Source organism: Emydura macquarii, unplaced genomic scaffold (assembly GCF_026122565.2).
Source record: "Emydura macquarii macquarii isolate MOO-44397 ecotype Brisbane River unplaced genomic scaffold, CSIRO-AGI_Emac_v2 contig_1790, whole genome shotgun sequence".
Taxonomy (NCBI): Eukaryota; Metazoa; Chordata; order Testudines; family Chelidae; genus Emydura; species Emydura macquarii.
The window spans coordinates 9,180,163-9,324,341 of record NW_027131927.1 but is presented as its reverse complement, the minus strand read 5'-3'; the positions used below and the strand labels follow the sequence as shown (position 1 = coordinate 9,324,341).

The window sequence follows — 144,179 nt, the reverse complement described above, 5'->3', positions numbered from 1 at the left end:
AGAGGCCAGGGTCACAGCTAGGATTAGTAACTAACAGCTAGAAGCAAGGTAAGGGTAAGAACCAGAGGAGAGACAAGGCTCAGGCATGGCAGAAGCAAAGGTAGGAGGCAGAAGCAGGGTCCAACACAGCCCCAGCAAATAATCCTACTTGCTCAGATACCCTGCTGTGCTGCCATCTGGATTAAATAGTGTGGTTGGACCAATCAGTGGAGGCGGATGATCCTCCAATCAGGGCTCCCATGGGTGGTGCCTTGGCTGAGGCTGCATTCCTACAAGTTTTTCAGCCTATTGGGCTTTGGCAGATGGTGGGTAGCAACCAGACTATAACAGCTAGCTTGGTACTTACCTGTGTGGGTTCAAGACCCCAGACATTTTGCCTGTGTGATAAACTTGCAACACAAACAAAAGTGCTAACAACCATATTGGCCTTTTTATGCGCTCTCTTAAGTTACTACTAGACACAATATTGACCATTTGTGTCCAACAGAGATGTTCAAAAAGTCTCCAATCAATGAAGGCGGTTTCAAATGTCTGCAGTAACAGTTGAAGAACTTAAAACAGGAGCACTTTTCTTGCTGAATCAATATTTTGATGCTTTGAATACCAAGATGACAGTCCCTAAGGCCAAAATTGATTTACTTGCCTGCCCTACTTTGCTGTGTCACTGGGCAAAGAGTTGGGATATATTCTGTGTCCCCATGGCCTTTTCTAGCTGTAGTTCCCAGAGCTTTCCTAGCTCTACCGATTGCAATCGTGTGCAGTGTTTATCATTCCTGTGCCACTGGATTTAACTGATTCAACTAGCTAATTGAACAAGACTCCACGTTGCAAACTGAAAGAAATATATGTTCCCCCAGTCCTTGATTAAGTAGGTCATGTTTTTCTGAGGATTTTATCCCCTCTTCATCTCTTTTCTTCTTCCTCTCATCTCCTCATGCCCATCATCATCATTATCAGTCCATGGGAAATGATTCTGCTTGTTCTTCAGTCTTAAGCCTTGTCTATCATGGGGATTTGCCCCAATGACAGCCATTGGTAGCTGGTTACTGGTAGACCCACACAACAATGAACTTCTAATGTAGACAGGCATAGCTGCAAATTGAACTGGTGGATTGTACCACTGCTGGAAAGGCAGACAAGCTGCCTGGGTGCAAACCATGGCCACGTATAGTAATTATTACTCAGCAGATGGCTCAGCAGTTAGATCCTCACAGAGAATCGTATCCTCATCTTGATCCAATGGTTTCTAGCACTACAAGGGTTGCCTCAGGAGTTTGTCTGCTTTCCCTCTCCGCCAATGATGGTAGTCTGTGGCAGAAGCCCACTGCTAATGCTCCTCTGACTTTTCAGGCTTTGGCTCCCTGCCAAAAAAATTGCATCACATGGTATGCCTAAGCCTTGAGTAATGCGTGCTGTTCTGGTCACCACCTCTCAAAAAAGATATCTTAGAATTGGGGAAAGTACCAAGAAGGGCAATGAAAATGAGTGGGGTATGGAACAGCTTCCATGTGAGGAGACATTAAAAAGACTGGGACTGTTCCGTTTAGAAAAGAGATGTCTGAGGGGGGACATGATAGAGGTCTATAAAATCATAAATGGTGTGGAGAAAGTTAATAGGGAAGCACTATTTACCCCTTCACATAACACAAGAACCAGGGAAATTAATAGGCAGCAGGTTTTAAACAAATATGAGGAAGTACTTCTTGTTGCCAGGAGATGTTGCGAAGGTCAAAAGTTTAACTGGGATAAAAAAAGAACGAGCTAAGTTCATGGAGGGTAGGTCTATCAGTGGCTATTAGCAAAGATGGTCAGGGATGCAGCCCCCTACTCCAGTTGTCCCTAAACCTCCAACTACTAGAAGCTGGCACTGGATGGCAGGAGATGGATTACTTGAAATTGCCCTGTTCTCTTTATTCTCTCTTAAGTATGTGGCACTGGCCACTGTAAGAGATGGGAAAATTGGGCTGGATGGACCATTGGTCTGACCCAGTGTCATTGTTCTTGTGAGAAAAAAAATATTAAGTTTCCCCTTAGAGAATAGTTGGCTTCCCCCTCTAGCGCTAGTCTTAACAAACATGTTTGAAACACATCCTAGGCCTTTCAGTCTCTGTGGCTTGCTTAGGTCAATGCAAGGCAGATGATCCCATGGTTAGGACATTGATCTAGGCTTTAGGAGATGGAGGTTCAACTCTCCCCGCTTCCTTTGGGAAAGTCACTTTCACTTCGCTGTGCCTCAGTTCACATTGGTAAAACAGGGGTAACAGCACTTCACTGCTATTGTGATAATGTATTTACCTAGAGGTGATGTACATTGAAGACTGTGAGATGCTCAGATATCATGGCAATGGGGGCCATTTAAAGGTGCATCTACACTTACAGTACTGTGTAGAGTACAGACACCAGACCCCCAGCTAGCATGGGAATAAACAGCAGTGTAGATAGTGAGGCACCGCTTAAGTGAATACAATAGAGTGCCCTACTCCTCTGAACCGCAAGATATATATGCTGCATGCTCAAGCAGTGCCTCCCATGTCTACAATACTATTTTTAGCAGTGTAGAGTTCCACTGCTGGAGCTTTTCCCCACTACAGTGAAAGGTTCTCCAACAGATCTCCACTGACAGAGCTTTTCACTACAGTGTGCAGCTACACATACAATGTCTGTACTCTACATGCCACTGTAGGTGTAGACCTAATCCATCCCCATCTCTGCGGAGAATTCCAACAAGGCTGCCAGCTGGTAGTGGTCTGTGCGACATTAACACACACATCCACCAGACTGTCTAACAAACTCATTTCACATAGTATGTTTATTTTTATATATAGCTAGCTTTGTTATATAGATATAGATCATGTTAGGGGCAAAGCATGCTTTGTAAATATTTATAATTATGTGTTTATTCCCTTTATTAATTATTTTGCTTACTTCATGGTACTTCTCCTTTCTAGGGATCCTGTAAACACTTACACATGAGTAAGTATGCTCTCTGAGTAGTTCCCCAATGAGACTACTCATGGGCATAAAGTTACTTGGAGGTTTTAGGGGTTGGAGAGCCAAGGCCAATGTTTTTATTCCACTTTCTCCTGAAAGCAAGTGTTTTGGTTTTAGTTAGAGCAAAGTGAATTCCCGGCTGTTCTTCAGCAGGCTACGAAGCAGCTTGTATAATAAAATAATTACCCAATTAAAGTGCTCACTTAAATCAGTTACCACAAGGCCAATTAAATCAAACTGCCACCAGGGTTCTATTATACTTGATAAGAATTACAAGTGCTGAATAGAAAAAGAACACATTTCCCATTAAAACTGGGGACCGAGCTATTTATTCTTTCCTCTTCAAAAGTTACAGTATACTAAAGAAGGAAAATCATTTTATTTAACGTATCACAGCATCTGCCTTTCACATCAGTCAGTGACGGAAGCAGATGGTTAGTTATTTACTTGTTCAGAGAATATCCAGTTTTGTGAGGTGCAAATACAAAATGTGTTAATAATTGATCTACCGTACCACAGCAATGTTGTTTTTCCTTCCTGTCGATGCCCAAGTGGAGCAGTAATAGATTTAATGCCAGGCTTAGATCAGGCAACACAAGCTAGTTCAAACTACCTGGAATCCAACTGGATACTTCTGAATAGAGGGTTCCTTGGAGTAAGTGGCATAATAGCCTATTGGCCGCAGAGCAACTCATTTATCTGTACCAGCCACAAGAACATGTCAGAAAAGTGACTCCCTTTAAATAAATTGGGGAGAAATTTTGTGAACCACTTAGCATTGGCCTACTTCTGTTCCCACCGGATCAGGTCCAACCACTGGAAATAACAATACCAAAAGACTGGAGTTCACTACGTGCAGAATAATTGTTTTCTAACAATAATTAGCAAAATGTGAGGATAGCTGAACTATGGAGGAGTTAATTTTTCAGTTTGAGGTCAGCTTTATTTATATAGGGCCCACATAAATTCAAGGCTCTGTCCTGTTGACACTGAAGGCAATGGGAATTTTGCCATATATCTATACAAGATCATACCTGCTACAGAAAATTAATACCTACTAGGCAGCTGCTCACGGTCCTGCGCCAAACCAATGCCCAATTTTTCCAAGGCCTTGAACCCAATATAACTGCATATGCAGACAAAGACAAGCCGCATTCAGATGGCAATTTGCTGCCCTTGCAGAAAAAGTGCAGACAGCATCAGTTCACCAGCACCCATTTGTCAGCCACAGAGCCTTCTCCTACGGTGGAAAGGCTCAGAATGCTGGCAGGAGGGATTTCACCACTCAGTGATGACAGAGAGACAGAATGGCAGGTAGTTTTTGCACTCTGAGTTTTGTTTATTAAACACCTCTAGTCTCCATTGTGTTATGTAAGGTGACATTACCTAAATTGCATTTGGAGGGCAGCCCCCAGCCAGGGGGACATCGTGGCCTAGTGGATAGCTCCCTACACTAGCATTCAGGAGACTTAGCATCTCTTCCTGACTTTGCTGCTGGGTGACCTTAGGCAAGTTACCCCACCTCCCTTGTGCCTCAGTTTCCCCATCTGTAAATAGGGATGATGAAACTGACCTCCTTTGTAAAGCATTTGGAGATCTAGTGCGGAAGAGTGCTGTATAACAGCTAGGTGTTATTATTACAATGCAGGCAACAGACACCACTTCTCCACCCACTCACATGCACACACGTCTGTGTGGCTGAAGTCTGCGCCTTCTTCTTGTGAGAATATTTCTGTGATGAGCTCCCACCAGACCACAGAATCCCAACAACTTCAGACACATGGATACTTTCCACACTTCATAGCTCCCACCACTGCTCTAAAGTCAGATATGCTGGAAGGCAGGGATAGGATACAGAGTGACCTAGACAAATTAGAGGATTGGGCCAAAAGAAATCTGATGAGGTTCAACGAGGACAAGTGCAGAGTTCCACATTTAGGAGGGAAGAATCCCATGCACTGCTACAGACTGGGGACCAACTAGCTAGACAGCAGTTCTGCAGAAAAGGACCTGGGGGTTTCAGTGGACAAGAAGCTGGATATGAGTCAAGAGTGTACCCTTGTTGCGAAGAAGGTTAAGGGCATATTGGGCTGTGTTAGTAGAAGCATTGCCAGCAGAGCAAGGGAAGTGATTATTCCCCTCTATTCGGCATTGGTGAGGCCACATGTGGAGTACTGTGTCTGGTTTTGGGCCCCGCCCCCCCTCCCACTACAGGAAGGATGTGGACAAATTGGAGAGAGTCCAACGAAGGGCAACAAAAATTATTAGGGAGCTGGAGCACATGACTTATGGGGGGGGACTGAGGAACTAGGCTTATTTAGTCTACAGAAGAGAAGAATGAGGCGGGATTTGATAGCAGCCTTCAACTACCTGAAGAGGGGGTTCCAGGGAGGATGGAACGAGGCTGTTCTCAGTGGTAGTAAATGGCAGAACAAGGAGCAATGGTCTCAAGTTGCAGGGGGAGGTCTCGGTTGGATATTAGGAAAAAAATTTCACAGGCGGGTGGTGAAGCACTGGAATGGGTTACCTAGGAAGGTGGTGGAATCTCCATCCTTAGAGGTTTTTAAGGTGCGGCTTGACACAGCCCTGGCTTTGATGGTTTAGTTGGGGTTGGTCCTGCTTTGAGCAGGGGGTTGGACTAGATGACCTTCTGAGGTCCCTTCCAACTGTCATCTTCTATGATTTTATGAAAGTCATTTAGTTAAACAGGCCTTAAAAATGTGAACTAATCAATAACTCTAAATCATTTACCCACATCTGTTTAAACACAACACTACTCTAAGCCTAAGAATAAACATAAATATTCTGATCAAATGGAGGGTCACTAAACCAATTTTAAAAGTGATTTTAATTATTATTATTAGTTCATTACCTCAGTGTCTAGGACCACAGTCCCTCTGCGCTAGGCCAGTTGTATTTTCTGTGTTTGGTACCTTTACATTGTTAAGACCTGTGCCTGTTTACACAGACAGGTGCTGCCAGCTATGTAACAGGAAATACATGCCTTGCTCTCTTATGGAGGCTTTACTTTTGTACTTTCTTTGTCTAAAAATAAGTACCTTCAGGCTGAAAGCTGAAAGTATATAGCTGTTCTTGGTTCAGGGAGAAACAGAAGTGATGCAACAAGGTAAACCATGTCAGATTTTTTTGAACTTACAGAGCATTTGGCACCACTCGAGAACAGGTCTCAAGAACTTGGTTTTTTTATTTATTCCTAAAGATTTATTATACAAACTCTATTACAATTTAGTTTCATCACAGAAACAGTGAGATGACAAAGGAAGGACTAATGGAGGCTGTAAAGTGAAATCAAAGTGAGGACTTCCATTAAATGCTCATAGCCTATGGTGATCATGGAGATTAATTCTCCATTCCCCTAGCACCCCGGAGGGTTTGCTATGTAAAGTGAACTTTGCTTCAGGATAAGTATTTCTGTAATTCACAAAACCTCAAACCTAATTGGATAAATAATAGATCTCATTCTCTTCTTGCTCACACGGGTGTAAAAGAGGAGTAAATCCAGAAGTAAGGGTGATGTGCTGGTGTAAACCAAAGAAGAATGATTCCCGTTGCAATAATTGTACATCCGAATTGTCCTGTAAACTGAACAGCCTTACAAGACTGACTGAGACTCCCACTAACTGTGTATCTGTTCAGAGCCCCTTTCTAAGGGGGACATTCACACAGCATCCCAGGGAGGCCCATCCTGAGGAGAGGTGGGGTGAGGTCAGGGGCTGCTCCAGTCTGCATGGGGGGATGTTTTCCTGGAGTGATTGTGACATTCAATTCCAATTTGTAATTGTAGGGTTTGATTCTCTACTGCCTGGGGTGGCCAGTCACACCTGTGTAAAGTGAGGGCAAAGTGGGTGTTAAGAGCTGCTCATTGGTGTGAGAGGAGAATCCCAATATGGTAGAGCTTTACATCACTTTGTACTGGGGTAAACGGCTACAGAGAGGGCAGGACAATGGAGAGTCTGGTTCTGTCTCTCCTTCTTGTAGTCTTCTCTAAAGACAGCTAGCCCTAAGTCCCCACACAGAGCTAAGTACATTAGGAAGCCTTTCTTGGCAGTTGAATTGTAACATGCTGGGCACCTCCTTCTCTCCAGCTACCTATTCGCTTCAAACCAGACAATCTCAAGAGACAGCAGGAAGGAAGAGGGAGTAGCAAAGACCATATCAACCTTTGACGCATCTTCTCTCAACACACAGTTTGTCACCTGTGGCCACAATGACATGGGTGGGCAGGGCCCACGTTCTGTGGCCTTTTCCAACGTAATTCCTTTCCTCTCTGCATTTTTGCTACTGAGTTGTTTTTTTAAAGGGTTATGAAAATGGAAAACGAATAACCCCCTGACGCGCCAAGAACCTGGAGCTAAATTTCACCCTGCAACTTGTTTGGCGACATATCAGCTGTGTTGACTTTTCTTTGCTTTGCACCCAACTTCATGGACAAGGACCATAAAGAGTTTCCGTTTTTCATTTGCTTACATTCAGAAAGAGGGAGGAGATAGTTCCTGGTAACTGAACCCCTTGGTAATTGAGTTAAATTCTCCTTGTTTAATAGATAATATTTCAGAACTTAACATCGCTGTAAAAGTCCGCAGACGGCGCTCTTTGCAGGCAATCCGTCATAAGCAGCTGGTTGCAGCACGCTGCTACTGGACTTAAACCAGCTAAGCCTGACCTAAACGTGACCACTTGTCCTAAACTAGACAAAGCCTCAGGGAGGCACATTTCCTGCCAGGACTCGCCTGTAACCGTGGGAGAGAGTAATTTGTGCCACCCCTTTTTACAGGGCAGCAAATTTCCCCTGCCCCCCAACACAAGCCACCTCTGCTGATTAGCATATGGGAGGGCAGAGCCTTGGCTTCTCCCATTTCCTGATCCTTCCGGCCTCGTATACCTGAGGGGGAACACCTGGCACTGTTATGCAAGTAGCCCTCATAGGACCACGCCCGGGGTGGACAAGAGAAGAATCTTTGTTCTCACTCACTGCCCTGCACAAGGACCTAAGGATGACGTGCAATCTAGCCCTAGACATTCAGATCCCCTTTACTGGAGATGGCATCAAACCAAACTGTGAGAGTCAGAAAAACATTAGATTCACCCCCAACAGTTGCCCATGTTGATTCTCTTTGACCACCCTGCTGCAGTCGGCGAGGCAGATAGCACAGAGGGAGACAAAGACGTTCTGCTCCTCATGCAACTATTTGCAAGGAAACTCTGTTCTCTCCTTTTTGTCAAACAAACTTCAGGCGGGAAATGTCTTGTCAGGGCTCCTCTTCCTATGTGGAGTTTCAGAACCAACTCTTAGCAAATCTGCCCCCAGGGCTGGCTATGTTTTACTTTATTAAAGCAGGAGGATCAAGGGAAAAGCTTGAAGCCAGAGAAGAGCAATTGCAAATGGTTTGAAAGCAAGGAGGGACCCGGATTGAAGAAATCAAAGATGAGGAATTAAATCACAAAAAACAATCCCTTTTTTCCTCTGCCCCCGAATTTGCTGCAAATAAAGGTAAATTCAGGACATGGGATTTTTCACATGGGGGAGGGGAAACCTGTAAAAAATTAGTGGTAGCAACAGGAAGGAAAAGGCTGCTCGTCTTAGAGTTTACAAAGCACTGAAACCTCAGCCTAGCCAGCACAAAGGAATATGGCTCTCTACAGTCATCTGCCCAAGGCCCCAATCCTGCAAGGCTCTTTGGCCCAGATCCTCAGAGGTATTTAGGCTCCTGACTCCTATTGATTTTTGTGCCTTAATACTCCATCTCTCAAGGACTTCCCTCGGGGCCTTCAGCACCCAGCAGGGCTGGGCCTTTCAGGAACTTGTTCACACTGGGACTCCGATCTCCTGACCAAAAGCTGGACCTGAGCTACACCTCGGGATCTGAGCACCCCCAAATGGCAGGGGGGAAATCGACTCCAAGCTCCGGTACCAGCCCCTTTCACTGTAACAGGCCAAGCCATCGAGTCCCAGCAGCACTGGACTGTGTAGAGCTCTGGATCCCAAGCTTTGTGGCTCCAGCCCACCGCTGTTTCAACTGCTCTGCTCTGCCTGCAGCATGCCCAGTCCAGCATGCATGGAGCCAATAGGGTAGGCATGTGCTGAATGGAGGGCTTGGAAATGCACATACACTCTGTCGCCTTCATTCAAGCCCTCGCTAAAACTTTAACTGAGTTATTGTACACATTAAATTGCCATTTAATTGAGCCCAAGTACCATCATAAAAGTCAATGAAGCAAGTCGAGCAGCACAAAAATGAAAAATATCAGACTGGCTGAACGTTAAGCACAAGCTCTGAGTGTTTCCTGTCACGCCCCCGAAAGGCAGGGACCTGCTGCCAGCATACTTAGCACACGGTTTATGGGCGCCTCACTCCATCCTCTGCCTTTCTGCAGCACGCAGAGAGCTGGTGTTGGTGCAGGGTGGCAACTTTATTGCCACTTCCACTCACTAGGGTCAGGCCTGAGCCAAACGGTCACTTGGACAAGCATAATCGGCACGGCTCACACGCACCATTTTGCTCCCGACATTCCAGAGAGCCTCCGGGTGCATCTCCATTTCAAAGAGGATGTGCCAGTGACTACTGTTCCATTGCTAGCCATAAAATTCCAGTGCGTGCTTTCCCTGGGAGCTCACGTCAGGGGCTGTCCTTCAGTCTCACACTCCAACAGATGCACCGCAGCTTTCTTTTCCTTTCCTCTTCTTTATTTGAAAGGGGAGGCAGAGCTATGGCTGAGCTTTCCTAGGCCAAAATGACAGAGCGTCAGGCCGACGGATCCCGCCGCAATGGCCACAAACTCCCTTTGTGTCTATGTGGTACTCAGCATATGAATATGGCAACACAGCCCCACCTCAGGTGGTTCTGTGACCCAGCCCACGTGGGTGGGAGAGAGGGAGGGACCTGGGACATGTCCCTCACTACGGACCGCCAAGAAGGAGCGTTCTGATCTTCAGGACCCTAAAGGTTAGTGCTTCCTCCAGTAGCATTACTCTGCCCCCTCCCTGCTCTGTTCTCAGCCCTGTCTTCTCTGCTGCACCACATGGCCCCAGCCCTGGCCCCAGAGCCCTGATTGCCTAGGAAGCAGGCTGGAAATCTCACCCCAACTCCCTGCTGCCAGCTCTCCCCCCACTGGGGGATGGGGAGACCAGCCGGGAGGAGACCATGCTGAGTGGGCTGGAGCCACTACAAGCCCGCAGGAAGCATGGACAGGGATAGGCCCAGGGAGCAGCCGCCCCACGAGTTTGCATTGCATATGAGATTCATCTACGGCCCAAGATCAGGAGATGCCCTGAGCTGGGGCTAATGGCCTGAGACTGGAGGGGGCGCTTTGGGGATAGCATTAGAGCCCCTGTGTTAAGGGTTGATCATTCCATTAACTCTCTATTCTAATCTATGCCATGTAGGTCTTTCTGCCGCGCAAATCTCAGCCTTATTTCTGTCGTAATAAACACCTTCCAGAAGTGCATTAAGCACCGGGACTAAAATCTGTCATGTATTGTTTGTTTTCTCTTCCTTTCCCCAGAGGCAGAAGTGTGCATGTGGTGGAGTGTTCTTGTTCTGGTAGGGTGTGTCTTTTTTTGGTTAGTTAAATAAATATACCTGTCCCTCTGTGCTCATGCTGGAGAAGGCAAGGTAAAGCATTGTGCTTGCACTCAGAGCAGAAAGCAGTCACATCAGTGATGGTCATTAGTCCCTGTGGGAGTCTGGGGCCCGTCCTCTGAGAAAGTGTTCTCTCCCATGCAGACAAGCTTTCCTCTTACTGTTGAGGGTTAGACTAAAAGCCAGCAGAAGTGAATCTGCCTAGTATGATAAAATCATTCCCTGGAGATGAAGGTCCAGATTCTCCACAGAGCGTAACACCCAACTGCCGCTGAGAACAATAGAGAAGCCACACCCCTGCTGAGAACATCGGGAGCTGCTGGGGGGCATTCGGAAATCATTCACCCCAATCGTTGCAGACATATTAAGGCCAGAAGAGACCCTGTGATCGACTATTCTGGCCTCCTGCATGCCACAGGTTTTAGGATAGTTCATCTCAGCAATGTATTAGAATTCTCTGAGGCTGTTAACAAGCATGTGGACCAGGGTGATCCAGTAAATATAGTGTACTTGGATTTTCAGAAAGCCTTTGACAAGGTCCCTCACCAAAGGCTCTTAAGCAAAGCAAATAGTCATGGATCCTCTCCTGGATCAGTAACTGGTTGAAATATAGGAAGCAAAGGGTAGGAATAAAAGCTCAGTTTTCACCATGGAGAGAGTTGAACAGCAGGTCCCTCAAGGAACTACTGGGAAATTTGCTGTTCAGCATATTTATTAATGAGCTGGAAGAGGGGGTGAGCAGTGAAGTGGCAAAGTTTGCAGATGACAAAGTAATTAAGGACAGTTAAATCCAAAGCAGACGGCGAGAAGTTACAGAGAGATCTCACAAAACTGGGTGACTGGGCAGCAAAATGGCAGCTGAAATTCTGATAAGTGCAAAGTAATGCACATTGGAAAAAATAACTCCAACTATACATATACAATGATGGGGTCTAAATTAGCTGTTACCACCCAAGAAAGAGATCTTGGAGTCACCATGTTCCAAACATGTCCATTCGATGAGCAGCAGTGGTCAAAAAAATCAAACAATGCTAGGAAATATTAGGAAAGGGATAGAAAATAAGACAGAAAATATCATAATGCCACTATATAAATCCATGGTACGCCCACACCTTGAATACTGCATGCGGTTCTGGTCACCCCGTCTGAAAGAAGATATAGTGGAACTGGAAAGGTACAGAGAAGGGCAACAAAGATGATCAAGGATATGGAACATCTTCCATATGAGGAGAGACTAAAAGAGTATGGCTGTTCAGTTTAAGTAACGAGATGACGGGGGTGGGATATGATAGTGGTCTATAAAATCATGAGTGGCGTGGCAAGACAAGTGTTATTTACCCTTTCACATAACTCAAGCACGAGGGGTGACCTGATGAAATGAATAGGCATCCGATTTCAAACAAAAAAGAGGAAGTACATTGTTCCACAGTGCACAGCTAATCTGTGGAACTCTTTGCCATGTGATGTTGTGATCACCAAAAGATAAGTTTATAGAGGACAGGATCCATCAACAGCTATTAGCCAAGTTGACCAGGGATGCAACTCCATCCCTGTGGCAACCCTACCTTTGACTGCCAGAAGCCAGGAGTGGAAGACAAAGGGAAGGATCACTCCATAATTGCCCTGTTCTGTACACTCCCTCAGAAGCTCTGATATGGGCCACTGTCCATGACAATACTGAGCAAGGCGGACCGGGATCTGACCCAGCATGGCTGATTTTATGTTCTTATTTATTAGCACCCATGACATCAGAACACCTAACATCTCATATGAACAGATGTAGAGGCTGGGAAGAGGGCACAACACCAGCCTGCAGAGGATAATGAAATAAATTATTTAGACAGAATTAAACAAAGGAACAAATTAAATGCTGCAAATTACTCATGGACTTAAAGGGGCTGATTATTCATCTGTAATTAAAATATATGTCTGGAATAGCAACTGCTGGCAGAGTAATCAGTGAACACTAGGACTATAAAAATTTAATTCAGTTTGTGCAGCCAATTAAAGGAAAATAGCCAAATAATCAACCAAAGCTGCTGACTTGTAACATAAGGTCACAGGGGAAAAATTAACAAGCTCCATAAAATTACACTGATGACAAAGTGGAATCAGACTGGTACCAATCATACATTATCAACATTGGCCGTGTTAGCCACACTGACATTAATCATCAGGTCTAAGAAGAAGTGAATCAATCACACACCAGAAATATTTTCTTTCCACTGACTGTATGACAGAGTTGCCTGTGATAGTAGAAAACACTGGATCTGATGCCCCAGGAGGTCCTTTGCAGTCCTATGTTCATAGGAGACCTTAGAGCAATAATCTCCATGACTTAAAGATTGAACTATTGTTTGTCCAATTCCATTTTCACCAGAGTGATCAATTTATTGGACCAACTTCTGTTGGTGAGAGACACAAGCTTCTGAGCTACACAGAGCTCTTCTTCAGGCCTGGGAAAGGTAATCCAAGCATCACAGCTAAATACAAGGTCAAATAGATAGTTTAGCATAAGCAGTTATCCCATATCTCAAGGGACCATTCAAGGTGAAGTGGCCCTGTTAACACCCCTGCAATCATAGGACAAAACAGGGGATGTGTGGGTTGCAGATTGTCGTAATAAGCCATAAATCCAGTGTCTTTAATAAGACCATGATTTTTAGTGTCTAGCAGAGTTATGAATTTAAGCTTCCAGGCTTGTCTTCTGAAAGTGTTGTGCAGGTTTCCATTGCAAATGAAGACTGATCGGTCAGATATGGAGTGATCGCTTTGTGATGAGTGTTCCCCCACAGGTGACAGGGTGTTTTTGTGTTTTATCTTTTTCCTGTGTGAGCTCATTTGAGAGTGCAGTGATTGTCTAGTTTCCCCCACATTGTTGTTATTGGGGCAGTTAGTGCCCTGGATGAGATACACCACCTGTTGTGAATAGCCAGGTGTAGGACCCAGGGATCTTGAAAGGTGAGTTGTGGGGGGTGCTGATCATTGTAGCACTGGAAATATAGCTTCTGGTTTTGCATCTGTTGGTCTGGCGTTTCTTTGAGTAGCTGTGTCCTGCTCTGGAGGGAGCTTGCTTCTGATGATGAGCTGGACGAGATTGGGGATTGTTTGAAGGCCAGAAGAGGGGTTGCAGGAAAGATTTATTTCAGGCCAGGGTCCCCATTGAGTATGGGTTGTAGCTGTTTGATGATACCCCCTGTGGATTCGAGTGTGGTAGGTGACAATTAGGGGTGTGTGGCTAGAGAGTGTTTTTGTGGGGCCAGGGATCAATGCAGATCAATTCATATACCCACAGCTGGGTACCCAATAATTGTACCAGTGAAGACTAGGATTCAATCTCTTTGATTCAGAGCTATTTATTGAAAAGCAGGTATCACAGACACATAAAAAGGACTATATGCCTCTCTTTAATAAGCCTCAATTTCACAAGCATTTACCCTCAGTAACTATGCTGGCCCCAGATAGAATCCTGATTAGTGAACAAAGAGAGGAATAGCTACTGCTCCTAGGTGAAGACTGTCTCTTTCTTCTTCCGACTCCCTTAGGTACTTAGAGTATTTTCTGAGTCCCGCATACTGGGGTCTTGGCTACCCCAAGGCCCTCTGGTCTATTGTCCCTCATAGCAGGGTCTAGGTTACCCCATAGCTGTCCAGTTTCACGTCCCTCTTCTGTCCGACAATATCACCAGCCTTCTTGGATATATAAGTGTATATAGAGATATAGATAGAAAAAGCTAGATACCATGTGATCTTCCTAGTATTTATACCCTCTTCCCAAAGGAGTCACATGTCCCCAAAATATGCTTTGCTAGTTTATCATCTAGCATATCATCATTAATTCATAATTTGGGAGAAGGCTACAGGGGTCGGTAGATAGTCACCTTCCATTAATGACTCCCCCCAGGTACCTGACGGCACGTTGTTCTATAGGGTCACTTACCCAGGTCAGCTAGTCCCAGATTCACCATCACATACCTCCGCATGTACGCACCAGGCAAACTGGCCATTGGCTAACCGCCACCATTGGTCTTCCACATCAGCACAGCTGCTCACACAGGGTCTGGACAAATATACATGGCTCATGTCAATGCCAAGTGCAAGTTTGTCCTCTTCAGGGATTTCCATGGTCTAGTGCTAAGAGGCCCTGCTCCCGGAATCCTCTAACCCTCAGGCTCACCAAACTTGCCCATTGTAATACTATATAGTGATTCAGCACCGTCCCAACAGTTCTATTTCTGTATTGAAGCAGGTTCTCTCGGGGTATTTGGGTGCCCATTCCATGACACGATCTGTTGCTCTGGCGGAGTGCCCTTGTTTGGTGAAGGCCCTTTGAGTGTGCTAAGGTGAGAAGTCTGGAACAGACACAAAAGGAGAGACGGACCCAAGAAAATGAATACTGCAGGAAGCTTTATATGTAAGAGATTCATTTCTTTGACATAAATTTATGGCCTGACAATGCAACCTTGCACACTTGATTTTGTTGGGATTAATTGTGTATGTGCTCATCAGTGTGAGCACGGGATGCACAACTGGGGTCTTTACTTTTAGTCAGTGTTACACTGCAGCGTCTGAGATGCAGACAATTTACACGAGTGGTGAATCTAACTGCAGTGTTAGCCACCGGTTCTGGGAGAATCTGCTCTCTCCTTTTTGCAGCCTGCCATGACCTTGGCGTTTTCAGGGGGTACAGTAATCTGTCCTGTCCCTCTTCTGAGCTGTCTTTTCACTGAAACATAAATTCCCCCCCTCCCCCCATCCCATTTCAAGCATGTGGTGCTTAGGAGAGGAAGGTGATAGGCAACAGTCAACATGGATTCACCAAGGGCAAGTCATGTCTGACCAACCTTATCGCCTTCTATGAAGAGGTGACTGGCTCTGTGGATGTGGAGAAAGCGGTGGATGTGATATACCTTGACTTTAGCCCAGCTTTCAATATGGTCTCCCACAGTATTCTTATCAGGAAGTAAAGGAAGTATGGGTTGGATGAATGGATTATAAGGTGGATAGAAAGCTGGCTAGAACATCGGGCTCAATGGGTAGTGATCAACAGCTCAATGTCTAGTTGGTAGCTGGTATTAAGCAGAGTGCCCCAGGGGTTGGTGGTGGGGCTGGTTTTGTTCAACATCTTCATTAAATGAATAAAGAGAGATGAACCACCACTGGAAAAAAGAGAGAAAGATTGTTCTGAACTAGGAGTGATATCCGGGGGTTATAGAGACAGTAATCCTTGTGCTTTTAGTTAGAATTATTCAAAGTGCCTAAGGGAGTTAATAATGAATTCTGTCATTAGTGCCTAACTCTCTTCGCTCCTTTGAAGACCCAAGCCTCTGTGGCTACGCGCTCCAAAGATTTCTGTACTGGTTTAGAAAAGGATTTTTCTTTGTGCCGTGTGGGGCAACAGTACATGGTCCTGGAAGAATTTTCCCCCCCGGTACTGTTAATTTACATCATGGAGATATTAGAAAAACAGTGCAATGGCATCTGAGTTTGATGCTAAATGGCATGGAAGGAATAACAGAAAAAGCTAAGCTATTTTTTAAATGTTATATTATACCTTAGCTGTTTGGGTCAACAGTTTCATCCTGTCATTGATGGCATACTTCATGCCCACTCTTGTCCCTGTGTTTATAACCTTCACTTTCTTAATGTTTTTAAATTGCAGCCCCCCATTTGTTTTTAATGTGTTTATATTTTAAATGGATAGCATTTGATTAGGTTTTTATTATGCTGCTTTTGCTTTACTGTGCTGTGCTCTCCTTGCTGAAGTGGGGCATGGAATACATAAACAACAGCAAAGCCAATCACTATTTTATGTGTATTTATTTCAATTATTACACGACTCAGAAGCTGCGGACACAGAGGCAGGATGTAATGAGATTGTCAAGATCAGCAGGACTCGAAGCATAACAGAATGTGAGAAATCTGTCAATCTCAGCCTCACTAAAGGTTTGAATTACAAGTTGTTTGTACCAACTGGAGCAATGCTACTCTTTTGGGAGAGCCACGGTAAGTGAGTTCATTTATATCACACTGCTTTCAAACAAACACTGTTTATAAATATACTAAAATGGAACTGTCTTTACATTATGGCTGGGATTTTTCAAATTCTCAGCGTGGGTCAAATTCAATGGTAAAACACCCATGGACTTCAATTGGAGCAGAGTTAGACCCATGAGGTGAACTTCTGAAAATGCCCTCCTCTGTGTTGAATGGTGTAGAATGAATAGATTCTGCAAAACCTTAGACATTTCAATAACCTTGTCCTTTTCTGCTCTCACCAAAGTTCTATTCCACCACCTGTAGCAAGGATGCGATGGGACTTGGAATTTGTCTCCCTCCTGATTGTTCTGGTAATGGAATTAGGGGCAGGGCTATTGCAGAAGCTCCGCCCTGACCTTATTGCACAAGCTCAAGGGGACAGGTCTTGGGGCAGAACTAGCCAACATTTCTCCTAGTTTCATGAACAACTGTGAATTGTTCATGTTCTGAGCAGAAAACCGTGAATCTCATTTCAAACCGAGCCCGGTTTTCTCAAGGCTGGGTTCCTAGTTGCACAGAATAGTGCCCAGGTTGGCTAGAAAGGCTCATAGCCCATAGAAAGTCTTTTGATAACCCTGGTTTTCAGTACAAGTTTGTAACAAACCCCCAAAACAGGGTTTTTTTTGCAGTTTTGGGCTTAGCTGCAGACATTTTGCCCAACTAAAGGTGGATATGATCTAGAATCTAACAAATCCATATTTTTATGCATTTTCTTTCCTCTTTATTGTTTTCATTGACATGTTTTCTCCACAAAGTCATCAAAGGCATTAGGTCATTCATTTGCTCTTTGTTTTATTCTCTAATAGCAGGTGTCAGTTGTCCCACAGGTGAGATATACATTCGTCCCAGATTTTGTCCCACGACCTCCTGGTCTTCTATTCAGCTGCTAGGGTGGCAACACACCAATTAATGAACACTGCTGTTCCATTAATGTCCTCAACTTTTGATTGCGCTGACCCTGGCCAAAACTGTCTAGCCGTGAACTGACATGGAGCTTTGTTAGGAAGCCTTTACTCCCTGAGATTTTTGCCCAGGTACGGATGGACAAAGTGCTTCAGCACTGGGTCCGCTGTTTGCAAGCCTGCCTTGTTGTACTGGGCACTGTCTTATACAGCCAAGACTGTTTCTATAACTTCCTGAGAGCCTACACTCTGATGCCCTAAAATCAGCAGAAGGTCAGCATAACTATGCATAATAGCCTCCTGCTGATCACTCAACAGCAACTGTAGAAAGCGTTATTCTTCATCAGGGCTGACCATAGATTAGATTGCAAGTCCTCCATTAGTGGCAGTCTATGTTCTACCAATGCAGCCTCTGTGCTCTGTCAAGGAGTACTGCTAGCTTTCAATAGCAATCGCTAGCTCTTTCTACGGTGGATGTGAAATGATAATCCTTTGGTCACTTCGAAAGTGCACTATGTGCCCTCCCTCTTTGCTGGTCTAATAGAGGAAACCATTCATGAGCTTTAATTAGTACACACAGCACTGCTGTCAGGTACTTTTGGAATGCAACAAACTAGCCGCCCCCATGGTCTTTTAATCCTTCCTTTGGCTGGGAAATAAATGACGACTTGAACATTTTGCTTCGAACAATAAAGGATTGGGTGGCCTTCCTCTATCAAGAAGGATGTGTTCTAATAGTCTATATAGGTCAGATGTGACCCTCCTTCAAACACCTCAATAGATCATGCTTTTCATACTGACTGAACATTATACAATCTGCAGCACTCATGTGGAAAGGTGATGATACTGACTCAATGGTATGTGCCCCAAATGCATTGAGGAGCCACAAGGCCAAGAGCTGAATGATCCAGTAATCGCGAGGTTCTGTTGTACACACACACACACACACACACACACACACACACACACACACACACACACACACACACACACACACACACACACACACACACACACACACACACACACACACACACACACAGTATTATTTCTGTGCTTTTATTACATTGAGATTTTAAAGACCACAGTAAAATACTTATTTTTTTCTGTTAAAAAAGCATTTATTAAAATACCGCTTTGGACACAGAGGCCAATTTTCTGGAAAATAAAAGTGTGGTTTACGCAGGTAGTTACCAGGGCTGCGTGCACAATCACAGTAAATGAATGCGCAAATGACCAGATGTACACCTAAATGGTCATTTGCAGATGTACCTACCAGGACCATTGGCACAAATTAGTTACACATTTGGGAGTGCAATTTTCTGAATATTTAGGGCTGATTGTTCAAAGCCATGTTCTGATAACACATTGTTTAGGCCTTTTTGTACATCAGTTCCCAATAGTGCACAGCTGGGATCTTGTCACTGGGGTAAAAAAAAAAAAAAGAGGAAAATCCCTATGTTTCTAAGCTTAAATAAATTTTTTAAAAAGTCAAGGATCTTTTATCCCCCTCCCCATAACAGACCAAGATTTTTCTCTTAAGAGTTAACCACAAAGCCAAATTATAGCTTGAATCCCTTCTCCTCCAGGCCTCTTTAAAGAATCATAGAAGATTAGGGGTGGCAGGGACCTCAGGAGGTCATCTAGCCCAACCCCTGCTCAAAGCAGGGCCAACCCCAACTAAATCATCCCAGTCAGGGCTTTGTCCAGTTGGAGTGTCTCTTAGGGAAAGGCCTAAACTGCACTGCGGTTTGGTGGGGGGTTGTTTTCTGGCCCCTCCAATGCCTGGCTCTCCTAGTCCTTTGAGAGACCTTTCCCATTGCCTGGCTAGTCCTTCACTAAGCCCCGCCAGAGTGACTGCTACTCCTCATCCCAGATCAACATAGCTAATTCTTGTTATTTATATCACAGTAGTTCTAGATGCCTCAGCTGAGAACAGGACCACAACACACTAGGCACTGCACAAAGACAGAGCGTGTCTTCACTGCAGAGTTTACCTGGGTGATCAGCACCAAGGCCGGCTTAGCCTGTTGGGCGGGTGGGAGGTGAACAGTCACACAGCAAAGTCCTATTCCAGTGACTGATTCCTCATTGATGCTGCTCCCCATCCCTACCCCCATGTGTGGCTTTAGGGTTTCTGGGAGCACATCCCATGATTCCTAATGCTTCAGTGAGCTGCATCACTCTATGATTCCCTCCCAGTTCACTGTGGGAGAGCTTGTAATTTTTTCAGTGTAAATAATGCAGATGTGCCTCCCTGAGTTAGCAGAGAGCCTGAAACTGGTTGATTCATTTCAGAGGATGCTAAGTCTGATGCCCAGTTCTGACACTTTAAATGTCAACATGGTGAACTATTTCACTGTTCATCAAAGCAACTAAGAAAGAAGAGGAAAGATCATATTTTGAAGATCTACACAATATACATAGAGTGACCACTCATTTCAGGGCAGGCTTCCAGTGGAGACAGTGCAACTGATTTCATTTTTCCGTACAAGCGGCTCAGCTTTCAATAGTCTGGAAAATGCTACATTAATTAAAGTAACTTTTAGCCAGCTCATGATTGCAACTAAACTGATGACCAGCGCATATTAAACTGAAATATGACCAGAGGTAGGCTAACACTCTGAAAAGTTAGCTAATGAGGCTGGCCCTTTTCATTACAATTTATTAGGTAAATGTACCGAGAAGTCTTACATGTTGGAAAGATTATTTACTTTTGTCACCATTGGGGCTGGATGGGAAACACAGTCTTCCAATCCCATGAAAGTTTGATATTTTGAAACATTTTCCCATCCTGAAGCAGGATGGAAAGTTGAAATCTAGAAAGTTTTTATGAACTGAAAATCTGGGGGGGCAGAGAGGGGATTTCGTTCATGTCATTTGAAACATTTTGTCTTAATGATTTCAAATTATTTTCTTTACCTTTTTCAATGTAATATGACTAACCTTTCAAAACACAAAGTCATTGTGATCAAAACCCTAAGACTGCCGGTTCAATAAAAATTTGCCAAAAAATGTTTAAGTCAGATGTTTCACGGACAGTTTTGGTTTTGATGAATTAGCATATTCACCAAAAACATACTTTGCTGACAAACTCCTAACTAGCTCCGGTCCCCATATCAGCAAATGTCGGCATATTGTCTCAAATTCTGTGTGTCACTAGGCAAAATCCAGGAAAACTGAGACGCTGTTCATTCCCCTTTGTAACTGTACAATCTTCATGCACAGTCCCTCTGGAGCTGGCGTGTTCAGATATCAAAACAGTTAATGAGCCTGGTGGGCATTTGGGCTCAGATCATCAAAGTTATTTAGGCACCCAGCTCCCACAAAATAAGAAGGTACCTAAATACCTTGAAATCTGGGTTTACATCACCAGTTATTCTGTTTTTAATACACTATCACCACTCCATAGCTAGGAAGCTTTGATCCACAAGCTGTTTTTCTTCTGGCAGAGATCAAAAGCATATTGCCTCATTTCAAATCATTTGTGCGATACCTCGGGTGAGGGGTTTTATGAATGCACAAGCCTTTCCACAGCAAAACCAATTAAGCAATGCATGCTATTCTGTGATGGCTAATACCAGGGTAAATTCCAGTAGATATCCAGCCTGTTAGGTGACAACCATCCCCTTTTGGAAGAGGGTTTTAAAGTTAATTGATTTCTTCTCCCTAGGACAGCTCTCTGTTTTTCACTGAGACAGTATGAGACTCATTATCTGAAATAACAAATACGATTCAGATCAGCTTTTCAGCTAAATGGATGCTGAGAACATTCTTACTATAAATCAACTCACACAAGCACTCACCTGTCACTGTTATCAACAAAAAGACAAGGGGGGGAGGGAATATCTTTTAATGGACCCACTTCTGTTGGTGAAAGAGACCAGCTTCCAGGCTACACAGAGCCCTTCTTCAGGTTATCAACAGGTGTAATCATGATGACAGCATTCCAGCTGCTACCCACAAATGCTACAATCTAACGCATATTTAATAAGAAATATGTATCTCATTATCCTGGGTTTTTTAATTCTTCACTGCAGCTCTCTGGCACCGTCTACAATCCAGTTCTACATCTGAAAGTTCAGAAAAAAGCCACAAATCACACAGGCAAGGGTGGATAGTAATTAGGGGTGCAGGAGTAGCCTATATTTTGATGTTGCAAACACTCCGTGGCTTGCTGGCTTTAACCCTAGCAATGGTGGCCTGCACTGGATACATGGGGCCATTGTTGGAGGAAGAGCGCCATGAAATGTGTACTTTGCCCATCTGAGCTGATACAAGGTTTCACCCTCATATACACCCAGACACGGCAGAAAGTTAGCTGGGAGGGTAGGAAAAGAATTGAGCTGATGGAAAGTGGTTGCAACTTTCATTTCCCAGGGAATCGATAGCAGGCCAGCAATGTCCGCAAAGTGGGGGTGGCCTGCTGGGAAGAGGGAGCAACCCAACTGGCAAAGGGATGTAATGACTGACACATTGCAGAGCTGGTCTGCAAAGCTCCTATACGACCCTGGCTGAGAGCTAAAGCTCCCTGCCCTGAAAGCCACAAGGACAGGCGCCCTACCAGCACTTGCCCCAGATAGATCCCCCTCAGGTGCAGGCCCTTGTACAACAGCGTGACTTGCTGGGTGCAGATTTGACTCACTATGTGCAATGGAGGGAAGCCAACATTAGTTCAGTTTGCAAAAACCCAAACCAGAAGCGGTTTGGCTCTGGTCCCGTTTGAGGTTCAGATACTTGGTTATGGTTCTGGTCCCTCTCTACCTGCAACACAAGTGTTAACTTCCCAGTGCACCTCATTACACTAAGCCAATGCTGGGCATGCACGGGATGAAAAGAACAAGATATATCGGTGGCCTTATTGAGTGACATTATTTATTAAACAGGGAGAAGCCAATTTCATGAATATTCAGAGCTTTCTGCTCTGCTACACGGAAAATAATAAGAATGAATGATTCACTGTCAAGAGTTTTTTATATCTTTATGCTAAGGCAAGAGCACAAAATGCTACAAGTCAACCAGAAATCAAAAGGATGAGTAAATGCCAACCACCGTCTCCAGCTAGTCCTATATTTCTGCCAACCAGGTCTTTTGTAGCCTCTGCAGGAGACTAGCAAAAAGCAGGACCTGTTCCTGCACCGCCCCTTTGAATCCACACATAAATATAATGATCATCAGTGTCACAGATGCTGGCAGGTCCACAGAGCCAGGTCTCATCTTCCCCTACAGAGGTTACATACAATCCTGACCCACAATTATACATGAACTTTATGCAATAAAGGTCTTTCCAGGATATGACAGGAAATTTTCCTGGCACAATCAGAACATAGTTGTTGCTTTCTCCAGCGTCCTGAAGGAGAATGCTTACCTGGGGCACAAGCTATGTGGAGAGGGGAACATCTCTCACAATTCAGTCCTTTTCATCCCTTTCGGGGCAAATGGGAGTCCCTTTTGTAGACTCCTCCCTTCAGTATTCCACAGTTCTTCCTTACACCTACACACACACCTTCACCATGCTGCTAGCGGTGCAGTGCACCAAATGTTATCAGATAACTGGCTGTGTCTACCGTGTGCAATGAGCCAACAGACAAGTGTTGAAAGTACTGCAAATATTAGGAGTCATAGCACCTTGAGCTAAAGAGTTAAGCTCCGCCGGGGGGACTGTAACAGACTCTCATCTTCTACGGATGGAGCACAGAGCAGTGGGTTCTGTATTCCACACTGATCAGTGAGTTACATTCATGGTGTGGCAGCCAAGTTTAAGATTGTGTCTATATGTCAGTCGGGGCTGTGATCCCTGACCAACACAGCTGCACAGGCAGAACCCTCGAGTGTAGATGCAGTTGCACTAGTGGCAAAACTTCTATCAGGATCGCTTATTTTTTTTCCCAGGAGTAGTGGAATAAGCTGTACCAGCAACAATGAGCTTTGCTGGTATAAGCTGCATCCACACGAGAAGTGGTTTTCCGGTACAGTATACCTACGCAGGGATAGAGATCTTACTGGAGACGAGGCCAAAGAATGAATTTTTGATCCCATGTGGCCAAGTTAATAGAAAATAAAGGCGTACAATTGTTTATTTAGAATCAGAGAGAATACCAGATAAAAAGTGAATATTTCCTTAGTGCTTGGAGACAGGGCCAACGGGTTACTGTGCTAATGAAGCCAGCCTAGATTGTCTGTACTCTCCAGTACATCACTAACATGACATACAGTCCGCTAGTCTCCGGAATTCTGCACAACGCCAGTGTACATCTTCAGGTGTCAGAGGCTCTGCAGACTCCGGAAGGTACCTGTGACTTTATAGTTTCACCAGGGAGCCGTCAGCCCTTCAGAGCACTCCTGGCATCCCATCACTGAGCTGTGATAATGTACAGCACTGGGGTAGTCACACCTGAGAAGGGCACTGTAAGGCATCAGGCCGTCCCTCTTTGTCTGTCTCTGAGGGAGGCCACATCCCCTCACTACAGGCGCTCTGCTCTAACTCACTCTTTTCATCAGTTAATATCTTTCCCCCAAAAAATTCCTTTGGGGCAGAAGTTTCACATGTTGGCTGGGCTCCATTCCAAAGTAATCTGTTCTTCAAAAGGATTTTTTTTTTAAATCATTCAGCTCGTTTGAGTTATATAAAGATGAAAATACTTATTTTATGCTTTCAAAATATTGATCCAATGAGATATTATATTATACTTCACAGTCAACTCGCATAAAGCAGGGGGATTTAAAAAAAAAAAGGTCATCTTCAAAGGATTGGGTTTCTGCCCTTTATTTTTGCTTCTTTATGATGCACAAAGAAAATTTGAAACAGGTTTTGTTTGTTTCACTTAAAAATACCAGGACTGTCAAGACTGGTGATCCTTGTCAGATACCTGTACTGTGTTCTCTCACACCTTATCTGAAAGGGGGGAGAGGGTTGCATCTTTAACAGAAACAACCTTTCTTCTAAGTGGTCATTAGGCACTGAAGTTAAATATGTGTCACAAACAAAGAAAGCATTTTAAGCCAATCAATCTGATATCCCCAGAGTCAAGCCAAGAAGGGAGTATCATTATTTCATTAGCCCTCCAGTAGTCCAACTCGTCCACAGTTGACAAAACTGAATTCCTAATGTAAATGACAAACAGAAGAACCCATTGTCACCTCAACCCTCTCTGGCCTTCTTCATGCACCATAAAGAAACAAAACTTCTTATTTTAGCCCAAATTTATTCTCTTTCCAAGTTCTCTTTAAATGTCAAATATGGCATGTGACTGATCCCCCTTGAGCAACAGTCACCCAGATAAGGAATAACTCATTTCTCAGCAGTATGCACCCTCCTGTCTCCTACCCCACTAGGGATAAAGCCACAGAACCCATCCTACCTATCCACATAATCCTGCCTGGTTTCTACCTCTACCGCAGCCACGTTCTCAGCTGCAAACACCCGCGTTTCCATGTGCAGTTGGATCTCTCATTGAAACGCACAGAAGTGAGAGGATTTTAACACGGGATCTGGTCATTTACTGCATACACGATGGCATTTATTCATTGCGCTTGTCCCTGGGAGGACACGGAGGTTGGGAACGCCTCTGCAACTGGAAAAGAATGTTGGGTTTGCTCCAAGCTACTCGGAGGGGAGTGCCTGTCTGCCACAGCCAGCAGTGTCTCTCTCAGACCTGAGAGTGGGGCGAGTTTGGAGGCCCTTGTTCATTTCGATAGATGGACATTGAGAGCAAAATGCAACATTACAATTGGAAATTTAGACACAAAAGTCTAGGCATTCTGAAATTATGGGGCCGGACCCTAGGGCCTTGGTACAGCTTCTCTTGGTCACATGACCAGTGTGAGCAGGCCTCTGAGCCAGGATGCAGGGCAATCCTCCGGTGTGTACAGCCACCATCGTGGTTCCTAGGCCATTCCCATGCATCGCTACCCTTGCAAAGGATGTGGATGGTGCAAAGGGGATCTGGCCAGTGCTTCCCAGACCTGGCTAATCCTGAGCTGCCTCCTCAGCCACTAGCAGTTAGAAAAGCCTAAAGGCTGCTTAGCACAGAGTTGGCCCAGGACTCGGTGAAGACAAAGATGAGCTCCACAACACCACTGACCAGCACTGTGCATTCCTCAAGCATAGCTGAGGTGCCAACACAGCATACTCTCAGCAGTGGTAATGCAGCCACAGTGTGTCTACATAGTAAAGCAAGCAGCAGTAATGCAAAAACACTGCTGACAAAGTTGAACTTTGCCAAGCCTGTTCTTTTATTATCATTCCGATGAATATAGAAGTTTATTTTTCAGCTTTTTCTCCCCCCTGATTTTTATCTCTAAGTTTTCACAGCTGCAGGAAATTATGGGGGGCAGGCAATGCGAGGGCGGTCAGACGCGAACTATTTAATGGACAATAGATGTTGAGATTCAAAAAGTTAAATCTTTACAACCACCAAAAAGCACAAATGATCAGCCTCACACATCAAAACATCCAAGGTCAATATCCTTACAGCAAATTCTAGGTTCTCAGCCCGCCTTTTTCTTCCTTTGCCTCTTAATAAGTTTTTCAGTGATTATCAATGGACTTTTTTTGTTGTTGGTTTGTGTGTGTGTGTTAAAATCAACATTTACGAATAAAAATCTAACCCTTCCCAGCCCGTGATGGGGACATAGCGAAGGGACCTGAACTCAGTATTTTCTGCCTTTGTGTATTTTAGCCTGGGATTTGTAAAAAGAGTCAGGCAGCCAGCTCCCACTGACTTTGCAAATCTTAGCCTTCGCTCTAGTCCTCAGCATGGCATTCGCGCAAAGACATTGCTTTTTGTGTTATCGACTGATGTCTGCAATAGGTTCGTGAAAATGTTGGTGTTTACAGCCTTGTTATAGATCAGTACTACGGGTCAAAAGAAAATAATAGTGCCTGGCTGCTATATAGCTCTTTTCTTCCATAGAGCCAAAACACTTTCCAGAAGAGATCAATATTGTTATCCCCATTTGTAAAATGGGGATACTGAGACACAGGTAGATGATATCTCACAAGCCTCTTGGACTGTCTATGCTTAAGATTAATGTAAGGAGGAAATTTACCAGTGTACAAATAGCAGTGACACTGGAAACCAGACGGAGCTGGGTGCCTTCCTGCTGTCTTCCCCCTGAATTGTGAAATGGGCACAGGGAAGATAAGCACTGCCCCCCATGGGAACAGACTCCTCAGAAAAGGGCTGGCACATCTAATTTCTAATCCCATCTCTGCCAATGATTTGCTGTGTGGCCTCGCCCATGTTGCTGCATTTCTCAGCCTCATCTGTAAGGATTTTAAGTAAAGCTAATATTTACATACTGGACCAACCAAGTAAGGGCTGAGGGAACTAGGTAGTGTTGGCACAATGTTTTGATGAAGGGCTGTCAGAATAAATAATGATCATAACTATGTATCATGGGAACGAGGAAGGGGAGGATAAAAGACCCAGGTGAGCAAAGCTGGGATACAGGAGGTCATGAGTGTTAGATGGAGAAAATAGTGGATTTTATTATATATAATATTAAATTATTATTTATATTGCGGCAGAACCTAGGACTCCCAGGTGTGGGCCAGGACCTCCTTGGGCTAGGCACTATACAGACATTGCCCCAAAAGAATGGACCATTTCAGAAATAATGGATCTACAAAGCGTGCAGAAACCAAACATAAAATGCCACCTTGGAGTTCCTGTAGCAGAACACGTCTGAGATCCGCACAGTCTTGTGCCGCATTTACGGTTTATTAAGTATAAGTGGGTTGTGTTATTCCTTGTGCTAAGGAATTCAGAAAGCTACGTTCTTAATTTACTACCAAAAATGATCTCACTGAAAAATACAGATATTCCATATTTTCTGTCTATTTCTCTTAGCATTTCTATCTTCCTTCAATACAATACTCAAGGTGATAGCTACACCCAGAACGCAAAGAGACATGAAACCAGCCTTCATCAAACAAAACCAAGTGTACTGTGCATGTCCCCGCTGCTGAGTGCAGCAATTTGCTTTCTCAAACAAAAGCAGGTACGAATGACTCACCCTTTCCCATTACAATCAGCCACAACCCCACTGAAAGAATTGGGGTTTTTCTTCTTCTTCAAAAGAACCACAGAGGTTAGAAAACAACTTGAGGAGATAATAAACTAGCATCTCTCCCCAGTGAAATCAGAGCTCCCAAAAAGCTGAGTGCTGCAAATCACAGTGCTTGATTACATTACACGAAAACATTAAATGATAGCGCATACCCTTGGCATTGACCTTCAAGGATTCTGCCGTGCCTAGGAGCAGGGGTACACAACCAATCTAAAATATTCTTTCCCCGCTACACTCAAATTTCTCAAATATTTCTTTCTTGCCCCTTACCTTATTGCACAAAGTCATCAATGTAAAAGAAGTCAAGAATATCCCAGGGGGCAAGAATTCAGACAAAATAAAACATACCATTCAGTCATTTCAACGGTTTACTCCTTCTTGCCCCATCAGCTCTCTGTTATATGTAGGCATTTCAGTTCCCTTCAGCTGTAAAAGCAGAAGGTTGTTCTTATAAGCCCAGAGCTTGTGTGCGTTGTATCAATGTCTTATGAAGTGAGAGCTTTTAAAATGGATGTGAACTTGAAAGACCCAGGTCGGTAGCCTTATCGTGGGATTTGAAAGACAACCATCACCGGGCATATCACTCACCCCTGGCCTAGTGTCTCCTCCTGGTTGCTCTGGGGATTAGCTCGAGGCAACACCCCCCCTTCCCATCTGCGGTTTGCACACTGCCTCAGGAACTGCAGGATCCTCTGCGTGGCTCAGCCCTCCGGCCACATCACCGTCCATGTTTCCCCCTTCCGGGAATCCAATAATCATACCACTTCCCCAGTGGCGAGTGGGGACAAGGATCCAGGCCCACCCACTACTCCAGGTCCCGGCCCTGGAACCCTGCCAATGGCAGCCTCACGCTGCCCTCCTTGGAACAGTGCAATACTTTTCCCTGGGTCTCTTCCCCACTGCCGCTGCACCTACTTTGCCCTTACCTCAGGGTCTTCAAGCCACAGTGCTAGTGTTCCTTCCACCTGCCAGGAGCCCATCTTCACTCCATGAGCTCCAGGCAGCCACTAGCCCTTCTCTGCCCTGCAGCTCCTCTTATCTCTGCAACTCCTCCCTGATTGGCTGCACCTCACGGAGCCTTTCTGGGTCACTCGGAGGACTCACCTCCACTGCTCCCTGTTGAGGTTTAACCCTTTCTAACACCTGTGTGGAACAGACATCCCTTCACACCCAGCAAGACCATGACAAGGCCTTGATGCTCTAATGGGTGTCAAAGGTATGTCTATACTGCGGTGTAAGCCCAAGGTTTGAACTCAGGATCAAGCCTAACCCCCCCTTCCATCTACACACAAATCATTCTGACCCAGGGTCCCAGGACTCCATGGGGATGGAGAGTCTGAGTCCAAGACAAGCCAGGACCCAGAGTTCAAACCCTATTGCTTTGCAGTGTAGACATAGCCCCAGTAGACTTGTGCTATGGGAATCCACTAAAAGTATCCCACAGTCCCACAGGACAGTCAAGTTTGGTGGCCAGTCAAGTTTTCCCACACTGCACTATGGACAAAGGATAGAATGGCCACATTTTGGGAGGTTACTAGGAAGGCTGGGATGGGGTGGTTGGACTCAGACCCACATAATTCATTGTAGATGCTGGAGCCCCAGATTGGGACACAGGGTTCAACTACTCCTCACCTGGATTTAGGAATGAGTGTCCATGCTCAGGCCCTAGGTTAACAAATCCAGGGTCTGCTAACTCGAGTTCTACCAACCCTGGGCTTACATTGCAGTATAGACACACCCTAAAAAGCGTGATTCTCAGATCACTCATGACCGAGAGCTTTGTCAAGAGAGGACACTCTGCTGACTCCCCTCACCCCCAAAAAATAACCAGAAACAACCCTATGTTCTTTAAATATAAATCAAATTATTTTTCATTCAGCTTTCTATGGCATGACTGTTCCATCACTGATGGCAAGCAATAAACGCTGAAGCAAATGTAGGTGATAGAGTCCCAATACAGCTACACTTCAGCCTTCTGAATGCTTCTGATTCCCGATCCTGCCACCCGTCAGGAGCTTGGCTAGATCCTGTGTATCACTCTCCTTGCCCATGGCTGTGGGAGATGGAGCAGGGCATTCTGGAAGGCTCAGTGATGGGGTGCTGAGGGCCCCATTTTCAGAGATCGCACACGCACAAGAGAACCAGCCATGTGCCTCTGACATATGTGTCCAGCGTGAATAGGCTGGGTGACACTGGCGGAACGTACCCAGGAACAGGCCCTGTTTCCTGATTTGTCAATAGCAAAGGCTGTGAAAAGGGTTGATACCCCAACAACATACCTCCTCGTGGCAGGGCATGGTGTCAACCTGCTGACGGTTGGTCTGGTCCCCGATGGTCCAAAACTTCTCGTGATTCGGCCTGGCCACATTTTAGTTCCACACCTTCCTGTCTAGCTGAGTCCACCAGATAAAAGCCTAATGTCATTACAAAAAGCCTTTGGCCCTGACACTGGGCCCAGTAATCCCTGCACCTTCTTGTCTCAGGGCTTTCAAATATTCTTATCCCCTTATATCAGGGGGGTTTTGTGCTACCATCCCACTGGCTGGGAGAGAAACCCAGGCCCTACCCCTCGCCAGAGTTCCAGTCCAGGGACTCTAGGATGAGCAGCCAAGTTCTGTGCCCTCAGACAGCTCGCCACTGCCTCCCTGGACTTCTTCCTACCATTATCCTTTCCTCTGGCATTTCCTGGGCTCTTTGTAACAATCAGTACCTCCAAGGGCTTCTCCTGTTGACTGGTATATGCTGGCTAGCATACATATATATTATATTGACAACACTACCCACAATATATATTTCAAGCCTTTCAATATACATTTAAGTATAAGCATTAGTTTAGCAGTTATATAGCCCAGACTGGCCTGTGCCTTTGTTATTCTCCTGTTCACTTACGTTAAGTATCCCATAAAACCTCGCATTAGCTTAAGTGAGCCTTCAATTGAGTAGACAGGAAAACCGTCAGCATCAGGACATATGACAGTTTCATTATATTACCCTCACAAACCTAGGTGGTGTCTTCATGCCTTCTAGTACATAGCTGTGGAATGCATGTCCTCAGAACAAAAGTAACTGCTGCATAGGACCGCTCTTCAGAGACTGGTATTGTACAGAACCTTTGTCTTGTACCATATTAATAAACCTGACTGGCACACGATTATATTTCATAATGAAGTAACTAACCAAAGTGTGGTCAAGCAATGCACTCTACAATTTATCAGCACTCCCCAGAAGTCAGGTTCCTGCCCACAGAAGCTTGCTCCAGCCCAATCTCTTCCCTTCCTAGGGTGACCCGATAGCAAGTGTGAAAAATCAGGACAGAGGGTGGGTAATATTGTCTTATATAGGTAATAGGCACCTATATAAGACAAAGCCCCAAATATCGGGACCGTACCTATAAAATCGGGACATCTGGTCACCCTACCCCCTCCCCGGGTTTCCTTATCACCATGAAGGAACCTTCTTGTTCTGATCAGGTCTCTCTACTATCACAAAGAAGACTCCCTACCACCGCCTTCTTCTCCTGACTTTTCTCTTGGTAGTACCACCCAGCTTCTCCCCAGCTGCACAACACAGGCTCATTTGACAATGTTGCTTTGGCACACACACTGCAAGTGTTCATGCATTGGAAGAGGGTGCAGGGGGCTGCAACTCAGAGGCCATGAGACTCAGCCCTGATAACTTACTTAAGAAGTGGAAGAAATGCCCCACTTCCCTAGCAAAGAAGGGGTCTTTGAGATGTACAAGATGACATTGGAAATGTGTTTTCTTTCTTTATGTGCCCTTTTAACTATCTGATTGCAACCACCCTTATGCACATCCCAAACGTTTGCTTCCTTTTGGAGCTAAAAACAATCAATCAAGAGAATCAATAGGCCCATCCCAACAGGTGGGACACCTTGCCTGGGAAGCATTAATTCAGTACAGCTAAAATACACAATTCTGATGAAAGGAAAGCTCTGATGCTGGATAAGGAATTTTCCAACTACTGTTAGTTTTTCAGACCAAAGACTCCCATAATTGACTTATAGATGAGACTTCCATCTCTCTATATCTAGCTCAAGAAAACCCCTGCCATGCGCCAGATAAGAGTAACTGCCCACTCTCCTGTGCAAAGGGCCCTGTCATCTCTAGATGTTAATTAAGAACCAGAAGAGCTGAAAAACAAAATGTAGGTTTAAATCAGTGAGGAATAACTTGCTGCTGAGCACCTAGGCAGAGTATGTGGGTCTTTGCAGATACAGTCTGCTCCCATAGTCTTTTCCCCGCAGTTCATCACTAGATGTCAGGGAGAGCTCATTCAGACCCTGCTTATATATTCACTCCAACTTAGAAGTATACATTTGTTTGACATACAAATCAGATATACATGTCTCTGTGTGAATAAGCTGTCTTGTTCCTCAAATGTAGCATCCCATATCCTATGGTAAATCTGGAAGGATGTGAAATGAAGAGTACTAGATCTAATTAAAGAATGTAAGGATCATGTCTGTGACAGAGCACAATATCCTGGACAAACTTTAATGAATCAAATTAAACCTCATTGCATCCAATTTAACATCTTTGGAGTTCATTGTGTTAAAAATGCAATAGTTTAAGTGTCATTGTGACACTGAATGTAAGCACTCTAGGAGGAGAGGAATGTTAATGTAATTTCTCCAGTTCTCAGCCCTTTGAAGTCACTCCTGGAGAGGTTTGCATATACTAGCTCAAAATGGATTTTCCGGGGAACAACAGACAAATAAAGGACTTTTGTAAACAACCTGGTCTTAAACAGGCTCAGGGTCTTCTTCCTGATCCAGCAAACAGACAAGCCCTCTGGTCCATGGAAGGCCCCAATCCTTAGGGAAGGGTTGGAAGGACTGGGCCCACTGAGGTCCCATAAGATTGTGTGCTAGTTCTGAGCTGAGGCAGTTATGAACTTTTGACAATAGAAGAGACCCTTCTATGGGCTTTTGAAGATCTGCTGTTGTGAGAGCCCATGTAAGAGTTAGGGTGAGCTCTGGTGACCAGTTGTGTAGGTTCTTTTATTGTTTTTAATATGTTTTCTGTGTATTACTTTTACCTTCAGAATAAAATAAGCATGCACAAGAAGTGCTGTGTGGTACCTTAAAACTGTGGGGAATTATTCTATTAGTCTCTGAAGAGAAGTCGAGTGAAGCGTGTTTAGGTAGCTTGTCTTTTGCTGTGAATAACTCAGTAAAGACAGGGAATTCTTCAGTCTAGTCAGAAAGGAGAGAGATGAGTGTGTCTACCAAAGGGAGGTGATGACCAGGGAAGCCTGACACAGGTGCCCTCACTGAACCAGTGAGGGGAAATACAGGTGAAGTTGCCCAGAACTTTGACAATGTCCACTAGATTTAGAAGACTACAGGGGATTTTGTTTGTTTTCTTTGTAAGTGATGGCTGCACCCTTAGAAGTGATAAGAATTGTATCTTACAGAAAGGTATGTTGACAGACATAATCAACCTCAACCAGGATATAACTCTGGAATTGCTGAAAAGGGGGGGAATCCCAATGCATAGTCAGGGCTAACCATGAAATACAATCCAAGAAATGAAACAAACACTCCCACTAAAAGAAACTCTGAAGAAATTTGTTACACATTGATGCCATCTATTGGATATCAGCGGAAGCAGCAGAGAAACTTAAGAGAACTGAGAGCTATTTGGCAAATGACCAACAGAAACCAGAGGGATGCCCTGCCAGGAGCCCTGAAATCATGGTATGTAAAACTGAGGTCCTCATGTGGAACCCCAGAATTTGCTCCACCTCTGTGGACAGACTCTCCCCTTGGTCACAGGACAAAGAAGAGTTTCCACAGCCAGTTGAACCCCTATGCGATGAAGACTCTCCCCATCACCAGATCACAGGACCAAGAGTTGACTGAACACACAAAGATACTGTGACCAACGAATACCCAGGCCAGCATGTGGAAAGGACTCTCCCTTATTCCAGGGTGAACAGGATAAGAAGTGATGAAATTTCGTTTCAAAGATTGTATTTCCCCTTCTGTACTTTAAATTGATTAACTGTAGGTATTCTTGTTTAGTCTATACTCTCTAGTGAGACATCAAATAACCATATTTTAGAGTTTAACTAATGCCATATGCATGGTCTCCTTTAATGAGTCCAAGCAAATTGGCTTATGAGAGATTTGAACTATAACTAAGCAATTGGTTTTGATATTCTAAACTGGGCCTTCTTTGACCAATCCATTCAAATAGCCGAGACTACACTCTTGAAAGTGCCTTAAAGACAAGTGCATCCGTTCCCTTTGGAGATACTGTATTTTGGAAGAGTGCTAAAGATGGTAGGTCCTAAAGAACTGATGATCATAAATCAATATTATCAGAAATCTTGGTGATTTACATTATTTCTTGGTATAACTGCTGAGTCTCAGCCATAATTAAGGTTAAGATTTTGCCACAGGTATATTTAGTAAAAGTCACAGACAGACCACGGGCAATAAACAAAAATTCATGGACGCCTGCAACCCGTTCGTGAATTTTACTAAAAATACCTGAGACTAACAATCCGGGCCCTGCCAGGGGCTGGCTCCTGGCTGCTGCTCCAGCCCCACTGCTGCTCCTACGGTGCGGAAGGGGCAGACAGCTGCTCCAGATCCACCACAGTGATGGGGGATGAATCCAGAGAGGTCATGGAGAGCTGTTAAAGCCATGGAATTGGTGACCTCCATGACAAAAGCATATCCTTAGCCATAGTTGATGATGGTTGCTTGCAGGACTGTACGGCGGTCTGCAGTAGCTGCCTAGAACACTCGAGTGGTGAGCTGCTGATCATACACTGTTGTGGTTCTGGGTGTTGACTGGTTAAGAATAACCAACTGTCCTGACTTGAGGAACACTGTTCAAGTTCAAAGGTGACCTGACAAGGCGTTCATGTGAGTAAGCCAAGGTTTCCTGGGCTCAATTGCCCGGTGTTCTCCTAGGAGGCTCTGTGTGAATACTGGCCATATCATTCATCAAACCGGCAAGCCTACTTTGTTAGATTTCAACGTCAAAATCTAACAGGCACCCCAGCAGATTCATAAAACCGACACATGCACACTCCTCCTTCATGCTGACAGGAGCCAGTAATTGAAACACCTCTTCCCCCCACCCCCACACACACAAAAACACACCTACCCTCACAAACCATAACCCCCTAAACACCCCCACATCACACCCCAAACCCACCCCACACACTGGGTACATCTGGCACTGGCTTAGAGTCCCCATGCAAACACTACCCCGTCCTCCCCACCCAGCTCCCCTGCCCAGCCTCTAGCAGCCCCCAGTCACTCATTACTAGAGCTGGAGTCGCTGCCTCTGCACGGGAGCCTGTACTATCTCCATTCCCTGTCCCCCGTCGGGTTCTGGGCAAATGACATGTGCCACTGCTCAGTTTGCACAGCCCCAGCGCCAGCTCTGAGTGCCATTGGCTGCACACTGGCCCTGACTCAGTATAACCTGCTCCCAGTATTGCAAGTGTGGTCTGTGACTGTGTATTCCCACCTCACCACCCTGGGAGCTGGAAACTCAGCCGCCTCACTCATCCTCCTGTCAGGGAGTGACACAGAGCAAACAAGGCCGGCCGGCCTCCCAAGGCTGTAGCAGAAACTGCAAAGCACTCCTGGGGAGTTCCCAGTAACCCCACAGGGGTGGAGGAAAAAAAACAGAGCTACGCACACCCTCCACCAGCCTCCGGAGCCTGGGTGTCACAGCACCCTGGCAACAGACAACACCAGCCCACCACGCACGGCACAGGGACTAATGCCAGTGCCCTGGGGACATGTCAGGGTCTCAATGAGTGTGAAGGAGTCTAACTTACGCCTCCTTGCACCTCTGCCCTGAAATGAGCCCTAAATGGCCTACGATGGCTGGGCTGTGTGTGTGAAGTCTGTTGTAAGCCAATTGTTCCCAGACCAAAGTTTCACTGAGGTCATCCCACTGACCCTCCGGACAAAAAGGACAGGAAGTAAATACCCATTGTAGAATCAGTGTCTTTGCCCTCAAGGAAGCCACAGCAGCTGTTTTCTTGAGGGTTCAAGGAAGTAATAGGACATCTTATGCAGCCTGTGCTCTGTTGGCTCTTTTATTAAATGGAGAGACATTAACAAATTAACGCAGGAAAAAACCTTGATACAATCTCACTAAGAAAATACAAGAAAGGGCTCTTGATACCATATCTCATAAGTTTAAAACGTGGCCTACTATGCCCCACAGCTTAATTAAAAACCCTGTAATATATTCTACCAATCGCACAGTAAAAGCAACCAGTCAACATTCCGGCCGTGTAATCCTTTCTCAAGGTGAATGAACTAAAAAAAGACAAATCACTCTTCTTTTATTCAGAGCCCATTCTATCAGGAGTGTCAGGGCAGGAAGGAAATAGTACTTCAATAATAATACTGTGCCCTTCTAGAGCGCCTTTCAAATGGCTACACAAACATTAATTAATGGCATCTCCCTACACCCTTGTGAAATAATGCAAATTGGTGCATTATCCCCAGTTTAATATAGGGGGAATCCAAGCACAGAGAGGTTGAGAAGCTTGCCCAAGGTCATTCTGACAGTGTGTGTCAGGGCTGGGAGTAGAACACAGACCTTCTGTCTCCCAGTCCTGTGCTTTAAAGAGCTATTTCTACTCTGAAGATGACTGTGAAAATAGCATTGTGTGGTTCCCTGTTTGTTCAGTGAATCCAGGACAAATCTGTTTGATTTGCAAGTAAAACTCTTCCCTCCTCCCCGGCCCCATTCCCTGCCTGCCAGACCTGCACACTGAATCTGGCTCTGAATGTCAAGCTGTGTCTTTACTTTCTGCACCTCATCCGCAGAAACAAAGACTGGCTTCAATTGTCAAAAGCAACTAGTGATTTTAGATGCTTCATCTTTTGGGTGTCCAACATGAGACACTTTAAAGGGGCCTATTTTTTCAGAGGGGGCTGCTCAGTGCTTTCTGTAAATCAGGCCCTTCTAAATAATAATAATCCCTCGCTCTTATGCAGTGCTTTCATCAGTAGAGCTCAAAGCGCTTTACAAAAAATGGGCACTATCTCTCTGTTGTAAAGATGGGGTAACAGAGGCTCAAGGAGGGAAGCAACTTGCCCCAGGTCACCCAGCAGACCAGTGGCAGAGCTGGGAATAGATCCCAGGTGTCCAGCGTCCCCACCCGGTGCCTGGTTCACTAGACAATGCTGCTTCAAGATGCCTCGGAATAGGCACAAAATTAAAAACCGAGACACACAAAGGCACTATTTGCTTTTGAAAATGCGGACATCAACAGTCAGAATGGAGTTAACAATTCTCTGGCTGCTCTGTGCGAAAGACTAGACTCTGGCTAACGGGCTCTTTAAAAAACAGACCATCGTTACAATGTGCTTTCTTGCTTATGAGTGCAGCATGAGAGGGAGCAGAGCAAGGGCCCTCTTCCATCACCTATGCTCTGGGACTGAAATGCCCCTGAGAAGCCTGTCGCAGAGCTAAGATTCCAGATCTGAGCTTTGCTACAGCTGTGTTGTTCAACACCAACGAGACTGCTGCCACACAGCCTGTCATTGCTTATGGAGCTGGACCCATATACAAAGGAACCTTCCCCCTCTGCATCTACCCTGAGGTAACCCAGCTGGGGAAAGGTTATTCCCATCACTACGGCACACCAACCTGCAGAGCTGCCCACGCTGGGTCTTCTCAAATGGAGACCGTGTCTTCGCTCCTACATGGCTCCTGGGGGTTTTGCTCCTGCCTGAGGAATGAAGCTACCCTGAGTCCCTACTGAGGTCATAAGGCTGTGCACGACTCTCCAGGCTGGGCTTTAAGCCTCAGACAAGCCCTTGAATTGCACTGAAGCAGCATTGTGTGGTGACACAGAGGTCTGCACGTCCTGACGTCCATGCTCAACACCATGAAAACACCACCATTGCAATTTGACAGAGCTGCTGAGCTGGTCCCAAGGAAACAGCTGAAACACTTTCAGTCTGTTGTGAGCCCTGGCCTGAGAGAACATGCTTTCCTTTCAACTCTACGTGTGCGTAATATCCCGTTAATATCCCGTTAATTCCCTCAAAGCAATACTTTTTGTAAAGAAAACATCATCTGATGGACCAGAATTATTAAACTTTTAAAAAACACTCACACGGGGCATGTTCTACGATATTCTCAACCTGCAGACAATCCATCCGACCAGCAAAAGGAAGCTGCCACATGGATCTGATTTAAACTGCAGATGCTAAGATACTTTTAAGCTGCTGTTAGTTGATGAGCTTCGCGTTCCTGTACAGAGAACTTAGAATGATAGTGCTGTGGTGGATGCAAACATTTTTAGGTGCTTTTTCTCTATTCCTTCTGGCACATGCTGGAAAATTTAATAAATGTTTTAGGCAACCTGAATTTGTAAATATCAGTTAATATTCAGACACTTTTATACATGCACACAAATCAGTAGCACAATCATGTCACTTGGCTTGTAGCAATGCATGAAGAATGTCAACTTATCTCACAATTCAGCGTAATTTTCTTCACTCTGAAATGGGATCCTATTTAAAGCAAGAGAGTTATCTACCAGGAGGAATTAATGAAGGAATGTCTGCAGAATGTCTACTGTGGGAGTAGACTGAGTTTCAGAATAGTACTCTTGAGAAATGTGGGATAAACTGGGATAAGTATAACTGGGATTTCCCAGTTTCACAACAGCTGACTGGTTCAGGCAACTTGTTCTCCTACCAGCAATAATGTGTGCTGCTGTCAGTGCTTCTGCTTCTCATTCCTCGGCTAAGAGAGTCCTGGGAGTGGTACAAGAGATGTTTGCCGTTTGCACTGTAGTGAAGAAGAAACGTTTACGATTATATTTAGAGACAATGGGCCAAATATGCAGCAGTGTAACTCGTGGAATCACAGCAGGGATAACAGTGACCTGATGACTATAGGAAAAATGGTGCATGGGAGAGGTATTAAATACAATCTCATAACAATGGTAAATAACATGCTACTTCCTCAGTGGCTGGGAGGAGAACCCAGGCCCTCCCTCTACACAGGGTTGAACTCCATGGATCCTAGGACAAGCCCCCATGATCTTCTCCACCTAACACCTTGCCGCTGCCTCCCTTGGCTCTTTCCTACCATTAGCCTTTCCTCCGGCCTTTTCCCCAGCCCCTTCCAGCATTCTTTGCCATGATCAGCATCTTCCAGGGCTTCTCCTCAGAGGTCTGATTCCTGCCCTTATGCCAGGGTCAGCCAGAGGTGCTTGCTCCAGTCCTGTGACTTCCAGGTGTATTCCCCATCCCACAGCTTCTACCTCACTCTGCAGGAGCTTTCCTGTTCCCCAGACACCTCTCTCCTCTATACTACCAGAGGAGTGACTGCAGAGATTTCCTCTTTCTCCCTGCAATCATCTTCTTACCAGACTTCCCCTCTTCACAGCTCTGCCCAGCTGGGTGTCATCTAGAGTTATGCCTAACCCACCCTCCAGGTGCAGCCAGGTGTGTTAATTGGCCTTTCAGGCCAACATTAACCCTTTCACCATCAATGCAGGGTAGGCATACCATTACACCATCTTTTCCGCACCTTGGACAATACAGGATTATTCCTGAAAGTAAAGAGTTCTTTCCTTGATACATCTTTAGATAATTCAAGCAATGGGGCTTCCCAACTTCCTCTGGAAAACTATTCCATAGTCTAAAAACTCTTTCCATTAAGAATTTTTTCCATCTTAAATTTTCCTTTGTTCAGTTTCATCCAATCACATCTCTGAACAAGCCCTCCTTGACTTTCACAGCCTTCTACTTCTTAGAATAAGATATCAGAGGCAGAGCTGTTAGTTCCACGTATTATTAAGGTTGCCCGTCAGTTTCCATTATGAGTCCCTCTTTTCTGTTGCTTATATAACTTTGCAAAACTTTATCCGTTCAGCTGAAAATTTTCCATACTGGATATCCGCATCAGGCTGAATGTGTATTTATTTATTTATTTTCATTTCAGCCAGCACGGCTGAGTTGTTCCCAAGAAGGAGGCTGGGGCACACCTGTTGTTTTGACCATGTTAAAAAATTCTTAAAGTTTAGTTAGAAGCAATATCGTCCTTGTGCTTCGGAGCAGGGACTTGAAAATTTGGAAGGGGTTTGGCCTGTGTGTGAAGTATGTGCCATGTACTTTTCCCAGGAAAATCCTCCCAACTTTGGCCCAGTTATAAACCTGAGCAGAGTAATTGCTGCTCTGGGTGGCTGGATGCTGTGTCAGATCTAGGCACCTGAACAGGCAGCCTGTCTCTCCAGTTCTCTGAGTGACCACCCTGTCCCTCAAAGGCAGAGTGATAAAGAGAGACAAGATTGGAACAAGAAGCCTGTGGGGAGCCTGGGACTGGTGGGTGTGGGTGAAGAGGGCCAGGTTTGTGGCAGAGTGATTGGCCATGGAGGAACTGAGCCTTGTTGAGCAAGGAGCTGAGGAGGAATTGGAAATGACGGGACAAAGAGACTAGGACTGAGAGTGGGGAGGAGACTGGGATGGGGATCCCAGCGGGGTGAGACTCCCCTCCAAATCCTGGACTAGAACTCACGAGTCCTGAGCCTCACCATTCCACTGCTGTCCGCAAACATCGGTGACACCCACTGGCAAGTTGTCCCCTTGTTCTTCGCCACTGGTCCACAGAGAAGATGACCGACAGCTTTCAGTTACGCTGTTAGTTCAAGTGCTTCAGGTCTGTGTGGCAGCGCTAAAAGGTCCCAACCCTGCTGCTGTAATTAAAGAGTGTATCATAACATATATGCACAAAGGGACTGAACGAAGATTGCACAAGCAACCTTAATTCTGGCATTTCCTAACTTTTGTGTGATTGACTTTGCACCTTAATGTTCTTTTAACATAGTTTTTTTGTGTGCATATTGGTATCTGAGATATCCTACTGTAGATCATATGTCACTGGCATGAGTTTTCATAATGGCTCTTTCTAATTAAAGATAGACATTTGTGAGGCACACACCCTGTGTGGAAAAAGTGGGAAGAGGTGGTTTATTTCTTATCGCTGCAGGCCTGGAACAGAGAGGGTTCTGATTCAATTTTCCAGCTCCTCCTGTGCTTTTTAACTAACTTTTGCATCCCTCTCCCTGCAGCAGAGATGCCGTGCTGTTTCCAGGGACAGATTTGCACACAGGGTTGTTTTGTAACCTTTGCTAGAATTTCTGAAAATGAAAGTTGAAGAAAAAAAATGTAATTAAGATGATTTGTTACAGAGGAGCCAGATAGGAGTTCCTAGCCCAGAAGGTAGGACAGATTAGAAAATGGCATTGCAGGAAATGGGAACAGATATAAAAGGAAAGGAAAACCTCTTTAACATTTTAGTAGAAGCCATATCACTGCAGAGTGAAACATTTCCCCTATTTTTCCTCAGAGATTCACATATTTGGCAAAATCTTATATGTAGTCAGGGTCCACGAAAAGGAGCTCAGTCACTCGCAGTGCTAGCTACCTGAATTCAACAGGAATGGGGCCAAATTCCTACTGATTTCAGTGCATCAACAGTGGCCTCAGGCTGGCTGGCTTTTAATGCACAGATTACATTCCCTGCAGGTCCTCACAGGCTGTCTGCCACATGTTTCCTCTTTTCAGCCTCACTGCATTGCCATTCCTGCATCATCTCATTTAGTTGATGTCTCCAGGCACTGGTTTAATGCCTGAAAAGAACTTCAGCTTTTTGTAAGGGCCCGATTCATATGGTGTCTTTATGGACTCCCCTCTTGCTTGTCCAATAGCAAAAATTAGTTGGTCTGTAGAACTGGGGCAGATACAGGAGTACTTTCCATAAAAGTCCTTAATTCAGCCATGGTCTTTCCTTCCTGCCTAAGGAAGTCCTCCAATTTGAACTGAAAATCTGTAGTTTCAGATGGTGGGGAAGACGGGGAAGGAAAACATGTTTGTGCTTGTATGGTCACCTTCCATCCTACCTTCTGTCCATCTGGCACAATCACATGAGGATTCATGACAGTAGACAGTATAACCTGGCCCTCTAGAAGGAGGGATAAAGTAATTTCTCCTTTAGCCAGATACATCAAACAATGGTTGGGGGCCACATCCGAGTCATCCTTAGTTCTCTGTCACTGCCCTAATAACTTTAAGCTATTAATGCCTTATCTTGTATCATTATAAATACATTTCATTCACCATTCATCTTTATTTGTAAGTTTGTCCTACATGTCATGTATGTTGTCCTATGCTGTTGTTCGTTGAGTGCATCAGGTGACTAATTTTCTTTTTTATTTTGTCGTAATGAAAGCCAATTTTACACTGATAATTATAAAAAATACCTAATTTAATATAAGTGGTACCACACTATTTTAATATTATGGTTGTGCTATAACTATAAAATACCAATTTTTTTTGCAAACCTCAAAAAGGCCTGAGTTATAAATATATGTACATATATTTCTGCTTAATAAATAATGCACTTGCAAACAAAAAGTGTTCTATTTTATTAATCAAAGGCTTTTTGTTCAAAGAAAAAACTGTCGGGGGGAACGTTAACATTAATGCGAAAGGTAATATTAACAAAATGTCATAATTTCTTTTTGAGGTTTGGATATATTTGTTTGAACCTTTATTATGTCAACTTATGTTGCAAAATGTTAAAGCTAACCAAACAATTTCAGCAGGTTTCCATCTTTATCTCCCAAACATAAACAAGTGTCATCAATTTTAATGCCCTCGAAGTGTTTGCATACACCTGCATTTAAATTTCATTTTGGTTTAATTTTGATACTATTTTCTTTTATGTTATGCTAAAAAGAAGTAGTGCCGTTAAAGTGTGTGCTTTCAAACAGTTAACAAAAGTTCAATTGCTATCACAAGCAAATTAACTCTAAAAAGCTAGGGTAAAAATTCTGTTACTAACTCTTTTGCTAAAAAAAGTGGCAGGGAGCAACACACCTTCTCCCAGAAGAGTATGAGCATCTATTTTATCAGCTAAGCACTATATTTAGTATTAAAAAATATAATAATGCACATGTTAAGTGAAAACGAACATCTATGCAAAAACTTCAAAAGCAGCTAGAACACGTATATTTGTGCTAAAGATTTGGGAAAATCAGATCAAAAGAATAGCAGATGAGTTCCAGCAAACTTGACACAATCAAACTGGGTCTAAATAGGGACTTGGAATGGTTATCGCATTACAAGAAGTAATTGTCACCGTTCACACATTCTCACCTCCTAATCAATGGTTGTGAATAGGCCTCAACTACTCTAACTGAATGGACTTTGCTTATACCTACCTTCTCCATTATTGTTCCTTACCCTTGGATGTATATATATACCTCCTCTCTGATTTCTATTCCTTACATCTTACGAAGTGGGTTACAGACCAGGAAAGCTTATGACTGCAGAAATTAAATTTGTTAGTCTTTAAAGTGCTTCAGGACTCTCATTGTTTTTGCTGTATACAGACTAACACGGCTACCCCTCTGGAACTGTTATTTATACTATATATTATTAAGCAAAGTGAGTTCACGTGTCTGTCATTTTAAATCTTTATACACACACACACTCTCAACCTATATACACACACACACACTTTAAACCTATAAATCCTGGTATTGAGGGCCTGGCTACTAAAGAATCAGTACACCATTTACAGTGCGCATAATATTGCTAAACTGATTAATCAAACACAAGTAACATTAGCAAACTAACTGCCACAAACAATATGAAGGCAAGGAAAAAACAGACTGGTAAAGAAATTATTTGTACTGCTTTGGGGAGCTATATAGTAACTACCACAACCAACTCATTAGGGAACAGTATGAAAGGAAAACTGCTTGACCTTATTAGTAATAAAGAGCTAACTGGCATTGCACTGAGTGTGTAACGAAAGCAGTGGTAAATTGGCAATGTGTCAAACAGGGTAGGCAAATTCTGTTAGCACTAGTCATAATTTGCATTCACTGGCACTGCATCATAATCAAGGCATATGTTATTCAGAACTTTCCTGCTCAGTGTCTGGTGACCAATACTGAATCCTGACATGGCAATATTTGACAAAGCAGCAACTGAACATTCAGGGGGCTCTCTGGAAGACAGCGTCTACATGAAACAACTGGATCTGCAGCAACTACTGGTGTGTCACAAGCAATGCAGACCTGAAGAGCATCAGACATGGCTTGTTAGGCCAGGAATGTTGTTGATTTCACAACTCCAATGTATGGTCATCGTGGTTCAGCCAACCCAATGGAATAGAAAAGCTAGCCGCTCCTGATGCTGACGCTGTATGGAATATGGGTGACCAGTTATAATGTTATTGATACCAATATTACAGAATTGCAATAAATCTTACAAGATATGCCATGTAAGGTATCAGTGGAGAAGTTATGATTTGCTAAATATGATAACCTTGTTTATATGGAGATATCATCTTTGTATTGTGAGTTATAAATATGCGTTATATATTGGTATTTCAAACTTGCACTGTGTTGCTGGGTGACACTCTCAAGCAGATTGACAACAGCACTATCCAGCCTCCTTGATGGCTAATCAAGGGCAAATAGCTGTACAATTGAGAGAAGCCAGGGACTATGCCTATGAGTCAGCAGGACATGTTGTTACCTGGCAGCTCTGTGTTCTTGGGGAACCAGAGTGCAAAACCCCGACTCACCTGAATACCCCCTCCCCTCCGTCCCCGGCAGCCCATGCTTGAACCAGAAACCAAAGGCTGCTTGAACCAGAAACCAAAGGCATTTCAATATGAAAAGGCAGTGGAAAACCCTCCCATCAAGGGTGATACAACTCCACATGCCTCATCTACATCAAAAATGTAAAAAGGGGGCATACAGAAGCCTCATTTACATCGAAGATGGAACATACACTGAACTCTGGGATTGGTAAAGCAGGGAACGCACTGAACTCTGGGATTGCTGAAGCAGGGAAGCATTGCATGTTGGGAGATCTATGCTCTTGATGTAAATGAACTAACACCTGTGCACATCCAGCTCCGCAGTTATCAGACCATTCTAGTTATTGGTATGCAAAACACTGTATCCTGGTTGCATTGTGAGCTCTCTCTCAAGAAAAGATGCCCTTCCAGGAAGGATCAGCTCCTTTTGTCCAGACATTGTTTATCCATAAACAAACCTGGGATCTACAAAACCCCCTATCAGAAGTCAAACCTCTGTTCTGATGCTTGGATCCATAATGCTGCATCAGTTCCACTGTAACTTCCACCTCTTCCTGACTGATCCTGCTGGGGACTCTGCCAGACACAAAGCGCTCCAAGACCCTAAGCTGACCAGCCTGTTCCTGGGAACCTCTGAGCTGCATGGAGTGGTGAGACTGCCCCCTCTTCCGCCTTCTTCCCCCAACACACTTTTTATCTCTCTCCCTCTCTCTCTCTCTCTTAGTCCAGGTATAACTTTCTACTTTTGTAATCAAACCTGGGCTAGCTTTCTCCAATACCCCAACTGTAATTGTGTAGTATTGTAAGCATTTGATTGTTTTTCTCTCCTTGTATGGTATTACTATTAGTATCATAAGTTTTATATACCTAGCAATAAAATAACTGTTATAATCAAGCTGGTTGCCACTTTCTCTCTTTCTCTCCAAACTGCATTTACTCCTTTGTGTTCTTGATCCCTATCTTGCTCTGTAGCAACGCTTCTCTTACCTAAGCCAAAGATCTCTGGAGTGCCCAAAAATCTTATGGGTTTTGCTCATCAAGGGGGTTACTGCTAGAACAATTGTGGTGTAAAGGGGCATATGAAGGGTACAGCTGAGAAGTGCTGCTCTGCCTAGCCTACGGAGTTCAGGGGCAAATAAGGGTGCAGCTTAAGGTGCTGTTTGACCAGCCTGATTAAGTCCAGGGGCAAATAAGGGGAGTAGCCAAAAAGTGCTGTTTGGACCCAGCCTGCTCAAGACGGGTGCTCTATTCTGGTGCGTTGCAAAGGGGCATATAAGGGTGGCCACTGAAAGTGTGGTGTCACCCAGCCTGCTGAGTTCAGGGACACATAAGGGATCAACTGAGAGTGCTGATAGCCCGGTCTGCTCAGACGCACTCAGTTAATCTGGAATGTGTGCATGTATCTGTGGGGGGTTTATTTGAATCTGGTGCTGGAGGAACCCAGCCCTGAAAACCTTAGGTCCTGCAGGATAGCTCCATTGGGAGGGGGCTTGTAGCCATATGAACACACAAGTAACACAAGCAGTACATTAGTAGAATCACACCCCCTTCCAGGAAGGTAACCCTAATCACACCCCTAGAATCACACACCCCTTCCAGGAAGGTAACCCTAATAAATGAGCATACCCCAAGGTGAAAGGCAAATCTGGTAACAACGTAGGGACATGCCTGTGGACAGGGGACTGAAGTGCTTTTCCATGCCCATGTGCTGTGAGCTTGTCTTTAGGACAAAGGATGTATAAGCCAAATGACAAAGAATATAAAAAGGCAGCTGCATCTTCTCCATTTTCTCTTCAGTACCTCTTCTCACCTCTGGAGTAACAACTTCTTTGCAAACTGAAGCTTTGAACAAAGGACTGATAGAACCATCCAAGTTTCAGATGTGCTCCAGAGGGATTTCACAAGCCAGCATATTCACCCATGCAGCTAAAAACCTGACACAGTACATGGACTTTGAAGTTATATGTATGTATCTGATTGCTTTGACCATTTAACATCTCTCTTCTCATTCTTTTTTTTATAATAAACCTTTAGATTTAGAAACTAAAGGATTGGCTGGCAGCATGGCATTTTGGGTAAGATCCAAACCAGCATTGATCTGGTAATGTGACTGACCCTTTGGGGATCAGAAGAAAAATTTTTAAAGTAAATAGAGTTTTAAATAACTTACCACTTTATTGGACCAAGTTGCTGATTGGGAGCCAGAGACTGAAATACACTAAAGGGGGCTGTGTGATTTCTATTTTGGGCTTCTTGATAACCAGTGTGGGGGATCAGAAGCACAGTTTGTGACTGGTTGATGAATATAACTGCAGAGTTAGCCACCAGTTTTGGGAGAATCTGCTTTCTCCTTTTTTCAGCTTACCCTAAACTTGGCATTTTCAGTGGGCTGCCCTAGACACCTCGGGTCAGACCTCTGCCCAGCGAAGCTTACCGGATGATGACAACCAGCAGTAAGAGTAATCTATAACATGGATGGACAGTACTCTGCAGTAACTAATTACAAGAAATTTATATATGAGGGACTCACTTATGATGTCACTACTCCAGATTCCGGTTTTACTCTTCATGTACATAGTGGGAGACACTGTAATAATGCTTACCCCTGTCAATTAAAGTCCCTGACCTAACATTCCCAAGCCCACTATACGGACTAAGAACACCTGGAAAAAGGAAACTGTCCACAGGTTGTACAAGAGAATTTACAGACCATTAGCCACATGGGGCATGAATGTATGGACAGGTAAAGCAAAATGGCCAAGAAACAGTGGTTAGCCCACTGGGTCATTTTCAGTTCCTACATTATGCATTTCCAATATGATGGGTAAACATCCTCCCCATAAAAAGACAAAAAGAAGGAGAATGTAGGCTTTGATGGAGCCCTAGGCATAACTAGTAGTGTGAACCAAAGGCTGTGAACCAGAGTAGGTCTGGTGTAGTCGGAAGATGTGGCCTCCCTTGGAGATTGACAGCAAGGGAAAACCAACCCCCCCGGGGGTTGGAACCCAGGAGTGCAGCAGCTGACTGGAAGCAGGAAGGTGGGACTAGGCGTATAAAAGCCAGGCCTGCCCGTTCAGTCAGGGGAAAGTGGCTGAGGGAGAAGGATACCTCTCCCTTGGTGCCTGGACCCAGGACTGCACCCAACTGCTATCTGGAGGAGAGGCTGCCGGAGCTGCCCATGGGGTCCTGAGGACCTGGAGGAGCTGCCTGAACCAGACGAGCCAGAGGAGACCCCTGGATCCTACGACCCAGAGGAGAGGCTGCTGGAGATGCCACTGCCTGGGGCCCTGAGGACCTGGAGGAGCTACCCGAGCTGCCAACCCCCTGTGAGCCAGAGGGGACCCATGGACCCTGGGACCTAGAGGAGCTGCCCTCCGCAGATGACTCCGAACAGTTCCCAGACAAGCCGTCAAGCAACGAGGCTGAGGGCTTCTGGAACGTCCCTGGGGCGCCGTACCCCCTCCTCAGGAGACCAGGTACTCTAGGGAAAGGGTGGGAGAAAGTAGCCCAGGGGAGCTGACTACAGTCCGGCTGAGCCTGCGCTCGCTCTGAGGCAACTTGTTTCAGCTGGAGCCCTCCTGACCCAGTGATGGGACACCCCATCATTGACAGGGCCCTGGGTTGGGATGTAGTGGAGATGGATGGCCCTGCATCCCCCTCCCCACTTCCTATCCCAACCTAGGGGTGATCGCCCACTGAGGGCCAGAGCCTGTTCCCTGCAGCCTGCCCCGCCTTGCCGAAGGGCTGGGGCTTTAGACCACTTCCTCACCCCTCTGGGGGCTAGAGACTGTTTCCCCACTGCCAGCCTGCCCTGCCGGGGGCTAGGCCTGAGACTATTGCCTCACCCTTTTGAGGGCTGAAGGCTGTTTCCTGATGTCTGCCCATCCTGCTGACGGCTGGGCCATAAACTGTTTGTTCACCCGGTGAGGGCTGGAGACTGTTCCCATGGTGCCGCCTGCTCTGCCTAAAGCCCAGGGCCTCAGAACTGCCCACTCGCCCTACACAGGGCTCGAGACTGTTCCCCTTTGCCAGCCCAGCCTGCCTAAGGGGCAGGGCCCTAAACTGTGTGCTCGCCTGATTAAAGAGCTAGAGACTACTACCCCTACGGGGCAGGACTTGAAACCAAGGCCCGTCCTGCTAAGGGCCGGAGATGGCCCCTTTTTTTTTTTTTTGGACCCCTGCAGGGCGCAGGCGCCAGGAGGTGTGGCCTCCCTCAGAGACTGACCACAAGGGAGAGCCACCGGCGCTGCCCCCATCAAAAGATCCTTTACATCTGACCTTGGCAGAATGCTAACATGCTAGGTGTCAGCTAACCAAGTTATCACGCTCCTGATTGGATAGGATGGCACAAAAACACACAGATCTCTCAAGTAACTACAGAAATGCATTCCTAGGAGCCGGTACAAAACCACACCGAGCCCTCGTGAAGACAAGAAGGCTATGACAGGATAATGGATGAGGATGTTTTGTTCGAACTAGCAGATATAAGGAGAAGGGTGGTAACTAACCACATCAGGAGTGTGACATGTATCTTCTTTGGATCAGTGTAGAAAAGGAGAAATCATAAGAGGAGAATCTGTGTGCTGGTCTAGGGGACAGCATCCTGGTGTGCTGATTGAACCGGTACTGTGTCGCAGGCGTACATGTGTTAGCGTCCCTGTAGCTCCCATGCGGGGGCTTGGACCATGCTTTTGTTAACAATAGACCTGGCCATGCACCTTCACCTGGCCAAGCCTGTGGTCTTCCTTACAAATAACATCAAGGTCTGCTGAATCAACACACAGCATTCGCTGCTTCTGCAGCTGACATTGCAGTTCCAAGAACAGCTACCCTGACACCATTAACAACACTGCATCATCAACAACACGCCACAGCACATACAGCCGTGGTTTCTGAATTTCACATCAGTCAAACAATTGATTCACTGTTATTTTTTCCAAGGCTGCATATTAGTAAGGGGGGATCTGGTTTACATGCTTTGGATGCAAGAAGAGAGAGTGCATATTCTTTAAATATAATTAAAAGTTAAAATCATCTAGATTATTCCTGTTTTATGCTAACAATCACATGGGTTATACTGTGTTTCCTCAGATTATTTCTAGCTGGATTACACAAGGTATTGTTGAATGTTACACATTAGCAGAAATTCCTATACCTACACTGGTATAATCTCATTCCACCAGAGCTGTGGAAGTGTCTTTTGTTTAGCCAAGTCCCTGTTGCTGAGATTTGCATTGCTGCAACTTGTAGCTCTGTACACACTTTTACGGACCATTATGCTCTCGAGTGGGCTTGAATAGCTAATGCTAGATTTAGTAGAGCGGTGCTTCAGTCCCTGTTCAGTGAGGACTCTGTTCCCTCCTCTAGATTATTTTCGGCACTGCTTATTCACTAGCCATAAATGGGAATGTGCAGAGCCACTCTCAGAAGAAATGAAGGTCAGAGCCGTGTAAATGGAGTTCTTCCAGATGCCTCTGCATGTTCCCACTTCCCATCTGCCTTTCCCTCGTCCTCAGAGCATCTCTGGGTTGGCAGTGGAAGGAACAGAGGCGGTAGAGGGCACTGAGCCCCCTTATACAGAACGTTTGGAGACACTGAGGGGAGAGGGTTGAAGGGGCCCGTGAGTGCTCTGTGTGATGGTGCTTGGAGAAAGTTCCGCAGTTAGCACCACTAGGTGGTGCAACACCCATACATGTGACTAAGCAGAGCCACCCGAAGAACCCTGCTTACAAGTAAGCCATCTTCATTTAGCCAGTATGGATTATGGAGGGTAGGTGCCATGTGCTCCCTCTGTGAAGAAGTACTCCAGGACCCAGCTATGTGGCTTTAATGGCTTTGAGGGAAAGTGACCCTTGGACTCTCACCATTAGGTGTTACACCCCAGAATATCACCATTTGGCGGTACTGCCAGCCTGGAGCACACAGCCAATCCCCACACACTGCACACTGCAAGGGGACTGTCACGGGGCATGCACTCTTATTGCTCTGGTGTCTCCTAGTAGCCTCTCTGGGGATTAGCTCGCCACATGTCTGAGGCCCCTTCCTGCAGCTGGTCAGACCATCATCCCACTTGCTTGCTCTGTGGCCTCTCTCATGCTCCCAGAGCTGCAGCACTTTCCTCTTTATATCTTATAGCCCTCTGGCCAAGTCACATCGAAGTTCCCCCTCTTCCAGGGTATTAGCAAAGTCTCCTTCCAAACTGTCCCCAGCAGTCCCCAAATAGGCTGCCCCATCATGGACTCTCACAGTGGTTTGTAGGGGAACCTGGACTCACTCCTTACACTGGGTTCCAGTCCAGGGACCCACGACCCTACTGGCTTTTTAGCTGCAGGCCTCCTCCTCTGTTACCAGCTCCCAGTTTTACAGAAACCTCACCTGTTTCTGCCCAGGTGAGCTTCATCCCCAATTAAACTCCCCTCCAGGTGCAGCCTATGGCTAATTGGCCTCTCTGGGCTATATTAATCCCTCCTGGCATGAATGCCCCATCCCAGGGACCTATGGAGTTCTGCCACATTCACTATGCTGCTTTCAGGATGCACATTACAAGGCTGAAGACTAAAGCTCTCTCATAGGACACTGCCTTATCTGAGATGGTTTGTGATTGTGTAACTAGAGAATATGGGGGAAATTTTCCATCCACCTTGCAAAGGTGTAAATGAAGACACAAGATGCAGGCCCAATTCTGTTCTCCACCAGTTCCATCATGCTGCTGAAACTTACCAGGCACAGGCAGCGACATTTAAAAGTCTTTGAGCTCCTTTCAATTAATCCAGGCAACTCAAGACAAACCAACACATCATCTGATTCACCGGCCATCAGCTTTCATTGCCAAATGCTGCCATCTGTTGTGCAGCCATAAAAACACCCATTTGGGAAAGGCAAAAGGAGGCTGCTACCAGAAGCTGAAACCCTCCTGAGTAATCCGCAGCTAGGTGAGCAGAAAAAAAATAGAACAGTTACTAACCTTACAGTTACTGTGTTTCTGCAAGATGTTTGGTCCATGAGGTTTCCTCTTCTGGGGCACTTGTGCCCCATGCATGTATAAGTGTGCATGGGGCATGCATAAATGTGCATGGGGCACATATGCTCCAGTGATGCGATCCATATGGAGAGCTGATCAAAGAAGGATGAAGAGTTCCTTCAGCAGCAGAGCTGGTTACAGATTCTCATATTGTCTTAAGAACTGTTATAATCTGTAACATATCTGCATTTTATGAACATGCCTGACTGGAAACAGTTTTTATTCTTTAAAAACCACCATCTAGTTATTTAAATATGTCAGTGTCTCTTTACACAGCATAACCCTGGGTTTTCCAAAATACACCTGAGACTTCCAGCGATTGGAAATGCTGGTCAACAGGGGCTGAAACTTAGGAACCGTGCAGGGGTGGAAGTGTAAAGGTTCTCTCCAACGCAGGTCAGGGACGTAGCAAGCATGGAGATTCACTCAGTGCGGTACTAGAGAACGGGGACATGGGTAAGTGGTAGCTTCAGTGAACAGGACTTGAGAAAATCAGTGCTACACTGATATGGTGGCCAGGTGGCCACACCACACCCCGAACACCACCACTACTGCCACAAATTGATGAGAGGTGGCAGTTTGAACAAGATGCGAGCCAGTGAATGGGCTGCTTAGACTGAACTACCCTCTCAGACAAACAGGGGACTCCTTGAGGGCAGAGCTCAAAGTTGTGTGGGGAAGCTGGTGTTGACGCTGCTTGGGAATAATTTGTTCTGAGGGCAAATAAATGGAGGGTTTCAAACGCAAAGGCCGTCAGTCCAGCACTTTTCATCCATCCTAAATTCCACTACCGGGGGAGGGTGAGATGCATTCCTACAATAATACAATTTATATCCTCAGCACTAGGGATTTAACCTGCAAGACTCATTTTTACATCGTAAAAAAAAAAAAAAAAACCCTCTTCTATATTTACATATTTTCAAATTGTCCCTAAATAAAAAGAGTTACCTCAGGCTGTCCAAATCTAGGAATTTACTCTGACAACCTGAATTCACCTCAGATGCAGGTGGGCCTCTCCCACTGATCTCACAGCATGTATGCGGGCAGTGTTTGGCCCGTTGTCATCCCGCATTGATTTAAAATAGAAAGAGAGAAAGTTTCTTGATTTTAATTTTCTGATTTTGAGACACAGTACAGGTTTCCAGCCAGGGGGAATCTATTCCTCCCAGCTCAGTCGGAAATGGATTATAGGGACAGGGAAAGCAGAAAGGCGCTATTATTATTATTATTAATTTGTATTACAGTGACATGTAGAGGTCCGAGTCTGAGCTCCGTATCCATTGTACCACAGTAGCATCTGGGCTGGAGGCTCCATTGTGCCAGGAACTATACAAACACAAAGATGGAGAATGGTCCCTGAAGTCCTCCAACACCTCTTCAGTCAAAGAAATTACCCCCACCTAGTCATAAAACGTGATCCTTGCTCAATGCTCCACAAGATGAAAAAGTGTTTTCTCTTGCCAGCATCCCTAGAGGGAAAATTCTTCATTTTAACCCCATGTACGTTAGCGAGGATAGCCATAGGGATGTCTGATCCCACGGTGCTCCAGGGCGGACCAAATAATTGTCCGTGGTTTTCTTGAACCATTGTTTTCCTTAGTCTAACAAAGCTGTTGTTATTGCTGCTATAAAGCCCCTAACAATGTGCAGTCAACAACTTCGTTTTAATCAAGGAGACTGCTGCATGCTGCAGTTATTAATGATTCCTCCACTGCTGCTCAAGAGAGGGAGGAAGCATCTTTTTTAATTAAGTTGTTTTTTAAATGAAAAACATAAAGTATCAGTAAGTGCTTAATAATGCATTAATGTGTGCCCCAGAAGATGCCTCTCCTCATCTGGGGATGCTAACATCCTCCTCACAGACCAAGCTGCACGTTAAAGACACGTATATTTGTAATGCAGAAAAGCCTCTCTGGACTCCATGTTCTTCACCAAAAATATACTGTATATTGCAGAAGGACACTGCTTTTGTGGGAGTGCCCTTTCAAATATCGCTAGGTTCAATCTATATTTCATCCAGACATTCTCGAGAAACATTGTTCCTCTGCCATTCAGAAAAGAATGCCTGACTTTATACATTTTCACAATAGGATATTGCTCCAGGATCATTGTAAGCTTTGTCCCTAATTTATATCCAAGAAATCATTTCAGCAGCCTATAAATTGCTTCCTATTCATAATTATTGACACCAGTTTGGATTGGCTTGTTGAGGGGGGCACCATCGCCATTTAAATGTCCTTCTGGGTCAACAATCATGTCTCAGGTAGAACAGGGAAATTCAGTGATGTCATTTCACAAGGTTTATGTGAACAGTTTACATTTTTTTTGGGTCCTTTTGGGTCTGCTAATTTAACATCCAATCCTCTCCCCATGTCTCTTTATGTTCCTATTTTAAATCTTCAGAGGAGCCCAGATGCAATGGTGTTGAATGCCAAGTACAAGTCAAAGCAACGGTCTGACTCCAGGAGAGGAAGTGTTCTGATCAGGATGCTAAGGAATCCCTTTTAGAATCTAACGTAAAGCACTAGGATATACTTACAAAACATTAGATGCAAATAGGAAAACCTCAGACTAGTTCACAGCTAAACCTGTGGGCAGTGTGAATGCTGGCTTGTTAGTAAGGTGTGCCATTTCCAACAGTATGGGCAGAGTGAATGAGCATTTATACACCAAATAAAAATATTTGCACTATAATGACCAAGGAATGAATGGATTTCTCATTTCAGCTATTCACTGGAAGGAAAAAAAATAAAGGTGACATCATGGTAGGGATCTATTAGAGACCACCAAATCAGGAAGAGGAGGTGGATGAGGTATTTCTAGAACATATAACAGAAATATCCAAAACATGAGGCCTGGTAGTAATGGGGGACTTTAACTACCTGGACATCTGTTGGAAAAGTAACACGGCAAAACACAAAATTTCCAATAAGTTCTTGGAATGTATGGGGGGACACCTTTCTGTTTCAGAAAGTAAAGGAAGTAACCAGGGAGGCAGCCATTTTAGACTTGATTCTGACCAGCAAGGAGGAATTGGTTGTGAATGTGAAGGCGGAAGGCAATGTCAGTGATAGAGTTCATGATTCTAAAGAATGAAGAACTGAGAGCAGCAGAATAAGGACAATGGACTTAAAAATGCAGACTTTAACAAACTCCAAGAACTTGTAGGTAAAATCCTATGGGAAGAAAATCTCAGGAGAAAAGGAGAGCTGACAGTTTCTCAAGGAGACAGTATTAAAAGCAAAACTATAAGCTATCCTGATGGGAAGGAAAGATACATAGAACAGTAAGAGGCCAATATACTAATATAGAAAGACCACAGGCTCGGTTCAGTGGCAAAGGCGCTCGGCCAAGTTTATTGTTGACAAAGCATGGCCTTAGCACACATAGGAGCTAGGGGTACACTAACACAGGTATGCCCACAACAAGGTACCAGTTCAGTCAACATACCAGGATATTGCCCCTAGACCAGTACAAAGATGCGCCTCCTAGGACTTCTTTTGTACATTGATACAAACATGTTACATATTGCATTTCATTTGCTTTTTGTTATTATCCTGTACCTTGTACCTGCTAATTCGAACAAAACATCCTCATCCTTTATCCTGTCATTCCATCTTTACGTGACGAGGGGGCAGTGTGTCCCTCTACCGTCTCTTAGGAATTTGTTTACATAGTTACTGGAGCACTTGGTGTGGTTTCTATACCATCCTTTCAGGTCAGTAATGTGCTTTCTGGGCTAGCTGACATCTTGTGTATTACTATTCTGCCAAGGCCTATCGTGGCTCATACTCTTAGTACTCCCTGAGGCCCACTGAAGTCAATGAAAGACTTATGGTGACAGCTAAAGTTCATGGATCAGTCCCCAGCCATGCACTCCAAGCAGACTTGTCAGTGGAATTAGGAAGTGCAATGAAGACATTTCATTTGGCACTCCTTTCCATGATGACCAGCATTGTCTCACTGTTCCTTTGTGCTCCCCTGTCTGTCTGTTGTCTCTTGTTTTATATTTAGATTGTAAGCTGTTAGGGGTAGGGATAGTCTCTTTATTTGTGAATCCAGAGCCAGGCACAATGGGACCTGGGTCCATGACTGTGGCCCTAGGTGCTGCTACAATATAACAGTAAATACACACACTTTACACATACACAAACACGCACTGGTGTACTGGAGTGCTCTTTTGCTCTATCTTCTTTTTAGTAAAATCTTATCACACAAGAGCAAAAACACCCAAACCCTTGTACATTATCACCAATCTCATTTTTTCTGTCTTTCGCTGTGTATCAGTCTACCATAGTACTCAGATATTCCTGTTCTCCATAAGTAGAAAGTACTATCGAATACACTCCACAAACACACCTATTGCCTTTTAAATTAATACAGTCACTAAATGTAAAAATCAGTTCCTGGAAAAATGCTCCATATTCTTCTTTTGCTTGGCATATAAATGTGTGGGACTGTAACTGTTCTCTATACCTTCCCTACTCACACAAGCTTGAGAGTAACTATATGTCATGTGGGTCACATGGGAGATGAATCAAAGTAGGTCAGTTTCCAAGGGAGTCATGAAGTGGGGAATAAGATGAGTCATCTCTGCCAGTGTCCCTTGGGACCCATCCTTCCCTTGTCAGCTGAAGCACCAGCAGTAGAACGTCACCAGGAATTCATTCTCGCCAATTGAGTGACTCCAGGGATTTTCTTTTGTGATAATCTCAGTGCCACCCAGGCACACTGGTGCCATGATGCTTCCTTGGTACTCTGTGCTGCTCACCAACCTCAGCATAGGCTACTCGGAGGATCTGCAATTATAGCTGATTCAATCCTCTCCCTCTGTTTTTATTGCCTTCATGCCCTGTGCACTCCTTCTGGTGCCTGTTGCAGACTCCTCAGAGAATTCCGACACTCTGACCTCAGCTCTCCTCCATTTCAGCTAGACTCTTGTTTGCCATCCAACAGAGCTGTTTCCATTATGCTGGGGGGTCTCCATTAGCAGCTCTTCCTTTCTCTTCCCAGCACACTGGGACCAGGCGTGAGGAGTGAAATTCTAAAGAAGCAAAGAGATAGGGTCGTTCCTTTGATAACTGCTTTCCCTTAGGATGGCAGTCAGGGCATTTGCTAATAGTACAGTCAGGTATCTTAACTGCTCCAGAGCTTTGTGATATGTATGAACTATAGCAGCTGCGGCAACACCTGTGTATCCATTATGGAACGCTGCATGTCTTTCTCCCCATTCACTTATACACTGCACTGGTAAAAGGCAAGGTCTGAGACACGCATGGAAGGCCAGGGTGGCCAACAGGCAGGGATGCTATGAAGCAATGATCCAGTCGGATATGGTGACAGGAGCATGAACAGCAGCGTGTACTATATGTACCTCATCTTTAATAGCGGCAACACTGGTTCGTGCCAATCTATGGAATATGAGTAAAGTCCTGTCCACACTGAGGCTCGGATCCTGGACTCTCCTATGCACCAACACTCCCGCTGACTTCACTGGGCATGTTGAGTGTACCCAGAATACAGAAGGCAAGCCTTGGGAGCTGACGCACCTTAGCTACAACTGCATTTAAACATGGTGGTTGCTAGCAATGTTATGATCCAATGTCCCTGAGCAGTGCAGATCGGGATTGTTTTCTCTGAAACCTGTGCTCAAACAATGTTAAAAAGCCATGCTACACTCTACTTGGAAGGACAGTTTCTAGCAGTTTTCAGAAGAAGACCCATAACCCCATACCTCAGGGAAGCTACAATGGAACCCTGACAGAAATAGCTACTTTCAAACACAATTTTAGCTAGCACAGTTCTGCTCCCAAGGTGGAGAAGACCCCCATCCAGATGAGAGGCTGCAATTGCAGATGCAATGTGGTTTAGTGGATAAAGCAATGAGCTGGGAGACAGGAGACCTGGCTCTACCATTGACCTGCTGTGTGACGTTGGGCAAGCAGTTTCCCCTCCCCCCTTTGTCTGTCTTGTCTAATTGGAGTGTATAATTTGCTCTTCAGGGCAGGAACTGTTTCTCAGTGTATGTTCATGCAGCACCTAGTACAGTGAGGCCTCTGGATGCTACTGCAATATTAATAATAATAGCAGGAATAAATATATGAATCCAAAGTAAAACAGAAGTAAGCAATTTGTTTTAAATATAAGCCTCGCTCACTAGTTTAAAAGCCATAATGCAGGGACATACTCAAAGGAATCAGAACAGACAGTTTGGTTCCTTTCACAAGAACTATATCCTTTTATATAAATAAATAAGTGAAGGAGACCAGCATTGCCCGTTTCTCTATAGTTTTTAAATGGAGATGATGAAACCACCATACAGATTTCAAAACCAGGCTACTCCATTTAGTAGGCATATGGTAATTTCATATTTAGAAAACTAAATTGATCTCTGTCCCAATGACACTGTCATCTGCCATAGGTATTATCTGACACTGAGTCGTGAAACACAGATTTGAGTGCCTTGGAATAATTGCTTTTTGTATCGTAACATCTCTTTTCAAGTTTTCACAATATCTCTCTCTCCAACAGAAAACGCATGGTAATAGTTCACCTCCTGTGGGGAACAATTTGAATTTTGACAAGCCTATTAGTAAATCATCTCAGCCGATACTTCTTGCTGTACTGAAAAGCAGATCAGTCAGAGATGCTGTACATTTACTGACTCTCAAGTGAATGGTTGTTTTCAGTAGCACTCTGTTCTGATTTGTTGCCGTTCACAAACTCCCCATCCATATTCCCTATAACAAAAAGAACCACCTCAGCAATACATTTCATTTTTTAATATATCCTTTCCTGGGCCTTATTCTGTAACTCTGACTCCTGCAAGACTTCCCATGAAATCAATGACAGCTTGGCCGGGGTCACACCGTGAATCTATCATTTTAATTCACCCTAACATTTAGGACCAGATACTGACATCTGGGCAGAATCTTGCCCTTAACCATAATGGTGTCTCACGGTGCTTCCTGTTAATTTGCTAATACTTGGGCTAAATAAACCCCTTGGCCTTATCTAGATATCTAGATGGACACTGTTATTATTAGCTCATAAACGGGAAGCAGTTTGGGTCATCATCTAAATAACCACTAGATAAACAAAACTAGAGACAGTGTAATTACAGCATTAGAGGAAATACACTCTAAGAACTACAGACAGATTTGCAGTTCAACTGAGGGGAACACGAATAGCAGTTATGTGTCCATTACTACTTTGTGTAGCATATATTAAGCAAAGTAGATTAAAATTGGTCTGTACTCCCATATTTAAACTTATATAGATACACCCGCATATATATATCTGAAAGAATTATACTAGCAGTTAAGATTTCAATTAGGTGTTGGTTAGTAATTAATCAGCTGTTAGATAAATCACTCTCCCTCTCAAAACAGCTGTCTAAGAAATACAGTTCATAATATCTTTGCCTTCATTGTACAGCATATTAAAAGTAAAAAGAAATACGGGATCTTAAAAGCATGTTTAATTCAGCTCAGCACTTTCAAGCAGAGGTAAAATAGTACCATTATGTACGCTGCCATTGTTTTAAAACACAGCAAAACATAAAATATATTCAATTTAATTAAATAGAAAAAGAAAATGAGATATCAATAGTACAAAGAGAAAAGAACAGAAATGTTGCAGTATTAATCATATTTATATATCTAGATGGGCTACATCAAAAAGCTTTCAACAGTCATTAGTAGGAATATGGTAAAAACAGCAACAAAGGGGAAGAAAGGAATTTAAATCAGTGACATTTTTGTTTGCATTTAGCCATTTCTAAAGAAATAGCATTAAAAATTTTAAAGCAACTTTTGAAATCAGAGTTTAGTGGCAGGATATTTAATTGAAAACAATACCAGATGTTCATTATTAAAACTTCCTTCTTAACAGCTAAATCAAGGTCTTGGGAATGCTTTAATGAGATAATTGTCAGTCTCCTTCTGCAGAATAAATGCCTTGCAGCGTTGAAGAATGGAATTTTTTGTGCTGCCTCTCTATTAACTGACACATTTGTAATTCTTCCCCTTCTGTCTGACCCATGAAAATTAGCTACAGTTCATCTCTGGGTGTACGCTGGAGCTGCACGAGACTTTGTGCAATGAAATCTGAAGCCAGACAAAATTCTTGGTTTCAGGTTCAGCTACAAAGCACAAGTGGATATAGGTTGACTGAAAGGCTCACAGATCACACTTCATAATAAGGGTATTGTAATGACAGTGAGTTACACTGCACTTACAGCGTAGTTACACTGGGATTTGCTTTTGGATACCTGTCATTCAGTATTATTACAGAAGCACCTAAGGATCCCTGTTATGCTACACACTACGCAAAAATAGGATAGGAGACAGTCTCTGCCCTGAGGGGCTTACAATCTTAATAGTCCAGATAGAGCCAGGGCTGGAGGGAAGGGTATGATACTCAAGCAGTGTGATACGCTGCAAAGAGCGTCATGCTTTGGGGGGGGGAAGAGAAGACTGGGGGGATTGCTTCTTTTTTTAAATCATGGAGGGCAGGGGGAGTCAGGCTGAGGTGAAGGAAGTGTGAGGGATGGGAGGGAGGAAGCTGGAAGTCGCTGGAAGCTCCCACTTGGCCCTAAGGCCCTGCACTAGCTCTGCTTCTTCCTGGATGGGAGGGCTCAGGGAAGGAGCCTGGGCAGAACACGGTGGAGCGTGGTCAGGGCCTCGTCGGATGGGTCTGAGTAGGGGCAGGGCCTGGAGCAAAGCAGGGGTGGAGCATGAGTGGGGCCTTGGGATGTAGCCACCTTCCCCAAATTGAAGAGGCACATGCTGCCTATGGACATTGATATCATCAGCATCCACTGGTCCCTGCTTCATTCAGCCCTGGTGTCCCCAGAGGAGTGGCCTCCCCTGCCCCATTGTGTGTAATTACCATGAATTCATATTACATCCAAAATAACTCCATTACAAGAACATTATTGTGGTTGCAAAGTTAAGCATGCAAAAGTTAGGAAATGCCAGAATTAAGGTTGCCTCTGCCAACTTAATTTGCCCCCTTATGGGCATGCAATATGATAGAGTCTGTAATTACATGAGCACAAACTATTTTTCCCATATAGGATCCTGCCTCATTTAATGAATGGGCAGCTATTCAATACTTCTTTTTATCCTCATTCAGTGTGTGGCCTAGGCCTTATTTACCACACACCATCCGAACACTGAATTAATTTAATTTCCTCCTGGCTATTTCTATGGCACACATCACTATAGTCTCTGAGAGCTACACAGCCATTCATGAATCTACCTACACCATTCCCGTGAGGATATTTACCCCTTTCCTCCCCCAGTTCCTCCCCCTCTATACTCCACTCAGGCTACTTCCTCATTCTCTTCCATGCTGCTGGGACACCAGCAAGGGAAGTATTGAGAGCACAGGAGAGAAAATCTCCCTGCTGTCAGCTCCAGCACCCAAAGCCACAAAAGTCCTTGACTGCCAGGAGAAGCAGTTGCAGGGAAAGTCCTGCCCAGGCCCTTCAGCCCTGGGATAAAGCATGCGCTGTCACTCAGTGGGTATGGACATCTGCAATATAATCAGCACTAGGAGATGTGAAGGGATGGAGCATGCTCAGTGAAGATGGCATCTTCTGAGAATTGAGCCTCAAACTCTAACAAGACTCTACTGAGAAGGTGCAAACTGAGATTTTTTTTGGAGGCTTATAACTTAGCCAAATTTGTGTAGATTTTCACTGTGATGGCAAAAGGCACATTCCTGAGACCAGGGCAACCCCCTCGCAAATTTCATGTTCTTGCTCCAAAGTATGGAGGCTCTAGAGCTTCCTAACAAAACAGTTGTGAGAATTTAACATGGGCAAAACAATCATTTTTCTTTCATCTTATTCTCAGAAGTGACTGACCTGCTTTAGCTGAAACTGTCAGAAAAAAAATGCAGCCTGAGACAGATAACTTGGCATGGAAAATTTCAGCCTGAATGTTTAAAGTCTGGCAGTTATAAGGAACTGAAAATAGGGTCTTATGAGGGGAAGCAGTCAGGCAACCTTAACTACAGGTGTCCTGACCTAATCCACCTGTAATAAAAGGAAGTATTTTTGTAATGCAACATATAGCTGTCCTGTGGAACTTGCTGCCACAGAATCTTACTGATGTTAAGTAATTGGGTTTAGATTATTGATTAACAAAACATGACATAATCCAGCTCAACCAGTTTATTAAAAATAGATAAATCAACACAGAGAGGTTCCTGCATTACCAATTTGGAGAACAGGTTTGCAGCCCTTACGTCTTCACTCTGTTCCAAAATATGAGCTCACTTCTGCTCATTTATATTCCCCTTGTTTACAACAGATAGGAAATTCCACATACTCCACTGTATTATTACAGACCTTACTCCCCTTTTCTTATCTAGTTTCATACTTATTTTTCACGGTACATAGACAACTGTATCAAATATCCATAGCATATTATACAGCCATACTTGGCACACTGTTTAGGTTTGGCAAGCCTCGGCAGAACATACATCTTGTCTGACAGATTCTACACATACAAAAAACAGAAGTTATGCAAAGTTTAGCTACTAGTAAATTTCCACTATAAAGCTTAGCATGTGTACAAGGCATTCTGGGATTACCATTCATAATTATCTTAAGTACAAAACCTCCTAGAAATAAATATTAGCTAACAATGAGATCTAAGTGACCTAGCTGATAGAGGCTTCTCCAGGACTTCTTACGGCTGCAGAATCCCCTGTATTTCTCAGTGCTATGTTACTCCCCCTCCTTTTCCCTGTAAACCCCATCCTGCCTTTTACAGAGGGGGCCATGATTGGATCTGTACATCAATCCTATGCAGCTCCTGCACTGGAGTGATTTTCCCTCAGCCACTTGCGCTTTTTTACAGCAGGGGACAGAATCTGTGCCTTGGAATTTTGAGCCTGTGTTAACTGAGAATAAGAAACATTTAAAACTGGGGGAGGAGTTTTATATTTCAGACAAAACATCTAATGAAATAAATATCTTTTGTGATCGTCTGTGTAATACTGGTTTTCCCCATATGTTTCCATACTTCTCCCAAATAACTTAACAAAGCCACTATGTATTCGCTTCACTTTTAATTCTTCATGCTATGCTACCTAAATGGAGGAGAAAGGATTGTCCAGTGGTCAGGGCACTAGCCTAGCACTTAAGAGATCTGAGTTTAAGTCCCTGCTTTGACACAGACTCCCTGTTTGACCTTGGGCAATTCACTTAGTCTATATATCTGGGCCTGACCCAAAAGTGGGGATAAACATATTAAAGATGAAATGCTCAGATAATGCAATGATGGGTAGCAGATAAGTAGAATGCAGTGTCCTTCATAGTATTTGTAATGTCACGGTTCAACCCTACCATTTTCCTTTCCCATATTAGTAATCCAGAGTCATGCAAGTAGATGCATTACCTTCAGTGGAAACACACAAGTAAGCACTGTGCTTCTTATAGGACTGGACTCACATGTTTATACAAACATTTGAGATGAGATCTGGTCTGCCCATAACATGCAAAGTATAATGTACATTTCAATAGTGTTCTCATTAAAAGTGAACTATAAATAGCATTTGTATACTGACAAATTTTTACAAATTGAATTGGTTTGGAAGTACGTTCAAGATACATTTTACTAAGAAAAACAGGAAACTAACATCACCAGGTCAAAAAAGGAAGTCCTTCCATCCAAAGCAATATTCTGGTGTATTGCCCATGTGGGATTACAGTGCTGTCAGGACTGAAGTGCCCTTGCATCCTATTTTATAGGAAAATAAAGATACTTTTAGAAAGAAGGGAAAACAGGAAACTTATTGATGTCATTCCCCGTGTTTGAGCTAGAAGCTGTATCATGTTCCACCCCTTTCCCAAATACAAACAGAAACAAGTTAATTGAATTACTGTGTTGCACCAACATTAAATTTGTCAATGGGATTCATTTTAGTAAGCCACTGCTGTTTGATTAAATATGCTGTGATTTGCTACACAAGAAAGGTAAGGAGAAATGATATCCCAGCTGAGGAAATGTAGGGCTATCATAAACTGTGAAAGAGAAGCTTGAATATTGGTATGGAACTGGGGGAAGAGAGCGGTGCACTGTGCAAAGTGATTTTAATATGTATCTTATAAAATCAAATGGTTGCTTATCGGTCAGAGTCTGACCCATGCAGAAAAGTCTCAAAAGCAGGCCTATATACAGCTCCAACAATGGCATTCATGTGCCCTTACCATAGAAAAGGGATAGATAATAGGACAGAAAATATATTGCCTTTTTATAAATCCACTGTACACCCACATCTTGAATACTGAGTGCAGACCTGGTCATCCCATCTCAAAAATGATATATTGGAATTGGAAAACGTAAAGAAAAGGGCAACTAAAATGATTAGCAATATGGAACAGCTTCTGTATTAGAATAGATTAATAAGACTGGGACTTTTCAGCTTGGAAAAGAGGCAACTAAGGGTGGATATGAGAGAGATTTATAAAATCATGACTGATACGGAGAAAATAAGTATGGAAGTGTTATTTACTCCTTCTCATAACACAAGAACTACAAGTCACCAATTGAAATTAGTAGGCAGCAGGTTTAAAACGAACAAAAGCAACTATTCATACACACAATGTAGAGTCAACCTGTGGAACTCTTTGCCTGAGGATGTTGTGAACGCCATGACTATAACAGGGCTCAAAAAAAAACTAGATAAGTTCATGGTGGATAGGTCCATCTATGACTATTAGCCAGGATGGGCAGGGATGCAAAACCATGCTCTGAAGTGTCCTGTGCAGTCTATGGATTTCCCAAAGGAGGTCAAGTACATGTATGCCCATTACTTCTTGTTCTTTCCAAAGTGGATATGGAGAACAATTTATCACCCTTCTTTTTCTAACAACTTTTTACGTACTTAGAGATTATCATCATGTCCCCTCTCAGTCTTCTCTTCTCCAGACTAAACAAACTCAGTTTTTTCAATCTTTCCTCAAAGGTCATGTTTTCTAGACCTTTAATCATTTTTGTTGCTCTCCTCTGGGCTTTCTCCAAATTGTCCACATCTTTCCCAAAGAATTACTTCTCGTGTCTTGCTTACAACACTCCTCCTAATGCATCCCAGAATGATGTTCACTTTTTTTGCGTTACATTGTTGACTCATAATTAGTTTGTGATCTGCTATAACCCACAGAGCTTTTTCAGCAGTACTTAATCCTAGGCAGTCATTTTCCATTTTCTATGTATGCAATTGATTATTTTTTCTAAGTGTAGTACTTTGCACTTATCCTTGTTGCATTTCATCCTATTTATTTCAGATCATTTCTCCGGTTTGTCAATATAATTTTGAATTGTAATCCTATCCTCCCAAGCACTTGCAACCCCTCCTAGCTTGGTATCATCTGCAAACTTTATAACTGTTCTCTCTATGCCATTATCCAAATAATTTATGAAGATAATTAATAGAACCAGACCCGGGACAGATCTCTGTAGGACTCCACTCAATACGTGCTTCTAGCTTGACTGCAAATTATCACTAACTATTCTGAGTATGGCTTTCCAACCCACTTTATAGTAGTCTCATCCAGGCTATATTTCCCTGGCTTGCTTATGAGAAGGTCATATGAGACAGTATCAAAAGCCTTACTAAAGTTGAGATATATCACATCTATTGCTTTCTCTCCATTCACAAGGCTTGTTACTGCGTCAAAGAAGAGTACTAGGTTGGTTTGACATGATTTGTTCTTGACAAATCCATGTTGACTGTTATTTATCACTTTATAATCTTCTAGGTGCTTACAAATTGATTGATTATTTTTTCCATTATCTTTCCAGGTATCAAAGTTAAGCTGACTGATCTATAATTGCCTAGGTGGTCTTTATTTCTGTTTTTATAAATAGGTACTACATTTGTCCTCTTTCAGTCCTCTAGGATCTCTCCCATCCTCCACGAATTGTCAAAGATAATTGCTAATGGCCCAGAGATCTCTTCAGCCAGTTCCTTGAGTATTTTAGGGTGTATTTCATCAGGCCCTGCCAATTTGAAGACATCTCATTTGTCAAAGTAATTCTTAATTTATTCTTTCCCTATGTTAGCCATAGATCTTACCCCATTTATACTGATGTTCACTATGTTAGCTGTCTGATCGCTGCTAACATTTTTGGTGAAAACTTAAACAAAAAAGGCATTTGCCAATTCAGCCATTTCTGCTACTGGTCTTTTTCCTCCTCATTGAATAGGCTTATCCTGTCCTTGGTCTTCCTTTTGTTTCTAATGTATTTGTAAATTGTTTTCTTGTTACCTTTTATGCGCCTAGCTAGTTTATTCTCATTTTGTTCCTTGGCCTTTCTAATTTTGCACCTACATGCTTGTGTTGTCTTTTTATATTAATCTTTTATAATTTGACCTTGTTTCCACTTTTTGTATAACTTTTATGAGTTTCATGTCATTAAAGATCTCCTGGGTAAACCAGGGTGATCTCTTATCATATTTCCTATGTTTCCCAATGCATTAGGAATTGGGAATCGTGTGCCCGTAATAAACACTCTAAAAAAACAGCCAACTCCCCTGAATTTTTTTCTTAGATTTGCTCCCCACAGAATCTTACCTACCAATTCTCTGCGTTTGCTAAAGTCTGCCTTTTTAAAGTCAATTGTCTTTATTCTGCTGTTTTCTCTCCTACCACTGCTTAGAATCATGAACTCCATTTCATGATCACTTTCACCTAAGCTGAATTGATTTTCAATGCAAGTTGAAATCAGTGAGAGTTAGGCACCACCTTTGAGGATCTTAGCCTTAGTGTCTGTCTTTCTTGTTCTGTTTTTTCATTGTTTTTTTTTAATTTCTTTTTGTCATACTCCCTCTTCACCCATTTCTCTCACTTCCATGCTATCTTCTCCTTCCTTCCTATACCCATCTCTGTCCTTTGTCCATTTAACTTTCCCCCTTCCTTTTTCCACCCTAATGCTCTCCCTGTACTACAAGCAGCATAAGAGCAGTAGAACTCTCATACCAAAGGTCCCACTCCTTACGTGCTTTTCCATAGACAACCTCTGCTCCCTGCTGTGCATCTGCATCGCTCCAAGTGGGACCAGGGGTCAGAGGCAGAGGAGAAAAAACACTGCAGAAGTAGATTCTTGCAGTGAAACTCCCACCCAGTCAACAGCAGTATGCTTGGGAAAATCCATCCCTCCAAATCAGACTGTCGAATCGGAGAAACTTCCCACATCTCCAAGTCCTTCTGAGCACAGACCAGCGATCAGCACTGAAAATAGAAGCATAGAAAATGACATGGGCTCAGATCCCCAAAGGTATGCAAGTGCCTAACTCCCATTGAAATCAATCAGAGTTTGAGGTTCTGGGCTGTGGTCCCTGCTCCAAGGAGTCAATCTAGCTAGACACAATCCAATCCAGAGATATTACCATACATACATACATAAGATACATACATATGGGAAGACCCAAGTTATATAGATTGATGAACAAACCTGGTGAATTACTTTTAAAGGTATATTCAGTGTTGGTGGGTTACGCTGACAGTACAGAGAATAAAATGTATTTTAAGTAAGGTTAGGAAAGTACAGAGGGAAGTTGGTTTGTGAACAAAGCATACCCCCTATATTTTATGTTGGACCAACACATGAACTTTAACATAGACTTTCAGGCGCCAAAATTTTCCTTATTCAGCTGGGAGAGTATAATTTTTTGTAACAGGACTTATGATTTGCATTGATACAATGCACAGATGTTTATTGCAGAGCGGATTATATGAGTAAAATCATACAAAAGCCAGGTGCAACGGATGCCCTCACAGTATGTAGTGATGACAGTTGAGTAAATGATGGCGTTCATATTCCATTTTAGATCACCTATGAAAATGTGTTGTAACTTTTGTGACCATCATAAATCCGTCAGGTACAATTCAGCACAACTGACGTATACAGCACAACTGCTTAGCCATGTTAGGTATTGCAGAGGTGGGAAATATATAAACAGCAGTGACTATCATCTAGTGCTAAATGATGCTCTTCATGTCTATGCATGTGCTGTTTGGTACCACATCCACTGAAATCAATGGCACAGCTCCCACGGCCTGCAGAATAGGGCCCATGGGCCAGGAAAAACAAAACAGCAATGTGGTAACAATTAAAAAGAAATGATAAGAGTAAGTGAGGAAAGCTTAGGACCTGGTTATCAGGAAAATTTCCTGAAATGGTTAATGCTACCAGAATGGAATAGTTTCTTAAGAGAAGTAGTAGAAGCCACATTACTTGAGACATTTAAAACTAGAGAATGCACTGAAAAATATACTGTAGGTAACAATCTTGTGTTGGCCCCAGGAACAGGACCTATCTTTCCATTGATGTGCTTCCCTGAGATGTTGAATACTAATTTAGACTCTGTGCTTCTTTATCAGTGTATGAATGTAGTAATTTTCTAAAAGTTCAATAAAATTATTTATTACAAGCCCTTGTTTCCTCCCTACCCACCCCCAAACACATGGGATGCAGATGGTAGCAAAGAAACAGTTTTGCGGTGAATCTTTTCTGTTTTACACTGTGACCATATTCTAACACTTGCCCGATTTTAAAAAACGAACGAGATGAAATAGGGGAGAGATCCAGCGGTAGGTCTAGATCCAGTTTTTAGATGATTTCTTTCAATGTTTTGTCAGCGATTAGCAGCACTTGGGAAAGGGCACACTGGTTTCCGTTGTGAAGCGTGGGAAGTTTACAGAAAACCAGGTGACCACCCTGGAGCTCTGTGCGGCTGCTTTGCCGTTCCCACGCTTGGGCCGTCAAGGATGCTCTCCTCACAAGAACCCTTCTGGGCAAGGGACGCGCTCCTCATTTGGCTGAACAGCCACGGCGAGCCCCGGGGATTGGGATGAGTGTAGATGCCTTCCTTATCTGCTGTAGGCAGTGTTGTAGCCCTGTGGTCCCAGGATACTAGAGAGACAAGATGAGAGGGGGAATTATCTTTTACTAAACCAACTTCTAACGGCTGGTGCCCTGTAGGAGCAGACCTCCCCTGGGGAAGAGCTCTGTGTGGGGAGCCCCCAAAGCATGTCTCTCACCCAGAAGCTGGGTCCAATAAAAGATATCCCCTCCCCCGCCCTGTCTGCCCCTTACCCGCCCACACCCAAAGCTGTCTGGGGGAGACACAGACACCCGCCTTTTCCCCTGCAGGCAGCTAGCCTGGGAGACCCGACAGCAGGGAAAACACCCGTGCCAGCGTGGGTGGGGGGCTGTGCCCGCCGGTCCGTGCGGGGGTGGGAGTGGGGCTGGGGAGACGGGTGGGGTCAGCAGGCTGTGGGGGAGGGGCGCGGCCCGCCCAGCGGCTGTGGGGGACCGGCAGACTGTGGGGGCGCGGCCCGCCCAGCGGCTGTGGAGGGAGGGGTTTGGGAAGAGGGCCCAGGCCGGCCCCGCCGGACGCGGCTCCAGTCCGTCCCGCTCCCGTGACGGTCATGCTGCTGCCGCTACTGCTGCTGCTCGGGGCGCGCCCGGCCGCGGGCGAGGAGGAGCCGTCGGGGGGCGCCGCGTGCGGGCCCTGCCAACCGGCGCTGTGCCCGGCGCTGCCCGCGCGGGGCTGCGCGCTGGGTCGCACGCGGGACGCCTGCGGCTGCTGCTGGCGCTGCGCGGCGCGCGGGGCGCTGGGCGAGGGCGAGGCGTGCGGGCCGGGCGCCCGCTGCGCCTCGGGGCTGGAGTGCGCCCCCCGCCCGGGCCGCGCCGGCAGCGGGACCCCCGCCCTCGCCCTCTGCGTCTGCAAGAGCCACTACCCCGTGTGCGGCAGCGACGGCGTCACCTACCCCAGCGCCTGCCGCCTGCGCGCCGCCGCCCTCCGCGCCCAGCGCCGCGGACAGCGCGGGCCCAGCCAGCGCCGCAAGGGCGCCTGCGAGCAAGGTGCGGGCTGAAGGGGCGGGGCACCGGGGCCTAGGGGCAGCGGGGGGCGCTGTGTAGGGGTAGGAGGGTTGTGTGGGGTCACGGCGGGGGCAGGGTGTGTTGGGTGCGGTCATGGCGAGGGACAGGTGGTGCTGTGCGGGGGCAGGTGGTGCTGTGTGGGGTCACGGCGGGGGCAGGGGTCGCAGTGCGAGGTCCCTAATGGCTGAGTTGCCCAGAGCCACGAATGGGCCTGGGAGTGATGTGTGGGGCTATGAAGGGTGGAGAGTCTCAGTGAGTTCAGGAGGGTGCTGGCCAGGGCATAGAGGCTGCCAGGGATTGTGGATCAGCCTGGGGCAAAGGGGTGCAGACCAGGGGCCTGAGGAGGCACAAATTCTGAACATCTTTAGCAAGCTTGCTGAGCTGAGAAGCTCGGGTGAGGTCCCATCTTTGAGCACCTGGTGCAGTGGTGAGGCTGGCTTGCCCTGGGAGGGCGAGTGCTGTTGGTGCATCGATGCCAGGCCTTCCCAGGGCATTTCCCAGAACCGGTGTTCTCAGGGTGATTTTCAATGCACGTTCCTCAGGCAGTCATTTAGCGCTGGATCTCTGGCTGTGTATACAGTAGTGGTAGATATCCCAAAATCTTAGACAAGATCTAACTCTAACATAGATGTATGAAATGGCAAAAATAGAATGGTTAATTCACCCCCAGGGTAGCTCTACCAGTAGTAGCATAGACAGGGCTCAGGTGTTGTCTAAACCTGCCTGAGCCCACCAGATACCTGCCTACACTATTGCTTTTGCTGTTATTACTCATGGCAGCACTGCCCGAGGAGCCCTGATTTTGCCAGTGTACAGACAAGCACTACTTGGATTCATGCCCTGTGGCCTTCCCTGGACGTCAGCCAATCTGTGCAGACTGAGTCAGTGCAGAATCCTGTGATGGTGTACAATGTAATCTCTGTATTGAAGATCTTGGGTGCACGTAGGTGATGGGATAGGGGAGCAGCAATGAAGGGGAGAATTATTCATGAAAGTCATAGCCAGAGAAAAATAGGGATTAAAATGTCCTGTATGACACCAGGGTCCAAGACATTTCATTTCACCTGCACTCATTCCTAAGCATAAATTTTCATCATTTTTCCCCCCACCCAAAAGTTACCAATCTGTGTAGTAATTATTTTTAAAAATGAAGGAAATGTCAGTGCAAACAATGGGATGCTACTTCCCAAAGCAAGCTCACTTTGGTAGGGTATAGCTGCTTCTCTACAATTTCTTAACAGAGTGGGTTTTGTTTTGTTTTTGTTGATTTTTTTCTTTGTTTTTGTTTTATTTTTTCAGTAGCCCACATGATTCCATCTGTGTGGACTGTTCTCAGCCCACAAATTCAGATAAGACCAAGACCAAGAGGGAAATAAACATTTTCCTTCATGTTCATTCTTTTTGTTAATGTATATTATGGAATCTAATAACTTGATTGTCTGCTTCCTAATCTCCTTTTGTACTAAAACTATCCCATAGCACCTGATGTGGGATGCAAATAGCAAGGACAAAGTTGCAGTTATTAGCTCCTCTCTGTTCCTTCTCCCCGACTAGCTGTCAAGATAAACGAAATAAATTATTATCCAATTTAACAGCAGGATCTCCGAAAATCCCAAGAAGAATGCAAATAATCAAAGTAGGTCAACTAAACCAGTGGTTCTCAACCAGAAGTACATGTACCCTTGGGGGTACACAGAGGTCTTCTAGGGGGTACATCAACTCATCTTGATATTTGCCTAGTTTTACAACAGGCTACATAAAAAGCACTAATGAAGTCAGTACAAACTAAAAGTTCATATGGTTGATGACTTGTTTGTTCTGCTGTATATCCTATACACTGAAATGTAAGTGCAATATTTATATTCCAGTTGATTTATTTTATAATTATATGGTAAAAATGAGTAAATAAGCAATTTTTCAGTAATAGTATGCTGTGACACTTTCTTGTTTTTATGTCTGATTTTGTAAGCAAGTAGTTTTTAAGTGAGGGGAAGTTTGGGGGTACACAAGACAAATCAGATTCCTGAAAGGGGTACAGTCGTTTGGAAAGGTTGAGAGCCACTGAACTAAACGAACACCACAAGCAGCATTTTTTCTGAAATATTACTATGACTTTAAGTGGAAAGCTATCAGATCATTTGTAGTTTAGTTACAAACTGAGGGGGGGAAAGCTAAAGCAATAAACCCCTTTTCAAGGGAATTTATTACTTTAAAATGTGATATGTATTCAACTGAGTAATGTAGAATCAACTGTAGAACATATGCCAGTGTTGCTGATAAATGTTTCAGAAGGGATTTTTTTAGTGGGTTTGCTCAAGAAACCTGATATTGAACATATATCAAGGATTTAATGACCCCAATCAAAATCCAAAGATCAGCAGAAAAAATTGAAAAAATCATGTTGTGCTATGAATTATGCACTCCATGAATCTTGTCTAATTTCTCTTGGTAATTATATGGAAACAAATTGTGTGATGAGCACTTCAGTATACACAATTTAAAAAGGGAAAGTCATTCTGGAATCATAGAATCATAGAATATTAGAGTTGGAAGGGACCTCAGGAGGTCATCTAGTCCAACCCCCTGCTCAAAGCAGGACTAACCTCTGCTATATCATCCCAACCAGGGCTTTGTCAAGCCGCAGCTTAAAAACCTCTAAGGATGGAGATTCCACCACCTCCCTAGGTAACCCATTCCAGTGCTTCACCACCCTCCTAGTAAAAAACTTTTTCCTAATGTCCAACCTAGACCTCCCTCCCTGCAACTTGAGACCGTTGCTCCTTGTTCTGTCATCTGCCACCACCGAGAACAGCCTAGCCCCATCCTCCCTAGAACCCCCTTTCAGGTAGTTAAAGGCCGCTATCAAATCCCCCTCACTCTTCTCTTTTGCAGACTAAACAAGCCCAGTTCCCTCAGCCTCTCCTCATAAGTCCTGTGCTCCAGCCCCCTAATCATTTTTGTTGCCCTCCGCTGGACTCTCTCCAACTTGTCCACATCCTTTTTGTATTGGGGGGCCCAAAACTGGACACAATATTCTAAATGCGGCCTCACCAATGCCGAATAGAGGGGAATAATCACTTCCCGTGACCTGCTAGCAATGCCCCTCCTAATGCAGCCCAATATGCCATTGGCCTTCTTGCCAACCAGGGCACACTGCTGACTCATATCCAGCTTTTTATCCAGTGTTACCCCCAGGTCCTTTTCTGCAGAGCTGCTGCCCAGCTCGTCGGTCCCCAGTCTATAGCTGTGCATGGGATTCTTTCTTCCTAAGTGGAGGACTCTGCACTTTTCTTTGTTGAACCTCATTAGATTTCTTTTGGCCCAATCCTCCAGTTTGTTTAGGTCACTCTGTATCCTATCCCTACCTTGCAGGGTATCTACCACTCCCCCCAGCTTAGTGTCGTCCGCAAACTTGCTGAGGGTGCAATCTACCCCATCCTCCAGATCATTAATAAAGATGTTGAACAAAACCGGCCCCAGGACCGACCCCTGGGGAACTCCGCTTGTGACCGGTTGCCAGCTAGACATGGAGCCATTGATCACTACTCGTTGAGCCCTATGCTCTAGCCAGTTCACTATCCATTTTATAGTCCTTTCATCCAACCCATACTTCTTTAACTTGCTGATAAGAATACTGTGAGAAACCGTATCAAAAGCTTTGCTAAAGTCAAGGTATATCACATCCACCGCCTTCCCTACATCCACAGAGCCAGTCACCTCATCATAGAAAGCAATCAGGTTGGTCAGGCATGACTTTCCCTTGGTGAATCCGTGTTGACTGTTCCTGATCACCTTCCTCTCCTCCAAGTGCCTTAAAATGGATTCCTTAAGGACCTGCTCCATGATCTTTCCAGGGATTGAGGTGAGGCTGACCGGTCTGTAGTTCCCCGGATCCTCTTTCCTCCCTTTTTTGAAGATGGGCACTATATTTGCTTTTTTCCAGTCCTCAGGGACCTCCCCCTGTTGCCACGAGCTTTCAAAGATAATAGCCAATGGCTCTGAAATCACCTCAGCCAACTCCCTCAGCACCCTCGGGTGCATTGCATCCGGCCCCATGGACTTGTGAATGTCCAATCCTTCTAAATAGTCTTGAACCTGTTCCTTCAGCACTGCGGGATGTTCGCCTCCTTCCCATTCTGTGCCACCCAGTACAGCAGTCTGGGAGCTGATCTTGTCTGTGAAGACAGAGGCAAAAAAGGCATTGAGTACCTCAGCTTTCTCCACATCCTCCGTCACTAGGTCGCCTCCTTCTTTCTTTAAGGGGCCTACACTTTCCCGAATCTTCCTCTTGTTGGCAACATGCCTGTAGAAACCCTTTTTGTTCCCCTTCACGTCCCTTGCTAGCTGCAACTCCAATTGTGCTTTGGCCTTCCTCATTTCATTCCTGCACGTTCGAGCAGTGTTTATATAATCCTCCCTAGTCATCTGACCAAGCTTCCACTTCTTGTAAGCTTCTTTTTTGCATTTAAGTTCGCCAAAGACTTCTTTGTTAAGCCAAGCTGGACGCCTACCATATTTGCTATTCTTTCTGCACATCGGGATGGTTTGCTCTTGTGCCCTCAATAAGGCCTCCTTAAAATACAGCCAGCTCTCTTGGGTTCCTTTCCCCCTCATATTAGCCTCCCAGGGAATCCTGCCCATCAGTTCCCTGAGGGAATCAAAGTCCGCTTTTCTGAAGTCCATGGTCCGTATCCTGCTGTTCCCCTTTCTTCCTTTCATCAGGATCCTGAACTCGACCATCTCATGGTCACTGCTGCCTAGGTTGCCACCCACTTCTACTTCCCCTACCAAATCTTCCCTGTTTGTGAGCAGCAGGTCAAGAGAAGCACGGCCCCTAGTTGGTTGCTCCAGCACTTGCACCAGGAAATTGTCAGCGACACTCTCCAAAAACTTCCTGGATTGTTTGTGCTCTGCTGTATTGCTCTTCCAGCAGATATCAGGGTGATTGAAGTCTCCCATGAGAATCAGGCCCTGTGAACTGGAAACTTTCCCCAGTTGAGTAAAGAAAGCCTCATCCACCTCATCCTCCTGGTCTGGTGGTCTGTAACAGACACCCACCACGACATCACGCTTATTGTTCTTGCTTCTAAGCTTAACCCAGAGACACTCAACTGACTTATCTCCAGTTTCATACTGGAGCTCAGAGCAGTCATAGTGCTCTCTTACATACAGTGCAACTCCTCCCCCTTTCGCCCCTGCCTGTCCTTCCTGAACAGTTTATACCCATCCATGACAGCGCTCCAATCGTGAGAGTTATTCCACCAAGTCTCAGTTATTCCAATCATGTCGTAGTTTCTTGACTGTGCCAGGACTTCCAGTTCCTCTTGCTTGTTTCCCAGGCTTCTTGCATTTGTGTACAGGCACTTGAGATAAGTAGCCGACTGGCCTACTTTCACAGTATGAATCGGGAGGCCTCCCCTGCTGCCCCCTCCTCCTTCTGCTTCCTTGCGGTGTCCCTCTTCCCCACCAACCTTCGGGCTTAGGTCCCCGTCCCCCGTCGAAACTAGTTTAAAGCCCTCCTCACTAGGTTAGCCAGCCTGTCTGCGAAGATACTCTTCCCTGTCTTCGTTAGATGAATCCCGTCTCTTCCTAGTAGTCCTTCTTCCTGAAACAACATCCCATGATCGAAGAATCCAAAGCCCTCTCTTCAACACCACCTGCATAACCACGCATTTACTTCCACAATGCGACGGTCCCTACCTGGGCCTTTTCCCTGAACAGGGAGGATGGATGAGAACACCACTTGCGCTTCAAACTCCTTTATCTCTTTTCCCAGAGCCACATAGTCTGCAGTGATCCGCTCAAGATCATTCTTGGCAGTGTCATTGGTGCCCACGTGGAGAAGGAGGAAGGGGTAGCGGTCTGAGGACTTGATAAGTTTTGGCAGTCTCTCCGTCACATCCCGAATCCTAGCTCCAGGCAAGCAGCACACTTCTCTAGTTTCCCGGTCCGGACGGCAGATGGATGACTCCGTCCCCCTTAGGAGGGAGTCCCCGACCACCATCACCCTTCTCTTCCTCTTGGGAATGGTGGTCGTGGAACCCCCATCCCTAGGAGAATTCATCCCTTGCCTTCTGATCAAATGGGTCTCCTTCTGATCCATTCCCTCTGAAGGGTCCTCCAAATCATTCTCCGCCGTAGTACTTGTGCAGAGAGGATGAAAACGATTCCTTACTTCTATCTGCATGGTGGGCACATGGGTTCTCTTTCTTCGGGAGGTCACATGCTGCCAATTTCCTTCCCCGTTCTTCATTTTCGCCTGCCCGGCCTTCTCTGAATCTTGCTTACGCTCTGCCTGTGCCTGATGGAGAAAGACATTGTTTTCTGTAATGCACCGCAGGGTTGACATTTGGGCCTCTAGTCCTTTAACCTTCTCTTCCAATAAGGCAACCAGCCTGCACTTGGTACAGATGAAGTCATCTCTATCCTGGGGGAGGAAGATAAACATAGCACACCCAGTGCAGGTGACAACAACAGATCGCTCCATCTCCATATCTCTGCTCTGAGAGCCTCCTCAGCAATGCCTGAAAGGCAAACACCTGCAGTGGGCTCTCTCCGCAGGCGAACTCCCAGGCAAACTCCCTCCTTCTCCTTCTGTTAGCCGCCCCTCTGTTCGCTGCTCAGCTGGTTCGCAGCTGGCTGCCTTTTATAAGGCTGGGGCAGTTGCCCCCCCCCTGCTCTTACCCCTCAAAGCCCCGCCCCCGCAATTAGCCCCACCATCATAGTTATATATAGCAAGAGCCAAAATGATAGTTGTGAATACAGTTTGAAACAGTCTTATTCCACGTAACTAAAGAGCCAATTGTAGCATTGTAAACATCAGTTGATATTTCATATATTAAACATGCTTTATGGGTCTTATCGAAAGCCCATTGAAGTTGGTAGGTGTCAGCTGACTTTGAATCAGGTCCTGTGTCATCTGAGGTATATTCTCAAATGAATGCATGAAGCTTTAGCCATGTAACTTGTTAATAAGAGGGTAAGCATTGTGTATGCTAGGGCCAACATTTTAAAAATATGACCTGTAATTTAGGATGCTTAAATTTTGGGATGTCCAATTTGACTTTTAGAAGTGCTGAGCACTCACTGATGCACATTTTTTAAAATCAGGCCCAAGATGTGTAAAGCGAGTCTCTTAAACACTGAAAATCTGGTTCCAAATTCTTAGTATCTCTGTTTCATTGGGACACTAAAAAGCAAAATGGACCTCAGACCACCTTAAATGGGTTTTTAGGACACTATGAGACACATGGAATCTCCTGAATAGGGAGCAAGAAACACTGGGGAAAGGCTTGCCATGTCCCACAAACATACACAGCCTCAGAAATGAAGCCATCAGAGCCTGACATGAGCTGTCCTCTATTGGGCTGTGGCTGAAATGGACCCACCCAACCTAGCTTTTCATGACTTGAGTGAATTCTCCCTACCATGTGCTTCCATGACCCCAACCTTCCTACACCAGGTTTCACAAAAGCTGGGGCTTTCCAAATCCACATGCTATTTAGATGCGGATGCTGTAGAAGGCAGTGAAAAGCACAAACATTCTGTCCCAACTTGTTTGAATCAAAGCTTAAGCAAGTGGGTTCATTTCACTGAAATTATTTTGTTTGCTTTGAGAGGTCTCAGGAACAGCTGCAGAAACTAAAGCCCTGCATAATTAATAAGATGGCTTCCCCACTAGCCACTGGAAGCATGTGCCAGTATTCTTAATATCCTCTTCCCTTTTACGGTGTTCCAAATCAGCAGTGCTGCCCTTATGTGCTGAGCTGAAGCGTTTGTTATGAGAAAATGCTACGAAAGAGACATCTCTGCAGCCGTGCCACTGATAGGAAGCCTAGCTTCTGAGCTGTCCTCAGGTTCTACAGCCAGTGGGATGTTTTTGATAGGGAGGAACTGAGTGGCAACACCGTTCAAGACACATCTCAAGGACAGAATTGAAACTCTCATCCCATTTTGCCCGAAGGATGTTTTCATAACCAAAGTGTGTTAGGGTCATTGTCCTCCACCTCCTCCTCCTGCTGCTTCCCACATTTCAAGCCAAGTACGTCTTGTGAAACAGAATGTGTTTCTGAAGCTTCTGAAACCAAAAGAGAATAATAAAGCATAAGCACCATACATTTATGCTACGCACGCTATTACCTATATAGCACTGTAAATGGTGCTTTACAAACTATCCAAAAAACAAGATCCCTTCCCTGAAGAGTTTACAGTCTAGCCATATGCATGTTGGTACAGAACAGTAAGCCATCTCTGAGAGGGCCTGGCACACTTTCACTGTCCATCAGGCCTTTCATAAACACACTGCTAGACATTCAGATCTGACTGCGGTAGGGATTGCATTGTATGGCATGGCATTTCTTCTTTGGGAGGGGGTGGGTAGCTGCCCTGCAGAGCAGGAGTTGGGGTGGGGCAGGCAAGCAATCCCCTATTACGGGGAAAATTCATGCCTGCCCCAGACCTAGTACCAGCACCAGGGCAGCAGTTTGTGCCACCTCCATTGGGGCTGTGGGGATACCTCAGAACTACCGTATCTGGCATCCCTGCTGCATGAATAGAATTATTGGGCATAGTACCACCTTGGCCATGTCCTTTCCTGCTCTTGCCTGTGTCAGAGGCTTCTGTGTGGGGAAGGGTGGAGCTATATTTTCTGGGATGCAAAGGGGCTTCTAAACTGGGGACTTGGCCTATGTGGCTGCTTTGTGAGTACATAGGAGCCAGAGGACATCGTTGAAACTGGCTCTGGCAGTTCTGTTGATAACTTGCTGTTGATAACTAGGCTTACGTGAATGGACTTGTTTGGAAGATGATGATGGAAGATACAGTTTTATCAGGCAGTTGCAGTAGGTGATTGTGCTCAATTGTAAACTGTTGATATTCTCCTGCACTTACTTGGGGTCTTAAACAACAATTCTAAGGCACTCAGAGCTTTAAATGTGATGGGTCTGCTGAGGTTCTGATAGTCAGCCAGGGAATTTGAGAAAACATTCCAGTTAAGGAACTTGTATGGCACCCATTGCCATAATATCTGAGCGCCTTATGAACTTTAAAATGTACTGATCCTCACAACACCCCTGTTGTATTATTATCCCCATTTTACAGATGAGGAAACTGAAGCATGGAGAGACTAAGGCCCAGATCCACAATGATATGTAGGTGCCTAAATATCATTGGGAATCTGGGCCTTAAAGTGACTTGCCCAAGGTCACACAGGAAGCATGTGATAGAGCAGGAATTGAACCTGGGTCTCTCAAGTCAGTGCCCTAACCGCTTAGCCATCCTTTGTTTTCATCACACTGAGAATATGCAGGCTGTCCGCAATCGGGGTTTGTTATCAGCTATGATCTCCGTGTTCTGTGGGGTCACATGAGAGCTTCATGGACCATCAGTGCTCTGCAGCCACATGAGCTGCTTACTGTTCTTGGGGAGGGAAGAAAGGGGTGATTCGCTTCCGGCCAGCAGCAGCCACTGAACATACCCCATAAGGCTTCCCACAGCATCGCTCCTCCCCCATATGGTGCCCGGCCACTAGACTGTCAGTATGGCAATTGGGCACTTGAGAAGCATGCCATGGGATTCATCTGAACATGCTTGGGAAAGGAGGAAATTCACCCTGGTGCCAGGGGCCAGCACAGACTTGTGCACCAATCGTCTCCCACTAAATACTCAAAGGGGGGCTTAACTGATGCCAAGGCCTTTTGTTGGGCCTCTGCCCTGGGGTGAATGTCACCTAATGTCCCTGCAGCCTCCTGACATGGCTGACCACACATCAGTCACCCAGGGAGGAACTGAAGAAGGATCGTCACCTAAAGGCAGGATTGGAACTGTTCATGCCAACTATTGGTCTCTGATATTGCTGAGGAGGTAAAGGCCAATAGCTGGCATAGACAGTGGAGTTGACCTGTCAGCTGCAGAAGAGCGATAAAAGGCCAAAGATGGCCCTTAAGGATGGGGCCCAAATTTGTATAAGGGCACATGTACACATCCACTGCTGCCGTTAGTAAAAGGGTAGCTATGCATGATCTTTTGGCTTAAAAACTATACGTGAGGATGGTTCACCGAGCCTATACAAGTACCTTCCCTACGGCTTTGCTGAAGCATTTACAATGTTTCCCTTTACACTGCAGTCATAGGGACAGAAGGAATGGCTATTATTTGTCATCACGGGGATGGAGGAGAGTTTATTGTCCTTTCAGCTGTGGTGCTGCGATAGACTTTTCTCAGTGCTTCCTCAGTAGGCTGACCTTTCTGCTGGATGGTCAGTCTCCCTGCAGAGGCAGGATATGCATCTCTCCCAGGTTCATGCAGCTCAGAAGGCCTGGAGTGTTTGTGATGGGCGTAAGCTCATGCCTGCCTGATATGGAGGCGTCTGGGGGTGTTTCTCTAGTCCTCAGGAGCGTTGGTGGTGCGGAGGCTGCATGTGGGGTAGGTAAAATGTTCACAGTGTTGCAACTGGGACAGTGATGCTGAGATAACAAGAGGAACAACAGAGAGGTGTGTCCTGTCCTGAGAAGCCTGTAGAAGAGAGTTCACATCATTGTTTACATTTCTCTAAAGGAGATATGTATTCTTCCATCTAAAATACATATATTTGATGTTGATTCTTTTTCAAACGGCCAAGAGAACCCAAGATGTAATGGTGATGGGGGGTCACCAAATGGCAAAATCTTTGGCTTTCCCATTTCCTTGTATGGGTAGCCATCTCCACCTTTCTTGTAAAGCTGAGTGGGAGACCATGTGTGGCTAAGGAACTAGGCCAGACAAACTCCCTTTATGGTGCATTATTTGTGTGACGTCTTATAAAACTTTTAAGTACTTGTTGCCATATATATTTTCCACAGAAAGAAGTGGTGGAAAAGTTCAGGTATCTTTATTATGGCAGACTAAGCACTATTGTGTCTCACTGCTTCTGCTTGTTTGTTCATTCACTGAAACGTAGTTGTGCTACATATTTCATAAAGCTGTCAGCAAGTGAATACTTCTTGGAAATCTCAGAGAGTAGCACTCTAGAAAAACATGTTTACAACAGTGGATGTTGATTGATTTTATTTTTAAATGGAATTTGGGATTTATTTTTTTCCTATTTTGTTTAAATTTACTTAGCATTTAAAAGCTCAAATAGGGACATTAAAGGAGGAAGTGTAGGGGCACAACTTTATAAATTGGCTAATATTGTGAATTATTATTATGTATTAGTGGAATTACTCAAGGAGCCCTAGCTATGAACCAGGACTCCATTGTGCTAGGCATGCAAAAATGCAGAACAAAAAGACAGTACCTGCCCCAAAGAGCTTACGAGCTAAGTATATGATAAGTAAAAGGTACATCTGGCCTATATAAATATATTGTCTGAACAGCACTGTAGGTGCACCCAGAGTTTTACACACTAATGAATTAAGACGCGTCCCTATCCCAGAAAATTTGCATTCTAAAGGCTTGGTCCTGTGAGGTGCTGAGCATCCTTGACTTCCTCTAACTTCAATGGGAGTTAGGGGTGAGTTCAGCACCTTTGCAGGATTGTGCTCTAAATTAGACCTGGTGCATGGAGAAGTGTTGTCAGAGAGATGGGGTGGGGTTTGCACAGGGTCACAAGGGGATTCGTTTGTGTGGTGGGTGGATCATGATACTTCCTGTGGCTGGGGCGTGAGAGGTGGCTTATTTTTTGTCATGGACCAGGGTGTGGGTGCTTAGGCCTACTGGTCAGAGCAGTGGCAGTCAGAGGCCAGGAGCAGCACCAAAGATCAGAGCCAGAGTCAGGACCGAGGAGTCAAAGCCAAGGATCAGAGCCAGACTCAGGAACCAAGCAGAGGAGGCGGCCAGGAGCCAGGCTGGGAACAAGGCAGGTTCAGGAGTGATCACAGCTGCAGGCATAAGTGTTGAGTAGCCGCTGGTCTAGTGCTGCTGCTTGGCTCAAAAGCAGGTCTAATGATGGCTCTCAGTCAATCAGGGTGTCCAGCTGCAGGGCAGCTAGCTGGTCTCAGGCTCAGCTAGAGGCCCTGGTTCCTGATAGTTTTCATAAAATCATAGAAATACAGGGCTGGAAAGGACCTTGAGAGGCATCTAGTCCCTCCCCCCACACTGAGGTAGGACCAAGTAAACCTAGACCATCCCTGACAGGTCTTTGTCCAATCTGTTCTTAAAACCCCCAGGGACGGGGATTCCACAAACTTCCTTGGAAGCCTGTTCCAGAGTTTAACTATCCTTTGAGTTAGAAAGTTTTTCCTAATATCCAACCTAAATCTCCCAGGGTGTAACCTAAGCCAATTATTTTTGTCCTACCCTTGGTGTACATGGAGAACAATGGATCACCGTCCTCTTTATAACAGCCCATTGTGTAACTGAAGACTGTTATTGGGTCCCCTTTGATCTTCTTGAGACTAAACATGCCCAGTTTTTTTAAACCTTTCCTCATAGGTCATGTTTTCTAAACATTTTATTACTTTGTGTAGCTCTCCTCTGGGTTCTCTCAAATTTGTCCCTATCTCTCCTGGACACAATACTGCAGCTGAGGCCTCACCTGTGCTGAGCAGAGAAGGACAATTACCTCCCATGTCTGACAGACGACACTCCTGTTAATACACCCCAGAATGCTAGGAGCCTTTTTTGCAACTGCATCACATTGTTGACTCATATGCAGTTTGTGATCCCCTATATCCCCTAGATCTTTTTCATCAGTACGACTACCTAACCAGTTATTCCCCATTTTGTAGCTGTGCCTTTGATTTTTTTCATTCCTACGTGCAGTACTTTGTACTTGCCTTGACTGAATTTCATCGTGTTGATTTCAGACCAGTTTCCAGTTTGTCGTTCCAGTTCAAGGTTGTTTTAACTCTTACTATGTTTTTTAGTTTGATACAGGGATGGGGATTAGAGTTGTTGGAGGGTTAGCTGGAGCATGTGTGGTCACTTAGCACAGGTAATTAGTAAATGTGAGGTGGATTTTGAAGGAGGAGAGAGGAGACATGTGACTCAGAGACATGGGGAGCTCATTCCAGGGGCCTGGGTTGTCGGGGAAGTATAATGTCACTAGTGGGAGAAGGACACAAGGACAGGGGAAGGCAAGGGTCGAGATGTAGGCTGGGAAAAGCTCTGTAGAGCCATAAGGTGAGAAGAAGGAGTTTTAATCTTAGGAGATGTGAAGGGACTGGAGGAGCAGGAGGGAGGGCTCAGAGCAAACACTGCTCTAGAACAAATTATACATTCTAAGCCAGCGTCCACCTGCGTTAGGTAAAAACTGGGTCTTGGGCAGAGATGTGAGAGAGAGAAAAAGATGCCACCAAAGCAAGTGCCAGCAGTACTCAGGTGCCCATCCCCCTTACCTCTGCCATAGGGCAAGGCCAATAGAGTTTAATAAAATACCCCCCTGAGCACCCAAACTTAACCTCCAGGATGAGGTGGGAGGAGGCTCACCTTTGTCTGCCCTGCTCCCACGCCATGCCCCATCTTGCCTCTTGCACCGCACTGTGGGTGCAGGAACTAGCTATGTGTGCTAATGGCGGCAGATTTGAGATCCTGCTCCTACTTAACATGGTTTGCGTTTTGTGCTCCCCGGTGGGCATTTAAAGGGTCTGTGTTCCCTTCTGCCTGGCGTACTGGTTGATGCAGACTCAGCCTTTACTTACTCAACACAGCACAAGCATAAGAAGATTAAATTACTTTCCCCAAAACATGCCCAAGCAAATGCTGTTTGAATTTCCTGCATCTTTGCCTTTGAATACTCCTGCTTTGTAGAGATGCTAAGTACTCTTATTACCACAACAGAAGAAAGTTTTACAAATGTACTTCCATTTTTGCTACATGGCTGGATTTTTTTTTTTGTGATAAAGATCAATTTACACAATAGCAGCTATCAGAATATTCAGTGCTTGAAGTGCATGGGTAATGCCATTTGAATACTTGTGCTGGATTTCACAAGAGATTATTTGCCAACCTGATAAAGTAGCCTGGAAACAAAGAGTTTATTATAGAGAGGGTTACATAAGATTTAACATGCAAAATACTTTTTTTGACGCACATATTTTCACTGTGGATTTATTTCTAAGGGAATAAAAGTTCATTAAAATGCTATTTGACAAAGCTGACAAAATCTATGCCCAGTTGAACTTTCCATATTCATCAGTGTTGTGTGTATTGCAGCTATAGCCGAAGCTTTTGCTTACAGTGAGATACCCTCCAACAGCTGGGGATGACTTTGACATTTCTCACTTCTTGGACAACAAAAGGAAAAAGCCAACACTTGAGTCTGTATAATTTTCCCTGACCTTGTCCTTCGGACTATGTCTCTGTGCTGCTTGTTTTCTAAAATCCTGTAATCTGGAGTTTGTCGAGCAACAATGTCCAGTAATTGTCTGATGAATTGCATTCTCTGTGCTAAAGTAGCTAAACTGTGCAGAAAATTTATTTTCAGTGAGGGTGAAGTTTCCTGCTTTTAAGTAAAAGGAAACTGGAAATGTTTGTGAGAAACCAGAGTGGAAATACCCCTCGCTGGGACCATGCCAAGTGGCTGCAGGGATAGAGATCGGACTCTGGATCAGCCTGGGCAGTGTTATAGCCTGCTGGGACAAAACAGCATGTGGGACCATGCACAGTAAAATTAGGTTCACCTTCCTAGGTTTCCTCTTTTGGGAGGAGTTTGGAGGCAAGTAACAGAGCTTTGGAGAAAGAGAGAGCTTTGCTCCCAATCCCATGGAGCCTGGCCCTTCATATTGCACTGGAATTCTCCTCTCCTCTCCTCCTGGCAGTGCAGCTCCCTCAAAGACATGGCAGCATCGAAGTCCACATACAGCTGTGCAACAGAATCCCAGGAGGTGCTCTCAGCCCTGTCAGTCGTCATTCACAAAGATAGTCTAAAATCACCCACCAGCCTAGCTGTCCAGGATTCAACACTGCCGTTGCTCCATCAGAGTAACACTTTGTGTGCCACCCCTCAAAGCCACTCGCTGCATGGCTGAATAGAACAGTGTAGCTGGAGCTGTGTTTGCTGTCACTGCATTTTGAGACATCTTGCAGTGGATACTGTGAGGGCACGTCCCCGTGTTGTGTCTCTCCTCTGCTCCGTGCTTCTGCAGTCCCCCTACTATTCGATGTGAGTGTGGTAGCAGCTGTAGAATGAAACTGTGATGCGGTGGAAGTGCAAACATGGGCCAGTAAAGGACCCAGTTCCACGGGAGTTTTGTTGTTTGTTTAATAGGAACACAAAAAGGCTTGTAAAAAGTCCTACTCCCATGAATCCTGATGCTAAATACACTGTAAGGATATATTCTAACACCACTGGCTGGTATTAGTCCTGCCCAGTCATGAGCACATTTTGAGGCAAAATAAATGCTTCCCTCTGCCCCACCTGAGCTGGGCAGGCAGCAGTAATTCCTTCTCATCAATGCACTTGGGGTCAGGTAACACTGAGTTAGGCTGGTGTAACATGTAGTGAGACTGAGAACAGAGTCCAGCTCCCAGCTAATCGGCAGTTAGAAAACAAGAGTAGCTTTTACTCCTTTTTATAGTTTCTCTTATGGAGCTGACTGTCACTCAGAGCTGGATGGCACCAGGCATATACTTGTTATCAAAAAGGTGGGACCTGCTTCCATTCCCATCAGATTCCATGACAGCTCTTCCATTGGTTATTTCACTGAAAGGGTGGCTGGCCATCATAGCGACCAGTAAACCATTGCTCAGGGAAGGCCAAAGCCTGATTGCCTAAATCACACCAGTAGCCCCCTGAAAGTCATTGGGCCCACACAAACCCATGATGCAATGTGGAGAGTTGCAAGGCATTAGCTCTCTGTACATAGGAATTGGGAGAGGGGGTTGCTTCAATCTGTGCCATATACATTGACCCTCACATTGTGGACCAATTTTTCCCCAGTGGCTCATCACTCAGCAGCTTTCATTGTGGACAAATGGCAACTGAGCTCTTATGACAGTCTGACCCTGGTCATGGGGCTGAGCACTTCTGACATTCTGGCCCCACCGTGATCAGTGCCATGCAAATAGCTCATTAATGAGATTGTTGCAGGGACTAAGGTGGGAGGTTTTGGACCTGAGCAGGGAAGGAAAGGTATTTTTTTTCATTATATGTCTTTAATTATATTTTAAACTCTTTCTCCCAGAGACAGAAGAGCTAATAAAACTAAGCACTAGCTTTTTTTTTTTTTTTTTTTTTTTTTTTTTAAATAAATCTCGAGTAACGCACACCAACTCTTTTCAGTCATCAGAAGAAATATGCTGTTTTGCCATTAACGAACATATGCAGGTTTCTAATAAATCATGAATGCTGTGGGGAAAGTTAAAACAGGATCAAATCTCAGGGGACCATTTGGTCACCAGGAGACTTTTTGCCAATTTATGTTCCCCAAACACCCAGCAAGAAACATGTAATCCTTTGGGACCTCTACCCTTGTCATCTTTTAAAATATTTTTATCCAGTAATGTGCCCTTTTTGGCTCAAAGGACAGTAGTAGTTTGTATTCAGAATGGGAGTGCTACAATTTCAGAGGACTTTCTCATGATGAGAAGCAAAACTAGAGCATCATAACATTATGCTGATGAATTCAGTTCTCCCGTTCCTATGATGTTGGACTAATGAAAATCCCAAATAATCACCCCAGTGTAGAGTGCTAACACAATGTCCTTGAGCCTCATCTGAGTCCTTTAATAAGTCCTGAATTCCAGACTAGCAGATAGAAGGTGTACCTGCGCTTCCAAAAAGCATTAAATAACAAGGAGCTTTTAAAAATCTCTCCACATATTTCTTCTGAAATGGATAACAGTGCCTGAGCCCCTGTGCTGCTGAGTTCTCGCTGCTGCCATTGAGATTATTGCCTGTCTCTTGGAGCTCCCAGGTCTCAGCCCCTCACAGCAGATGCACAGCACCTTGCTGGATTCAGCCCAGAAGCTGCATAACTAAGAAGGATGTGACTAATAAAGAAAATTACTTCAAAGAGCCATTGCATTTTAAGTCACTTCTTGTAAATATTTAAACAGAGAGGTCACATTTGTTTTCCTTTATGAAGGGGAAATACGCAGGGCCTGTGAAGGGGACACAGTTCAATAATACAGCTAACAGCTGTTTCCATCTCACTTGGGGCCTGATTCTGATCTGGCTGACACTGGTTTTACAATTGTGAAGGCTGCCCCTGATTTATGTCAGTGAGATCAGAATTGGGGCTTTTATGTGTAGATAGCTTTTCTACATATGGATAAACTTCTTTCCTCTCTAGAAGAGATGGCTTTCCTAGGGCAAGAGAACAGAGATCTTGTCATGTGAGGACTGAAATCAAGTAGGACATGGGTAAATAAAACCAGCCTACAATCTGAGCTAAAGGAAGCCATGTTGCTGGGTGACCAGCTGGTGTATCGCTCAGCTGTGCTTTCTCAAGGCCTGAGAGTTGTGCTCTGTTATTCCAGGTAGATACAGGCTGAGGGAGCTGCAGAGGAAGTACGCCTTGCCCCTGCAGGAAAGGTTGTATGCTTTTGGCTCTTGGCATCCTCCAGCCGTGCCTACGCAGGAAATCTTGGTGTTGCAGTGCCCTAGCATGCTTGTGACACACCGTGTGTGCACACAACTGCTACCCCGAGGGCACTGGTAATCTTCTCAACAATGGGATTCTGCTTGCCCCGGGCAAGGCTAGCCTCCTCATGGGAGGAAGGGACTAGTGGAGACCTGTGGGAGCCCTCACAGGAATAGAGGACCATCTCTGATGGGCAGGAGGTCAGTCATTCAAGCAGCATAGCCGTCCTCCCCTCCAAGGCCCTGCACCACTCTGCCCCTAGGCATCTAGGCTTTCATTACTTCCTGATCCTCATCTCACGCCTTCAAAGCTTCCTGCCTCACTTCTCCATATTTTTCCTTCATATTCTCCCAGTAGCCCAGGGAAATGGGGAGAGAGGCTTGGAATTTACCAGCCATCTCAAGTACTAGCTAGAGGCTGATGCTAAAGACAGATTCCCCAAACAGACTCCAGGGACAGCACCCTACCAGGAATCCCAGCACCAGGGTGCTGGAACAACTTTTATAGGGGGGCGCTAGAAGTCATTGAACCAAACTGTAAATCTTATATATAATGGAAACCATTTCAAGTGTGTGTGTTGGGGGGAGGGAGGGGGGGAAGGGGGTGCTACTGCACCCCCTCCCCCCCCACACACACCCTTAGATCTAGCACCTATGTCCAGTGCCATCCCTCTCTCTCAGCAGTTCAAGGAGGGTGTGGCTGGGTTCTCCCTGGCTGTTGCCCCCCTACTTTTCATAGTGGTCTTTGACTGCTAGGTTTGGTTTTAGGGGTGGATGGGGATGAACAAAAGGGAGAGCATGATGGGGAAAGTTAGGTAAGAGAGAACAGTGTGTGAGAGAGAGTCTGCAGGGAGAATGGGGAGATGAAAAGAGACCATATAGGAGAAGAGGTAGAGAACGTGGAGTGGGAAAAGAATGGGAGATACAAGGAAGTGAAGGATGAAAAGGAGCACAGAGAAAACAGACACTGATGGTAACTCTTGGAAAGGTGCACGGTGATCTATTAAAGGGGAAAAAAATGTTGTGTGAAACCAGGATGGAGAAAGAAGCTCTAACAAAAGTTCAGTAAATTTCTCCTACACAGTATATTGACTAGACAGCTGACTGTGTGACAGCTGAATGCAGTGCCCACCTTAGATTGTGAGCTCTTTGGGTCAGTGACTGTCTTTTCATTCTATGTGTGTACAGTGCCTACCACAATGGAGTCCTGGTCAGTGACTGGGCTCTGTGCTATGGTAATATAGACAATGAATATTACCGCTGTGTGTTTGTAAGGGGCAGAGGGTGGTTCATGGCTTTGTCAACTTTATAGCAGAGGGATTTTTTTTTCACTCCGGCTAGTGGGTTTAATCTTTAGGCAAGTAGGTGGTGGGTACATTTTTTGGGACTGCCTGCTGCACTGGGTGGGATAGCAGCCATCTCCAATCAAAGCTCTCCTGAAAACTCCTTTCTCACAGGATGCCTCCCAAGGGGAGCCCTCTGAAAATAACAAATGCTATCCCTTGAAAAACCTTCTCCGTTCTCTAACACAACCAACCTCTGCCCATTCAGGGCATTCGAGCCCCAGTTCAGCAAAGCACTCAAAAACCTACTTACCTGTAAGCATATGCTCAAAGCCACCCCAGCAAACCATTTAAGCAGGTGCTTAAGGTGACTTCAGTGGGACTTAAGCATGTGCGAAGTGCATTGCTGAATTGGTGCCTTGATGTCTGAACTCTTTGACCCAGTTCATAGCTCTTGGGGGCAGGCAGGCAGACTGGTCGTCTTCATGTTTGTTTGTTCAGTGCTGCCCTTTGTTCACAGCCAGCCCTTAATAAATAATAAATGGATGCACTGGTTAGGGGAGGATCTTGGTTCACTGGGCTAATGTACAGATGAACTATATACCATGGGATTGATACTCCCTTAGATTCCTAGCCTCTTCACTTCTGTCAGCCTTTTTTTTTCCTGGTACAAAGTGCTTCACTTACACATTTCTTAACACTAGCTCTGGAATGAAAACAAAGACAAACTTTTCAAGTTGCCATGGGTCAGTTTAAAGATAAATAAGAGCTACATAAATACATACTTGCTGGAGCATTCCATTTGAATTTAGCCATAGACCATGCCATGCCAAGGATTTTTTACCCACTTCTGTGCAGTGCACAAGTTGCGATTCCTAGGGATGGACCCTGGGAAATGTATCCGTCTGTTTATCACTACAGCACTGGCTAGTGCTTTCTTGGCATGCCTATGCAACATTCCAGCATTGATTAATCTTAAAAATTCCAGAGGGCTTCTTTCTTATTGGACTGAATCTTGCAAGAGACTCTCATTCTTGATGCATGTTCTTTTAATTAAAAAAATATTTCAATGACTTCAGCCATTTTTCCAAATTCTAGAAGATTAAAAATACAGTAGTTTTTCCCATTTTAGGACTGTTCTTTTCCACCTCCTGGCTAAAAATAACTATTTAGGGCCTAATCCTGGGTATGTTGGGGCAAGAGGGCCTAAATGCCCCAAATCCTACTGCCTCCCAGTCTCAGATCTTTACTTTTCAAAAAATATTAGGAAGGGGCATGGGACAATATTCTACCTCTCTGTGTACAGGCCTCCTATAGTTATTAAGGAGAGCTCTGCTGTTGGAGCAAAGGTAGAGAGATTGTCAGCTCTTTGGGGCTGGGACAGCCATTTTGTTCTGTGTACATACAGCATCTGGCACAATGATCCTGGTCCATGGCTGGGACTCTCGAGCACTATCACCATACACGTATTAATAAATACAGTCCTTCAGTGGACTGATTTTGTCTTTATGAGGAAGACCAGCTTCAGCCTTCCTTGCTCTGCAAAATCTCATTAATAGCAGGGACACATGCTCCTTTTTGACGTGTGGCATGTATCAAAGCATGACAAAAAATCTCTGTGCATTACCTCCCGTGGGGAATTGAGCCTAAGTACTACGTCATGCCGAGAAACATATCATAAATGCCAATATGCAGATGATGGAGAGGTTAGCATAATGCTTTATAAAAAGGAAGTGGTCTGTCGAAAGGAGAGAAATCATGGGGAATGGGAGTCCCCCATGAAGTCATGAGGTGTGGGAGTCCCCCAGGAAGCTGCTGGGTACTCAGTGCTTCAGAAAATGAGTCCATTTCTTTAGCTACCTAAATATGGACTTAGGATCCCAACTTTACGCTCCAATATTTGAAAATCTTGACCTTCATGGGCACACAAATTAGCACAGCCAGTAGGTGTATAAATATATTTGACTTGTGTGTGCACTTCCAGTATTCACTTGCAGAAATTAGGCACATACACTTGCTCACGTATACCTAAATTTAAAAATCTGACCCACATGGCACATCATACTGCTCCCCACCTGTTCTAAGAAGATTCCCCCAACTGTATGTCTCTCTGGTAGTTTTGCTTATTTATTCTTCCATGCCGATTTAGGAGTTTTTAAGGTGCAGCTTGACAAAGCCCTGGCTGGGATGATTTAGTTGGGGTTGGTCCTGCTTTGAGCTGGGGGTTGGACTAGATGACCTCCTGAGGTCCCTTCTAACCCTAATCTTCTTCTATGCTATGAGTTGCGATTATGACGCATTTATTTTTTTTGTATATGTACCCGCATGCAGAATCTGAACTCCAGTGCTGGCTGGAAACATAAGAGGCTTAAATCCATTTTTCCACAAAAGGGGCATTATTCTGATTTCATTTATTTACATTTACATTAATTGTCTCCTGCATGTATGAAGCAATTTTTTTTCATAACATTTTCAAGCATACATTGCTGTATCACTTTGGTAACAGCTCGTAGCTCTGGGTTAATATGATGCAACATTGACTATCGTGTACTATCAAATATCCTTGAAATGTCTCCTATGTGTAAATTATTCCCTACTTTTTAGACCTATAATGGATTATGATTTTGGTCCAAACATTGTTTCAGATGCTGAAGTCATGCAGATACATTTTTGCTGGTCTACTGCTTTGTGTTTTTTCCAGACTGTTTATAAATGAATCTCTTATTTCACCTTAAAGGCATTCAGTTATTTTTGCAATGTTTTGGTTCACTGAAGCTTGGTACACTTATAGTTTTTATGGTCACCTTGCTAAAATCTCATTAGAGGAATTGTTTAATATATTACTTGGCTGTTCAGAGTTTGGTGTGTTTCTAGTTCACTAGTCAGCATGACTCCTAGAGACCAGATAAATGGCCATTCTTTAGTATACGCAGAGTACTTATGAACCATTTAGTTACCTCGACTAACAAGATGCCATATGTTATACGTAACATTGTTTTTTCTCAAAATTTGGAATAATAAAATTGTTATTACGGAATGAAAAACAACTCTAGTTTACTTCAGCTAATTCCCTGAGGTCTTGTTATTACCACCCCTGGGAAGACTATAGCTGTGTTCAAGAATTTCTCTAATCCTTTGCTGGGCATAAGGTTGTCTGAAGCGCCTACCTAATCATAGATTACTGAGTAATGATTCTAATCAGGATGGACTTCTGAAACCGTGCTCATTTTACCATGAATAAATGAGCTCAGATCTCATGCCTCACATGCACGTTTTCAGCCCTGAAATTGCAGGCTTTCCAGATTCTTTACAGGTGTAGGCCTCTCTCACAAGACAGAAGAGGGCTGCCTAGTAAAATATATCTGCCTCCTAATGAAGTGTTGTTCTGTCTGCTGTGGTGCACAGAATGTACAACAGGTGTATGGCCTGTATGGCAGCAAAATTAAGTACAATCCTTGACCATCTGCAAGCCTTCAGCTTCCTGAGAAATGTATTTGCAAGTCTTTACATTCACAAGCATCTTGGGGCTGTATCATCCCTCATGCCCTGCAGAAGCCCATCCACAGCATGCAGGCCAGGGTTGGGGTCAGGCAGGGGCCACGGTCCACAACATCTTACCCCTCCACTCCAAGCCCCACAGGAGTTAGAGGTACAGCATTGCTGACTTTTTCATAATCCTCCCCCTCGGCTACAGAAACCTTCACCCCATGAAGGAAGGGTATCATGGTTATGGGCTGCCAATGGAGTTTGAATCAGTGCTGCAGCACGGGCATGCCCTGAGAGACCTGAGTTACCCACTGTCATTCCTGTGGGAGGGTGGCACATCCCACCTCCCTGAGGTTAGAATGAGGCAGAACCTCTACCTGAGGTGCAGGCTTGCAGCGCTGGTATGGGAGCAGCTATAGGGCTGGATTTCCAATTAGGCACAGTAGGCACGTGCCTCGAGGCACCAGCGTTCTAAGAGCGGGCCCCTAAACAGTGGAGGATTGCCGCGCAGGCCAACGGGGGCCAATTTGGGTGTCCTGCATTAGCACCAGAACTCTGGCCATGCCCCCTGCTCCTCCTCCTCCCCCTCTCTCCTTGCTTCCTGGCCCACCCCCTGGCCAGGCCGGAAGCGGGAGCCCAGTGGTGAGTATATTCCCCCTGCCCGGAGCTAGCCAACCTGGTCACCCCAGCCCCTCTCCTCCCACTGTCCCCCCTATGGAAAACATGAAGGTCAGCTGTAGACGGGGCGGGGCGGCTGTAAATCCAGCACTGAATAGCTAGCTGTCACGCTGGCTGGATTGGGGGATGGCATTTATTATATTATTTAACATCAATATGTCAAAATCATAGTAATTCATGTGAGATATGCCATGTCAGGTACTGTTAGAAAGGCTATAATGTGCTAAGTAAGATGATGATGTTTATGTTCATGTGCGTAATGGAAGTTATGGATATGGTTGATAGATCTGTATTTCAAATTGTGCTGTGTCTGGGCAACTCCCCAGGCAGGATAGCTGCAGCAATAGCCTGCTTAATGGCCCATTAAGAAATTCACAGGTACAAGGGGCCCAGGGGGAGGAGCCAGGGATATACCTGATGAGTCACCAGGACTTACTCATGTGACTCTGGACTCCATTTTGGTTCCTGTAATATTCCACAAGCAGCATGGCACAGACCAAAGGACATAAAAGGCAGCTGCCCGGGATCCATTTTGTCTTTAGTCTATCTTTCAGTCATCAGCTACCTCTGGATCAACTCATCTGCTGAAGCTGTGAAACAAAAGACTGAGACCCATCCAGGTACTGGATGTATACCAGAGGGACTATACAAGCCTGCAAACTCCACAATTCTTCTAGAAACCTGATATATATGGACTTTCAAATCATTTGTATGTATCTGATTGCTTTAGTCCTTTAACATTTCTCTTATAGTTTGTTTCTTTCTTTTTATAATAAACCTTTAGTTTTATTTACTAAAGGATTGGCTGGCAGCATGGTATTTTGGGTAAGATCTAAACTTATATGGATCTGGTACTGTGGTACTGACCCTTTGGGGTCAGGAGAAACCTTTTTGGTAAAGAGCATAGAGTTTTAAATAACTGGTCTCTTTATTGGACCTAGTGGCTGATTGGGAGCCAGAGACTGAAATGCAGTAAAGGGGGCTGTGTGTATTTGTATATTGGCTTCTTGATAACCGGTGTGGGGAATCAGAAGCAGTTTGTGGCTGTTTGGGAAGTCTGACTTCAGTGTCACCCACCAGTGTTGGGAGAATCTGCTCTTCTTTTGCAGCCTGCCCTGACCTTGGCATTTTCAGGTGGCTACCCTGGGCACGGAAGGGTCACACTAGCCTAATGGAGCTGTATAGCCTTTAGTGAGGAGGATACTAGCTAAATGTGACAGGATGGAAACATTCTTCCTATGTCGCATAGGTTCATGGAATTAGGCCATAGCCTATACATAGCAGGCATTTCTTGTTCCATTAAAGGCCACGATATTACAGTGATCTATAGAGCAAAAATAGCACTGACTGCTAATATAGCAGATTGCTGTGCTGAGGTATCCAGCCTGCGCTGCAGACTTCACATTCTGAGAGCTCCATAGGGTGCAACAGACTCTGGGGGAGAGCACACAAAACATGAGGCCTATTACTGCAAGCCCTTTGCCAGGAGACCTCCCACTGACTTCACTGTGAGTCCTGCACATCCAGGGTTTGTGGTGTCAGCCAGTGCAGTATAAACTATTCGTGTGGATTATCCATGCCTAAAGGCCAGACAAATGTGGGGCCCCATAATGCGAGGCTGTGTACAAACACTTATTGACCTAGAGAGTAAGCGTCAAAGAACTCACAGTACAAGCAGATAAGACCAGACGAGGGTAGGAAGGGAACAGGCCCAGCTCCTAACTTTCATTGAAATCAGTGGACGTTAGGAGCTTAAGTACCTTTGAAGAGCTGGGCGAGAGAGAGTAAGTGACTTACCCCAAGTCATGTAGTAGATCAATGGCAGAACCAGCAACAGAACCCAGGTCTTTTGGTTTAATGCTTTACCCACCAGACTAGGCAGCCTCATCAGGCCATGTTTGTGTTAGCACTTTTGAACGTTTAGCCCTTGAAGTCTTTTCTAAGGGCATGTCTACACTACAAAGTTAAGCTGACGTCCAGCCACGGTAATTAAATTGCTTGGGCGTGTCCAAACCACACTCATCGTGTCAGTGAAGTGCATCCTGACTAGCAGCGCTTGCGTTGCTACACAGAGCAGTGCACCGTGAGTAGCTCCCCCACAGTGCACCGGGCTGCTGGGGGGGAGGGGGGTTGGGAAGGGCTTGCAAAGTCTCATGGGACCAAAACATTGTCACAGGGGGGAATAGTAACGTGACTTCGGCCTCCCATGATGCAGTTTCCTCCCTCCCTCACTACCCCGATACAAACAAACCATACTTTTTCGAAAGCCTGGCTTAGCCATGCATACGATATAGTCCAAGCAGCATAGACCCTGCTCAGCCGTGCACTCCTGCTGTGAGCATTATGAACATCCTGCTGTGCTTCCAGACAGGGGCCATCTGCGGAATATTGCAATGTCATTCAAACAGCCCTGCTGCAAGCCCTAGAACAAAACAATTCTCAGTTGCTGCTGGCAGTCGTGCAGCACCTGAACGCAGCAGGGCACCATTTCTAGTCCGGGGAAACAAGCGCTGACGGGTGGGATTGCAACATTCTGTAGCTATGGGACGACGAGCAGTGCTGCAGAACTTTCGAATGCAGACGGCCACTTTCCAGGAGCTTCGTGTAGAGCTTTCCCCAGCCCTGAAGCACAGCAACACTAAAACGAGACCTGATCTGACAGTGGAGAAGCGAGTGGTGATCGCTTTGTGGAAGCTTGTAAAGCCAGACAGCTACCGGTCAGTGGGGAATCAATTCAGAGTTGGTAAATCCACCGTGGGAGCTGTTGTGATCCAAGTGTACAGGGCCATTAATTGACTTCTGCTAAGAAGGGTAGTGACGTTTCCGTTGTTATAGGAGACAATATAATAACGATGACATTTTTATGCCTCTCCACTCAGATGTTTGTGGCACCTCACGAGTAATACTAGCTGAAAAAAAGCAGCACAATTACTGTCTGGTGATAAACTCAAATTTACAGAGACATTAGGCATATCCATTCCAGATAGGATAATAGTTTAAGGATCAAGACTACATATGGCCAGTAATCTGCGTAGATGTCTTTGATATTCTAGAGTAAATGAATCTATATAATACATTGTGATGGCTTGGTTGGGCCTGTCAGCTATGGCAGTTTTTCCCTAGACATCATAATAAATACATGATGTGTATGGAAAGGATAAATATATCTGGATCTCTGCAATGTGTGTGAAATATGGACTCGAGGCTGCATTTCTTGTGCACCCAAATCAATGGAAGTTTTGGATTGGACAAGAACGTAGTGTGGGAATAGAAGGTTCCCATAGATTGATTTGTTAAGATCTTCAGAAAGGGCAAACATTACCCCTGTATAGAGTGCTAGCACCATGGCTAAGAGCCACCTGAGTCCTACTTTCTCCTGTTGTGAACCCTGAAATGGTGCTGATGTCTTTGTGATTTTCACCACAAGATTGTAATGTACATGCATAGATTGCCCTGCTGGGTTTCAAAATGGGGATTAAATTTATGGGCCTGCAGCGCCTCACTTGGGAATCTGGCATGTGTAAAGGCTGCAGCGTCACTTTGACTGTTCATAAACGCAGAAGTTGGAGCCATTCATGTTTCTTCTTGTTTACCTGGTGCAAACATATTTTATTAGTTGGTGGGTTGTTTTGTTTGTTTGTTTGTTTGTTTTAATTTTTGAAAGTCTATCTGCTCCTGAACATAAGTTAATTGCCCTCTGACACAGATCCCTGGGGCACAGATTTAAAGAGTTATATCAAGATCTGTATGCAAGTCAAAATTGCTCTAATCCGTTCCAGCGCAGGATGCCAAACTTTTTATCCTCCTCTAGAAATCTAAACACTGGATCCACACACAAAAGAATAAGGAAATATTTTGCTTTGCAGTTTTGATTTGTGGTATAGAGCAATAGAAGTGCTTTGAGTCTGAAAACATCACTAGGTGTTTTCATCATGTGAAGCCGCATTTTGATTTCAGATTTGTATTAACTGCGTTGCAGGGCAGGATGCATTTGTGGGTAGCTCTGGGCCCTGTCTCCTTATACCTCTTCTCCACTTTGTCTTCTCAGCTCTGCCCAAGTCAGAGAACTAGCTGTCTTCTATATGTCCTTCTGCCATGGTGTCGTGTCATTCTCATCAAGCTGTTTTCCATCTGCCTCCTATGCCTCCCTGATCTAGTCCATCTTCTTTCTCTTTCAAGTCCATCAAAAAACATCCCTTTCTCAACAGCCTATGTAACATAGTTCTCTGTGCAGAGAAGTGTTAACAGAATGGAGTGCCCACAATACCCCTCTTCCCCACTGCTCCCCAAAATCTCATGCAAAATCTAGTGGAAAAAAAACCTCATGCAGCTAAGAAGGCACTCAGATACCATTGTGATGGCCATGGAACAAGAACCTGAATAAAATAAGAAAATATGTTCTGCTCCGGTTAAGTACTTCCTTTTTATGTCTAAATATCCCATCCTTAGTCTGTACCAGGATTACTCATGGAGGTGGGGTAATTATGCCAACAGGAGAAGGCTCTCCCGTCAGCATAGAGCATCTTCACCAGACGCACTATCGCAGCACAGCTGCAGTGATCTAGTGCTTCTAATGTAGACCTGCCCTAAGTGAAATTGGCTACTTGGCAGCTTGAGAAATAAAATGGAAAGGCTTTTTTTGGAAACAGATTATTGTGAGTGTGTGGGTGCAAACAACCACATGAAAATAAAATCAAAACCCATCATGCAAAGAGAGAATTCCCAGCTTGCTGCTTTTGTTCCTAGATTTAATTTTAGCTGATGCTACTTCTGTGAAGGTCAGTGTGGTGATCTGTGGCTTTCTTGTACATAGTTGTCTGTAGGTTACATTGTTGAAGCTGATCGTGGTGTCCAGGAAATTAGTAGTGGTGTGGGAGTGTTGAAGAGAGAGTTTGATGGACGGGTGGTGGTGGTTGAAGTTGTGGTAGAAATCTATGAGGGAGTTTAGGTAAGGTATCTCAGGTATGTCATTGGTTTTGTGGTGCATTTATCCAGAATTTCTTCCTCACGGTGGCCCGTGAAGAGGTTGGCATATTGGGGAGCCATCCTAGTACCTGTGGCTGTTCCCATGGTTTGTTCTTAAATGTAACATTGTTATGAGTGAGGATGAAATGGATGAATTTGCCGATGTGTTTGGAGTGGATATCTGAGGGTTGGCCCATTGTCTTTTGGATATTTGAGGCAGGCAGCGATGCCATCTTTGTGAGGGATGTTGATCTGTAGGGAGGTGACATCCGTGGTGGCATGGATGGTGTTCTGAGGGAGGTTATTAATGTTGTGGAGTTTCTGGAGGAAGTTGGTTGTGTCCTGGAGGAAACTGGTCCTTTGTGTGGTGAGTGGTTTGAGATTGGTTTCTATGAGTCCTGATATTCCTTCAGTCAGAGTGCCATGGCCAGATATGCTGGATCTGCCTGGGTTCCCTTGTTCATGTGTCTTTGGAAGCACGTAGAAGGTCCCTGGGGTGGATTCATTGGGGATAAGATTGTAGAGTTTCTCTTGGAGTTGATTGGGGAAGAATTTGATGATATCATTATATTCCTGGGCAAATTGTGATACAGGGTCTTCTTTGACTTTTCTATAGTAGGTGGTGTTGGAGATTTGTCAGCTGACTTCATTGATGAAGTCATAAAAGTAAAGTGGGCGCCATCATAGTCCTCTGTCTTCTGGTTTCATCACTATGAAGTGGTTAGATTTCAGGGACTGTATAGCTGTCTTCTCAGCGGCGGAGAGATTGTGGTGGATGTGATGTTTGTTCAAGATTTCACAGTCTATTTTTTTTTCCTGAAGCAATCAATGTAATGATCAAGTGTGTGATTTCGTCCTACTGCAGGGCGTCCAGTCAGATGATTCTTTTTTCTTATGACTATCGGTGGAGACCTGGTAGTTGTGGGTGGTTGTGAAATAATTCTTTGATGTGGGGTCGGTAAAAGAATTCTAGTTCTCCAGATGTTAGTATGGTATCAGGGACTGTGGCTGGGCAGAAGTTCAGTCTCTTGGAGAGTATACTTTTCACAAAGCCCTCACTCCATCTCTGACTGCTTAGTCCTCATCCTCAAAGGAAACAAGCACAACACCTTAAAAAGATGAGCCTGGGAGTGTAAATTCATAACTTTGCTAAACACTAAAAATCATGGTCTCAGTAAAGGCACTGATTTATGGCTCATTACAACAATCTGTAATCCACTAAACCTCCTTTATTCTCTGGCTTCAGAGGTGTTAACTGTCAACTTCACCTTGAATGGTCTCTTTGAACTTTCAGGGGCTGGTTCTCCACTTGCTTGCCCCTGAGTGAGTCATTTACACAACACACACAGAGGAATGAAAATGGTCATGTTTTATCCCCACTTGCAGCTCACCTTGGAGAGTGTCATGGACCAGGGTATAGGTGGTCAGATCCAGTAGTCAGAGCAATGCTGGTTAGAGCAGAAGCTGGGGGCCTGGAATTGGAGCTGAAGGTCACAGTCAGAGCCAGGAGTCGAGCCAAGGGTCACAGCTGGAGTCAGTAACTGAGGTGGGGTATAGACGTAGGGATCTGGAACAAAGATAGAGCTCAGGAGGGCGGTGAGAAAGCAGGGCCAATGGAGCAGCCAGCCAGAAATTCACCTAATTGCTCAGACAACTTCTTGTGCCTCCTTCTGGCTTAAATTCCGAGTCTGAGCCAACTGGAGAGGCCAGAAATCTCTTCCAATCAGGAGCTTCATGGTGGAGCCTCTGCTGAGCTCACACTTCCTGCTGTGCTGGTACATCGAGCTGCCAGGTGATGACGGGAGTCTGAGGGCTGCCCAGGGACCCACAGACCTGGGTTTGAGACCCATAGTTCCTCACAGACAGGTGTGAAATGACTCCTCCAGGGGTACAAAGGCAGTAGAGAACCAGGCCTGTTAAGCCAAATTCACCTCTGATATAACTCCACTGGCATCATTCGAGTTATATCTAGGATGTATTTAGTCCATCCAGAGGATGAAGTCTGCACTCAGCTACATGCTGCAACTCCATTGACTTCAGCAGCAGGTGAATGAGGGCAGGGTTTAACCCTCTATATCTTTGTATACCTACAGTATACAGGAGAGGTGCACGTGGATTTTACCTCTGCCAGCTGCACTTTCTGTAGGATGCTGCTCTCCTGACATTTTTGTCTTTGCTATCCTCTGATTTTTAATGATGTTAATACTGACAGTAGTTTCAAACTCTGGATTTAGTTAGAGCCTGAGACAATGTTATAGATAATATTCTTACAGTCTCTGTATCAATGTCACAATGGGGGTGGGGAGGGACAAGGGTTCAAATAATAAACTCTGCTAATAAATAACTGCATGTCATCCAAGTGCCAGGCTTAAAGAAATGAAACGCCAAAGATATTGCTGTCCTAAATACAGTCTATTCTTTGCTATCATATGGCTCTGGAGAAGTCTGGTATGGGCATATGGGCACCTCTTTACCAGAAAAATAAGGATGAATGGAAAGGGGTTGGAAGACAAGAACAAAAGCCCTAGGAGTGAGCTGGAGAGGGGGAGAGGTTAGCAAGCAGTGGGGATGGTTGCTGACGAGAAATTAAGATGTATATTGGCCAAGCCACAGTTAAAATGGGGACATAGTAATTTACAGAATTTGAAGCATTTAAACACCAATAAATTAAGCTGGCTGAAGGGGCTAGAACTAGGAGACATGGGATAATTTAGGCAGAATATTAGAGGAAACCTTACCAGTATATTAAATCCTAACAGTACAGAGCAGAAGCATGGCTGAATGGACAAGGGATTTAGGAGACCATGGCTCTATTTCTAGTTCTGCAACTGGGAAAGTCCTATTCCCATTCCCTCTCTGCTTTTGCTCCCACCCTTTGTCTGGATAGACTGTACATTCTTTGTGGCAGGGACTGTCTCACACTCTGGGTGTGTACAGTACTTACCACAATGGAGCCCTACTGTTGGCTGGGGTCTTTAGACACTGCTGTGATCTAAATGAACATTAGCCTGTGAAACACTCTCCTGAAGGGTGTGGTGGAAGGACTTTTATCGGAGCTATTTAAAGCTAGACTCTACAGCACACTAGAAAATGGTTTGCTTTGGCAGGGAGATGAGATAGATAGCCTATTACGTTTGGGGCTTTTTAATCCGCTACTTCTATTTTAACACAATGTAGACAAATAGCTGCATAAGAGTCTGGGAAAGCTGAGCTACAGGGTTCCTGGTTTTTCTGCCAGAATGAAGGACATCACTAGAGCTATAACTATCCACTTTCCTTCACCACCCACAAGGCCAATAATACCTGCTTGTTTTTTAAAAATAATTAGTGGTGTGAAAAATCCAGTGCTGGTTTCAGAGAGAACCCTTTTTCAACTATCACACTGCACTTTCTGTTGGCACAAAAGATTTGCACATTTCATTCTCATTAAGGCAAACTGGGTTGCATGATGAGCATATCCCCTTTGCTGTGCCCTACATTTGAAGGATCAAAGACCATAGTAAACACACAATTTAACATGGTTGACTCATTACACCAATGTAATTCACATGAGGACAGACCTTTTAAAAAGAGTCAAAGATCACAAAGTGCAGCCTGCAGTTGTCCAGTCCAAAAGGAAGTTGTTGTGAATTGTGTTTGTAATCAAAGATAGAAATGTCACTGCTCTGCAGTGAACATGAGGGTTAATCAAGTCTAAAGCATTTACTAAGGTTTAATGAAAAATGCAAGGCACCTAATGAAAGTGCTCTTCAAAGTGCTTCTCTGTGTACAGAACTGGCACTCCTTATTCAGACACGTGACCACGTTTGAGTAGCCATCACACGCTCCACTGTTTTGTAGATACACAAGGCAGATTTCCTGGATTCTTTTGGCTAGGTCAGAATCAGTGACTCCGGTTCTTTGCTTGAGTAGTCAGTCTTTTTGAAATGCTGCTGTGTGCTTCTGGAAGGGAAATCAGAGGATACATGCAAGATTCTTGATGGCAGTGTTGTAAAGGGGCCCTATGTCAATCCATGCACCCTATACTAGGGCAGGATTGCTCTCTATCCCTGCCAAGACTCCAGCCCTGCAAAGACTTAAGAAAGCAAGTCACTTTTTTCATATGAGTAGTCCTGTTAAAGTCATAGGGCTACTCACAAGAGCAAAGATATACTTAGGCTCTGATCCTGCAAAACTTAACTTACTATTGCACTATCTCGGGAGCAAAAGCAAGTGGAAGTCAGAGGGAGGAGGCGAGGGAGAAGCATACTCTGTGCTGCGTCCCCCAACTCCACCCTCCCTGAGGCAGAGACGGGATTGGGGGGCATGAGGAAACGAGGAGGGGTGCAGAGGAGGAGCTTGAGGAGACGGAGGAGGTGCAAGGGAGAGGGTGGTGTGAGGAGATGAAGGAGGTGCAGGGGAGGAGTGGTGTGGTGTGAGGCGATGGAGGGGTGCAGGGAAGGCGGTCGGTGGGAGGAGACTGAGGGGATCAGAGAGGGCGAATGATGAAGAGTAGGATGCTGTGGAGGGGAAAGAAGTGTGGGGCAAGTGAATCCGGACAGGGACAGCAGACTGGGGGGGAGCATGGTGAGGGAATGTGAGCAAGGTAGCTGCTAACCCAGGTGATAGGAGAATGTAAGCAGATAGCCCTCCAATCGATGCACAAGGGGGCCTTTTGTTTTCCTGGGGTTGTTTAAGGCTGAATCGTGATGATCTCACATAGATTGGGGCCAAGCAGCAAGGATAAAAAGTTAGAAATCATGCCTGACTTCTTCTTCTTCATTATTATTCATTATTATTATTTTAAATCTGATGATTTTTAAGCCAGTCATGATTTGGGGGAGGAGGTCTGACTGATGACTTTTGGACATGAGGAGGCAGGAGCTTACAAGCAAGAGACCCAAAAGATCCTTCTGATTTGAAGAGCTGCTTCTTCTCATGACTTTTGTGCATCTCTTGGGGACACTCATTCCCTTCCCAGCTTTGGGCCCAGACCGAGTAAATCAGGACAAAGGGTCATAACCTCTCCAAATTCAATTTAAAAACTAGACTTCCCAGCCAAAGGCAGAGGATTCCTGAGCACATTCCTCATTGTATGTTTAAAATCTGAATTGCAATCACAACTCCATTTTGTAAAACAAAATAAGCAGACAATGTGCTGGCTAGGACTGGCATTGCAATATGGGAGTCTTTCCTCCAGCATTCCCAGTGCATTGGGGCCTGAATGCTATGAGCACAGCCCAGGTAGTGATATCAGGGTTTTCATTGCGGAGGTTTAGGGGAGGCTGGGGAGAACAATTCCTTTCTCCAAGAATATAATCAAGGGGATCCTGTCTTGTGGGCAGGATCTGGTTTGGAATTCTCTCTCTCCCTCCTTCTGCCAGCTGATGCTTTTGAAAGCCTGTTCTGGCCCTCTCCATGCAGTGAACGCAGGAGGAAAGATGGTATCTCAGACTACCAGCAGCTATTGCAGTCAGGAAGCAGGTGTTCCCCTTTGCTCTCTCCAAAGCTAGGGCTTGGAAGAAGCTGATGCTCTATGATAGGCTGGGCCAGCTCTTCTCTGCTGGCCCCATTGCTTTCTGCCCTCACTTGGGAAGGGACAGGAGCTCCCTGTCCTTCTGGTTGTAAAGAGATTGGGCCTGATTCTCCAGTCGTGAACACCTGTGTAAGTGAGGATCAGCTCCATTGATTGCAGTGAAGTTTTACTGATGTTACAACTAGGATGACCAATCCCAGGTATTCACAGATCATGTGTCAGAACCCTGGAAAATAAGGAGTTAGGCATAAAAATTTAAAATAACAAATGTCAGGGCCTTTTTATTTGCCTTCCGGTGTTTGAGTCCTTAGGGGTCACATTGTCAAGCTTTTCTCCACTGCCATGAAGACTAGAAACTATCTACTTTATTTATTTATGTATTTATTTATTTTATTTTATTTTAAATGGGAGCTGTGATTTTCATGTATTCACCGGACTCCAGGTGCTGGGGCTCTAAGGAAAATCCCAGATATCACAAGTCCTGAGATAAAATCATGAGTGTGGGTAGCATTTAGAAACAGTGTCAGGGCAGCGAGACTCAGACCCATTCTGAAAGTGAAGCAGTGCAATGCTGAGTCTGCAGATAGGCTGGAGATGCTGGGCCTTGTTCCCCAGGGCAGTACTTCAGTTTTATGCTGGTGTAACTCTACTGAACGACCCGGTGTGAAGCTGGAGTAACCGTGATGAGTTGGATCAAATGTCGACATGCCACTTCCCCGCGTTGCCCTCCCGCCCCCCACTCTGCCATCACAAAAGCATCCCACTGAGCAGAAATGCAGTGGTTCTGTGATGAGAGTGTGGGAACTCCCATTAGTGGCCAGTTGAGTCAACTGCTCTACACCAATCCACCCTTTAGGGGAGGAGAAACAGCCTCTGCTCTGCTGAGGGAGGGGTCAGGAGACTTGCCCATCCTCCCAGGAAGAGTTCTGGCTCCTCAGTGGGCCCTCTCTCTATAGCTGCCAGGGGCTGTCCATAAATTACCTGACGTGTGGTAGGTAGATCCTTCATTTTGCGTGACAGAGACAGAGTGTTTGTTTCATTGTTGCAAAGTCGTAGGAGGAGGGTGGGTGAGTTTTGAAAATCACCACAAAATGTATTCCGTAATGTATGGACACCCCTAACTGCCTGGGTGGGTGGGAGATGCCCAGCTGCCTCTCCTGGGTCAGAGAAGGGGAGGTTTTGCTAGCCAGACCTGCTCTGGTTATAGTGAAGCCTTTAGTGAAAACCTGCCAGGCTTCACTCTGAGAAGGAGCCCTTGTATGTGAATGGTGACTGTAAATGCCAAGAAGGGTACAGAATTGGGAGTGACCAAGGAGATTGGGAGAGGGAGATTCCCTCAGGAGAAGATCGCTCCGATGACATGTTCCAGAACCACAGTGCTGAGGAAGCTGTGCCTTATATTAAAAAAACCAAATCCTCCCTTAAAAGAGCGTTGTTTAGATTGCAAAGTCAAGTCTTTGTGCAGCCTTAGCTCAACCCCGGGTGGGTGCACTATGATAGGGTCACATGCCGACTCGGCATTCTGTGGGGGACCAAATTCAGCTACAGGTGTAAACAGGCACAGCTACTGTTGAGGTCAGCTGGACGTGCAGCTCCTATGGGAGGTCTGAATTTGGTCCTGACGTAATGCCAAACTGGTAAAATTACCCTGATTTCCTACACCCCTTGAATGACCAGTTGACATGTGCTGTGTGACTTCCCCCATCTTATATCCCCACTGAGTTTGCCTCAGAAACATCTCAGGGAGCTTCTCTCTCTCCCTGGGCCAAATTCTGCTGTGAGTTACAACGTATAAATTCAATACCACATTCCTGAAGCCACTGCAGCTACTCCAGATTTATATCAGTGCTGCTGGCAGCAGAAATTTGGCCTTGATCTTTTACATACAGTAGTTCCAACAGTGGAGCCCAGTGACTTGTCGTGCATGGAGCACACACCAACAGTGCAAACTCCTTCACACTGCCTTGCTATAGCTTCTCTTGTAAATCCTACCTACTCTGCACCTTGAATCAGCAACTATCCCCATGTGGAGCCCTTCCAGCTCAGATGGGTGGCATTTCACACCCACTTTGCATGTGTGACAGCCACTCTTGGCTGACACACAAGGGATTGTCAGAGCTAAAAGCAGGAGTTGCTGCAGTTTGAGCTAAGGAGCCAATGCTCTTTAGCTGGGGCTGTAACAGACTCTCATTCTCTGTGGATTGGAAAAGACAGGGACCTATATCCCACACTCTTATACACTCACTGGCACCAATTCAACGGAGCACTTAAGCATGTGCTTAACTTTAAGTAATGGGGCTTAAGCACGTGCTTAAATGTTTTGCCAAATTGGGGCCGCTCTACTCGTGTAAGTGGCTCCAGCTGGTGCAGGCGGGGAATGATTAAGCCCCATGTTCCAAGATCTATAATCCAGATTTGATCTTTTCCTACATACCAGGCCCTTGTTCGGGTATCTTTTGTGGTCTCACAATATGTACCTTGGATGTCTGATACTGTATTGCATGGCCCTGAAGAGAACTAAAGCCTCTAACTGACTTGCAAAATTAAATTGTCAGGAGGAAGAAAGATTTAAAGTTAATTAAACACTGCAAGTGATCAGTTAATTATTAGTTTGTTAATTATCAGTTAATAGAATTAGTTATATTCTGATTATAAAAATAAGGCCTGGGTTTGAACAATGGGTTTTAATACATGCAAGAGAACACAGTGCTCAGCTCTGACTGATCACCAGTGCATTGTTTTAGCAATTAATTAATTTCCCCCGAGGCTGAACGATATATTATTTGCCAAGGCCCATTGTAAGAAGGTGGGAGGACAGCATAGGAGCTGGGGAAAGGAAGGAGAAGGATAGAGAGAGAAAAATACACTGGAGGAGAGAAAATAAAAATAAGGGAGTCTGTATCCCAGTGTACAGTGCTGAAACCATTCAAACAGGAATTAATTCAGGGAAGTCCCATGGCCTGTGTGATACAGGAGGACAGACTAAATGATCACAGTAGTCCCTTCTGGCCATATAATCCATTAATCGTAATGACCACTCCTTGTCACAGCAGTGCAGTGACATCTGCCACCCATGTTTCGCCGGTTGGAGGTGCTGCAGTCCCTGTAAAATGATTTGTGAGAACCATGCAAGAAGGTGAATGAAAACCTAACCAGGAGCAATGAAGTGAAACTAAAGAAGGAAATATAGGCGGAATATCAGTGAGCTCTGTTGGATGGAGAAACAGTCTCCTATGGGACATGATGAAGCCTCATCCCTGGTATCATTTAATACTAACTTGGATAGTGCACTTAGGAACACTCTGTAGTAGGGAGTGGCCCTGCACCCGGCTGGATGGGACGAGCTAGTGAACTAACAGGGCTTCGCCATCTCTTGGGGCCACTTCCTTAGTTGATGTAAATGGTCACCAGTCCACTGATCTCACTGGGGCTCTGACAGTTGACCCCAACTGAGGATCTTCCTCTGTATGTTTAAGAACAGAAAATTTCTCACCCAATAATTTTCTTTCTGCTAGCAACGTCTGCCACAATTTTGCTATGCATGGGCTGCTCTCCTCTCTCTGCAGCTTAAAACTGTCCTGCAATTTGTGCTGGCCACGCCCCTTTCTGCTTGCCTCCTGATGAGTTATTCTAAAGCTGTGTGAAAAGCTCATTGAGAAAGTTGTTTATAATCATAACATCAATGTGGAACTCATTACCACGATGAGAGTTGGCATGTCATACATAGATACGGCAAATAAAATGCTGAGTTTGGGTAGAAAGCCATCCAGGATGGGTAGAATTGTAGGAGATACCGCTAGCAGAAAGGAAAATATCAGGTAAAAAATTTTCCATTCTGCGCCCAACATCTCCCACAATTCTGCTACACATGGGAAATAGAAAGCAGTAATCAGGAGCAGGGAGGGACAAGAAAAGGTGAATAAAGAAGAGATAGTTAGGTAGGCTGCCTCCTTGAGGATTCTCCAAGAGGCAAGGGCATTACTGGAGCACCTTCCTGATGAGAGAGGCATCTGCGGAGGACAGAAAGTCCATTTTGTAATGTTAGAGAAAGGTGATAACCAACAATCATGTGGCTGCTCTGCATATCTCTGTGGGGAAGGCATATGCTTGCTCGGCCCATGAAGTGGCCATGGATCTCACAGAGTGTGCTCTGATTCTTTCTGGAACATGAGCACCTGGCACTTTGTAAGCCTCAGCAATGATACCTCTAGTGACAGATGCCCTTGGCATATTGGATTAAAGGAGACAAACTGAATGCCTGACCTTGTGGATTCTGTGCACTTGAGGTAGATTTTCAAGTGCTCTTCTAACATCTAAAGGGTGCCAAAGCTCCTGGGAAGACTTTGGACAGAAGGAAGGACAGTTTCCTCTGTGGTATGGAAGGAGAGATCACCTGGGAGAGAAATAACTGCAGAGTTCTCAGTGCTACCTTGTCATTGTGGAACACGCAATCGGGTTGCTGCAGAGATGGGGCTGCCAATTCTGGAATTCATCTAGCAGGCATGACGACAACCAGAAAACAGGTTTTGATGGAGAGATGAAATGCTGATATCAAGAGAAGTCAGAGTCTCAAAAGGGAGAGTGGTTAGGGCTTTCAGCCCTAATGGGTAGGTCCCATTTAGGGAAGATTGGTCTGACTGCTGGTCTGGCCAGGCTGACTGCTCTGAGAAATCTGCTGCCTGAGAATCCTGCAAATTGAACACTGCTTGTGGCCAATACCTGGCATGCTGAGGTGCTGGGTTGAAGACCTTTATCCACACCTTCTTGAAGAAAGTCCAGAACAGCTGGAATTCCGGGATCTCTTGAGTTAGCATTGCACTTCTGGCACCATAGGCTGACCTTGGTCCAGTTGAAGGAATGGGCTTTTATTGTGGAGACTTACCTGGACGCAAGATAGGCCTTTTGCTGGTAATGCTTCCGTTTCAGTAACCAGGCTGTCAACTGAAGACGGTCTGGGTGGAGAAAAGGATGTTGGGAAAGAATGTCCGGTCTGAGTGGCAGCTGTGATTCTAGTTTCAGCTCCATCAGATCAAAGGAGCTGGGCCTCCTGGGTCTCTAGAGTTATTATAATGACCTTTGCTTGTTCATGCTTTATCTTTTGGAGTACTTTCCTTGAGAGGGAAGGGCAGGAAGGCTTATAGGCTGCCTTGCGGCCACCTGTGCCACAGGACATCTGCTCCCATGGACGTAGGACCTGCTTCTCTGGTGACGTATTTCAGCTGTTTGGTGGTTTTGTAACTTGCAAACAGATCAGCTGAGGGGAAATGAAATGTCTTTGAGATCAGATTGAAGACTTCCTGGCTCAGGCACCATTCTGAGTTATTGACGGTGTCTCTGCTGAGCCAATCTGCTTTCTGATTCAGCTCCCCTTTTATGTATGTTGCCAATAGGAAATGTCGGATCTTTTCTGCCCATTCCATTATCTCCATCATTTCTTCAGGTGGAGCTATGCTCCTTGTTCCTCCTTGGCTGTTTGTGTATGCAACCATGGTTGATTGCCCTGTAGGTAGCTCTGGAGTCTCCTGACAACCTGGTTGGCAGCTCTGAGATCCAAGAGATGGATGTTGTGTTTCCTCTCTTCAGGGCTCCAGGTACCCTGCACTGTTCTGGATCCAAGGTGTGCTCCCCATCCTGCAAGCTGGCATAGGTTGTGAGAACCAAAGAGGTCTGGAAGGACATTGCAAATGTCCCCAGGAACTGTCCACCATGCTAGCTGCAGTGGGGGAGGTCTAGGTTGGATATTAGGAAAAACTTTTTCACTAGGAGGGTGGTGAAGCACTGGAATGGGTTACCTAGGGAGATGGTGGAATCTCCACCCTTAGAGGTTTTTAAGGCCCGGCTTGACAAAGCCCTGGCTGTGATGATTTACTTGGGGTTGGCCCTGCTTTGAGCAGGGGGTTGGACTAGATGACCTCCTGAGGTCCCTTCCAACCCTAATCTTCTAGGATTCTATGTAAAAATACAAACAAAAGCTCTAAACCCTCCTTCTTCAGGCCAAAAGCCAGCCTCCAGCTAATGAAGCTCAGGAGGAAATGTTCCCTGGAGAGAGGCTAGCCCATAACCGTCTACTGCAGGGCTTCTTCCTCGGAAGCCTCTGGCAACAGTTGGAGACGGAATATAAGACTAGATGGATCCAGACCTGACAATTCCTATGTCTCTACAAGAAACAACTTGATTTGATTTGGGTGGATTCCACTTACCGTGCCTCTGTCTTCTGAGGAAGAGATATAGATAGTCCTTTGAGATGCGGTCTTTAAAGCTCTAAGTGAGTAGAAATAAACATGACACACATTTGGATTTCATTTTCTATTTCAAAAAATTAATAGCAGGTTTGCAGTGCAGTCCTACAAAAGAGAGATTAAACAGAATTGCCCATTCTTCTCCTTCCTGGAATACCGATTGTGCCTAATACACTGCCAAGCCTGAGGGTCAGCATTTAGGGCCAGATTTTCTAAACAACTCGGTACTTAACAGTTCCCATCTAGGCATGTAAATAGCATGGGCACATCTTCAAAAGGGCTCAACCACCCACCAGCTCCTTGGAGAACAGCCGAGCCATTTTGTTTATTGCCTACAAGCTCATTTGGGAAGCTAGCCCTCCCTCCCCGCATGCCCTGCTCTAACACACGCTGGTCTGTTCCTTCTTTCCAGTCCACACCCTTCTCTTTTGCACACACACGCACACACATTTGATAGCCTTGCCAAAACAAAGGGCCAGCATTGTGGGGAAAGGCAGCTGTTACAAGTTTGCTGGCAGAATGATTTACCAGACCACTTCTTTGTTATACTTTGGTTGCGATACTCTCTGTGTAATATCTTGACGGCCTACGATGGGTTAATGACGGCATCTGCACTGCACAGCTGTGATGTAGGGAAATATCATCCCCGTTTTAGAAATGGTGAAAGTGAGGCCCAGAGCAAGATAATGACTTTCCTGGGATCACATAGGAAGCGTGCAGCAGAGCTGAGAACAAATACAGACTGCTAAGAGCATGGAAAGGGAAACAGAGATACTGATAATGTTTTGCATCCATTGAACCCTGAACTCACACTGGCTTCCAGCTCCCGTATCCTTGCCCAGCCAGTCCCAGTCTCCCTCCACACTAACTCCAAGGCCCAGTTTTCCTCTTTCATCTTCCCTCCAGCTCCTGTCTTCCGACCTCCACCACCAAAGGCTCTTTATCACAATTTCCTTACCTCACTGCCCAATCACCTGCCTTGTATCCTGGATGCCTTAACATGCTCTGCAGCTTGTAGCTTCCTTGTCTGCATGCTCCCAGCCAGCATCTGAGCATGCACTGAGTGTCTGTGTGATAAGCAATCCTGGACCAGCAGCTCTGATTCCAGCAGCCTACTTGTTATACCCCTGCCACACTCTGATCTCCACCAGTCTCAGCCTGGCAAGATGACCCCAACACCCCCGACACTCAGATTTTCCCAAAACTGTGTACCCTGCAATGTCCAGCCCTCTCCTGGATCATTCAGAGAAATAAAAAGGTTTCTTTGCTCCTCTAAAGAGACAAACTCCACAGCTTGCCACATTAACTGGAGTTAACTATCACTTTGGTTCAAACACAGCACTGGCTTGGTTTAGATTAAAAGTAAAGCAACTTTATTAACAAAAGGAGCTAGGATTTTAAGTGAGTTTACATATGATGGATAGCACTAGAAATAGTTACAAGCAAATTAAAGTGAAAACCCCTTTCTAGAGGCTAAGATTTGACAAAACTACAGTCTTGGTTTAAGGTATGATTCGTATCATACCTCCTTCCAGAAAGATGGCTGACCGCCGCCTGGGTCAGGATCTCCCACAAAATCCAAAGTGGTCAGTTCCTTTGTTGTCTTAGATGAAAAATCCCTTGGGGTTCTTTGCCCCTTTCTTTATAATCCAGTAAACTTTTTTAAATGGATTTTTTTGAAGGCTGACCCCTACAGTAAAATACTTGCAAACTGAGGCAGGCAACCCCCTGGTGTTTGCCAAAATACAGATTGATCTATTCCTGGTCTCCACTCCTTGCTGTGATGCTGAGTGGTTATCTCCTCCCCTTGTTGGCTTGATGTTTTTGTTTACCTTTTATATACATGCTTTCCCGTAGTCTCTTAATGTACCTTGGAAGTACCTTCAAGGTGGCTGAACATGAGAACGGCCATACTGGATCAGAACAATGGCCCATCTAGCCCAGTGTCCTGTCATCCGACAGTGGCCAATGCCAGATGCTTCAGAGGGAATGAATAGAACAGGTAAACATTAAGTGATCTATTCCATTGGCCTCTGGCAAACAGCAATCTCTGCCTATCCTGGCTAATAGTCATTGATGAACCTATCCTCCATGAACTTATCTAATTCATTTTTTAACCATGTTACAGTCTTGGCCGTCACAACATCTTCTGGCAAGGAGTTCCACAGGTTAACTGTACGTTATGTGAAGAAATGCTTCCTTTTGTTGGTTTTAAACCTGCTGCCTATTAATTTTATTTGTTGACCCTAGTTTTTGTGTTATGGGAAGCAGTAAATAACACTTCCTTATATACTTTCTCCATACCAGTCATGATTTTATAGACCTCTATCATATCCCCTCTTAGTCGTCTCTTTTGCAAACTGAAAAGTCCAAGTCTTATTAATCTCTCATAATGTTGAAGCTTTTCCATACTCCCTAATCATTTTAGTTGCCCTTTTCTGTACCTTTTCCAATTCTAATATATCTTCATTGAGATGGAGCAACCAGATCGCTTGCAGTATTCAACATGTGAGTGTACCATGGATTTATAAAGAGGCGATACCATATTTTCTGTTTTATAATCTATTCCTTTCCTAATTATTCTTAACTTTCTGTTAGCTTTTTTGACTGCTGCTGAACATTAAGTGGATGTCCGCAAGAACTCCAAGATCTCTTTCTTGAGTGATAACAGCTAACTTAGACCCCCATCATTTTACATGTATAGCTGGGATTATGTTTTTCAATGTGCATTATTTTGCATTTATCAACATTGAATTTCAGCTGCCATTTTGTTGCCCAGTTACCCGGTTTTGTAAGGTCCCTTTGTAACACTTTGCAGTCTGGACTTAACTATCGTGAGTAGTTTTGTATCGTCTGCAAATTTTGCCACCTCACTGTTTCCCCCTTTTTCCACATTATTTATGAATATGTTGAACAGTACTGCTCCCAGTACAGACCCTAGGGGGTCACCACTTTTTACCCCTTTCCATTTTGAAAACTGACCATTTATTCCTACCCTTTGTTTTCTGTCTTTTAACCAGTTACTCATACAGGAGAGGACCATCCCTCTTATCTCATGACCACTTACTTTGCTTAAAAGCCTTTGGTGAGGGACTTGTCAAAGGCTTTCTGAAAATTTAAGTACAGTATATCCTCAGGATCACCCTTGTCCACATTCTTGTTGACTCCCTCAAAGAATTCTAGTAGATTGGTGAGGCATGATTTCCCTTTACAAAAGCATATCTTAAGAAAATTGATGTGGGCATCATAAACTGGGAGGAGCAAGCCACCAACTGACCTCAGTGGCTCTATATCCTCCATCAGGGAGTGGCCCACTTCGAGGAGAAGCATCATGCCCTCAGAGCTGAAAAGAGAGGGAGAAGGAAGGGAAAGAAAGAACTTTCTTCCAGCAGGCAGCTCACCCGCTAGGAGATGTCTGTACCTATTGCGGACAGATCTGTAGGTTCCAGGACTGGACTCCTGAGTCATCTCAGGACCCATAAGTAAATCCGTGGTAGAGATCATCCTCGAATCACAGGAATGCCAATGATATGCAGCCAGGCTCAGTATTACATCATAGGCAACTGAAGAGCAAGTGTGGGCTGGGGAATCAAACTCACACTTTCGATTGGCTACTGACCATCTCCAGAAAGGTCAGTAATAAACAGTTCATGGAGCACATGTTGATAGGAAAATGTTTTAGTCCAAAAACATAGACCAGTTCTAATCACTAAAATGCCATTAGCATTTATAAGGCCATTTCCTATAAGTCTCCTTTACACCACTCTGGCAACATAAAGGAGCCTTCAAACTTTTACACCTGTTTTATGCTGCTGGGGGAATTCACTAGGAATGGGAACAACTAAGCAGGCAGGCTACTACTTTATGCTGTGCCTGAGGGGACAGAGCCTGCCTCACGCCTACCTCCAAACACCTGGAAACCCTACCCCTTCACACCATGCACACCACAATAGCGAGCTAGAGGAACAGAGTCTCTCTTGTTCACTCACTCACACACACACCCAGCTCCACCCCTGGCAGTGATTTCATCTCCCCATGCATGCCTCCCCCACCCTATGCTGATTTACATCTTTGCCAGCTGCTTCAGGCTGCCAGGAAGGGGCGAGTTACCACTGCTTCCCTTTGCTTCCCCTCAGAAGTCATTTTTCTGTGAGGAAGCAAAGAAATCTGTGGACGACATGAATCCTGCGCACACGCAGTGGCGCAGAATTCCCCCAGGAGTTCTGTGTGGACAGAATCTAAGGAGGTTTTAGATGGTAGACTCTAGTAAGTCTCTACTGAGCATGTGCAAACTGCAATTTTTCAAAGGTTTATAAATTGGCCAAATTATGCAGATTTTCGTGGGGGTGGCAAAAGGCACATCCCTGACCTAAAGGCCACTCTCCTGCCACATTTTCAAGCCCCTGTTCCAAAGCATAGAGGTGTTAGAGCCTCTCAATGAAAAGATCACCAGAATTTTTTAATTTGGGTAAAACAACATATTTTCCCCTTTCCTGGTTCTTAGAAACAGCTGAACCATTTTGGCTGAAATTTTCCAGACTAATTCAGCCTGCGGCACACACACTGTCTGCAGGGGGAAAAAAATGGTTAAAGTCATAAGCAACAGAAAACAGAGTCTTATAATGGGAAGTGTTGGGCAACCTTAATTAGGTGGAGCTACCCGCCCTGCCTATAATAGTATTCGGGACTCCGTGGCACTGAAAACCTATTGAATGTAACTGGGAGTCAAGAAGCAGGGAACTTCAAGTTGGAGTCACCTGTTTTAAAGGATTTCTCTCTTTTCAGGACCTTCCATTGTGACTCCCCCTAAGGAAATCTGGAACATCACCGGAGCACAGATTTATCTGAGTTGTGAAGTCATGGGCATTCCAACTCCAGTGCTCACTTGGAATAAGGTCAGTGGCATGGAATGTGTTGTTCATGGGTAGCCTGGATTATGCCGTGCTTATTTGCTACAGTATGATATTCTTGAGGGGGATGGCAGAGGAGCAGACAGAGCTAGTCTGTAATAAAGAAGGGCATTTTACCGCAAACTCTGCATTGCTTTTAAAGTGGCAAGAAAGAAGGGCAGGCTCATTTGTGCAAGGATGAGAAAAATATCGAATGCATTACCAAAACCAACACCACGTGTGAACTGTAACACTGCAGACGTGTAGCAAAGACTGTCAAACAGCAGTTGCAAGATAGAGGCTTCAGTAAACCCACCAGCAGAAGAGCATATTTACAGTGAGTTTCTCCTATCAATGCAAAAAAAAAAAGAGAGAGAGAGAACATCTTTATTTCCTGTCCCCCACCACCCTCTTTCAAATCTGGATTTGTTTAATTTTTTCCCCCAAAAAGCCATATTTTTTTCCTTTGCACTTTTGTTTATGCTGATAAGAGAAATACAATTATGCTTTGCCATATTAGATTGGTGTTATGAGTAGCCAAAGAATGTCTTTCAATAATTTGTTTTACGCTCATACATGCCTGTGGCTTTGAAAACACTAGCCTTGAATGCACAGGTCCGAGCTGGCGTAATCCTGCAATGTTTTTCTTTTCTATTGTTAGCCTTGAGGTGAATGTTGATGCTGTTCCTGGACTGTGCGGTTAGATAGCACTGGTGGCCAGGATTGGTTTTTTACCCTTAGTTTATAGCAAGGAGGGTGCACATTCACCTTCTGCTCCAGAAACTGTATCGGCACCTGGCCTCAGGGCCTTATAGGAACCTGAAGTCCAAATCAGGGAAGGTTCCATACATTTGCTTTTGCTCCTACTGCTTTGCTGCTTCTTTGGAAGTGATAGAATAGCAGAAGCCTTTGATTTGGTGTTAATTTTAAACAGAGAGTGCAGGTTAAAATCAAAAGTATCATTGTGCAAACTCCATCACTTTTCAAGTTTTCTCAAACCTACAGGCTCTTGGGACCTCTGATGGTTTTTGGACCTTTACAATCAATTTGAAAGAATGTATACTAAAAATATTCTAAAGAAAATTGTTAAATAGTGACCCACTTAAATAATAGCCGGCTACAGACATTTCCTGGTGACATAGGAGACCCTGTTGTTCATAAGTGAAATCAGCGGTGGGGTATGTTGTCAGATGGACCTGCAGTGGACTTTTAAAACTCCACAGATAGTTGTGTGTTCCAGTGTCACCAAATAGTGTCTGGCACCGAGAAACGACACCCTCCTCTCACAGAGCAACTGAACACGCCTCTCACCACATTTCTCAGGAACTTACCAGAGCACTGCATGGGAGAAGTTGGCAGGAAGGGCAGAATTAAGCTGCTGTTTTCAGTAAACAAAATAATCATGGAACAGAATAATATTTACCCGATGAACTGTAGAATGTTGCATGGGTCCATTGGACTCTGACGCTTGTTCACACCATTAGCTTCAGTGCTGATTAACGAGGCAGATCTTTTGCTATTTCTTCCCTCAGGATCAAAAAGGCTGAAAAAGGGATGTGGTTTTCTACTTCCAGGCAGCCTTTTTTTGCCAGTCTTGCCCAGGGCCATTTGGAAAACATTGGTTTTAGAGCGGCAGAAGCTCAGGTGGCTGCCTTTTGTTTACTTTGTGCACCTTTCTCCTTGGGAATGTCACCAGTCAGGGGCCCTGCCCTGGGATCAGCATGTGCACCGCTGGTTTCCCACTGCACCAGAGCCCAAAGGCCAAGAAGGCTCAACACCCAGCAGCTCTCCTTGAGAACAGAGAATCCACCCCACACTCCAAACCATCACCTAGGACAATAGGAGCTGCTTGTAGCTGAACCCTTGGAAACTCTGGCCATTTGGACTGTAGGTGCTACTAAAATACAGACAGCAGCCACCTTGGACAGCCAAGTGCAAGACCTTTTCCCACCTTTGTACAGTCCTTGCACCATTTCAGGCATTTAAGGTGTGATCTTCCAAAGTGCTAGGCACTGGCCTAACTCTGCTCCCATTGCAGTCTGTGCGAGTTTTACCATGGTCTTCAGTGACAGCAGAGTTAAGGGCAGTGCCGAGTGCTTTTAAAAAGCCCTACCCTTAAAAAGCCTCACCCAAGTTAGAGAGTTGTAAAGTGTTAGCTACTGTACGTAGAGCAGCACTCCCCCACTAGTAGGAATGCAGTTATTGGTATAAGGGTGCTTTAACACGTATAGCCATTCCCCGTGGGGAAGGAGAATAAGCTCCATTGGTATAAGGTGCTTTTATACTAGCACAACTGCATCCACACACTGGCTTTTACTGGTACAATTAGAATGGTAAAAAATCTCACCGTTACCCAAACTAGTTATACCAGTAAAACTTTCACATGGAGGCTGCAGGCCACAGTCTGTTTTAGGCCTGGTCTGCACACAGTATTTGTACCAGTATAGCTGTCAGTCAGAGATGTGATTTCTTGTTTTACCAATCACATTATACTGATACAACCCTCCCGGCAGCATGGATGCAGATGCTGGGGTAGCTCATTCCCCTTCCCTCCAGGAATAACCGTACTGGTAGGAACACCTTTATATCAGTATAACCCTGTCAACTATATGGCCTAGTTAAACCCATACAGCTTTTGTGTGTAGACAAGGTTTATGGAGGGGTTGAGATTTAGGTATTGTAAGTATTTAGGATGGCAATCTCATCAAACTATTGATAGCTTGTCTCTTAATATTCCTGCCCAGATAATAAGGGGACAACATGGTGTTCAAAGGCTGGAGCTGCTGCCTGGAGATCGCGACAACTTAGCTATCCAGACGCGTGGTGGCCCAGAGAAGCATGAAGTGACTGGCTGGGTACTGGTAAGCACTTGTGCGCATTCACATACCAGTCTGATAACATATCTGCAAGAGCCAAGTTTTTGTGGATAATACTGGGAAATTACAAAGGAGTAGGTGCAGTATTTTTCTTGGTGTTGAAAATAGTCAGTGAAGTTGAGGTGAAGTAGTTAAAAAGCAGTCACGTGTATTACAAGGAGCAAGATTAAATGCTTTCAGTTGGACCAATTCTTTGCTTCCTTCATCTTGTGGAATTATTTACATCAGTGCAAAACGTGTGTGAAAACAATGAGGAGGAAGAGCGGGACGTTAAAAAGGCCTCAGGAACAGGACGAGACTGAAAGACAGAGCCCATATCTTTCTGCACTGTTCATAAAATACTGCGATCAGCAGGTGGAGCACAGCGGGTAGCTAGGACAGGGCTTGCCAGCACTGGAGACCAGGTGTCTTTGGTGAAGGTCACATGGCAGTGGGATTCTCCACAGGAGATAAGAGCACTGCTGTCCTACCTTTTGTAGAACACACTGCAAGACTGAGGGACAGAATCACTCTCATAACTTTGTATGAGCCTCACAAACCCAAGCTAGAATCACCCTGGCCTCTCTAAAGCACTAGTTATATTTTGTACCTGTGTTGCTGGTGCACTCTGTCCAACTAAGCCAGCACAGCTCAGGAGAACCTATTCCCTTTAGCTACAACCTTGACCAGGTGAGATGCCCTCCACAAAGAACTCTGAACTGCTAGACACGAGTTTGCTTGAAAGGAAAGGAACAAAGACCTTTACCTCCACATGCACTGAGGATTGCTGCGTGAACATGGCAGGACTGGTCTGTCCTGGAGTTCATAGAAAACCCTCGCTCTTAACCTCTCCAAGTCCCGTGCCCTCAAGGAATGTGAACTCTCGGGAATTTGTGTCCCCAAACATTTAATTAACAGGTTGTTTTTTTAAAAAAAAAACCCTGTTCTTAGACAGATAGTTCCATGAGGGGGAGCGTGACACTTGGAGCTGCACACTAGAACCTGAGCTGTAACGTGTGGAAAGACTGGGGAGAGGAGAGAGCAGCAGCAGGGGAGCCAGCAGAGCGGACGCCACCATAGGTCAGGCTTTTCTTTACCAGTAGGGAAGCTTTGGCAATAACAGACCACATGGTGCAATCTCTTCAGCCTCCCAATGAGCTGGTGGCTGGGGAATGCATTAGCTTACCCTAGATGCCAAACCAGAGGTGGAAGCTGGAGCAGAGAGCACTTTGGAGCAGGGCAAATACAGTACTGAGCCAACAGAAATAGGATGAAGCACCTTCCTGGAGAGGCTACGGCTTTTCCCTGCTTCCCTTTCCATGACAACAGGAAGCTCTAAAGCATCCCAAGCCTTAGCAAACACGAAAAAGTTAAATCAAATCCTGATGTGTAGGACAGAATGAAGCTAGGAGAGGACTGATTGGCTGAGTGGCCAAAGTGTTTCCTGTCTTGTGATTGGGTCCTGTCACTTATCTGATCTGTGAACCGGGCAATCAGCTACTGACCAAGTCAGGCTGACTGAAGCCACAGACAGCTGAAAGAAGTCAGGGGTGAGGGAATCCATTCTCACTATTTTTAAAAGTTCAGTTTATGATGCAATTTTTTTAAACAAACAGTTGCACATTCAGAAGAATGAGCATTTTCCGTACTGCTAGCCCCAGGAATATTCTGGACATGTGCAGTCTCCAAGGGTTAATTCCCACTTGATCAATTACCGGTATAGTAGAAAGTGAGAACCACAGACATGAGGCCTGAGCTACTGTAGTAGCTGGGCCCTGCTGTTATAAAGCAAAGTTAGCAGAAGTCACGCTATGATCCTGCTGGCAAGTTTACAGAATCTGGCAAGAACAGAGCTGGTATTGCAAAGACACATACTCCTAAAGAAGCAGGAGGCACAGAACACTCACACAAGCGCATTCCAGAAAGGTGGTACCAGAACACCCCAAATACCTGGTATGGTACAAACACACTCCCCAAAGATAACAAACACGTTGACCCCTCTTTTAGTTGAGGTCAGGGTGACAGTATGAGGGATAAAGATGTTTTGATCAAACCAGTACAAGGTAAAGGGTGGTATTAACCACATCAGAGGGGCAACATGTAACTTGTTTGTATAAAAAAGGAATCTCAGATGGAGTGTCTTTCACTGGCCTGGGAGGGACCGAAAATCCTGCCATCCATTGAGCTGGTCCATTGTAACAAGCATATGTGTTAGCAGTCCTGCACTAGAGTCTGCAGGAGACTAGGCCTGTGCTTTATCTACAATAAGTCTGGCTGGGCACCTTTGCTACCAAATCCGAGTCTGTGGATTGATTGGGCAGTTTGATCAGAATCTGCTGTACTGGCTACCTGGCCAGAGCCAATGCTGCACGCAGAGAGCACACACACACACACACACACACACACACACACGCAGCCAACACCGGATAACAACCAGTATTGAGTCTGTTGCTAGTGCTATTGTTTACTGCTGTTATACAACCCAACAGTGCCACTAAGTAATGTGAGAATAAATCCCCCATAATAAAAAAGGACACATGCTGCTTGTTTTGATAGATATCTCCTTTGAGTAAAGAGGATGCTGGAGAGTACGAGTGTCATGCACTGAACTCCAAAGGAGAGGCTACAGCCTCTGCCCGACTTACTGTGGTCAATGCTTTACATGAAATACCCCTAACTCAAGGTAGGTAATGTGTGCAAAGTTTTAACAAACACCCTTATACACTTGCAAAGATTCTTTTTTATATGGGGTTTATGTCCTGTGGTTGTTTAGGATATAAGACCAGCTGAAAAGTTGCATTTAAAACTTTGTTAGCTGTACATTGCTGGTATTTCTAATGTCAAACCCAGTCTCTTTCTGGTTTTGATGAAGCACGTTGTGGAGATCTCAGCTATTTGTGAGCTCTTACATTAGAGAATGAGGGAGTTGCAGCTTTATTAAAGACATGCTTTTTCCCAAATATGTTAGGTATTGGCAGCTATTAACTAGCTAAGAGTTAAAACATCTAACAAAAAATTCCTTCTCTTTTCAATAACTCAGCTTTCAGGCTGTTATGATGGTGACTTTATTGGTTCTCCAGTCACCATGTTATCTGAAAAGACTTGAATTTCTAGTTGTATAAAAGAGGCTTTAAAAACACTTCCAAAAACGGCAGGGCTATTTTGCTAATATATGTAGTCCTAATAGCCTTGCTCTTCCTCCATCCTAGCAGCCTTTATTAATGTCATACACATTTAGAGGTTAGTGCATATAATCCATTCATTTGGTTTCTGGACTTCAGCTCTTTTAAATGATGTGTCTGAGTAACAGGAAGATGTGTAAAAAGAAAAAAAAAAATATTGCCTCCATTAATTTACTGAACTGGTTCAAGTCAGACACTAACATAACTAACTTATGCCCTTTGCTAAAGGTGCTTGGTTTTGCCCCTATTTTACCCCATTTTAGAAATCCATTATCACAAATGCAAGGGATGCATGTATCCAATGATTTAGCCTTTTAAAGGATAACTGAAAACTGTCCGGCAACAAGTCAGGGAAGTGACAGACATTGCTGTTTGTTAATGACAGTGCTGGTCCTAGAATGCAGCATGGTACATCATAGCCAGAAAGATATTCTCATTTCTCCTCATATGTATGCCACATACTGCAGCTCCTTCTCACCTTTAGGAAATGGGAAGGAGTTCAGAAAAGAGCAGCAAAAATTAATTTTGGAGGAAATTAAATGAAGGACGGATGCTTTAGCCAAGCAATAAATTAAGGTGTAGACACCGTCTACAAATATTTAAAAGGCGTGTACATCACGGCTGTTAAGGGGGCATGGTGATATGGTGACACTGCCTCGAGTGCCATCCAACACATGAAAGGTGCGCCTAGCCTGGTTCCCATGTTGCTCACCCATCAAAGATACAATCCGAGCTCAGTGTATTCATCTATACCAGTGCTGTAGTTCCCCAAAAGCCTTGTAGTAAAACAATTCTCTAGTTCCCACAGTAAATATATATAGAGAGAGAGTTTTTTTTTTCCCCATTCTCCTCTCCAGGGATATCTCAAGTCACTCACCCAATTGTCTCTCGCAGCACTTTGTTTTCAGTTCCTTATGCCTCCATTCAGGGACCTGCTCTAAGGCCTCTCTGCCTCCCACAGTGCTCTCCCTCAGACAGCGTTCTACTTCCAGGCCTCCCTGGCTGCACAGCCTACCTCTGGCTGAAGGGATCCACCCTCCTGCTTCTGGGCTTTGCTTCCTCTGACAGAGTTCAATCTCCCTCTTTTTCCTAGAGGCCTCTGCTCATTAGGAGTCCTCACTTTGGTCAGTTCCCACCAGCAGTTCCAGCTCTCATCCACACTGAGCTTTCTTTTCTGGGGCTCCTGAAGCTCTTGTCCAAGCAACTTGCCAGCTCTGCCTTGCTGCTGCCTGTCTGACAGTCTCAGGTAGCTCACACCAACCTTTCCTCTGAGAGACACCCCTCAGGCTCTGACTTCCCCTCCCCCAACTCCCCTTCGGCCTGCTGCCCTCTCAGGCCTTGCTGGGGGTCAGCTGACCAATCCAAAGTACACCAGCCTCTTCCCTCTTAAAAGGGGAGTGTCACCCAGGCATGAAGTCATCAGATGGCATCTCAGGTGTGACCGTAATAAGTACAGTCTAATTCAGCAATTCCTAACCTTCGAGTGTGCGGACCCCTTTTCAACCTCCAAACATTTTGCAGACCCCACCACATGCTACTAGTTTTATGTGAAATTGTGTATTTTTCTTTTCTGCAGACACCTGTAGTAGCCTCATGGACCACCAATGGTCCATGGGCCACAGGCTGGGAACTGCTGGTCTAATTGTCTCTGTAGTTAGCCAACCACTGATAAGGGCACGTTCCAGTGACCTCAGTGAAAGGTTATTTAATTCCATTACCCTAAGCTATCCCATTCCCTCAGAAAGAAAGAAAGAGAGGGAAAGGTTTGACTGACTTAAATGTGGACAATGAAGAACAAACAGAAAATTCACTCCATTGCTAGACCTCTCTGCAGTGTTACCCTCTTGTAATTCTGAAGCCGCATCTTTTTGTTTTTCCCCAGGTAATGGTGCAGAGCTGTGACGTGAGCACTATATCATTTATGCACAGTTTAAATTAGTCTTTTGGAAAGCTGCAGCCACTGACTTCTAGTCCAATAATCAGTTCCTTATCTCACTCATTCTTCCTTTTATAATAATACTTTGCTTACACGCTTTTGGAAGACATACAAATAAATATAATTCACGTTTGACTACAAATCTTTATTTCTATTTACAAAAAGTAAAGCTCAAGATTATTAAACAAAAGTGTGGAGATGCAAAACAGCCTGACATAAATGACATGTACCATTTAAAAACATTTTGAATGCAGAATGTAACACTAGAACCAGAGCAAGCATATATGTAAAGTCAGAACTAAAGCAAAGCCTTTTAAAGGCTAAACACTCATCATACGAGGTGCAATACTCATGGACATCAGCTCTTGAAAGAGAAGTTTACAGGCATATGGCATTCGCACCAAGGAAATCTGAAAAGGAGGTAAGAAAATTTAGTACGTGTATTTTCTTAAAGATTAACTTCACTCTACCCACTAAGTAAATAGTAATATCTTGGTACTAAAATTACAAGGCTAATTTTTTTGATCTAGTGCTTTAGATGAAATTATATTTTTGATATAGCCCTTTAGTGAAAGTCTTTACAATTCACAAACTAATCACACTCCATCAGTGTGGCATTACTTTACTTAATAGTGTTGATATATTCCTCTGCAGGATCCAGACCAACACAGCAACTCACTTATAATTTATCATTTTAAAACATTAGACTTGTCCTTCAGTGGTTAAAATCTGTAGACAAAAGATCTATCTTGTGCAAGAAATTTTATCTGGGCATATTAACTATGTATTACCAGACAATTAAGCTCAACAGGTTGAAGGAGTAACCGAGTTATGGTAGAGAAAAACAATCCTGTTTACAGTTTATATTTAAGTATAAACTTCCATATTTAAATTCAAAACTTGTGACACCCCCCACCCTTTAAGAACCACATTCTAAAACTTAATTGACCTCTGTAAAACCATTTAACAGGAAAATAGGGAATACAAGCATATGGAAGTGCTGACTTAATAGATGCAGTTAAGATTTCCAGCAACTCATCTCAGTAACAATAGAAGCAACAACTACTGCCCCAAACAGCAGTTGTACAAACAGAAGTATGTACAATAATTTGTACTCCTTTGTTCCATCACTCCCTGTATAAAAGTAGCTATAAATGATGAAGCACATGTATTTATAAAACTTGTACAAAAGTATTTCCAGGGGGAAATCTGCACCTCAAATATGTGACACTTAAATTTTGGCCAGGAGTGGAATAATTTAATATTCTGAACAGAGTAGTGGCCTAGACATGAAATTAATCCATAAATTTTACTGTAGGAGTTATTTTTCCAGAAGTTAACAGCGTTAATGTTCACTTTTAGTTAAGTTCTCCAAAACCCCAGCATTGTAAAATACGTAAGTTAAATTTCCTGCCAAATTACACATGCAGAACTCTGGCAATTATAGAGAAACACATGAGTGTTCTCTGACACTTGGAAGAAACAGAATAGTTGTAGGTATATAGTAACTACTGGGTTATTTTTAGTGTTTTTTACCGCCTGCTCTCTTCATCCTCATCCACCATCATACTCCTTTAATCACTGTTTGTTCTTGACTGCAAGTAGAAATATTTGCAGAGGAAATCCATACATACCTGTGTTTTATTACGGCAGCCCCTACACTCATACGTGTGTGTCCTCGTGTTAGCTATGGCCATTATTCCACAAAGATTGCAAACATGAACTTGGTACGGGTCTGAAGCTTCAAACAATCTCTCTCTTAAAAACTGAGCTGCTCCATGAGCAATCTGACAGTCTCGCTCCATTTCTCCAAAACGAAGGCCACCATCTCTGCAAAGAGGAAAAAAAATAAAAGGATATTCTGTAATTATGTCAGAACATGATGGTTCCAGTAGCTAATATGGAGACCTTGTAATTCTGTGTAAATACATCAGCAGCGTTACATTGCCTCTATACCTAGAAAATCATCATCTCGTCGCCTTCTCCCAAAAATAAGATTAGGGGAGAAGCCAGTCAAATTATTTATAAAACTGCTGCTTCCATCAACAGTCACATGACTAAGAGAATTTCTACAACAGCCAGAATATTATGTATGAACAGGCAAAGCATAACCCCACAACAAATTCTATTAGAAATGACTAATTCATGTTTTACCTGTCCAAACCCAAACTCACTACCATCACATCCAAATGAGTGGCTAATTAAATGAGCCAATTAAGATACAGCTGCATAGTTGAGGCAGCTAATTCTCTCTTCCTGAGCAAACCAACTGTGAGACTCCAAAGACACTCGTTTAAAAAAAAAAAAAAAATCCACAAATATTCTTACCGAGATCTACCTTCCATTGGTTGCCTGTTAAGAATCTGAATTGGCCCCCGTGCACGCGAATGTATTTTGTCATCTACCATATGTTTCAACCGCTGGTAGTAAGTAGGACCAATGAAAATCTGTGATGTGATTTTGCGACCTGTGAAGCCATTGTAGAGAACCTGAGGTAAAGAATACAAGCATTGAAGCAAAAGTCTGAAAGCAAAAGTCTAGATATTAACAAAATGTATCAAAACAAACCAATAATCTACAGCTAGCTTGGCATTTTGAGCACTATACCTCATTTCCTCTCAGATGATAGCCATAATCTGATAGTAGATTGGAAATCTTCTGCACATTGACAGCATCATTAAAAGGTGTAGCATCACCAATTTCTCCCTTGTTCGCCGATACCTATGGAGAAGAAGGTTTTGCTGAATACAGTGAACTTTTATAGACAAGCTGTGTTCTATATGAGAGAAGTCAAACAGTATGCAAGTACTTGAAAAAGCTAACCTATTCCCACTGTTAAGGTTTCAGACCCAATGCCCAGGACTGTATCCAACCTAAAACTTTCTAATATGACAGATATACTTCTGTTGAACGAAACTTAGATGCACAAATTACAGGTGGGATTTTCAGAAGCATTCAACACTAGCCTCTCTCTGTTACTCCTTTCTTTTCTAGAGAGTGGGAGAATAGTTAGGGTTAATTATGCTTATATAGTAATTCTGTCAATACAAGCAGCAAAGAAACTCTGAGCTCAGCATGGTTTGAGCCACTGAAAATAGCACTCTGGGTTCTCCCTGGGGAAGTTAATACACCTTTTGTTTTGCTACTAGAGCCTCCACTGGGACCTTGATTATCAGTCTTTAGTGGATTAATACCAGGAGTCAGCAGATCAGCTTCTCCACAGAGTAAAACAAATGCAGTGTAGCTAAAATCTAAGATGCAAACAACACGAACTGTCGTCCTTACCTTCCCTTGAAGACATTCAATCAAGTGACCAATAGTCATACGAGAAGGGATAGCATGGGGGTTGATGATTATGTCTGGTGTGATACCTTCACAGGTGAAAGGCATATCCTAAAGCAAGAAAGATTCTCATTATACCTCTTGAGAAGCTAGGGAGTTCCAACAAAATAAAAATCCAATTAAACTTAAGTGAGTCAAAGGCATTTTAAATATTAAGAACTGAACAGAGGTTATATTTAAATCAACATATTAATGTAACTTAGTTTGCAGGCACTCTACATTTACAAGCAAGTTTTACTGTACAGTGAGAAATACAAGTGTGAGAGAAAAAAAGTTGCTACCTCTTGTCTGTACTGGATACCACAGGTACCCTTCTGACCATGCCTGCTGGCAAATTTATCTCCAATTTGTGGGATTCTCACAGAGCGCACCTAGGGGCAACAGAAAACATCAGATCAGATTTATACTTATTCCTTTTTTTAAAATCCAGAAGCCATAAACACTAGTACTCACCCTAATTTTGCAAAACTTATATCCTTCCTGGTTAAGGGTTACCATGACCTGGTCTACAATACCAGTCTCACTAGTTCGTAGAAAAGTACTACAGTCCCTCTTTGTGTAACGTCTATTAGTGCTTTCCAGTTCATCTTCATTCTCAGGCAGAGTTACTGTTTTGCCAATGATGACATCATCACCTGACACACGTACACCAGGTGCTATCAAACCATCATCATCTAGTTTGTCATAGATGGCATGCCTCATACCTGAGAATAATTAAAGACAAATGAATTCCAAGCCAAAAGCCCTCTACAAAAACATTAAGGATCATGTTCTCCAAATAGTAGACACCACATTTGCATTCTGTCCCAGTGCACTGCAGTGTTGTGAATTCATGACATATTAGCAAATGCAGATTCCACCATAAATGTATGTGCTGCTAAGATATCCAAAAAGGGAATTTTTCTTCTTACTGACCATACCAATTTCTTTGTATCAAAAGCACAGATTTATCAATCATTTTACATGTTTACAGTGCAATACGAACAGTTAAATACAGTAATGTTAACATGAAGGACCCCAGCTGGCAAAGTTTGACCACTAATCGCAGGCTTTGTTTCTTCCACCTGCCAACATCTCTTACCCTGACAAGTTTCACGTGTAGGTTTTTCAAAAACTTCTTCTTGGTCAAATCCTTTCTTGGACTCTTGTTCTTTATATGAGCGATAGAACACAGATCTGAAAACAAAATGTTAAAAGAAACTTGAGTTTAGCTATCAGTGTTCTTTTTTAAGTTGTACACTCTAACCACATCTATATCACAATCCTTTGTTTTCTGTTTTTGTATTCTGTTTTCTGTTATTGATTTTTACAGAAAAATTCCTAGGTTTTACAAAACCTTTTGTTGGGTTTTTACTGATTTTCACCCAAATTTTGGTTGTAACATTTGGGGAGTAACCTTTTTAAATGAGATCAAAAAAGGGCAATTGTATATTTTAACATACCAGCAATAACTGGCAGTAATCTGCTGTTGGTAGTATGCTAAAATGTAGAACTGTGCTCTAAGCTAAAATTTGTCCAGAGGCTTTAGAAAGGCATGTTACATCCTTTAGACATCTGAAGAAAGATTGGGAAAGATTTAAGTCTTCAAATGAGTAGGACCCATCATATGATTTACATGTGAGCAATTTTCTACAGTTCAAAGTTCAGAAAACCATACCTGAAAAAACCTCGATCAACAGCAGAACGATTCATGATGACAGAGTCTTCCTGATTATAACCAGTGTATGAAGCAATAGCTACAATTGAGTTGATACCTGTAATGCAAAAGGAGCAAATGCTTAAAAGAGCTACTGCTCATATAAGCAAGGTTTCTTCATTCAAAATGAATTGAATTCCATGTATTTGCACTGCCCTGCCATTTATTAAAGCAAATCATTACATATACACAAAATAGAGGTCATGTGATATTCAAATCAGCATATACAGTAGATTAGATTTTTCAACATAACAGTGACCCCTTGTGGAGGATCTAGCAAATACTCTTGAAAATATACTATTTCCAGCAGTTTGGGGGGGGGGGGGGGGGGGGGGGGGGGGGGGGGGAATTTTTTTAAACATACTGTATCCATGTTGTGGCCTCAGCAGCAATGCTGTGTAGCCTGATTTTTCAGTGTATTAGTTATTTAATAGGGTTATAGGCTTGCCAATTGCTTTGATTAGAAAATAATAAGGTTCTTGTCCCTGAATCAGGCTCCAGAAGAGTTTTATAGGGACCCCAGGGTGTACAACAGGAAGGTTCTTAGTGATAATAAAAACTTATAAAATTATACAAATTTGGTTAAGGTAACATAAAATGATAGACAAATCACTGATAGAGAGAAAATGAACAAATGGATGATGGATAATACAATCTTAATTTTAGACACTCATATGATATATATATATTTCTATGATATGCTTTAGATTAATATACTCATGCCCTTCCCTGCTGACCTGGTTGAGAGAGATGTTTGGTTCCTCAATTCTTGAGTAGAGGGGTGGAGTAGGCAATGCTCGAGAGCTAAGAACTATAAGACTAAGACTAACGCTACAAATAAGACTAAGTATAAAATGAAGAAAATCTTAACACTAACTAAAGAAACTTCAAGCAAGAGTAGCTGACGATCGATCGCCCCAAATAGCACGATCTTCCCCTTCTTATACCCCAAGAATATGGGTCCTCTTAAGTCCATACTTGGATCTTCCACCCCCAAATTATTGGGGTACCCATATTCTATAGGCCGGCAGGTTCGTGCGTATTAATGACATATCCACATCTCTTACCAGATGGTTCCAGAAAGTCCATTACTTCACCTGTTATTTTTGGCCCTTTGTGGGTTTTGTGGTGTACTTGTTTTGATACTGACATCAACACTTTCAACACTTGTCTAGGCCAAAGGTCCCGAACATATGTATGTAAACTGCTAACTCATCTAGGGCAAAGGCCATGACCATATATGTCTTGTCCTTTTCTACATCAACACATATCTAGGACAAAGGTCCCGAATATATGTATGCTAACTGGTAGCTGTCATACAGGATGTGGCCTGTAAGGTACCATGCATTACAGCAAAATATATATATTTATAATTCTATTATTAATCACACAATCATACTTAAATCTATAAGAAAAGATACATATCTATATAATGCAAGCAAGCAGGCTAGTCCTATGGGCTACAGCTGAGAGTATCTCTTTATAGCTGATGATGCCCATATTACAAGGCATAATAATGTGAATGACCATAAGTTACTACTAGGCATAATCCTAGTTACTTTTCACCATAATGAATGGTCTTTCAATATTATTATTTGTGTACGTTTTATGCAAGTAATACTTTTTAGGTTTGCTGATTAACCCACAACATACCTGCTGGTAACTCTCGAAATCGCAAGTACTCCATAGAGCGTGTAGTCACAAGAGGTTTTTGAGGGTAGTACAGCACATGGGCTAGTGTATCCATACGAACGTGAAAGTTTGTAATATAAACTCCCATAGCCTGTTTACCCATAGCAGACTGGTATGTGTTCCTAGGAGACTATGAAGGCAAGAAATGAAGCAGTGTCAACAGAGCATCTATTAAACTCTTCATACTTAAACATATATGTTAAACATGCCTTTTTAATTTTCCTTTTGTATTATATTTGCTACTTTTATCAACTTTAAAAGCAAGAGGCCAACAAAAAACATAGTGGTGCTACTGACCTGATTGTGATCAGGGAAAGGAATAATAGATGCACATACTCCTAGGATCATGGACGGGTGAATCTCACAGTGTGTGTAAGTTGAACAGTATGCAACTCCTTTCTCCTGCAAGTCATCTGGAGTCATTGCCAGCATCACAGTCTCCTCTTCTAGTGTATCAATGTATTCTACTACACCACTGGCCACAAGATCCTGCCAACTAAACAACCAAACTGTTTCGATGTCTGACTATTGAAAGTAACATTTAATACAGATTTCATTAGCGATGTCAAAAGCAACACTTATCTTGTTTGTAATTAGGGAATATACCACTGCCTTGATTTGACACAATCAAGTTATCTGGAGATTATAAGCCACACTGTGCAAAACACACGAAGTAGTCAAGTGACAAGTTTTTTTAATACAAAAGGTGGCTTGCAGCTTCAGCTGACTTCAAACAAAACCTGAGCAGCATACATCTCATTTGGAAGGAAGAGCTAGACATTTTTCCTGTTCTGGGGAGATTCTTACCTGTAGTTGTTATACTCTCGTTCTTTTAGTTGATCAATATGCCTCTTCTTCAACAGCAGCTTTTGTTTTTCCACAATTAAAAGTGGCCTGCAGATTCTGCCAGCGTCAGTATAGATGCGGATTTCTCGCTCTCTAATATCCCTGATCATGGAGACCTGCATGAGCACACAATGAGAAGTAACGGGTACACACATTTGAGTTTCTATATGAACCATGGAATAAGAGTCATGGTACACACAGCAGGAGCTATAACAAAGTGAAGTTCCCCAAAGTGGGAGGCTTTAGGCTACCATCAACAGGATGCTGTGAGTCTTTGTGCTCTATTGAACACAGGGTTCTGATTTGAAAAGGGCAGTTTTTCAGCTAATTTCTCTTTAAAAATGGTTTTAGTCACTAAGCCTTTGATGTCTGATCAAAAAGGATTTCCACTTGTACTCATACCTCGGAAAGGTGCATTCTGCTTACTACATTCCATCATTTGCAGCTAGAATTTACATGGACGTTCATTCAAAAATTTTACCTCTGACACAATGATGTCCATCTGACGACGTAATTTTCTTAGTGTGTTCATCAGCTGTTCTGGATCTTTGTGTATGCCTACCCAGCAGCCATTAACAAAGATCTTGGTTGCACTATGAAAAGGAGAGCCAGAATTATTTGAAAAAGCTGTTTTGAATTAAAAGTTTAAAAATATTCAAAAGACAAACTCATGTACACATACTCTGCAATGGCTGCTGGAGATATTTCTTCCAGATTTTCCATACTCCATTCTTCTAAAAATTCTAGAATCGGAGATGGCTGAGACCCCACCGAAATGTAAGCCATCAGAGCTAAGTTCTTCACAAGTCCTACTGCATGGCCCTAACAAACAGATTTAGTTTTATTGTAAAAACCAACAAATCAACATGCCTTCGAAAAGGCTAGACAAACAGTTTCCAAGGAAACCCATACACAGAATTTATAGTGGACTCAGACATTCAATTACTTTTCATTAAACACTTTATGACTTCATTGCAAATTTAACAATTACATTTTAAATTAAATACAGAACATAAAATGCAAATGACATAATGGAATAAATCTGCAGATTTAGATTACCATAATACAAGGAAATATGCTTTTTGAATACAGTAGTTTCAATGTAAATTATGTGTTACCTCTGGAGTCTCAGCAGGACAGACCATTCCCCACAATGTATTGTGCAGCTGTCTGGGCTTTGCTAGTTTACCATCTCTACCAATAGGAGAATTCAAGCGTCTCAAGTGGGAAAGCGTGGATGCAAAGGTCAAGCGGTTTAACACCTACATGTAAATAGTAAGTTTTTAAATTAGACACCTAAGCTGTATTCTTCATTTCAAACCAAAATCATTTGACATTTGTTAGTCTTACTTGTTTCAAAATGCCTTATTAGAAGGAAATGTTGGTTACTGCCTACACTGACAAATATTTTTATGCCTTTCAACAAAGTAATGATAAACAGAGGTAAGTCCTTCAGTTCCCCTCCACTCATCTTAGACCAGTAAGACATCTTGCCTGGGTCACTCAGAACTGCAAGCCATTGTATTATCACTCTGCCTCAACAAGAGTTCACTTTGCTGCTGCTAAGCTGTGTGTCAGCACCCTGACACACCGGCTTGTCTGCCTTACCAGCAAACTCTTCAGGACTCTGCCAGTCCAAACCTTGACCTGCAGGTAACAGTAAACCCCAATTCCCAAGTTCCCCAGAGAAGTCTTTCTGTAGCATCCAGTCCCTCTCCCAGAACACTCACAGAACATAAGTTTGCTGCCTCCAAAAAGACAGAGCACACAACAGACGGTTGGGTTAGCGGAAGACTCACACTTCCCTTCAATATAAAACAACAGATGGTTTTGTAGTAAAAACAAGAATGAGTTTTTAAACAATCAATACAGGTTTAAGTGATATCAAATGAATGAAAGAGGATATGAAAGGTTACAAACCAACCAACCAACTTTCTAGTGACTAAAATTAAACTTTAGCAAGTTACAGTCTTTGTGGAGTAGGTTTTTCACCTGTAGTCAGTTCCCAGAGACTTCAACCCCTTTGGCTGAAGGATCCAACTTTCCCATATTTCGAGAGCTCTGGCCTCTTTTTTCCCCACTCAGATGATGGATGCCAAAATGGCTGTTTCTGCTTATATTTCCCCAAGTCCATGGTCTCGGTTTAGCCAGGAAGGCTTCGTGGGGGTAGAACCTCCATCCCTCATCATGATTGTTAAGTGGTCATCTCCCCCGCTTGCTAGTTTAAGAGCTTTATTTACCTATATGTAAATGTACTCTCCAGATTTCTGGCCTCACCTTGCTCAATTTACATTGGAGACGTAATCAAGCAAGCAAAACAACAGTCCTTTGTCTAGGACAGGCTGGGCTTATGCACTGCTTGCCAAACACATTTTAACAACGTATTTCCAGCACACATCTATAATTCTTTACATACCACCTGTGCACATATCACACAATAAGTATGTTATCAGTTTGGATGTGATACCTTACAGGACACCTTTCAGACCCAGATTATGACAACAGTGTGTGTTGGGACAATGCGTGCGTCAGGTGATGAGGTATGGTATGCCCTTTGCCAGTTGGTACTGAGGGGCTCCCAGGGTCACAGTTGGTCTCCACTTAAAACTTCTGCCACTATACTAATATCTTAACTATGTGCATTTAGACATTCAGCAATTTCTGTAGTAGGGCTGACCCTAAAAGAACTCTGTTCACCTTAAATGTATATACCAGTAATGCTCTGTAATGACCCCTCAGTCAATATAAACACTTTGATATGACAGAATCCTAAAGAGAGAATTTTCATACGAGCATCTGGGTAGCTGGATATAACTTTTTACAAGATTAAAGCTATGCCTTATCTAAGACTTATTTAGCTATGTTACCTGAGATACTCCTGCTCTGGCCTGGTGAGCTTTCTTCTGATCACCCCAGTTTCCAGTAGCTAATGAGTACTTCAAACCATCTGATATAATCCTTGTTTTAATTGCCAGTTCCAAGTTAAAATCTTTCCCTCTGTCAATAAATTTCTGTGCATATATTCTCACTTCTTTCAGCAAATTCTTAAACATTCTGTTAAAGAAAGCAGGAAATAGAATTGCTAGAAACCAGAAAGTGCAATTGTGGTAACATTCTGTAGCAGGTTAGTTTAATCAAATGGATTGATGTAAAGTGCTTGAAAATAGGACACAGGAAAGAGGTGAAATGCTTCCCAGGCACCAAAACAGAAGGACATTTCTATAGTGGATCAGGATTGCATTCACAGTTATATTTATGCTGTCTAATGTAAAGGCATATAAATCTCTCATGCTACAGGGCATAAGCCAGCAACTAATTGCCTGGAGTTCAGAGAAGTTTCTTCCTATGGACAGGTTATTCCAGAGTTGTCCCTGGAGTATCTTGCACCTTTCCCTGAAGAATCAGATACGGACCATGTTCTGAGACAGGAGATCAGAACTGAAGCAATGATCTGTTCTAGCATGACAGTTCTTTTGTTCCCAACAACTATTACATGAAATCAGATCCTTTTTAACATTGGAATATCATAAATACCTACAACTTTGTTTATTGTTCTTACCCTCTGAACAAGAATGCAAGCAATGGCCCTGCCAGATCAAGTCTTTTGTTGCCATAATGATCTCTGTCATCAAGTTCTCTTCTGCCCAGCGCTGCCAGTAGTAATCTATGAACCATGTACCTAATAAAATAAAGAGACGGCTTACTTTATATTTTAATTAGAGCCAGACATTCATCACCAAGACCGGAAAACTATTTAGAGGAGGTATCCATTAGGGGTGGATATGAATTGTCAATCCTAAATCAAATGAAATTATTGCAGTTCTAAACACAGACTTCTTTATCAGGTTAATAAGCAAAAGTCCAAAAAGCCCATTGCTGGTTTAGGTCAATATGGACCCCAAAAGGAGGATTTTATTATTTTATTTATTTTAAACAATCTATCCCACTTCAGGATGGGACCTTCACTTGTCCAACCAGCATGCTTGTCCTCTGTCCTGTACTGTCTAATGTAGGCCCCAGTTATGTCAATGGGGCTCTGCATGAGCGTGGGGGCGACCAACTTGCTAAACTGGAGGCCTTGTGCTCTTGGTGCAGGGACTGACTGTCTAGATACCATTAAGCACTGAGCAAGGTGATTGCACCCAAATAATTTTAGATGACCAAGAACGGATTTAAAATTTTAGATAATATTTGGCCAGATCAAGTGTAGTTTTGAGAAATGCAGTGTCTATATAAAATCGTTGTACAGAGACAGAGGATGTATCAGATCAGACTAAGCTGATGGAAGGGGGTTTACAAAAATTTTACCAGATTAAACTGGTAAGAACAGATAGTGCGCTTGATCTTGGCCTTCGACAGACCAAGATAATGTTTTATCGCCTCCAGCCAGAAGACTGATGGGAGCCAGAAGGCACCCCATAGTCCCCAACAAGCGATCAACTTGATCTTAGCCCTAAAAAGGCTGAGAAGCTGCTTTTTTACTACATGGCCTTTCAACCAGTCATCAGCCTTCACAACAACTACACTGTCAACTCAAATAATAGTGTCTTTACTTTTGTCACTAACACCACATTCAACCTGAAATCCAATTTTTCATTATTTCTGCCATTTACTCTTATGCTTTTCTCTCATCTTAGAAAGTGAAACGAGGTGACCTCAGGGCCACTTAATCAATTTCACTCTCAGGCACCCAATGCTGCAAGGATCGGGTTGCAAATACTACAGGGGAAAGTAATTGTTAGTATTATTTTGAAAATTGTGGAAACGTTTCTATCAGTCTTACATTTCATAAATATCTGATCTAAATTCTGAATCAAATTTGAGTTAGCAGTATTTCTTTCAGATGTATGACAGCATTTAACACAAGAACAGACATACCCCAAAAAATAGGCCTTTTTGGTTTCACAGAAGTCACTAACACCAACATGTGGAAGCATTTCCTTTTGTAAGACTTCTTTTGCATACTTAATTCTTTTCTCTTTGGTAACACCAGGCTTTGCACCTCTGGACCCGATGAAGTTTAATGCAACATTCTGTTCCTGGATGACAAACGCTTCATCCAAGGACGGTTTCACCTAATGCATAAAAGGAAGCAAAATCATTGCATCAGAAGATGGGGGAAATAGATTAAACATCCATGGATGATTCAGGGTTTCAGTTACATAGCAGTTTATGGAAATTATTTTCAGGAAGCTCTAGGTATCAGCCATGTTTTAAATAAAAAATCCAAAAACAATTTTTTTTCCAAATATAGTTCTCCATTATACTGCTGTACCAGATTTTTTTAAAAAGGTGCAGTAGGGAAGTTATTCAGATACAAGACATCAATACAAATATGGCAGTACATGTAGAATTTTCTGAAGTTACAATTAAGCATTTTTCATTTAAAAATAAAATTTAGTAGGTGATAATGGCTTAAATAAAACCTTCACATACTACGATATTAATAGCAAATTAGCTAGCACGATGGCAGTCACCAGAGACCAACAATGCACCTCCAAGTACGAAATACTTCTAAACCAGCGAATGATAACTGGATCTATAAAAGTAACAATGTTCATAGGACAGTATCATTAACCTAATTTTCAAGCACTTCACAGCTGAGTGGGAATTTAAAAAAAAAACAAAAAAACAAAAAAAAAACAGTACATACACATTAGCTTTTTGTAAAAGACATCCGTGGATCAGTGTGGCACGGTAGGCAGTGCACCAAACGATAGTTTAGAAGACAAATCTACTGCAGGAGTGCACTCTGGGCTTGACACTGCTACACTGAGATCAGTGGGACTTTTGCCGCTGATTTAAATAGGAGCCAAATCAGATCCCATAACTCTGAATAGAAAATGGCTCTCTTCCATTCCCACACAAACACATGGGGGTAAATGTACATTTACCAGAATTGTTTTGTGCACAAAACGTTTATCACTTTAACCAATGCAAGAAACCCTAACACATTTAAGATTCAAGTGGTACATGAGTTTTAAAATGACAACTGGGATATGGACAGGGTGCTTTGAATATAGTAGAAGTAGACAAAGACAGACATTAGCTCTCAACACCATCTAAATAGATATTTATTTAAGGATTAGTTAAGATATATTACCATTTCCATCATCTCAGGATCTTCAAAGTCATAAATTATGTGTTCTAAAATGTCTCTGTCAGATACAAAACCTAATGCACGGAAAACAATAATGATGGGCACTTCCTGTTTGATATATGGCAGAGTTGCTACAATGCGCTGACCAATAGCGCTCTTCTTTGCACCCTAAAGGGGGACAAGGTAGATTAGTCTCAAATGCACTTGATTTCAAACAAACCAAACTTTTTCTGGCCTTCAAATGGCTTAGAAAATACTTATTCAAAAGAAACAAGTATGGCTTTTGAAACTGAAAAAAGAATGATCATGTACAAAACTATAATTATAAATAATATAATTAGATTAGGTCTGTCCCATTTCTAATACATCTGGTTTTAAACTATGAATGCCAAAAAGCATCTGCTGAATAACATTTTTCATCTTATAATAAGAGGTTACAACAAAGTTTCCCATTATATGCTTTAGATTTTCAAATCTAATCACAAATACATACTTAATAATATATTTGATTACACTCTTTCATGCATTACATCCAATACACAGTATCTCCAAAAATCCCTAAACATAAATATCCTGAGGTATTACATAAAGAAAAAACTCCAAAAGTCTTAGAAAATTTAAGCCCACACATAAAACAAAGAAAATATCCACCATTATTAAAATTATGGATCATGCATACCTGCCCCCCTCTGGCCAGCATGCTAACCCAGATAGTACTTGTTGGTCGAGAGGAATTCTCTAGGCAGGATCTACATTCTCCTGTATAAGCATATTTTGAATCTTTCTTTGCAAACACATACACTGTGTTTGTAGCCATCTTCTCCTGAGCAATCAGAACCTATATTGGAAACAAAACCACTGTAAATATCCTGCTCAGAGTATGCTTACAGTAAGTAAATTATAAACATGCAATACCTGCAAGATATTTAGTTTTTAAAATTGATTTCCAACCCATTACTATTTTTTGTCAATTTGCCAGTCTTGTTCTTACCCAGCTATTAAAATCTAGCTTGTACTGTACTATCCTTATTGGCTGTGCTATATAATAGCATCATAGTCTTTGTTATGCTCTCCATGTAATTATATGCTCATTGTTATGTGGCTAAAGGCTGCTCACTGTGCCGGTAGTTTTCACCTTTAGAAGAACAGAGTTCTAAGAAAATGCAGTGTCCTAGTATTACTTAATTTAGTACACCAGAAACAACGGACACTCCAAGAACACAGAGTTTTAGGACACATTTTTTGCATTCTCTAGTTGTGGTGCATTTAGATCCCATGGCCGTATGTCTTACAGTATGCTAACCCTTAAAGCATTCTATCTGAAAAGCAATTGTAAAAATGGCTTCAGATTCCATGTGTATTGTGTCTCAACTCCCATATCAACTGTGCTCACTGCACAAATGAAAAAAGATTTCAGCTGCCAGCCCTGAGAGTCAAGTTAGGTTCTTTTTCCTCATCACACCAGTAGCAAAGATTCTGAAGGCCAAATTATGCCCTAGGTGACAGCTGTGCAGTCAGAGTGCCTTCAACGTGTTTCATAGATGCAAATTAAATGAACTTAGCAAACATTTAATTGATGAGGCACATGAGGAAACAGAATGTACTTATCCTATTGGTTCTTCAGAACAATAGTAAAAAGTAGCAAATACTTATTTTGTCACTAAAACAAGTACATACCACTCTGAATAACAACGAAAAGGTTTGTAGAGTTAGAAGACGCCATTTTTATACAGCCACTTTTCAGTTAGACAAGCACCAGTAGTATTCCATATAAAAGAGTTTTCTGATTGGTGCAAGGAGGAAAACATCTTGTAGTACAGTCATTTCAGTGTGGAATGTAGTATTTTCAGTATTTGTAAAAAAAGAAAAAAAATAATTTCTTCACGTGAAATCTAATTATTTACCTTTTCTGATCCATTAATAATGAAATAGCCGCCAGGGTCAAGGGGGCATTCATTCAATTCACAAAGATCACGATCAGTCAAGCCATTCAATAAGCAGTACGTTGAACGGAGCATGATAGGAATTTTTCCTATAAAGGTTTTCTGATGCTGTGTCTGTAACTGGTCCTCTCCTTCTTTAATAACTGTTTTAGTTATGTCTACATACAAAGGGGCAGAATATCTATGAAAAAGAAAATACTATATGACTATATTATAACATTACAATATGAAGATAATGTATTCTAAACTGGAGAAAGCATAAAATAAAGGATTGATGAAAAAATTATTCCAAGCACTTGTTGGTACTGTTAAATTATATTACTTGGTAATAAGTGTCAGTGATCTTTTGTACTTAATAGCCAGGTAGTTTGTTTTAAATAGGGAAGTAATTTTTCAATATATAGGGTATAATTAAAATTTAAAAAATCCTATTAATTTAGATGGCAGATTTGTTCCATCATGGTATCCATCAACAGCCAAGAAATTGTTTCTTACGTAAGATTTCTGAGTCTGGCTTCATTGGGCATCATGGGTGAAGGTGCACCATCTCTTTCCCAATGCGTAGGTTTGGAGAGATAGATTTGTTCAAACTTCAGCAAATAACGTGGCTGAAAATAACCCAAAATAACTAATTTTAATAATCAGAATGGCAAGTCGCAATATGCATGAGAGTATTTAGAGTTCGTTTAATACACATACACAATGCCACACACCTAGATCCCCTCCTTGCATTTGCAACACTTCACTGGATGCCCCATTAACACAGATGTAGGATAAAGAAAATTCAGAGAAAAAACATCAACTGATTAAGATCTGGAAAGGTTGACCCATGTGGAAAAGTCCTAAATATGTCTAGATTCTCTTAGCTAGGACTAAAATTACTGGGCAGGAGGGGATGCAGAAAAAGAGAAACATGATAGTCTACGAGTATTCTGAAGAGTTCAAATAATTAAAGAGGGAGAATAGTTATTTTACATGATACAAGGGGTTATTCACTAGCAATAGTGAAATAAAATTAAGGAAAGGAACATTTTAGGAAGATTACAGGAAAATTTTTCTGACAATGAAATTTATTAATCTCAGGAGAAGTGATGGAAGCAGAATTGTTTGAGATATTTACAAAGTAAACTAGACAAATTATGAGAAAAAATATTGTGGGAGCAATCCTGCACTGGTTTCGGTTGAGAAAGGTAGTGGGAGAAGCAGATTAAATGGCCTAATAGGTCTTGCTCTTCTCTGTCTATGGATTTCCACACATTTGCTGAGCTAGACATTTTATTGTCTGGTAAGATCAGATCACATTATAAAATTATTTTGCCTTTCAGATATAATAAAGAGCATTAATATTTACTGGGCCAGCAAGGACATGTCAATATGAATTTATAATGGACTTAAACTTCAACTAAGATACAAGATCTTCAAACTTGAAATCACAGTATTTCTTTATTTTAAAATATATACTGTAATATACACTAAATATTTACATACTTTGTTATTCCCAAAACATTCTAAATCAGAAGCACATTAAAAAAGCAGTCCTGGAATTGCCCAATGGCACAAAGCCAGTTCTATTTTATTTACACATATTTCTATTGTGCATATAATTGTAGCATCTGAATGCATTACACACTACCAAATGTAGATAAGAATTTGACACTCCATGACTTCTTGCAGGTGGAGGAAAGGGAAGACTAGGAGTTATATGAAGACAGCACAAAATTCCAGATGAAAGCCTTATGTCAGTGCAACAGCATCCTTTTCTGGATGATCTGGTGATTTCCACAGTGCATTAGCTCTAGTGGGAGCACTCCTATCCATCCATCCAGAAGTAAGTCATACTAAGACCTTTTGGCAAGAGAACAGGGGGGAAAATGGAGAGAAAAAAACTTGGACTTTAGCAAGGTGCACATATTCCCCTTTTGGCCACTGCTTATGTCCCAAGTATCAGTTTCCTTACTTAGCTGGCCAGGCCACAAGACACAGATACACAATTGAGCAGATCTGGTAATGGAGACGGATAGTCTGAAAAGTAAACCTAATTATAGCTGCTTCAAGAACTGTATTTCAGATCACAAGCTGTTCAAGTTTTCCCACTGTGATTGTCTGTTTCATGAATGACTTCTGACAATTTCTAAATCTGTTAAATGTAATATGTTCAACAGTAGAATTTAAGTAACTCCCTTTTAATTTACTTATTGTTTGCATTAGTTTACTATAGCCTAACATTAGCAATCTTATTTTTGACTGCAAAGTCGCTTCCATTCCAAACCCTATTATGGACAGCTTACGTCTTTTTCAGTAAGTTACACCTTATGATGAAACATTTCATAGTTGGATCAGAAATTTTGCTTTAGCTTCATATTATTATCATTATTTTATTTGCATTACCACAACACCTAGGAACCTAGTCATGGATCAGGACCCTATTGTGCAAGGCCCAGTACAAACACAGAACTAAAAGACAGTGTCCCCTCTGCCCAAAGGGGCTTACAATCTAACTAGAAATCTATTTAGTTACTTCTCTGAAGTTGTTACTCTGTCGGAGGACAAATAGCTTTTGGTTATTAAAACATTTATCAAGATATTCATTTTGCTCTGGCTTTACTTTAAACTTGACATAAACTATGTCCAGCACTGGAACATTAACTTTGCCTAGACTGAAAACAATGTTTTGAAATAAAGTTCCAGAAGTTTGAAAATGACATTCTGATCACATGTAGTTCATCATGTTTCTGGAGTTAAGGAATACAATTTGATATCCGGTGCTAAATTGGAACAGTGGGAGCTGAGGCCAGATATTCAAAAGCTGTGAGTGCTGACAAATTTTGAAAATCTACCAGAAAATGAATAAAGGTTAAAAAATTGATGTTCCTTGTCCCTGATAAAATTATTTATGGACGTACCATTTCTGGTAAAAACGTGATGAGTTTCAATTGCTTTAAGGACCCACTCTTTCCCCTATGTTCCTGTTGGTAGTATATGCATTTCTTTTTTTAACTATCGCATGCACTAATTGACTGGATCTGCTGCTGCAGCCTGCAGCTGTGATAAGAACTCCCAGCACAATTTTCACATCAGGACAATTAAAAGAATGTAACTTTGCAAAGGTCCCTCTTACCGGCTCTTCAACCTCCCCTGTGGCATGCTGAGCTTCAGCTTGTAGATCGATAGGTGGTGCATCTTCTACAATTCTCTGCACAGACATCTGAATGAACTCATCAAAGGAATCCAGCTGTTGTCGGACCAAGCCCTTCTCATCAAAATAGGAGCTTAGAAAAAATAAGGCATATTCAATTAATAAACAACAATTCTCAATATACGTATTTATAAAGTATGTTAATTGTGAGGTAGTGTTTAAAAATTCAAGCTAAACGGACTGCAGTGCCATCAAAGCCCATTATTGCTATATGAAACACAAATCTTTGCTTGTTTTCTTCTCATGGAATAACGTTCAAATACAATTGTTCCAAAGAAACTTTCAAAAAAATAAGTCATGTAAAATACCAACTAACTCTGTTCTGTGAGAGAAACATTTATGCCCAGATCCCACCACTTTGTTCCCTATTGACCCACACGAAAGAAGCTGTGGGATCAAGACCTTAACTTACTTACCTATTCACTATTTTAGCATTATTCTTAGCAGTAATTTCATAACGCAGCTACAGACCCTCAAGCAGTAATGGAAAATATTGTGTTGGTGCTGAATTTGCTATGAAAAGTCTTTCAGGTTGTCTAGAAAGGCAGTGACTTTCAAAACCATTGACCTTTGGTCATTTATACATAGGACCAGTGGGCTAAAATCTTATACTCTCTTTGTAACAGTTCTTTCATTCTTCAAGAGAAAGCATTTGTGATTTTGGACATGAAATCTTGGAATTTCCATCACAATAAGTTATCGAATACTAATAAATATTAGATTCTGTTTTAGCTAAGGGTACACTGGCCTGATTATTTCACTACTCTTAACATTTCTTAGAAAGCTTTATAAAGTTACCTAATAACTATCCAGCATGCTTCTTGCCATAAATCTGGAGTGATTTCATCATCATCTTCATCATATTGCATATCTACCAAGAAAGCAGAACACTCAAATCAGTCTTTCCATTCATTCCTGTTTTCTTTGGCTGTATGTAGCCTCTAAATACCCAATAACTGTACTGTTTTTCTGCTATCTAATGAGCTTAATAAAACCTGTAAGAGGGATAACAGTAGGCTGTGTTCATAGCTTTCCCTGTCATACTTAGACTGTAAGCTCTTGGGGGCAGGGACTATATTTTGTTCTGTATTTGCTCAGTATTTAGCACAAGGGAGTCTAAAGCTTCTAAGCACTACAAATAAATTACAATATTTTTACCTGGAATGCAGAAAAGTTTTATTACTCCACTGGTCTTTGAGAAAAAGTAGGCAATCTATGACTGGTTATATAAAAAAACTTTTTATGGGAACAACAGGATTCAGTCTACTTTGTTTCCTAAGGTTGAGCATTTGTTCCTACTAAACACCTTGCCACTACTCAGCAGAATATGCATGACAGCATTCAAAACTTGTGCTTTTCTGGAGTACCGGTTAATAAATCAGTCTGAATTCAATGCAAAGCTCATTAAGGTCAACAGAAAGATTCCTACTGTTGTCAATGGGCTTTGGATCAGATCTTTTATCCCTTTGGTAAAGATCAATTAACTTCAATTGTATTTTAACAGATCTTTCAGCTTCCTATTTTTTTAGGAATCATGGATAAACTATTTCAAAATCTAAGCATCTTTCAAGGTTTTCATTATGCTAAACACATTTTTCACTTGTAACATCAAGAACACTGGACACTCATGCAAGTTGTTAAGTTTTGCCCTTATACTTTTTAATTGACAGGAAATACTGGAAAACACTATAAACATATGGTCAAGGCTGCAACTTTAAAAAAAAAACCAGGAGCCTAACACTAGGATCCTCAATACATAACTCCATTTTTCAAAGTGCCTCCAGCCACTTTTGATTCTAGTGCCTAAGGGCAAGTCTACACTATATTCACAGATTCTTAAGGCCAGAGGAATCCTGACCTCCTGTATAAAAGGCTATAGAACTTCCCAAAAATAATTCCCAGAACACAAACAATCTTGATTTAAAAATTGCCCATGATGAAAAATTCACCACGACTCTTGGCAAGTTGTTCCCGTGGTTAATTACCTTCACTATTAAAAACGTATGCTTTATTTCCAGTCTGAATGTGTCTAGCCTCAATTTCCAGCCATCGTATCATGTTAGACCTTTCTCTGCTACACTAAAGAACCAATTGTCAAATATTGGTTCCCATGTAGGCATTTACAGACTATGATAAAAGCATCCCTTTGCTGAGCTGAACAGACTGAGTTCTTTGGTTCCATCTCTATTAGGCTTCTTTTTTCAAGCCTTTAATCATTCCCATGGCTCTTCTCTGAACCCTCTTTAATTTATCAGCCTCCTTCTTGAGTTGCGAGCAACAGAGCTGGACGCAGTACTCCAGCAGTGGCCGCTCCAGTGCCAAAATAAACCTTTCCATTCCTGTTCCCGATTCCCCTGTTTTTGCATCCCAGGATGGCAGTAGCTCTTCTGCACACAGCCTCACACTGGGAGCGCCTGTCCAGCTGTGCCGCCACATCCCCAAAACCTGGGTTAGGGTCCCCACTTCCCAGGACAGTCCCATCCCCCCGCCTGTAGGCGGAGCCAGCGGGCTTTGCTCCTGGATGTAAGCGGGGAGGACGCGGGGGTGCAGCTCTAAAGCTACGTCTGCTCCAGCAAATCCCCCCCCCCCCCCCAGCAGTGACAGCGGCCCCCGCCCGCACGCGGACCTGAGCCCGGGGCAGGCAGCGCGGGGACTCGATCACCCTCCCCGCGGCGCGGCTGCCTGACAGGGCGCGCAGGTCCAGCCCGAGCAGGGGCCCCGGGGCCAGGGAAGAGCCCGCCCGGGGGCCTATGTCCCGAGCTGCCGGCCGAGGGGAGGGGGCCGCGGCGGGGAGCGGCTCCCCAGGGCAGCGCAGGGCAGGGCCGTGGCGCTCTCACCTTCGTCCGCGTCGTACATCTTGGCGGTGCGCGAGGTGCCTCAGCTGCAGCTACGGGTACTGGTCTTGATGGCACCGGTCTGCCGCCGCTCGCGACGGGCCTAGGGAATGCGCACGCGCGTGACACTGCCACTGACCAGACTGCGGCTGCGCACGATTTGGACTCCGCCTCCTGATCTCACTGAGGCTGCGTGCGGCTCCGGGCTCTGACTGCGGTTGTGCACGCTATGGGCTGTTCTTCCTCCGCCTCCTCTCCCCCGACTGCGACTGCGCACAGGCTTCAGCGCGATGGTTCGCCACGCGCCCAGTGACTAGGGAGACGTGAGAAACAAGCGCGGCCCCGCTGAGAGACGCCGCGCGAATGAAGTGCCGAAATGCGCCTGCGCCTTGGCACCGTGCGTGCCCCGCCCCCGTGGCGCCCATCTGTGTGTGAGGCGGGGTGTGGTGGCACGTACCATTCTCGAGGGCGGGAGACGAGCACCTTTCCATCCTAGCAGAGGGTGGGGACTGTCTGGGAGAGTTGGGCGATCCTACGCCGTCCCCCTGGAGCGGGCGGACGCATGGCGGCGTTTCAGGAGCTGTGCTGTGCCCCGCTGTGGCAGTGGGACCCTCCCCAACCCCTCTTCTGTAGGCGTCCCTCACGCAGAGCCCGTGTGGTGGCGGGGGAAAGGGGGTGTAGGGCCGGCCCAGGCAAGGCCCAGCAGTGCGGGCGGGCTGCTCTTCCTCAGCCCCCCCTGCTGCGGGGTGGGTGTGGGGTGAGGGTGACCCCCCTGTCCCTTGTGTCAGTGCCTGTGGCTGCCAATGACTCCCAGCCCTG

At 43.9% G+C, this 144,179-nt stretch overlaps 2 protein-coding genes and 1 long non-coding RNA gene across 3 annotated transcripts; 1 reads left to right on the top strand and 2 right to left on the bottom strand.

Moving 5' to 3' along the window:
- Window positions 1–66,891: 66,891 nt before the first annotated feature.
- Window positions 66,892–69,180, bottom strand: LOC137158910 (uncharacterized). The gene is made up of 2 exons (XR_010921491.1): window positions 69,069–69,180; window positions 66,892–68,208 (listed from the first exon to the last, which is right to left on the bottom strand). It is a non-coding gene; the product is annotated as an uncharacterized lncRNA (long non-coding RNA).
- IGFBP7 (insulin like growth factor binding protein 7) lies at window positions 68,706–121,853 on the top strand. Its single transcript, XM_067556891.1, has 5 exons — window positions 68,706–69,162; window positions 113,635–113,744; window positions 116,483–116,599; window positions 119,150–119,276; window positions 121,658–121,853. The coding sequence occupies exons 1-5, from the start codon at window positions 68,727–68,729 to the stop codon at window positions 121,675–121,677; spliced, it is 810 nt and encodes a 269-aa protein (XP_067412992.1). The 5' UTR covers window positions 68,706–68,726; the 3' UTR covers window positions 121,678–121,853.
- Window positions 121,854–121,985: 132 nt separating this feature from the next.
- Window positions 121,986–143,475, bottom strand: POLR2B (RNA polymerase II subunit B). The gene is made up of 25 exons (XM_067556890.1): window positions 143,364–143,475; window positions 141,325–141,397; window positions 140,449–140,599; window positions 137,826–137,938; window positions 137,292–137,511; window positions 136,067–136,225; window positions 135,391–135,555; window positions 134,166–134,362; window positions 132,847–132,966; window positions 132,155–132,341; window positions 130,406–130,549; window positions 129,970–130,109; window positions 129,769–129,880; window positions 129,249–129,403; window positions 128,739–128,937; window positions 128,403–128,571; window positions 126,711–126,807; window positions 126,135–126,229; window positions 125,507–125,757; window positions 125,335–125,424; window positions 124,997–125,104; window positions 124,319–124,432; window positions 124,040–124,200; window positions 123,346–123,541; window positions 121,986–122,121 (listed from the first exon to the last, which is right to left on the bottom strand). Exons 1-25 carry the CDS (start codon window positions 143,380–143,382, stop codon window positions 122,032–122,034), a joined length of 3,525 nt encoding a protein of 1,174 aa, XP_067412991.1. The 5' UTR covers window positions 143,383–143,475; the 3' UTR covers window positions 121,986–122,031.
- Window positions 143,476–144,179: the final 704 nt, after the last annotated feature.

Coding starts and splice junctions, on each gene's coding strand:
- IGFBP7 (XM_067556891.1), top strand. CDS start 68,727: ATGCTGCTGCCGCTACTGCTGCTGCTCGGGGCGCGCCCGGCCGCGGGC. Junction 69,163..113,634: donor CAAGGGCGCCTGCGAGCAAG/GTGCGGGCTGAA, acceptor CTCTCTTTTCAG/GACCTTCCATTGTGACTCCC. Junction 113,745..116,482: donor CAGTGCTCACTTGGAATAAG/GTCAGTGGCATG, acceptor ATTCCTGCCCAG/ATAATAAGGGGACAACATGG.
- POLR2B (XM_067556890.1), bottom strand. Junction 132,342..132,846: donor CTTGCATTCTTGTTCAGAGG/GTAAGAACAATA, acceptor TTTCTTTAACAG/AATGTTTAAGAATTTGCTGA. Junction 124,433..124,996: donor TTGAATGTCTTCAAGGGAAG/GTAAGGACGACA, acceptor TCTTCTCCATAG/GTATCGGCGAACAAGGGAGA.